Source organism: Microcaecilia unicolor, chromosome 1 (assembly GCF_901765095.1).
Source record: "Microcaecilia unicolor chromosome 1, aMicUni1.1, whole genome shotgun sequence".
NCBI lineage: Eukaryota > Metazoa > Chordata > Amphibia > Gymnophiona > Siphonopidae > Microcaecilia > Microcaecilia unicolor.
Window position 1 is genome coordinate 207104179 of NC_044031.1, and position 144179 is coordinate 207248357.

Sequence of the window (144179 nt, forward strand, 5' to 3'; positions counted from 1 at the left end):
AGAGGGAGATGTCTTCTCGGTGATCGCCAATACATAAGCTCACCGGAACCGTTTGGGTGCTTACATATCCCTGGACGCACCCATAAACTGAAAAAAGTGGAATAGTCTTAGGTAATTCTTGTGTAGGAATGTTAAGCTGTTGAACTAGAGACTCGGCAATAAAATTCCCACCAGCCCCAGAGTCCAGAAAAACTTCAGTCGGCTCCTTTCTGTGACCTTGATCAAGCACTGCTGGTACTAGAAATTGGGTCCGCCAAAAGTCAGATGGTTGACTGGTTATAGTGCCTGCCATCAGACCCTGATCCAAGGACCCAGGTTTAAGTGGACACTTGGCCGCGTAGTGACCAATCTCACCGCAATACAGGCAAAGGTTAAGGGTCCGACGCCTTTGTTTCTCTTGCATTGTAAGTGAAGTATGGCCAAGTTGCATGGGTTCAACGGGTGGTTGGGGAGAAGCCTCCTGAGGACTAGGCATCTGTGGCATATACCGGTGACTAGGTGTGTCTTGATAACTATCTTTTCTGAGGAGCGCCGTTCGCGGCTACGCTCCTGAAATCGAATATCAATCATAGTACACAGTCTTTCCTAAATTCCTTCAGTACCCTAGTCCCATCACTTTGTACACCTTTACTATGCTAATATGTATACACATGATAAATTCAGCATGTAACACACTTCATTGTTAAATGAGTCCAAGTTTTATTTATGTGAGAAGAACTGGTAGCTCTTAAGCTTTTATTTGATGGTACTCATTCTGCAAATGATTAGGTTCTTAACTTTATGTAACTGCCTTTCTCAACTATCCTGTGTCCTTAGCTCCTCTTCCTCTATCATTCCTGGACCTCAGAATAGGAAGAGAAGGTCCCTCTCCTTCGCTAGAATAAAATCTACCTGCTTTCTCTGTTGATAGGTCCACAGTCATACCATGGTATTCATATAAGCCATGAGGCCAAATACTGAAACCTAATATTATATCCTTTTTGAACTTAATGGCAAGAGACATTTACATATGTTGTCATTTTTGAAAGAACATGTTAAAGAAATGGTGAGCCATTAAGTTCGTCTTTCATATATGTTTATAGTAAAATCTGTAGGACATTAGACACATCAGTTCACAAAATGGGGTTAAAGGAGTGCTTGATTACCCCTGAATAGTTAATTTAGAAAAGTAATATTTTTTCTCGATGATTTACTATCTTGGTTCCTTGTCTATTAATTGGTTAGTGAATGGTGCAATAGATGGTACTTTACAACTTCAAGACATGGCTCTTGGGAGTCTATATGCAGCTTAAATTCTGAGAACTCAGATCCTCAATGAAGTCATCCTGATAAAAATGCTACTGCTTTCATTTGTGCTCTGGGCTCATAAAACCCCTCTAGCTCCCCAAAGATAGGAAGTTGCTGGGCTATTAACAATGTTGTTCTACCCCCAAGCATAAGTGTTGAACCTCCCTGAGAGATTATAAAGTAGGAAGAAGGAGTTATCCTTCCCCTGTTAGAGAAGGCAGAAACTGTGCAGTAAATCTTTGCATTGGTACTAACTGAACTGGTTGAAACTTACATTGTCTTATCACAGGGACCAAATGAAAAATGAATTCCTCTGAAAATATTGGGTCATTTAGGGGGTTATTTGCTGCAGGTCACCTAACGTTAGGTGTCGGGATGATGTGAACTAACATGAATTCTATATCTGCAATTATCCACACAATTGCTGTTATAAAATACTAGTATCAGTGCGTAATTAGGTGCCTCCTTTGGGGTCCTTTTATGAAGCTATGGCAAAAGGGGGCCTACGCAGGCAGGGCCGGTCTTAGGCAGAGGCGACCAAGGCGCCCGCATAGGGCCCCGCGCCTAAGGGGGCCCCGCTCTGCCTCCGCTCCGACCTCCGCTCACCTCGGATGACCGTCCGCATCATTCATGATGATCCCGCGGCTCGGCCACTCCACTTCTGGGGAGGGGAGGTTTCATGATAGCATTGTGCTTATTATTTCAATCAGTTTTTTTGTACAAGTTTAGCTTCATTTGTCTTTATTTGAAATTTCATAACTAAAAAAAATTCTAAAAATGGAATAATCTTATCAATGGGGTGGAGCTAGGGTGGGGGCGGAGCTAGGGGCCCCACCAAATTGGTCTGCACAGGGCCCCGCACTTGCTAAGACCGGCCCTGTACGCAGGCATTGGTGTTTGTTTTTGATGTGCGCTGAGGCCTCCTTTTACCGCAGCAGGTAAAAGGCTGGTCTTTCTTTTTTTTTAAAGAAATGGCCATGTGGCAAGTGAAGCACTTGCTGTTCGCCCATTTTGGGGGTGTGTGGGAGCACTTACTATCACCCATTGAGGTGGCGGTAAAGGCTCCTGCACTAACCCAGTGGTAAGTGGGCAGAGCATAGCACTGCCCGATTACCGCCAGTTAATGGTACATGAGCCGGAAATGGTACATGCTGGGGGTGTGAACTACCATTAGGCTGCTGGGAGTACAGTTTTAGCGAGTGGTAAGCCCGCGTTGGGCTTACCGACTCTTTGTGAATGACTCCCTTTATGCGTGAGCACTTTAGCTTAAGGAATGGTATCAACGCTCATGCCTAACTGTTGGTAGTTATGCACATACCCCCAGATTCTATATATGGCACCTTAATTTCTGCATGGAAGTCAAAGCATATTCTATAACAATGCATGTAACTTAATTGAGTGGAGGAGTGGCCTAGTGGTTAGGGTGGTGGACTTTGGCCCTGAGGAACTGAGTTCGATTCCCGGCACAGGTAGCTCCTTGTGACTCTGGGCAAGTCACTTAACCCTCCATTGCCCGCTGCATAGAGCCTGCCATGAATGGGAAAGCGCGGGGTACAAATGTAGCAAAAATAAATAATTAACTAGCTAATTAGTGCTAAGTGGATGTCAACAAGCACTAATTGGCATTCATTAGATTTACATGCAGAACTCTCTAAATGTATTCTTTAACGTGATGTGCATAAATTCTAAGTCGCATAGTTGAAAAGTGAGTGAGGTAATGGGAGTGGAACAGACAGGTCATGGGCGTTTCTAAAATCTAAGGATGTTGTTACAGAATATACCCATTCTGTGCCTAATTAAAGCATTGGGATTTTCTCCAGGTTTTAGTTGGTGCAATTGACTGCGACTACATTTAGTCACATGGCGCAGCATTTGGCGCATTCTATAACATACACCTAAATTAAAGCGTACTCTATAGAATCTGCTTTGATATCCACGTTGAAATCGAGGTACAATACATAGAATCTAGCCAATAAATGATAGCATTCTATAACCTATGCGCATATGTGCTAAGCATGGTGTTGACTCACCCCTGCTCTTCCCAGGTTCAGCCCCCCCCCCCTTGCATTTGTGTGCTTTGGATTTTGAGCACACAATTTGTAGAATACCGATTGGGGCACTTATGCATGTAACTGCAAATTAGTGCCAAATAGAACCAATTAACATCAATTCTAGCCAATTATTTGTTGTTAATGCCAATGAGTATCTAATTAAGCAATTAAATTATGCACATAACTAATTTGCATGCACAACGTTTCACGCTACACATAAAATTGTGTACGCAAAATTTTAGAATTAGGGGGCTAATGGTGAATTACCGTAGGGATCAACATCAACGTAGCGCCTGCTTCATATACTTGAGCTGGTCCTGGGGAGTGCCGGTTTTCAAAGCAAATGACATGAGTGATTTAATCGGGTATCTGAAATATCTCTTCCACTACGTAGATTAAAAGTCTGTGGCTGTTCCTCTGCACGTGCACTTTAAGATACTAATTGGGTTTCTGCCAGGTACTTATGACCTGGATTGGCCACTGTTGGAAGCAGGACCATTGGTCTGACCCAGAATGACTATTCTTATGTTCTTAAGAGGAGGAAGTCCTGGTAGTATGTTTAAAGTCAGCAGCGGAAAATAACATGTATACATTGCATTATTTTTTTTTTTTGCATTTTTAAAGTGATATGTGTTATTTTCAATTTCAGTGAAAAAAAAAAAGAAATCCACTGACAACAGGTGCAAATACTCACTGATATTTTGTAGCTGCAGTAAGTTTGAAAGTAATAGCCAATCTGTATTTTCACTTTGGGGACAGCTTGAAAACGATCCTAACAGGACTATTGGCAAATGTATTTATGGGGATTGTGATAATGTGGTCAAGGGTGGTGCTTGGATTGGGCACAAACTCAGTCAGACACAGATGGTTTGCAAGAAAAATGGAAAATATTTTATTGTTTCGCTCAACATGTGCACCCCTGTTACTCTACAGGTTTTAGTCCAGCACAAGTGCAGTCTCTGTTGACTCTCTGGTTCCTAAGATCTCACTATCAGCAATCTCTCTCTAGGGATGGCTCCCAGCCTAGCCAAATACAGTGTCCATTAACCCCTTCCAGGGTTCCCTCTGGACATGCATTAAAACAAGTACTTTCTGGTAGAATTCAAGGTTCTCTCCTACCTTGATAGTCTTCCCACATACACTCTGGAGGGTTAAGCTTCCCTGATCCTCTCCTCCTGGAAACCTCTGTATTGGGGCCTCTCTGATCTGTACTACCAGAGGACTTTTAGCTCCATCCTGGCCTGATCCTCAACTCTTTGACTCAGGCTCAGCCTCTGCAGCCAAGGGCCACCTGCTGCAAGGTGGCTGAACTGTATCAGCCTCAGCCTCCGCCTCGGCAGACTAGTGCTACCTGCCGAAAGGGGGCTGAACTGCACCAGTGAGGGAATCTTTCCTGCCCCTACATCACTTACTCCCTCACAGGGATAAAGAATGAATTGGCTGCCTGAAAACTTTCCTCGCTCCATACAGCTACAAATCTGTCTGTATTTTTTTAAGCCACATTTAGGGAAAATGTTCCTAGTGATATGTGTTTGGGCAGAATCATATCATAATGAATGTAGGTTGTATTTGGAGCTCCTCAAAAAGTAAGCACCAAAATCTTTGCATACAGTTTCTTTTGAAATCATTTGCAAATAATAAGGTTACCTGAGGACATTGACCCAAAACAGACAGTCTAAAAATTGCCATCCATTCAGCTGCATATCATAATATTAATGAAAAACTAAGGCTAGCCCAACCAGAGTGACCTTTGTTTTGTACATTAATTCCCATTACACACATAGAAATAATTGATCAAGCACAAAAGAGTGGATAGCCAAAGATGTTTCTCTGTTTAATTTTGGGTGCTAAATGGATAAATACCTGCCCTCTGATATTCAAAAGCGTTTAACTAGCTAAGATCGGCACCTGGCCGGTTAAATGCCCTATAACTGGCTAACCAGTGATATTCAGTGGGGGATAGCTGGCTATCTCCCACTGAACATCACTGGTTAGCAGCTAGCAGATAGCCGGTTATGTCAGCAGACAAATAAACTGGATGTTCAATGCTGGTCACCCAGCATTGAATATCCGGGTTTAGTGGTGACCAAGCGAATTAGCCGGGCTAACTCCCGCAATCTGAATATTGGCCCCCTTGTTTTCAAATCTGGGGCCCATTGAGAGGTTAAATTTGAGCAAGAAACTTGATGCTCAACAGAGGGAATAGATGTGCCAGAGGCAGGCGAACCTTTAACCAGTTAGCACTGATGATCTGCCCTATCCAAGTAAATTAATTAGTTAAATATATCCAGCTAACTTTAGCCAGCTGTATTTAATGGTTCTGATTTAAGTGGATATCTCCCTGAATATCCAGGTACAGAGAACTGGATTATTAATGCTGATAAATATTGGCCTCAAACTGTGTAAGTACAGTCTACATTTTTCATATTTAGTACAGGGGTAGTTCTATAGGCGGGTGCCTCCATTTATGCTCCCTGATGCCACACCTAAACTGTGATTCCCAATTATAGAACTGCCCCCTTAACCCTCCATTACCTCAGGTACAAATCTTAGATTGTGAGCCTGATAGAGACAGGAAAATACCTACAGTACCTGAATGTAAATCATCTTGACCTAAATCCAAAATTCCTTCACCAAACTCTTGCCCCCCTGCCGCACAGTGGTTCCTGCCCCCTCAGTGCCTGGATATAAAATGATGCCAAAATCTCTGTAGTGGTAGTCTCACTGTACTACTGGTAGGGGTCAAGCTGCCAAATGAGCATGCTCCCAGCAAGTGTACAAGTACTGGCCCCCTTAAGTGGCTTGATGCTCTCAGGGAAGGAAATATGATGCTAGCTCAAAGCTGTTATTATCTTTCCATGAATAATGCAACTTGTGAAGTCAAAAGCAAGCTACCTCATTCATTTTGCATAATGAGCTGATTAAAATGCATTTGCATGCTTTGTGTTGTATTATTTCTTATTCTATGTTGTGCTAAAAATTGTGCATTAAGGACAAATAACTCATGATTTTGTCGTTTAATGTATATTATTTAACAAAAAGCATGCATTATTGTTTTAATGCACATTAGTAACTGACCCTCTTATTGCATTCTAAAGATATTTCTTGGCTCAAAATGCATTGCACTGTTCTCCAATTTATTCTTATGCAGCTCAGTAACTTATTGCCCAGACTGAGAGGAAGTCTAGTCTAAAAAAAATAATGCTCTTATAATGATTATTATGTCAACAAATATGTTATGTCCCAGCTGAAAATATGTGCATTTACTGATTCTGACCTCCTCATGACCCATTTCTGGCAGAGCCATTTGCAATATGCAGGCTGTAACTATTTTTCAAATATATATTTCCCATTTATTCAGTATAGCAATGCTTTCTGTACAAAGTTATATAACACAACTTGACTCAATTCATGAGAATAATTTTTGCAAGCAGACAAGACCTTTATAACACTGCATATGTTTTTGCAAGGCAGCATTTCAGAAGTCACTGGGTAAGTTTCAAAGGTTCAATCAACTGATTGTTCTTTAAGTGCACATTCATTTGCCACATTCATACAACATAATATAACAGTTAAATTATCTCCTTATGTCAAGAATAAATACAGCTACTATAGGTTAAGTTGTTCTAGTAACTACCCTTATAGCAATTGCTTAGAGTTGAATTGCCCTTGAGAAAACAAATGTATAACATAGAGTTTTCAATTCACCCAGGATAATTCAAACCTTTTGATCTTGTCCTGGTGTTACCTAGGGCGTATGGAGAACAATTTTGTAACAAGGTATGTTATGTTATGTTAAGGGACTTATAACCCACTTTATTCCTCTTTAGAGGTTCATACCGGGATAACAGAAAGATACTGATACAATAATCAGGACTGTGCAATATAAAATACAACGTTAGAAAATTATCTTATGACAAATACGTTGAAAATAGATATGATTTCAGTAATCTACGAAAATGAAAATAACATGAACATCAATGAATCTCCTAGGGTAGCTCATTCCAAAATTTCACAAATTGATATATAAAAGAATTTGTAAAAAAAAGGCAACATATGCACCTATAGTATGTGACTTCATAAAAATTGCCTCTGAGAAATTTGCACAAAGTCCCATGACCTCCAACATTTGACCCCCGGTGGTCTGGCATGTTCCCCTGTCTCAGAACCCCCGCCTTAAAACGTGTGTTTTGCAGTGGCAGTGATTTGCATAGACCTTCTGCCTCTGACCCCTGAGCCTGCTCTCTGTTGTGTCCCACCCTTGTGAAAGCAGGATATTATAAAAGAAGTGGAGAGAGTTGCTCTGAGAATCTGTAAACCTGATTGCTGTCTCTGCCCACCCAGGTTTGTCAGTGTCTAAATTTTATTGCCTCTATTGCATACTAACCCCTCTGGAACCTGCATCTTACCCCCTGTAAAGCCTCTCTATGCACCTCTCTCAACCCACCTCTGCCCCTCACCATCCCTCCCTGATTAAAGCCTTTCTCAGTCTCTTTTTGTCTGTATCTGTCCTACTGCCTGAGAGTCCCCAGCTCCACTTCTTGATTGTGTGTTTGGATGGCTGTATGTGCAAATGGGTTTTTCTTTGTGAGTCTGGGTGCTATTGGTGAGTGTGTGAGTTTGGTTGCTGGTGTTTGTGTTGCAAATAACAGAGTGTTTGGTGGTGGGAATAATCGGGTGTTGTGACGGTAGTCTGGAGCCATGAGTCTCTCAAATATATGGGCTGTGGAGACCATCCTATATGAAGCCTCAGGAAGGTGAGGAGAACAATCAGGACACATCCCTATCACAAGATATATGGGCCCAGGACACAGTTCCTGGATCTCACTGATGCACAATACCTCTCCAGGTTTTGCTTTGATAAAGCTGTAATATACCATCTGCCAAGAGCTAGAGCCCCTGCTCTGCTCTACCACTCACATGGGGCAACACATACAGTAGCCACACACTTTCAAGATCATTACAGCACTTGCCTTTTTTTGCCACTGGCAGCTTCCAGTCTCTACTGGCTGCCATTGCAGTCTTCAGCCAGACTACCATCTCACAGTGCATCACACAGTTCCTCGCAGCCAATCTCACATACCTCTACCTTCATAGTCTTTCCTCACACTGTGTAGCAGATGCAACAATGACTCACTTATACAATAATACAATAAGTCTTATGCCCTGCAGTTACCGACTAGAGATCTGTAGAGTTTACAAAGTTAAAAGAGACTGGACAGTTTCCAGAGATGTACAAATAGAACAAAAAACATAGCTCAAGCATTATATGACTGAAAAAGTAGGTTTTCAGAGCTTTCCTTCTGTCCTGGGTATCACTGAATGCACCCATGTGGCCATCAGACCCCCCAAGAGGGAGAGATCCTACCTACCTACCTCAACAAAAGGTCTATCACTCCCTTAACATGCAAGTGGTATGTGTTGCCCAGGGTGAGCTCATTGGTGTCTTCTCCTTCTTCATTGGATTTTGCTGAGACTTTTATTTCTTGGCTCACTCTGGGATATATAACCAGTTTAAGAGTGGACAGATCACTGGTGGCTGGCTCCTCAGTAGGTCTTGTAGCTATCCATATACATACATCTGCCAGAACCAGCTTTGAGGTCTGTGTGTCATCACACAGCTCACTGCACCTATGCAGAGGCAGCTGTGCACATACCCTGCACCACTTCCTACAGCACACTCTTATCACGTCTATTCGTCATGTATCTCCATCCCACACAGGTGATAAGGGCTACCCATAGAGAAGATAGCTGATGACCCCACCATGACACCCTGCAATGATGCTGAGGAGTGGTACTAAAGAGAGCATTGTCAAACCAGGGCCATTATAGAAAAGAGTTTTGGAATGCTCAAGAGCCACTTCCATTGCATATATAGATCTGGAAGTAAACTCCTCCACAAACCTGAAAAGGCCTGCCAAATATTCATGGCCTACTGTATTCTATACAACCTTGCAGTCAAGTGTAGAGTCCATGAGCTAGAAAGGCTAGAGCTGCAGGATGTGGACACAGAGGAAAAAGCACTACCACCCACAGAAAAGTGCGCACACTAGCAGGGCATTGAAACAAAGAATGAAAATCATACACATGTCATTTCAGTGAAGGTATATGATTATTTGAACAAATCTGCACCAAATATTGTTTATACATAAAAATGATTACTCCACAGTGGAAATTATGATTCCTATTTCCCAACAACCACGTCTTCTCATCTGTTCCCCAACTCCCTTCTATCTCTCCCTTCCCCCTTTCCCTTCATTTCTCACTCTCAGATCTTCCAACCTCCCATCTGTACCCCATCTACCTCCTAGCCCTCCCCTTCCCTTGCTCTCTCTCTCTGAGACCTTATACCCTCTCATCTGTGCCCATCTACTTTCTAATCCTCCCCATCTCCCTTCCCTTTCCCTTCTCCTTCTGAGAACTCCCACACTGCCCCATTGACACACCCTGCCTGGCATAATGTTTGGGCTGCTGGATAATGTACCAATGCTGTCATGGAGCTCTTTGATGCCCCATCCAGCATTCTAGAATGACATTTGGCTCCATTAAAATTGGGGAAAACCATAGGGTTCAGTGCTAGATCTGGCTGTGATTGCAGCGGCTTACATAGAGGTGGTGTAACTAGGTAGTTGTGGATATGGTAGATGGGGGGAGTGATGCCTGCTGTTTCTCAAGCATTGTGCAGGAGGTGATAAGAGTGTGGATAATAGTTTTAGTAGTCTGTTCAGAAAGGAAGGGACAAATGTTTGTGATGTTCTAGAGAAAAAAATGGCAGTCTGTTGAATATGTGCAGAGAAAGAGAGAGAGAGAGAGAGAGAGAGAGAGAGAGAGAGAGAGAGAGAGAGAGAGAGAGAGAGAGAGAGGAGTTATAGATGACCCCAAGGTTACTAACTGAGTAGAAAAGAAGGATGACCATGTTATCCTCAGAAATAGTCAATGGAGGAGAAGAAGAAGAAGAAGTGGGATTTATGGGTTTAGAGGGAAAGATAAGAAGCCCAGTCTTGGCCACATTCTCTGCTTGAACATCTTCATTGATACTGCTATTAATCTGAGCTGTATGTTTATGTATCCCTCAGGGAAAAATAGCCAACAACACAAATTTCCACAGTCAGATTAAAATACAAAATCTCATCGTACTTCCTTGTAGAATTCACATGGACTCCAAAGTGTCTCCAAAGGGAAAAAACCTCATCGAGCACACACCTATGGCTTTATGCCTGTGGTCATGGGCCACAACCTCCTCCACTTTAGATAGCACTTTGCAGTACATCTCAATCAATCATGTCACAGCTGGGTTACACAGATGTATCTCTTCTGCTTCCCTTGGGCTCAGTGGAAAGTACTTAGTGGAATATAGACTCAGGTAGCTCTGTACTCAGCAGCCCTCTACTTTTCTTACAATGGGACTCTGGCAGCTGGTGGTTTTCTGCTGCAGGCCACACAGCACAGCACATCTCCCCTGCTTACCTTTAGCTCTGTGGAAACTTTTCAGTAGAAAATAGGCTCAGGCAGTTCTGACTCAGCAAATTTCTACTCCTTCTATTCCTGGGCTCTGCCAGTTGGCATTTCTGTGCTCTAGGATCTTCATGCTACTGTTAATAGTGATCAGTTTCACTCTCTCGGTACTTTGTGGGATTGATGCCACTCTTTTTGGTGCATTATTCTGTGATTAGTGTCTGGGGGAGGGTGTTAATGCCAGGCATTTTTGTCTGTCTTCTTTGAATCTTTCTTGGTAATTTAGATCCTCCTTTCACTCTAGTTGAAACAACTTTCATCCTCTTCTGATAACTCGGAGGGTTCATGTCACTCTTCTTGCAGCATTGCTCTGCAATCAGTGACTTTGGGAGATGGATGCTAATCTTCCTCCTGCCGTGTGCCTTTTTTGGTGTTTTAGGGTCTTCATACCATTGTTGTTGATGACCTCTTTGACCCTTTTGTGATGTCTCTTGGAATCTATCCATGGTTGCTGCTCTTTTCTCCTTTTTTTTGGTAACTTGAGGTCATTATGTCATTGATGGTGTCAACTCACTCCACTCTTAATGATTTGGGGACTTTATGTAACTGTGCTACTTGTCCCTCTATTAGTGATTTGAGGTGTTTGTGCCAATACCAGTGCAATTTTGCTGCTCTTATGGAGCTTTGGGGTGCTCATGCCTTTGGGCTGATTTTCCTGCCCCATGGAGCCTTTGGGTGTTCCAGCTAGTGCTGGTTCTCTTTGATGCTGTCCTGATACCTTGGTGTGTTCAGTCCACTGCTTTGTACAAGTGTTTTGGGGTGTTCATGTGTTTGTTTTGGCTATTGTTCCCCTTTCCAGGTGTCTTGGGGTATATCTGCTCTTTTGTCGGATGAATGTGTCTTTTCATAGAGATTCAACTTGCCTTTTGTTTGGCCTCTTGCTACTCTTGGTGCTGCTTTCCCCCTTTTTCAATGTCTTGGATTATTCGTACCACTGTTTTTGTGCCCTTTGCCCTTCTTTTTATGCTCTTTTCTTCTTCTTTTAGTGCTTTGGGATGTTCATGCCAGTATTTGTCCTGCTCTGTCTGTCTCATGATGGCTTGGATTTTACATGTCATTTCATATCCTTTATCCTTTTTTTGGTGCTGTGTTGTGTTCATGCCTCTATTTGTGCCATTTTGTTCCCCTCACTGTCTATTGTTGCGATCTTGCCAGGGACTTTTGATCCAGATTGACCACTGTTAGAAATAGGATATTGGGCTCAATGGACCTTGGGTCTCATTCAACATGCTGACTTATGCTCTTTTTGGGTTGTTCAAGCCACTGTTAGCACTCTTTGCTTCCCTTTTGGTGTTTTGGGGTGCTTATGCCACTCTTGGGGTATTGTTGCCTCTGCTGCTGCTGCTTGTCAAGAAGTTTCAAACAAGTTTCACAAATATTGTATGGGGAAACCCCACTTTTTCAGTCCAAAATTGCTTCCTCCTCGATTTTAATGCAGCTAAATGAAACAAATGATTTCAGGAGATCTAAAAATGAATGAACCAAATAAAATAAAAAAATGATCCAAAAGCAAACAAATGATTTTTTTTTTCTACACACATCTCTAATAAATACCATTTTACATACGTTTTAAGCAAATGTTATATACTCCACCACGGTTCAACAGGATGCATCTGCTTTGTGAAGTTAAATTACAGTAAACCATGAACATTTGTTGCCAGATAGCTACTACTTTTAGAGTCCTTGGCAGGAGTAACAGCCTGCTGTGTTAAGATGTGGCAATAATGACATTGCATACATTTCTAAATTAGTATTGGACTCATGTGGGTGATGCACATTAGATAGACAGCATTGTAAAAAAGCAGTGGTCATAAAAGGGAACAGCACACCTTTAAAAAAGATACACTGTCATCATCTTGCAAAGAAATTTGGACCACATCAGAAAAAAAGACCACCATAGACAGTAAAACCTTTAATTAAAAACCTATAAAACAGTACTAATTCATTCCAAATGCTGGATCTAGAATTTTTACAACAGCCCTGGATCCAGCTTTGGTTGAATATTTTATTTACTGTGGTCTCTTGGTCAGGCCACTATTTTATTCATGTTGAATTATTGTTATGGAAATCTCAGAGGAAGGAAGTGAAAATATTAAACCAGAAGATTCACAAAAAGAGATCACCAAATGTGTATTTGGGCTTGGAATATGCAGCAGTAGACCCTTATATTACAGGGTTTGCTGCTATAGATCTCCACACAGAAACCACATGTTAACATAGGAGTGGGCAACCTTAGTCCTTGAGGGCCACAACCCAGTTGGGTTTTCAGGATTTCTCCAATGAATATGCATAGTTTAATTTAATTTAACACGTTCATATTCTGCTCAGCCCTTCATTTCAGAGCGAATTACAAAGTAAAAAAATCATACAATAGTAGTACAATTGTGCAGATTATAACAAAGAAAAATAGAAATCAAACATTTTGATTGAATATATCCTAAAATAATCCCAATTTCCAAATTACAATAAGAACAGCAGCACTAGATAATGCATAATAAGCAAAAGTAATAACATCAGCAGCATTAGAGATTGCCAATCAAATATTTCCTGAACAACAAGTGTGCAAATTATGATAGCTTATAATTCTTAATATTTCTAATACAAATTGGAAGATGATTCCATAATTCAACCCCCTTAACTGCTAATGAGCGTTGTTCTGTTGTCCGCAACCTACAGCGGGCCTTAGTGCATTTCACCATTGTAATATCATTTTCTGAATGGAGGCGTCTAGAAAGAGTATATAGCATTACAAAATCTGGTAAATAACTTCGGGCAAAACCATACAAAATGTTAAAAACAAATTTTATTTATTTATTTATTTATTTATCTATTAGGATTTATTTACCACCTTTTTGAAGGAATTCACTCAAGGCGTTGTACAGTAAGAATAAATCAAACATGAGCAATTGATAATTATTATTCAAATAGCAATACAAAGTATGGCATATGGAGGGGCATAATTGAACGAAAACGTCTATCTCCATGGGCGTTTATCTCCGAGAACGGGTCCGTGAAGGGGCGGACCGAACCGTATTTTCTAAAAAAATAGACGTCCATGTTTTATTCGACAATTTGTGAGCTGGGCGTTTTTGTTTTTCAGTGATAATGGAAAATGAAAGCGCCCAGCTCAAAAACGAATAAATCCAAGGCATTTGTTCGTGGGAGGGGCCAGGATTCATAGTGCACTGGTCCCCCTCACATGCCAGGACACCAACCGGGCACCATAGGGGGCAATTTTACAAAAAAAAAAAAAAAAGGTAAAAGAGCTCCCAGGTGCATAGCACCCTTCCCTTGTGTGTTGAGCCCCCCAAATCCCCCTCAAAACCCACTGCCCACAAGTCTACACCATTTCTATAGCCCTAAGGGATGAAGGGGGGCACCTACATGTGGGTACAGTGGGTTTGGGGGGGTTGGACGACTAAGCATTAAGCAGCACAATTGTAACAGGTAGGGGGGGATGGGCCTGGGTCCACCTGCCTGAAGTCCACTGCACCCCCTAACAACTGCTCCAGTGACCTGCATACTGCTGCCAGGGAGGTGGGTATGACATTTGAGGGTGAAAATAAAAAGTTGTGAAACATCATTTTTTGTGGTGGGAGGGGGTTAGTGACCACTGGGGGAGTCAGGGGAGGTCATCCCCGATTCCCTCTGGGGGTAATCTGGTCATTTAGGGCACTTTTTGGGGCCTTATTCGTGAAAAAACAGGGTCCAGGAAAAGTGCCCTAAATTCTAGCTACAAACGCATACTTTTTTTCCATTATCGGCGAAAGGCGCCCATCTCTCCTCGGCCGATAACCACGCCCCCGTTCCACCTTTGCCACGCCTCCGACACGCCCCCGTCAACTTTGTACGCTTCCGCGATGGAGTGCAGTTGAAAACGTCCAACATCGGCTTTCCATTATACCGATTTATTCGTTTTTGTGAGATAAACTATCTCCCGATTTGGGTCGAAATCTAGGCGTTTTTCTCTTTCAATTATAAGGTGGATAGTATACTACTTACAATACCAACACAATACGCAATAAAACATTTTAATTGACAGTGTAGAGTATAAGCAAAGATGGAACATATAGATAGGTAAGAGAGTAAGAGGAGTTAGAACGTAAGGTGACTAATTTAAAGAAAGTTGCACATGAGATCAGACAGATGGTTAACATAGAGATAGGTAACAGGAGCTAGAAAATAAGGTGACTAATTTAAAGAAAGGTGCACATGAGGTCATTTAAAGAAAGGTGTACATGAGGTCAGAGAGATGGTTAAATATTATCTCAGCTAAGGTAGGAGTGGATGAACATGTCCTGCTACAGTAAGATCTTAAATTCAGTTCTAGCTTGTAGTGGTAACCAATGCAATTGGATCAAATATGGAGTCACATGTTCAAACCTCCTACAACCTAAAATCAATTTCAATGCAGTATTTTGGACTGCTTGCAACCCCACATAGCTGTTTTTCAGGGAGACCCATATAGACCGCATTACAATAATCTAATATTGAGAGGACTAGAGAATGAATAATACTTTGAAACTGATCTAACTCTAGATAACACTTGAGTCTCCTTAGTAGTTTTAATTTGAAGAAACATTTCTGAATCACCGAATTTATATGTAACTTCATAGAAAGACAGGAGTCTAGGGTAATGCCCAATAATTTAATTTTAGACTTCAAAAACACTCCAGGAAATTTTGGATTGATTTGAGGCAACAGCTCTAGCGATTTTCCCACCCATAAGATATTAGTCTTATCAGGATTGATTTTAAGATAATTCAAAGACATCCAATAGCATCAAAAATAGTACTCATCAAAGTATAAGCTGTAGCCAAATGCATGGGGAAAAATAATATCATCAGCATATGAATAATATTGAATACTGAAAGACAGAAGATCCTTTTCCAATCTACTGAGATAAGCATTGAATAATATGGGGGACAGAGAAGATCCTGGGGAACACCCTGGTTCAGGTTCTATTCTATTGATCATTCAACTTGCCAATTAACCTAAACCACTCTATTAAAAAAAAATCTCAGTGAATTAATTTAACACCACTCCAGAGATTGCAAGGTCTTCCAATTTATTCAACAGTCATGATGAACTAAATCAAATGCAACTGATAAATCCAACTGCTTTAGAGATATTTGAGTACTAGTATCCATAATCAGTCTTAATTCAGGCCCCTTTTTACTAAGGCACGTTCATGTTTTTAGCGTGTGCTAAAATTGTGGGTCCACTAAATGTTAGAGATGCCAATGGGTGTCTTTAATGTTTAGCGCACCCACAATATTCTCTTCCTGCCCTCTCAGTGTGGTTTAACTGATCAGGAACATCCCAGGTAGGAGCCAAAAGCAACCAGTATAAGAAGTAAAAATGAACCAATGACCCTGATGCAGTTTACGAAATGTTGGCCATTGTCGGTCATCAGTTTACTGTTGAGTAATTTCAACTGGCTTTTTGGTAGCATCAAAAGTTGTAATAGCAAAGATAAGTTATATGTACTTTTCATTCAGTGATTGAGAATACCTCTAAGAACTAAGTAAAAGTCTTCACTTTCATGTTTTGGGTTAATAGAGGAAGGATTTTTTATTTCAATGATGAACCACTTTAGCTCGTGAGTGCTAAGTTATTAGAGATCTTTGACACTTTTTCCTTCCTTTATTTTTTATTAGAGTTTCCTTGGTCAAGCTTTTATTGAGAACTGTATTTGCTTGGGATATTATTGCTATGTATTCTGTCCTCAACGATTGTAGTAGTTAAACCCTTTTGAATATCAGACCCTATATTTTTTTTCTTTTTTTTTTTACCATTGTTGTATGGACATTTGTTTTTATAATCAGCCTGGTCATGGTTTCTTTCTACTTTCCTTTTATTGATCTTCTCCTTTATCACCTTCCAAAGTCTCCTTTCAATTGTGAATTTCTTATGTCTTCTCCCTTTGTTCCCTAAATCTGTTTCTTACATCAATCTTTCCTTTTCATTTTTCTCCTTCTCTCTTCTTGCAACTCTACCCACCCATAGCTAGATTTCACCTCTCATTTACCCCTCTCCACCCTATAGTTTTCAATTTATCTATTTTTTTAACCTCTTACCTATCTAAGGGGCCTTTTTAATAAAGGATTGTGTTGTATGCTGCCTGGTTACCACCAGGTTAGCGCAGGAGCCCTTACCACCACCTCTATGGCTGGCAGTAAATGTCCCCCCCCCCCCCCCCCGAAATGGCTGTGCAGCAAGTGCAAACTTACCGCATAGCCATTTCTTTTTTTTGGGGGGGGGGGGGGCCTTTTAACCCACTGCGGTAAAAGGGGCCCTGGCATGTGGAAAAAAGAGCCACCACCACTAGTGCAGGGCCCCTTTTATCACAGCTTAGTAAAAGGGCCCCTTAGGGTCTTTTTACTAAAGGGCACTAAGCTCTTAATGCACGGTTAATGCTCCAGAACAGGCTACTGAAAATGTATTAAAGTGTTTTATGCAAAGGAAAGCCCCTTGATAAAATGTTTTTTAAGCCCAGATTTAACTTCAAGTTTCTTAAAAGGGCCCCCTAGTGGTCAATTCATATGATGTAGGCTGAGCATAGAGGAAAAACAAAGAATGGTGATAAAGAGGCCTGCTGCAGTTGAGGAGACTGCTTCCAGACATGAAAATATGGTCAACATGCTGATTCCTGAAGACCTGATTCATGCAGTAAAAGAAAAAAAATGAATAAACTTGGGGCCCACATTTACAGAACTGGGCCCCACTTGAATGGACTGTGTCAGCATTGCTGCACAGCAGCCGCTAGTGTGGCTTTGTAAACAGAGGGATACGTTTGAAATGATTGTGGACAAAGTTGGGCAATTGATTTTGACAGTGGGCTAGAAGAATCTGCAAAGTTAGATGACCTGGAGGAAAGAGCTGAGGAAATGAGCTCTCATTAACCAGACTCCAGCATGAAAATGGAACTTTTGGAGCATGTTAGTAAAGCAGTTGATGGAGAAGTAGGATGAGATTGAGAATCACTCATAGAGGGACCAGCAACACAGTTGCATGAAAAATTCAAAACATTAAAAGTGGATTAAAGTGGCACCAACAATGGCATAAAGACCCCAAGGTACCCCCCTCCCAAAAAACAGGGCAGAAGCAGCAGCAACTGTGGTATGGTCACCAAAGGGCCCTTTTACTAAGCCGCATAAGCGTCTATGTGTGCCCAACATGCACCAAAATGGAGTTACTGCCCAGCTACCACATGGCTCGAGGTAATTTCATTTTTGGCATGCGTCCAATACGCACATCCCAAAAATAATTTTTATTTTCGGACACGCATATTGGACGCGTGCTAAGTGGCATTTGGCGCGCTAGACCATTACCACCCAGTTACCATGTGAGACTTTACCGCTAGGTCAATGGCTGGTGGTAAGGTCTCAGACCCAAAATGGATGTGCGGCAATTTTCATTTTGCCACACGTCCACTTTTGGCAAAAATAAAAAAAGGTGTTTTTTGTAGGTGCGCTGAAAAATAATTCTGCGCGTGCTCAAAACACACGTCTACACTACTGCAGGCCATTTTTAAGCGCACCTTAGTAAAAGGACCCCCAAGAGACATCATGAAAGGGTCAAAGAGGTAATCTGACTAATGGGCTTACTGGAATAGACAGAGGGCACTGATTTTGTGACTTTCTTTTTGTGGTTCCACAAATGCTAGATTTGGGACTGTTACTATAAAATCAATTGGGCACATATGCATGCTAGCGTTGAAACCTAAGAATACTGCCAGATCCTGAGAGGTAATCATTAGACAGCATAACTTATTTGGACAAGACTTGAATCATTGAGTTCACACGAATGAAACCGGAACTTGGTTATCAAGGGACATACGTCTACTTGTATTTTAAAATTTCTCAGATGAATTGCAGTGTCAAAGACAGAGCTTTCTGACAGTGAAGTAGCAATTTTAGCAGTATGAAATACAGTATACATTTCCCCACACTTCAAAAGTTCAGGATCAGCACAGCTGAAAATTGTTGTGTGAATCAGTTATGGAGGCATCTGATCATGTGCATGAATGCAAAAGGCTGACATAATAGATTAGTTATCATTGTTCATTGGTGGGATGGGAAAACAGGGGAATCTCAGGCTGGCTTTTAATAAATTGTGGGGTTGGTCTTTTTTTTTCTTGAGGGACCTAGTATGTATATTTGTGGGGTCTGTAGTTGCAGGGTTTGTGGTTGGGAATAAGTCTAAGGAGGCAGAAATAGTTGTTGATAAACACACAAAAAGTAGTCTTTTGGAAAATTTGGTATAGAACTTTATGGATGCCGCACTGTAGCCTGGCCTCCTGTAAATATGGTGATTTTGCTTTTTGGTGCCAGGTAGAGTTAGGAGACCTATGGAAGATCTTGGCTTGAATTTGTATTTTATGCTATGTGAACATAATGATATGAGAGTGGATTCCAACAATATTTGGGGCTAAATAAAGGGATAGGGATTTGAGTCAGATGGAGGGGTTCTCCTCTTGCTTAGAAGCAAAAATATTGAGAGGATATGGTGGATACATGCTGAGGTTGGATATTAACAGATTTGATGTGTATTTCATATGGGAAGCTCTGTTACTGTTATTATGACAAAGTGGGGGAGAAGGGAACAATATAAACATTCTGAGAAGGATATTCAATTTGGTGTTCTGTTACAGGTTGACTTACCATGAGGAGGTGGGGGGGGGGGGCAATATACCTAGGATTTTATTACATAAAGAAAAATGTTTCATTTTTTTATTGGAACACTATTGCTCCTGCCGGCCTGAACAAAGAAGTGGAATGGATCTTTTGAAGTCACCCTGACAGGATTATTTAATGCGTGTGAGACTGATATGGTGTCCATTTGACTTAGTTCATTTGGCACGACAAGATGGTTGATATAGTTGATGACATTTTTTGAAGGTTAGTCACTACAACCTGGACAGAATATCCTCTCAATAAGCGGTCAGAGTTAGATATTTCTATCAAATATTTCTACTATACATTTGATTATATATTTCATTGATTTAATTATAAGATACATTATTTTATCTTGGTTTTTGACTAATGAGGAAGCTCGCCCGGCACTCACATAGAAGAGATTCCATACAGTGAAAGCCGAGCATCTGAAGTCTTTTCCTCCAATTAAATTTAACTCTATAGAAGAAAACATTAAATATCAGAGAGGAAACTTTACTTGCTTTTCTTTAGAGTTGAATTATTCATTAGCAAGTACCAGCAACAAAAGAGGGAATTCATTATTGAACCTATTGTTGTTATTATCAATAATAACCTATTGTTTTTATTGAACCCAGGGATTATATGCAAAAAAATATGTGTATACATTTTCTGGAATGGAGTTTAGGTGGAGAACAGGTGGCACTGTGACTTATGTGAATATTTTATAAAATATGTGTATATGCACATACATTATAAACTAACATTTATACCTGTGATTTCAGCTGGTTTACCCCCCAGTATTTTCTAAAGACATAATCCCTGAGATTCTATATATTGCATTGAGATTTCCGCATGGAAATCAAAGCGTATTCCATAACAATGCACATAACTTAGTTAACAAGCTAATCAGTGCTGTTAATTGGATGTTAACAACCAATTATCAGCACTAATTGGCTTTACTTAGAATTTACACACACTACTTGCTAAAAGTAATTTGTAATGTGGTGTATGTAAATATAAGTCGCGTAGCTGAAAATTGGGCATGGTTATTGTTGTGGAATGGGTGAGTCGTGTGCAATTCTAAAATCTATGTGCATTGTTATAGAATACACCTGCTCTGCGCCTAATTTAGGCTTTGGGATTTACATCAGTTTTTACATGGTGTAATTGACCGTGATTAAATTTAGTCAAGTGGACTGGCGCTCGGTGTATTCTACAAAAAACACACTGAAATTTAGGCTTATTCTATAAAATACACCTAAATTAAAGCATACTTTATAGAATACGCCTAAGTGAATTTCATTTCATTGCTGAATTTTTAGGCGTGATATATAGAATCTAGTCCAATAGGACCTACGTGTCTTAATAAAATAGGCTAACAATAGGTACCTACATGCCCTTCACACATAGCTGACCTTTAATAAAATTAGTTTCTCTATGCCCCAGTTAGGGCATCTGGCATGAACAATATGTATCAGCAAGAAACTTTACATGTTTTTCATGGGTTTATAAAACTTACAGCTGCATAGAATTTTTCTCTATGCTCTTCAAGATTTTCAGGATTAGCAGAAGCAATAGATATTCTATATAACTATATTTGATCATTGTCCTATTGTCCTTCAAATAAATTCAATGCAATCTCATCCTATGGGGAGGCAGTGGTGTCATAGTGTATCCATGCTGGTTTGAGTGGACTTGTACATAATAATTCAAGTAAAAGAATATTCTACTACAGAATTTGAGGAGGTCTACAAAAGAAGAAAGTATAGCCCCATGTTTTGGAAAATTCTGCAAGCAGTATTGAGTGATAATGGTATTTATTTATTTGTTACATTTGTATCCCACATTTTCCCACCTATTTGCAGGCTCAATGTGGCTTACATAGTACCATAAGGTATTCACCAATTTTGGTATGAACAAATACAAATGATTTTGTGGTAGAATAAGGTTCACGTGTGACAGGTGCGTTAGGGAATCGTTGAGAGGAAGAGTTATTTTATGACCATTACGAGCATTGGTTTCATTGTGTTGTAGGGTTCAGGCATTTAAGTTGGGTCGGTAGGGTATGTCTTTTTGAACAGGTTAGTTTTTAGTGATTTCCGGAAGTTTAGGTGGTCATACATTGTTTTTACGGCTGTTGGTAATGCGTTCCATAGTTGTGTGCTTATGTAGGAAAAGCTGGATGCATAAGTTGATTTGTATTTTAGTCCTTTGCAGCTTGGGTAGTGGAGATTTAGGTGTGATCGTGTTGATCCTGTTGTGTTTCTGGTTGGTAGGTCTATGAGGTTTGTCATGTATCCCAGGGCTTCACCGTAAATAATTTTATAAGCTAGGGTGCATATTTTGAAAGCAAAACATTCTTTGATTTGAAACCTATTAATACTCAAAGAGAAAAATGCCTTAAAAGACAAATAGCTGAACTAGAGACCAAGCATAAATATAACAGTAGAATGAGAATTTATTGGAATTTGCTCATATGTAGAGTTGAGTTATTGAATCTTCAGATGGAGAAGATAGAGATTCTTTCATTATGCAAGTCAAACGTTTTACAAACATGATAATAAAACTGGGCTACTGGAGACAGGGAGACTAAGGAAAATAAATTTGAATAATACTACTACAACTATTTGAAGATTAGTGCAGCATTTGTAAATAATATTTTGGCATTATATTTAGCTGGGGGACCGTGTTCAGTGCTAACTACTGAGGTTGCTAAGAGAGTGTTAGCTAAACCAGTATTACTGACAAGTAGTCTTCTGAATGGTAAGATCCCTGGACCTGATGGATTCTGATAGAATTCCTTAAAGTGCTCTTTGCGAACTTGGCAGTCCTTATGTAGAAGGCTTTCAAACAACAACAAGCTTAGGCTACAGAAGATTATGATGGAATTGATAGATCCTGACCAGACTGATTTCATTAAGGGCAGAGTTTCTATTGCTAATACATGCAAGCATAGATAGGGGATTTGAATTCCTGGATGTAGAAAAACCCTTGATAGGCTGTGATGACCCTTCCTTTTTGCTGTATTAGATACCTTTGCTATACCTAAGTATTTTTGTGGCTAATATCAGGACCTCATATATATATTCCTATGCTGAAATGTTAATGAATAGATCCCACTTCCCAATTAAGGAGGGTAGTTACTATTCTGTGGTAAAATAATACATTTTACCACTGCTCAGTTTACTACAGGAGTCATTAACCTGTGGTACCTCAGTTCACAGGTGATGCAGCCAGGAACATCACAGGTTTACTATCTTTTAAAGGAGACATTGGTATAATAAACCTCCTCACCCCCATTACCCCCAACAGTCTAATTCCAGGCTCATAACATCTTGACAGTCCAATCCCCCCCGACACCCCCCTCCCTCAACATCCAGGGGAATTCCCTAGTGGCCAGCAGAGGAAGGGCAGGAGCAATCCCCATTTATTATTATTATTATTATTATCTGCATTTGTATAGCACTACCAGACACACGCAGCGCTGAACACCTGACACAAAGAGACAGCTCCTGCTCAAAAGAGCTTACAATCTAAATCACTTTTTCCTTATGGCAGCCTCAAAATGACACCTCAACCAATAAAGGTAATCTCACATGACAACCCCTAGGGGTTAAGCTGCCAAATCAGAGAAAGTCAAGTGGACTGAATCATTCTCTAAGAGTCCAGCTTACGTGGAAAATCAGCTGTCAGAAACATGCGTGCTGCACCACACAACTTTCCAGACTGCCGAAGTGTTATCTACTTTTACTTTTTAGTTTTCCTCCTTTAAGAGATCTTCACCACATTTTTCTGCAGGATTGCTTTTAACATCTCTGCTATAGTTGTTCTTTCTAGCCACGTCATCCTACATTAATCCAATCCTTGCTCACTCAGGTTACCACTATAAAGAATTTGTTCACAGGAGGAGGAGGAGAAGGAAAAACTGTTAAGCAGACATCTTAAGTAAGGCTCATTGGCAACCCTTCAAAGATGTTTTAATAAAATAGCAATACTGCTAAATAACTGACAAAAGAATCCAAATATAGTCCACCGGTCTTCAATCTAGCAAAGAAATAATCCCACTGTTCTGCAAAGAGTTGGAGTTTATAAAGTTACATAATATTAATCAAATAATTGGAAACAGAAGATAAAAGGGAAAACTAATAGATATACCCAGCAAGCTGTCCACCAAATTCAAATTGTACACAGAATCCAAGGTGCAGTTGCACCATGGAGCAATACAAAGACATTATAATATTCTCAGTTTTCTTTTCCATTCTCTTCCTAATAATTCCTAACATTCTATTTGCTTTCTCAGATGCCTCTGCGCACTGAACAGAGGGTTACAAAGTATCATCAATGATTACATCTAGATCCTTTTCATGGGCAGTGACTGCTAATGTGGAATCCTGCATCATGTAGCTATAGATTGGGTTCCTCTTTTCTACATGTAACCCTTTGCATTTGCTCACATTAAACGTCATCTGGCATTTGGATGCCCAGTCTCCCAGTCTCGTAACGTCCTTCTGCAATTTTTCACAATCTTCTTGTAATTTAACAACTTGGAATAACTTTGCGTCATCAGCAAATTTAATTACCTCACTAGTTATTCCCATCTCTAGATCATTTATAAATATGTTAAAAAGCAGCAGCCTGGGGAAATCCACCATCTACCCTTCTCCATTGAAAATACTGACCATTTAACCCTACTCTCTGTTTTCTATCTTTTAACCAGTTTTTAATCCACTATAGAACATTACCTCCTATCCCATGCCTCAGGAGTCATTTATGAGGTACTTTGTCAAACACCTTTTAAAAATCCAGATACACAATATCGACTGGCTTGCCTTTATCCACATGTTTATTCACCCCTTCAAAGAAATGTAGTAGATTTTCCTTCATTAAATCCATGTTGGCTTTGTCTCATTAATCCATGCCTATGTATATGCTCAATAATTGTTTTCTTTATAATAGTGACTACCATTTTGTCCAGCACTGACGTCAGACTCACCAGTCTATAATTTCCTGGATCACCTCTGGAGCTGTTTTTAAAAATTGATGTTACAATGGTCACCCTCCAACCTTCCGGTACCATGCTTAATTTTAAAGATAAATTACATATTACTAACAATAGCTCTGCAATGCCATTTTCAGTTCTATTGGTATTCTGGGATGTATGTACTGTATATATCTGGCTGGATCTCCACCAGCTCCACCGCTAGACCACCCTGGTACTACCCAGATAATGTTGAGGCAATTAAACATGATATTTATTTATTTATTGCATTTGTACCCCACATTTTCCCACCTATTTGCAGGCTCAATGTGGCTTTCATAGTACCGTCAAAGGCTTTTGCCCAGTCGGTGTAAAACAAATACAAAGTTGTATGGGCCCCGCGAGCGCTAGTTATCAGGGTAGCAGCTACTGTTAGTAGATAATTAGCTTTAACCATTAACCCCTTAAAGGATAAAGGAAAAATAAATCCTCTTCCAGAGGGAAATCAGTTGTAATAACTGAAAAACCCACTATGAAAGTATAGCAGCTAACACATGACTACACCCTTTCCTCACTCTCTAGATGTCATTTTACATACAGAATGTAGATATGAAACAAACCATTTCAGTCTAATTCATGAGCTCAGACTACAGCTTATCTACAGTTAGATAAACTTTGCAATAAAATGTATCTCTATGACTAGGAAAATGAAATTTGAGAGTGCACGCTCATAAAATTGCAGAAAAAAAGACTGACATGTGCCTGCCTCATTTCAGGGTTACTGCGTGCTGACAGGGCTCAGTAGAATGATTTATTACTGTACTTTAGGTTTCAGACCTAACAACATTTAAAGCATTTTTTCCTAATGCACCCTTTTAAACTGAAAATTCAAGTTGCATTTATAAACTGTGGTCACTAGGATTAGGTTTAAATAACCCTGTTTAATTTGCAGTTCACTTCAGAGGATTTGTCCAATGTAAATTAACTAGATATGTCCCATCACAAGCTTTGCATATGGAACTTGAATAAATTGGATGCCAGGTCTCAGAGCTTCTATGATGCTGTGTTCAGTTAGCGGTGCTTCTCTGGATATATGGAATAAATTTCCAATAGAGCTTAAATCTGAATGTAATATACTATTTCAGAACCATTTGAAAACTTGGACTCTTTGGCTTGATCCTGGAGGAATCATGTGCCAACTTGTATAGTCTTGAGAAGATCTTCATGCTTTTCTGTTCTTTTTTCTGCTTTTTTGTCTTTTCTTTTGTTTCATTGTTTTATTGTATTCATTTATAAAAACTGGTCGTTGCTTTATTTATATGAATTTGTAATCCTCTCTATATGCTCCCTATAGTAAAAGGGTGCAATAGAAATGTTTTCATATATAGGGGTAAATATTCAGCCACTGGCAGTGAGTGTTTTGCTGACTGACTCTGGAATTATTACCAGATATTCAATGCCAGGCTATGTCTGGGCTTCAGCATTGAATATCTGGTTTATGCTGAGCTGGCTATCACATAACTGCTTAAGTAGATATTCAGAACTTAACTGATCATGGGTTGCCACATAAAGATAGGGCTGCATTTTATACAGTCCCATTTATGTGATTACCCTGGCCACTTAAGGGCTAGATTCTATATAGGTGCCTGAAAAATCCACGTGGAACAAATTTCCGCCCGAGCGTATTATGTAAGTGGCATCTACGTTTAGATGCGGTATATAGAATATGCTTAATTGATATCCCGGCACCTAGAACAATGTGCATCCATTTAAACCAAGGGAAACATGGTGCAAATTCTGGCATGCAGATTTAGGCGCAGAGGGGCATATTGCATAACAGTGTACGTATGTTTTGGAACACCCACGAAACAACCATTTCCCAATCCATAATCATGCCCTTTTTTGGCTCCGCACGTTAGACTTTTGATGCTCTGTGCTACAGAATATGCTTAGTGAGCTATGCATGTAAATTGTTAGTGTTCATTATTGCTTGTTAAGCCAATTAAGTTATGTGCGTTGTTATAGAATACGCTTCGATTTTAGCACGGAACGCTAGGCACAATATTTATTTATTTATTGCATTTGTATCCCACATTTCCCCACCTCTTTGCAGGCTCAATGTGGCTTACATTACATCATGAGTAGTGGAAATACATAAGAAAATAGACATTTAGTATTGCTTAAGGATCTTGGTTACATGATAGTGATAAAGCATGATATTCATATAAAGCAAATTTCGTAAGGCAATTCTGGTTATATGTATAGGAGTTCACATTTGTTGGTCTTTGTGATATATCTTGTTAAAGAGATGGGTCTTCAATAGTTTGCGGAAGTTGGTTAGTTCATAGATCATTTTTAAGTTGCGCTGTAGCACGTTCCAGAATTGTGTGCTCAAGTAGGAAAAGGTTGACGCATGCATTAGTTTGTATTTTAGACCTTTGCAGTTGGGGAAGTGAAGATTAAGGAATGTGCGGGATGATTTTTTAGCGTTCCTGGGTGGTAGGTCTATCAGGTCTGACATGTAGGCTGGCGCATCTCCGTGAATGATTTTGTGAACTAGGGTCCATATTTTGAACGTGATGCGTTCTTTAAGTGGTAGCCAGTGTAGCTTTTCTCGTAGGGGTTTAGCACTTTCAAATGCTAGAAATGTAAGAAGGAGTGACAAAAATTTCTTCAGTTATATTAGTGAAAGGAAAATGACTAAAAAGGGAATTGTGAGATTAAAAGATACTGTGAACCACTATGTGGATAATGATGAAGAAAAAGCAAATTTGCTAAATAGATACTTTTGTTCTGTTTTCACAGAACAAAATCCTGGAGAAGGACCGCGATGGACTGCAAAAAGTACAAATGAGATTGAAGTGGATAGAGCACCATTCATGGAAGAGAGTATGTATGAACAACTTGAAAAGCTAAAGGTGGACAAAGCCATGGGACCGGATGGGATCCACCCCAGGATATTGAGGGAGCTCAGAGAGGTTCTGGCGGGTCCTCTTAAAGATTTGTTTAATATATCCTTGCAGACGGGAGAGGTTCCGAGGGATTGGAGAACGGCGGAGGTGGTCCCTCTTCACAAAAGTGGTGATAGGGAAGAAGCTGGAAACTACAGGCCGGTAAGCCTCACTTCGGTTATTGGAAAAGTAGTGGAAGCGATGCTGAAGGAACGGATAGTGAATTTCCTGGAAGCCAATAAGTTGCAAGATCCGAGACAACATGGTTTTACCAAATGGAAATCGTGCCAAACGAATCTCATTGAATTCTTTGATTGGGTGACAGGAGAATTGAATCAGGGACGAGCTATGGACGTAATCTACTTAGATTTCAGTAAAGCTTTTGACACGGTTCCCCTCAGGAGGCTCTTAAATAAACTGGATGGGCTGAAGATAGGACCCAAAGTGGTGAACTGGATTAGGAACTGGTTGACGGACAGATGTCAGAGGGTGGTGGTGAAATGAATTCGATCGGAGTAGGGAAAGGTGAGTAGTGGTGTGCCTCAAGGATCGGTGCTGGAACCGATTCTGTTCAATATATTTGTGAGTGACATTGCCGAAGGGTTAGAAGGTAAAGTTTGCCTATTTACGGATGATACTAAGATCTGTAACAGAGTGGATACCCGGGAGGGAGAGGAAAACATGAAAAAGGATCTGAGGAAGCTAGAAGAATGGTCTAAGGTTTGGCAATTAAAATTCAATGCGAAGAAATGCAAAGTAATGCACTTAGAGAATAGAAATCCTCGGGAGACGTATGTGTTAGGTGGTGAGAGTCTGATAGGAATGGACGGGGAGAGGGTTCTTGGGGTGATAGTATCTGAGGATCTGAAGGCGACGAAACAGTGTGATAAAGCGGTGGCCGTAGCTAGAAGGTTGTTAGGCTGCATAGAGAGAGGTGTGACCAGCAGAAGAAAGAGGGTGTTGATGCCCCTGTATAAATTGTTGGTGAGGCCCCACCTAGAGTATTGTGTTCAGTTTTGGAGGCCGTACCTTGCAAAGGATGTAAAAAGAATAGAAGCGGTGCAAAGAAAAGCTACGAGTATGGTAAGGGATTTGAGTTACAAGACGTATGAGGAGAGACTTGATGACCTGAACATGTATACACTGGAAGAAAGAAGAAACAGGGATGATATGATACAGATGTTCAAATATTTGAAAAGTATTAATCCGCAAACAAACCTTTTCTGGAGATGCGAAGGAGGTAGAACGAGAGGACATGAAATGAGATTGAAGGGGGGCAAACTCAAGAAAAATGTCAGGAAGTATTTTTCCACGGAGAGAGTAGTGGATGCTTGGAATGCCCTCCCGCGGGAGGTGGTGGAAATGAAAACGGTAACAGAATTCAAGCACGCGTGGGATAAACATAAAGGAATCCTGTTCAGAAGGAATGGATCCTAAGGAGCTTAGCCGAGATTGGGTGGCAGAGCTGGTGGCAGGAGGCGGGGATAGTGCTGGGCAGACTTACATGGTCTGTGCCCTGAAAAGGACAGGTACAAATCAAGGTAAGGTATACACAAAAAGTAGCACATATGAGTTTATCTTGTAGGGCAGACTGGATGGACCATGCAGGTCTTTTTCTGCCGTCATCTACTATGTTACTATCCAGCTTATAATCGAAAGTAATCGCCGGCTATTTCCCGACACAAATCGGGATATGGCTGGCGATTTCGCAAAAGCGGCGAAAAGCGTATAATCGAAAGCTACATTTGTGATAGCTTCGCCGCTTTCCCTTCGCCTCGCCGGCGAAAGTTCAAAGGGGCGTGTTGGCAGTGAAGCGAAGGCGGGACATGGGCAGGCTTGGGCGTGGCTACCAGATGGCCGGCTTTCGCGGATAATGGAAAAATAAAACCCGGCGATAAGCAGTATTTTGCCGGGTTTACTTGGTCCTTTTATTTTCACGACCAAGCCTCAAAAAGTTGCCCCAACTGACCAGATGACCATTGGAGGGAATGGGGGATGACCTCCCCTAACTTCCCCAGTGGTCGCCAACCCCCTCCCACACTAAAATTATTAAAATACAAACCTTTTTTGCCAGCCTGTATGCTAGCCTCAAATGTCATACCCAGCACCCTGACAGCAGTATGCAGGTCCCTGGAACAGTTGTTGTTGGTTGCAGTGGACTGCAGAAAGGCAGAGCCAGGCCCATCCCCCCCCTACCTGTTCCACTTGTGGTGGGTAATGTTGAGCCCCCCAAACCCCCCAAAACCCACTGTACCGACATGTAGGTGCCCCCCTTCAGCCCTTAGGGCTAGGGTAATGGTGCACACTTGTGGGCAGTGGGTTTTGGGGGGGATTTGGGGGACTCAGCACACAAGGGAAGGGTGCTATGCACCTGGAAGCTAATTTGGTTGTTTATAAAAGATGTTTGAAGTGCCCCCTAGGGTGCCCGGTTGGTGTCCTGGCATGTGAGGGGGACCATTGCACTACAAATGCTGGCTCCTCCCACGGCCAAATGCCTTGGATTTCGCTGGGTTTGAGATCGCCGGCAGTTTTTTCCATTATCGCGGAAAAACAAAACTGGCGATCTCAAACCAGGCGAAATCCAAGGCATTTCGCTGGCCCACACCGTATTATCAAAAAAAAGATGGCCGGCCATCTTTTTTGAAAATACGGTTCCGGACAGCTGTTGCGCCACCGCCAAAATAGATCGCCAATGACCTATTTCACCGGCGACGTTCGATTATTCCCCTCTATGTTACTATGAATATGAGTCTAGCTGCTGTGTTCTGGGCTGTTTGAAGTTTCTTGATTATTTGCTCTTTGCAGCCAGCATAGAGTGTGTTGCAATAGTCTAAATGGCTGAGTACCATTGATTGTACCAGGTTACGGAAGACGGCCCTTGGGAAGAAAGGTCTTGCTCTTTTTAGGTTCCACATTGAGTGGAACATCTTCTTGGTTATGTTTTTCGCGTGATTCTCAAGTGTTAGGTGGTGATCAATGGTAACTCCAAGAATTTTTAGAGTGTCCGTAATTGGGAGATTTAGTTTTGGTGTGTTGATGGTTGTGAATTTGTTCGTGTTGTGTGGAGAGGTGGGTATTAGGCATTGGGATTTTTCTGCATTGAGTTTCAGCTGGAATGCATCCGCCCATGAATGCATGATATGTAGGCTCTGGTTGATGTCATCAGAAATTTCCTTTAAATCTTGTTTAAATGAGATGTAGATCATTACGTTGTCTGCGTATATGTATGGGTTGAGGTTTTGGTTTGATAATAGCTTGGCCAAGGGTATCATCATTAAGTTGAATAAGGTCGGTGAGAGGGGGGATCCTTTTGGAACTCCGCATTTAGGTATCCATGTGGCTGATGTGGTCGAATTAGATGTCACTTGGTATGATCGTGTGGTTAGGAACCCCTTGAACCAGTTGAAAACGTTTCCTCCAATTCCGAAGTACTCTAGGATATGTAGTAGTATTCCATGATCGACCATGTCGAAGGCGCTGGACATGTCAAATTGTAGGAGTAGTATATTCTTACCAGTTGCGATCAATTGTTTGAATTTAGTCATAAGAGTAATTAGTACTGTTTCAGTGCTATGGTTAGACCGAAATCGTGACTGGGAGTTGTGTAGTATTGAGAATTTGTTTAAATAGTTTGTGAGTTGTTTGGTCACCATTCCTTCCGTTAGTTTGGTTATTAAGGGAATGGATGCTACTGGTCTGTAGTTGGTTAGTTTGCTAGCACTTTTCTTTGTGTCTTTGGGTATGGGGGTGAGTAGAATCTTTCCTTTCTCCTTCGGGAAGAGTCTATTTTGTAACATGCAGTTCAAATGATTCGTTAGGTCTGTTATAAATTGTTGTGGGGCATATGTCATAAGGTTGTTTGGGCATATGTCTAGTTTGCAATGAGATTTGGCGAATCTTTTGAGCGTTTGGGAAATGAGATCCTCCGATAGTATCTCGAAGTTGGTCCAGGTTCTGTCTGCTGGGTATATACCAGGGTCTGGATCTAGACAGTCAAGGAGATCGGCATAATCAATGGTGCTAACAGGTATTTTGAGTCATAGTTTTACGATTTTCTCATTGAAGTATCTCGTGAGATTGTCTGCTCCTGGTGTATCTTTGCTGTTGGTTGTGACTGGTGTGATATCTAGCAGTTGATTCACGAGTTGGAAGAGTTTATGCGTGTCCGTGTAGTTTGGTCCGATTTTGGTTTTGTAATATAATATTTTAGTTTGTCTTATGGTATATTTATATTTTCTTTGAGGTTGTTTCCAGGCGTTAAGTGTGGGATCGTCTTTCTTTTTGATCCACGCATGTTCTAACTTTCTAACTTGTGTTTCAAGTTTTTTTCAGGTCTTCATTGAACCATGGTATTGAGTTCTTTCTGTGTGAGGTTCTGGTTTGAGTTGGGGCAATATTGTCTAATGTTAATCTGGATCTATCGTCCCATTCTAGGAGAAATTGGTTTGTGTTTGCCTTAATTGTCCATCCATTGTGGTAGATCTGTTGCCAGAATGTTACCGGGTCTATTTTTCCTCTTGTGGTGTATGTTTTTCATTCTTGTTTGTTAAGTAAGTCTTTCGTTCGCCATTGGAGGGAGATGTTTGCTTTATAATGGTCTGACCACGGTGCGGGTGTCCATTTTGTATCTGTTAGTATGAGGTTTGAGTCAGGATCAAATTTGTGTGTGATAATGTCTAGTGTATGTCCTTTAGTGTAAGTTAGTTGTGTGTTTTGTCCGTGCAGATCCCATAGTTGTAGGAATTCTTTGCATTCTTGGGTGTTTGTTGAAGTGAGATCTTCAAAGTGCAGGTTGATGTCTCCTATTATGATAAAGTTTGAGGTAGAGACGCAAGTGTTCGAGTCTGGGGTAAGTGCTGAGCATTGACACTTAACCGACTAAGTACCGACTCTGCCCCCAGAACACCCACATAGTAGTCAACTTTCACTTAAGCGCTAACTGCTAATTTTCAGCAGTGATAACCACTTAAGTGGCGCAGAAAATTAGCAGATAGCCTCGAACAAACGATTTAAACAGTCTGCGGACATTTCTGGCTAAATCATTTTGAATATTGACTAGATAATCTTTTTTAAATACATGGATAAGCACATTACATGTTCATTGGTTAATGGATAATGTTTTAAATTTTTGATTTTTGAATTTTTAAATGAAATACGTATGTTTGCCAATCATATTCAAGCTCAACTGCTGCAAACACTTGAAACTCTCGATGGGAGCACTCTGCACTCCCTGTTTCGCTGCCAATTGTTTGCATGATGAGGAGAGGTCTAACATGGTCCCCTGATGCAGAGTTCCAAGCCCTTGCAGAAAGTTTGTGAATTCAAGCAAGATAAGTTGCCTTTTTGAAAGTTTTTGAAATTCTATGACAACATGGCGTCTGTTTTGAATATTGCTATGAGTTGGGCATAACTATCAATTGTTTTTGGAGCACTACTGAGTTCTATTATTGGAACTGTGGAGTTTTTTTAAATGACCTATGATTGAATGGGCTCCAACATTGAGCAATAATTCTGATAGCTCAGAGTGTTTTGTACTGAAGTCTTTTTTCTCCACTTTTTGTTATTAAATTTCTCTTTTATTTGTTACTGTGAATTGATGAAAGAACCTCTAGTGCGCCAAAATTGTTTAATGGTTGTTTTGGATTGTGATTGCTGATTCTTACCACTTAATCCTTGGTATTTTACATGTTACTTGACAAAGTGTTGGTTTTTAGCATGTGGAAATGGCAATTTTGTAATTTCCATGTGTACATACCATCATGTGCAGCTGAAGTTGCCCCAGTTATAAAAGGTAAACATGTGTCACCAATTAAGTAGTGAGACTACAATTTTAAAAGGGATTCCTTTTGGAGGTGGACAAAAACTACATGGAATTAAAGAGAATGACTCCCTTCATCTTGATTTGTCCTTGCCATTTTCAGAACATAGAGTGTAGAATTCTGCCCGGCACTGTCTTCTGAAGTTGTCATTGAAGCCCCTGAAAAGCTTCACTCCAATGCATCCAAATCTATTGAGCCGCGACCAGGGCTCAGACTGTGGAAGTCTGCCCAGCACTGGCTTTGCTTCCCAATTACCGGTGTTGTCACCTAATCTCTGCTAAGCTTCTTTGGATCCATTCCTAGTAAATGGGATTCATTTGTGCTTATCCCACACATTTTTGAATTCTATTAACATTTTCACTTCACCATGGGAGATCATTTCCGATATCTACCACCCTCTCAGTGAAAAAATACTTCCTGACATTATTCTTGAGTCAACCCCCCTTCAACCTCTATTACATGTCCTCTAGTTCTACCACCTTCCCATCTCTGGAAAAGGTTTGTTTGGAGATTAATACTGTTCAAATATTTGAACATCTGTATCATATCACCCCTGTTTCTCCTTTCCTCTAGGCAGGGCTGGTGTTAGACATTCAGGGGCCCAGGGCAGAAACTGGGGAGGGGGCCTGAAAACTAGCTTTCAGCCTATGCCTCCTTCAGCTTGAGGCACACTTGGGTCCCCCTATGGTAAAGGGGCCCAGGGCAATTGCCCTATTTGCCACCCCCTAAAACCAGCCCTACCTCCAGGAGATAGATGTTCAGGTCATCAATTCTCTTCTTGTATATCTTGCTATGAATCCTTTACATTTTTGGTACTTTTCTTTGAACCGCTTCCAGTCTTTTACATCCTTAGCAAAATACGGTGTCCAAAACTGAACACAATACTCCAAATGGGTCTCACCAATGATTTGTACAGGGGCATCAAAACTTCCTTTCTTTTGCTGGTTATATTCCTCCCTATGCAGCTTAGCATCGTTCTGGCCGTGGTCACCGCCTTGTCGATTGTTTCCTCACCTTCAGATCCTCAGACACCATCACCCCTAGGTCCCTCTTCTGAGCTGAGCTTACCACTCCCCCCCCCCCTCCTATCTGGTACATTTCTTTTGGATTTCTGCACCCCAAGTGCATCAGTCTGCAGTTCTTGGCATTAAATTTTAACTTCCCAAAATATCATAGGAACATATCAAAATAATTAAATAATATAAAAAACTAAATAACCCACATACATCATAAAAACAATAAACGTTATATATAAATGCAAATCAGGAAAATAAAAGTATTACAAGCGATAACCAAAGATGTCTTGCACACATTTATTATAAAGAACACAATACATACACTAATTTCCATCATACACTTCAACCACAAATCAGAAGCTGTGATATTGTCCACAGAACTTTCCAGTAGTAATGCGCAGTCTATGCGATTAATTCTAATTGTCTCTTTACCCTTAGGCTCTCAGTAATACACAGTCAAGAAAAACCCCAGAACTTATCTGAAGCCAAGCTCCTTTCCCATTCAGGATATCACTGATGAATTCTGTTCTTGCAGTGATTCACTTTTGCTGGTGTGCACCACCCACTAGGAAGTTTATTTTGATAATAAAATCCTTCAGTGTCATAGAATCATATATATAATCACAATCGCAATATGCACAGTCAAATCCAACTTCCAGTACTTCTAAAATCTTTCAGGACTCCAATGTGAATCAATGGCATAGAGGGGCATAATCAAACGGGGCCGGCCATCTATATGGCCACCCCCGTAAAGCGGCATCCCGACTGTATTATCAAAATAAGATAGCCGGCTATCTTTCGTTTCGATAATATGGTCGGAGCCGGCCAAATTTCAGCATTTGGGCTGGCTTTAGAGATGGTCGGCATTGGTTTCCGGCGATAATGGAAACTAATGCCGTCGATCTCAAACCCGGCCAAATCCAATGTATTTGGTCATGGGAGGAGCCAGTATTTGTACTGCACTGGTCCCCCTCACATGCCAGGACACCAACCGGGCACCCTAGGGGGCACTGCAGTGGACTTCAAAAATTGGTCCCAGGAGCATAGCTCCCTTACCTTGGGTGCTTAGCCCCCCAAATCCCCCCAAAACCTCACTCTCCACAACTCTACACCACTACCATAGCCCTAAGGGGTGAAGGGGGGCACCTACATGTGGGTACAGTGGGTTTTGGGGGGGTTTTGGAGGGTTCCCATTTACAACCAAAAGTGGAACAGGTAGGGGGGGAATGGGCCTGGGTCCACCTGCCTGAAGTGCACTGCACCCACAAAAAACTGCTCCAGGGACCTGCATACTGCTGTCATGGAGCTGGGTATGACATTTCAGGCTGGCATAGAGGCTACCTAGGGAGGGGGCGAGGGAGGATATAATAAACGGGGAGGCACAGTGCCTGTGAATGATAAAAAGATTTTTTTGTGAAAGTCCGCACTTGGGTGGCTGTTTTTTTTTTTTCCTCCCTCAGATACCGTGGAGCCAGTGGACAAGATGGATCCCAAAGAACTGTTTGCGTTTATGACACACCAATTTCAGAAGCAGCAGGAAATCTCTCATCAACTTTTGGAGGAGTCGTTAGCTGCTTCCCGAGCCCAGCAGCAGCCACTTTTGGATTTATTTCAAGAATTGCTGCGTAGTGGAGGCGGACTGCAGGGAGCAGGATTGAACTTGAGGTCCGTCCGTGTGGAGGAAGGAGCGGGGACTACTGTTCTTCCTGGGGTAAACTGGCTGCCTTGGGGTAAGCTAACTGACTCAGACAATATTGAGGATTACTTGGGAGCGTTTGAAAGGGTGGCTACGGCAGCCGGCTGGCCCCAAGAGCAATGGACCATTCGGTTGGCACCAGCCCTATCTGGGAGGGCTCTGGCTGCTTTTCGGGCTCTCCCTACCCTGGAAATAGCTGATTATGCGAAACTGAAAGAAGCTATTCTGGATAGGTATGGGCTAAATCGTCAGACTTATAGGAGGCGATTTCAAGAGTGGAGGTGGACAGAGGGGGAGACACCTAGAGCACTGCTGCAAAAACGTTTAGATTTAGCGGGCAAGTGGCTGGAACCAGAGAAGAGATCAGTTAATCAAGTGTTCCAGGATGTAGTATTGGAGCAATTTTTAGAAGCTTTGCCTAATGCTCTTAGGGTGGACCTAGTGAGGAAGGGATGTGGGACCCTGGATGAAGCAGTCAGGAGTATGGAGAATTTCTTAGAGTCCCAGCATTGTGGTGAAAAGGGAGGTCAGTTGAGTGATTGGAGACAATCAAGCTTGGGGTCTAAGCCTTCATCTACTGAGGAGAGGGTGTGTTATAGGTGTGGGTGCAAAGGGCACATGAGAAGGGACTGTGCTTCGAGGTTAGGGCTCACCTCTTATTCTCAGGGTTCAGTGTCTGAGCAGCTTAAACAGACGGTAGAGATCTTGGGGGTCAAGGTCACTGGTTTGTTAGATTCAGGAGCTGATCAAACGATGCTGTCCCAGGATTTGTGGGAGAGAATAAAAGGAAAGGGGAAAGGATGTTTAAACAAGAAGAGGCAAGAGGTAGGCATTCAGTGTGTGCATGGAGCGGTAACTAAGTACCCTTTGCAGCGAGTTAGTATAACAGGGCCTTTGGGTAGACACTGGGTCTGGGTGGTTATCTTACCCGTCTTCCTCAGGAGCTTATTTTAGGAAGAGATTGGCCTTCTTTTTCTCACTGTTTAAGGGAGAAGGAGGGGTTGGTGGTTACGAGGGCTCAGGAGAGGGAGCAGAAGGATAGAGGAAGGCATTAGCACAGATATCTCCCTTTCATGATGATGTGTTAGAGGGGCCAGGGAAGACTCGTGGGGAAGGAAGGGTAAAAAAAACTAGCGCGTCGGGGGAGAGCGTGGATGTTGAAAGGAATAAGGCACATGGAGGACTTTCCAAAAAGGCCAGGGGAGTTGTTGGAGCAGTTTCCTTCTTTTCTTAAGGAACAGGAATCAGACCCTACGCTGCAGTATGCATGGGAGAGGGCCAGGGAAGAAGGGAGAAGGACACAGGGACCAGCTTTTATTATTGAGAAGGGTTTATTGTTTAGGGTAACAAAAGCCAGAGAAGGGGAGCCGCTGGTGAAATAATTATTAGTCCCTCGTGGGTTTCGGGAGGTGATACTACGAGTAGCCCATGATCACCCATTGGGAGGACATAAAGGAACTCAGAACACCTTAAAACAACTGCTAGGTCGGTTTTATTGGCCTGGGGTTGTATAAGGAGGTGGAGGCTTACTGTGATTCCTGTGGGTTATGTCAGAAGGTGGCGGAGAGAGGGCCAGGGCCAGTACCCTTACATCCGCTTCCTCGGATTGGGGTTCCGTTAGGGCGAATTGCTATGGATATTATAGGCCCACTTATTAGTTCCCCCAGGGGTTTATGTATATTCTGGTGATCATGGATATGGCTACGCGGTTCCCATGGGCAGTTCCTCTGCGTACCTTATCAGCCAAGGTTATTGCAGCAGAGCTTATTAGGCTGTTTTGTGAGGTGGGGTTTCCTAAGGAAGTATTGACTGACCGAGGAACGAATTTTCGGTCAAGGACACTTACCCAAGTATGGGAAGCTTTTGGTATTGTTCATATTAACACCTCGGCATATCATCCCCAAACTAATGGGCTAGTGGAAAGGTTTAATAAAACCTTGAAGACCTGGTTGAGGAAAGGATTAGGCTCTCACTATGAAAATTGGGACCAACTACTGCCGTTTGCTCTATATGTGAGCCGAGAATGTGTTCAGTCCTCTCTTGGGGTTTCGCCCTTTGAGTTGATGTATGGGTGAGCTCTGAGGGGGGTGCTTGACATGGTAAGAGAACAGTGGGTGCCACTGGGGCAGGAAGATAAGACAGTGGTCTCATATCTGTATGACTTAAAGGGGCGGTTACGGAGATTAGGGGTGTTATCTAGGGGAAATCTCAGGAGAGCCCAGGAGTATCAGAAAGAGAGGTTTGATAAAGGGACTCAGGAAAGGTCATTTGAGGAAGGGGATAAAGTTCTGGTCAGGATCCCGGATGGTACTCATAAATTTACTAATAGGTGGAGGGGACCTTGTACAGTGAAGAGGCAGTTGGGGCCCGTGACTTATGAAGTGAGGAATGAACTGGGGAAAAAATCAAACCTATCATGTTAATTTGTTGAAACCTTGGATGGAGAGGAAGGTCTTTGTGGGGATGGTATGGGAGGAAGAGGAGGAAGACTTGGGCTTCAAATCTCGGAAATCTTTAACCCCAAAGAGCCAGTGATGGAACTGTGTGGCAGTGAGAGCGAACTGCACTGATGAGTGTGGAGTCGGAAGCAGACAGCACGGATAAGAGAGAGAGACAATTAAGCGGCCGAGAGGAGCGGCTGACAATCTAAAAATGGTCTTGTCACCTCTCTTTATATCTTTAGTCACTTTTTTCTTCAGTCTGCGCTTTTGATAGCTGTATTTCCCTCTTCGCTTCTATGAAATTAATCCGGTAATTTTTCCATGATCCTCTTGTTGCGTCCTTCTGTATTTCTGGAACAAAGCTTCTTTTGCCATTATTTTTTCAGCCACTTGTTTAGAGAACCATATAGGCTTCCTGTTTCTCCTGTTTTTGTTTACTTACCTTGTGTAAAGATCAGTTGACATAGATAAAGCAGCTTTCAGCTTGGACCACTGTGCTTCCAATTCACCTATGCCTACCCATGCCATCAGTTTCTTCTTCAAGTATTCCCCCATTTTACCAAAATCAGTACATCTGAAATCCAGTACTTTGAGTTTTGTGGGTCTGCACTCTGCTTTTGCTCTTATATCAGACTATATCATGTAATGATCACTATTGCCTAGGTGGGCACCCACCCGGACATTGGAAACACTTCCTCTATTTGTGAGCACTAGATACTGCGTCGACTCTTCCCTCGTGGGTTCTGTTACCATTTGTCTGAGCAAGGTGGTAAAGGCGGTTAGCTTAGAGGAGTTTAAAAAAGGTTTGGATGGCTTCCTAAAGGAAAAGTTCACAGACCATTATTAAATTGAACTTGGGGAAAATCCACTATTTCTGGGTTAAGCAGCATAAAAGTTTGGGGATCTTGCCAGGTATTTGTGACCTGGATTGGCCACTGTTGCAAACAGGATGCTGGGCTTGATGGACCTTTGGTCTGTCCCAGTATGGCAATACTTATGTACTTACAGTGGGGGAAATAAGTATTTGATCCCTTGCTGATTTTGTAAGTTTGCCCACTGACAAAGACATGAGCAGCCCATAATTGAAGGGTAGGTTATTGGTAACAGTGAGAGATAGCACATCACAAATTAAATCCGGAAAATCACATTGTGGAAAGTATATGAATTTATTTGCATTCTGCAGAGGGAAATAAGTATTTAATCCCTCTGGCAAACAAGACCTAATACTTGGTGGCAAAACCCTTGTTGGCAAGCACAGCGGTCAGACGTCTTCTGTAGTTGATGATGAGGTTTGCACACATGTCAGGAGGAATTTTGGTCCACTCCTCTTTGCAGATCATCTCTAAATCATTAAGAGTTCTGGGCTGTCACTTGGCAACTCGCAGCTTCAGCTCCCTCCATAAGTTTTCAATGGGATTAAGGTCTGGTGACTGGCTAGGCCACTCCATGACCCTAATGTGCTTCTTCCTGAGCCACTCCTTTGTTGCCTTGGCTGTATGTTTTGGGTCATTGTCGTGCTGGAAGACCCAGCCACGACCCATTTTTAAGGCCCTGGCGGAGGGAAGGAGGTTGTCACTCAGAATTGTACGGTACATGGCCCCATCCATTCTCCCATTGATGCGGTGAAGTAGTCCTGTGCCCTTAGCAGAGAAACACCCCCAAAACATAACATTTCCACCTCCATGCTTGACAGTGGGGACGGTGTTCTTTGGGTCATAGGCAGCATTTCTCTTCCTCCAAACACGGCGAGTTGAGTTCATGCCAAAGAGCTCAATTTTTGTCTCATCTGACCACAGCACCTTCTCCCAATCACTCTCGGCATCATCCAGGTGTTCACTGGCAAACTTCAGACGGGCCGTCACATGTGCCTTCCGGAGCAGGGGGACCTTGCGGGCACTGCAGGATTGCAATCCGTTATGTCGTAATGTGTTACCAATGGTTTTCGTGGTGACAGTGGTCCCAGCTGCCTTGAGATCATTGACAAGTTCCCCCCTTGTAGTTAGTTGTAGGCTGATTTCTAACCTTCCTCATGATCAAGGATACCCCACGAGGTGAGATTTTGCGTGGAGCCCCAGATCTTTGTCGATTGACAGTCATTTTGTACTTCTTCCATTTTCTTACTATGGCACCAACAGTTGTCTCCTTCTCACCCAGCGTCTTACTGATGGTTTTGTAGCCCATTCCAGCCTTGTGCAGGTGTATGATCTTGTCCCTGACATCCTTAGACAGCTCCTTGCTCTTGGCCATTTTGTAGAGGTTAGAGTCTGACTGATTCACTGAGTCTGTGGACAGGTGTCTTTCATACAGGTGACCATTGCCGACAGCTGTCTGTCATGCAGGTAACGAGTTGATTTGGAGCATCTACCTGGTCTGTAGGGGCCAGATCTCTTACTGGTTGGTGGGGGATCAAATACTTATTTCCCTCTGCAGAATGCAAATAAATTCATATACTTTCCACAATGTGATTTTCCGGATTTAATTTGTGATGTGCTATCTCTCACTGTTACCAATAACCTACCCTTCAATTATGGGCTGCTCATGTCTTTGTCAGTGGGCAAACTTACAAAATCAGCAAGGGATCAAATACTTATTTCCCCCACTGTATGGCACTTTAACAGGCATCCACAATCTCTCTTCTTCTCTCCAATTCTGCCAATGGGACATTCCAGTCCTCATCACGCAAGTTGAAATCTCCCAGCAATTGCACTTCCTTTTCATACCAAGCTTATGGATATCTTCTATCAGATCCTTTTCCAGCTTCTTGATTTGTCTGGAGGTCTGTAGATAACACCCATGTGGATACAGGTTCCATCTTCTCTTTCTAGTACGATCCATATAACTTCTTCCTTTCTCCAAGTTCCCTGCATTTCAGCCACTTTGATATTGTTTTTCACATACAGCAACACTCATCTGACTCTTTGGCTCTCCCTATCCTTCCTAAAAAGATTATAGCACAGTATGGTTGCATCCCATTCATGGGAATCACTGAACCATGTCTCTGTAGTAGCAACAATGTCCAAGTTTTCCTCAAACATCAGGGTTTGCAAATCTTTGCACACCATTCATTTTTGATTTGGTATTGCTCTGTTGTTAATTGTTTTATCTGAATGTTGCAATAAAATATATTTAAAAACAAAACAAAAGAAAGGTGAATGTAGTCTGACTATTTTTGGTGGTAGCAAGTAGAGGGAGAATATTAAGTAATCTTTCACGTGTTCATCTTCCAATGTGGTATATATATCATTCAGTGTAAAAAATGCAACAAAGGCTGCTACATTGGAGAAACAAGTCAGATGCTAAAGAACAGATTTAATTTACATAGACACCATATGAAAAATGCTAGTACCAATAAAGATGTCACGCCTCTGGGGCAGCACTTTACAAAACCAGAACACTGTACCAGTGATTTCATGGTAAGAATCCTAAATGGGAACTTTAAAACAATACAGGAACGTAAGATCTTTGAAGTCAGAATGATTAAATATTTTGACACCCACCAGACAGGACTTAAAGATTTGGGTTTTCTAGCCCATTATAAACCATAGAATTGTACTGCTTTGACACCCTCCTGTCTCCATGCATATCTCCCTGTCTCTCACCTACCCACCCCCATCCTGTTAGACTGTCACTGAAATGCTTTGATGTCTCACTTATATATACTGTCATCTATCAACATTTGTTTATTTCCAATCTGACGAAGATGGGCAACCTGCGAAAGCTAATCAAGAAATGTATTAAGTTATGTCCAATAAAAAAGGTATCATCTTATTTTCTTTTCCATGCTTTATTTTGTTTTATTTCTATTGATTACCTTTAAAAGTGGACTAACATGGCTACCACACCTGTTGGAAGGAAAAGAAGGGGAACAGCCTACTTTTGTTGTGGGAGGAGGAGCTTTCAGGGAGTAGTCTTTCTCTGTTCTTTGTGGATAGGAGAGAGCACTCCTGATAGAGTTTAGTGCTTTCCTTGGCTAGGAGAGAGCACACTGGGTGCTCTGTTTACTAAGGTGCACTAGCATGTTTAGCATGTGCTAAAAATTAGCACACACAAATGTTACAAGCATGTCTCTATAATTAGCATTTGCTAAAAATGTTAGTGAGTAATTACTGAAGGAGACAGCAAAGTTGTATGGTGACTTAGTTGAGAACCTAAGCCTGATGCAACATGGTGAAACATGGCCCATGTTGACGTGGGTCTCATACATGTTGAAATTTAATGAAGATTATATGAGTGAAGATGTTTTAAGATTTTCTAATGAATAGTTGATGTTTCAAACTACTCACCTACTGAAGACTTTTTTTTATAAACAAATACAGTGCAAGAGTGATTTATACATATTAGAGATGCTGAGTATTACATATCCACTGTCAAACATGGGCAGAGTCCATTATGTAGGATCTAGATTGATTTACTGAAGGCTTAAAAAAAACCTTGAATCAAGAAGTGAATTCCTCGGGGACACCTATAGGACATCTTGTGGATTTTGAGAACTGGGTTTTTAGGATGTTGAAGACAACATTTTATACTCTTAGAGAGAAAACCTTCTTCAAAAGGAGAGTGATAACAGGGGGGGGGGGGGGTTGCCACCAGGAGGGGAGCTTTTATTGTCAGGAGGATGGAGGTGGTGGTGGTGGTGGGGAGTTTTCTATATGTTCTTGGTTTTTGCTGGTGGCCAATTTTGGTCACAGATTCGGTTTCAGCAGGAACCGAAGATCTTGAGTTTAGTCGGGCTCTAATTGTTTACACATTCATTAAGATTTTACGTAGTAGAAGAAATGTTCCTAGTATTGGATGGAACCAAATTACTCGTATTTTTCCTCTGAAGAGAAAAAGTGGAAGGTGAGGTTGGACTTTGCAGAGTGTTAGCTTTAAAGTATAATAGATATTGGCCTGCTTAAAATGTGTTTTACAAGCATGTAATAAAGATATTGAGGCTGATTTTCAGACTGTGGGAGTTAGACTGGCTAACTCCTGTGGTTGGTGCTGAAAAAGAATATTCAATTCCGGGCCGTTTCCGATGACTGGCATTGAATATATGGTTTAATTTTGGTCAATCTGACTTTAACCAGTCAAGTCCGATATTCAGCACTGGCTGGTTAAAGTCAGAGCAGCCAAAAATATTCCAGGGTTTCCTGCAGCCAAATATGGCCACCAAACTGGCCGGTCAGATTTAAAAAAATGGCAGATAGCTGGTTATATCATCTGATATAAGCGGCTATCCACTAGCCACTAGCCAGCAATATTGAGTGGTACATGGCTGGCCATGGGCCACTGAATATCGGTGGATAGCCAATTATCCCACATTTAATCGGCCTGGTCAAATGTGTCTGAATATCGGGGGGATCCAGATTACCTAGCAGAAGAGGCCTTTATGGATAGTCCTATTATCTTCAATTCCATTCTAGATCAATATCTTAAAGATGATGCACCCAAAATTGGTCACACTTTTTTACAGCCTTCTCAAAAGCCTCATAGTTGTTGCTACTGTATGGACTAATTTATTTTCAATTAGAGTTTTATTCCATTAACTTTCATCAGTCCCCTGTTCTCCTATAAACAGTGAAGCACAAAATTTGGTAGCAGATAAGGAGAATAAGACCAACCTAGTCTGCCCAGTTTCATTTTTGGTGCAATGCCATAGACTCTTGGTTGATCTCGACTTCCACCTTGCTATTTTGCCACTATTGATCCATAATCCTTTTATGAATTATGTTATGTTGTTTTTGTATCCATCACTTCCCCGAGCAGGTCATTCTTTGCATTCACCTTCCATGAAGAGACATTTTTTGGTGTTCCTCCTTCCTCCTCATGCTGAGACTTCATGGTTTAGAGTATTTTGTTGGCGTTAATTTTGATGCTCATGGCAGTTCTCAGCCTGGCATTAGCATTGTTGAGGGTTGTGGAATCCTATCATACATTGTGTATTTCAAGGAGGAAAATAGCATTCTAGCATTCTCTATTTCCTACTATTTAGGGTTGATGTCATAGAAACATTATAGAGCAAAAGATGTTTCAGGTAGTGTGGCATTTGTACCTGCATTCCTGTCTTCAGTTTTGGTTATAACTGAAATTTGTCCTATGGGATATGTTTTGCTTTTATATAGGAGCAGATACAATTTTAATAAAGTCACACCCCAAATAACAAAAATAAAATCCTTCTTTGCTGAATCCTCCTTTTAGTTATCTATGCAAAATTATTGCTTGCTATGTCTTAGGGGATGCCTGAATGTGGATCTGGTAAGGATCATCCGAATGGTGCCCAGATTTAATTAGACTCAAAGGTGGGAGTAACTAAGCAGGAGAAGCTTTCATTAATATGAAATACTAATATCTCCTCAGAAATAAAGCAGAAATCAAAACAAGAATGAGATCTGGATTTTGTTTTGGTAGTCAACCAAATTAGTTTTGCTGCTGCTTTCTTCTGAGCCATAATCAACCTTATCCACATATGTTTCTAGTTCTCTTTTCTATTCTGCACTTACATTTTTGCATTTTCACTTGAAAAGGCTCATCTAAAGTGTCTTACAGAAGGTTAAAACAATTCATTAAATCCAAGATTTAATGTGCATAGGCGGTCTGTGGCTCAGCTGTTTGAGGACGCTAAAGTGGGCGGGGTTAGGCCTGAGTCCTTAATTGCCTGAAAGCATACAGAAAGGTCAACAAAACAGTGGCACATAATACCTTTTGTTAAATTTAGATATTAAGATACATATCAAATGCTAGAGAATGAAGTGGCAAAGAAAATTAAACAGTGCAAGCTTCAGTAGATATATATAGGTCTCTTAGGCAACTGAATTAAAGTGGATTAAAAACAAAAAGTGTCAGCAGCTGATATCTACATCTCTATAGAGGCCTGCAGTCCCTCTGCCTCCTCTTTCTCTATCTCACATCCTACTTTCCCTCAACCAGTCTGCCTCTCTCTCATGCACATATCTTCCCCTTCCACTTCTATCTTCAGAGAGCTTGTTGATTTTGCTGCCTCATGAGACTGAGAGCTGCAAGGTCAACAGGTTCTTCATGAATCTCAAGTTGCTCAATTTATTTATTTATTTATTGCATTTGTATCCCACTTTTTCCCACCTATTTGTAGGCTCAAAGTGGCTTACAGAGTGTGGTTAAAACATAATCATTTCGTAATAACAGGTACAATTCTTAAAGTTTGAATGTTGGTAAGAGAAGATAAGCTCTATGGTTGCACAGTGCAGTTGGAAGGCACCTGGTGAGGGTGGGAGGGAGGAAACAGCTGAACATGGGGTAGTGGAGGGAAGAAATATACTGGACTAGAGTGTAGAGATGCCAATACTCTGATGTTATGACAAACTAAAATTAAAGTTTTAATGCAACCTCAGTAAAGCCAACACAATTCCTCCAGGAGTGGAGGAGTAGCCTAGTGGTTAGTGCAGTGGACTTTGATCTTGGGGAACTGAGTTCAATTCCCACTGCAGCTCCTTGTGACTCTGGGCAAGTCACTTCACCCTCCATTGCCCCTGGTACAAAATAAGTACCTGAATATATGTAAACCGCTTAGAATGTAGTTGCAAAAACCTCAGAAAGGCGGTATATCAAGTCCCATTTCCCTTTCCCTATTTGAGATTCTACATGGAATGCTGCTACTATTGGAGATTCCGTTGCTACTATTTGAGATTCTACATGGAATGCTGCTACTATTGGAGATTCCGTTGCTACTATTTGAGATTCTACATGGAATGTTGCTATTCCACTAGCAACATTCCATGTAGAAGCCTGCCCTTGCAGATCAGCAGTGCGGAAGCGCAGGCTTCTGTTTCTGTGAGTCAGCACTGTAAATATTACACTATGCCCTAAAACACTGATACACCATCTAGTGAAAAAAAAATTAAACAACTGCAACTAGATCTCTACAGAGACTCTACATGCTAGCAGAATACCATACCTTGGTCACACACACAAAACACACACAGACCCTTAACAAATGTGAAACAAGGGACCATACATCAGTAATAGAGATATGAAGGCATAAAACTGAACTGGAAAGCTCAGGAAGTCAGACTCTGCACAAAGCACTAATAGTGAAATAGAAACTTAAATGCAAAATACCAGAGATATGCATTTCTAAAAGCTGACATATTCCAATTATTAAATTCAGAATAAATACTTTTTTTCTACTTTTATTGTCCAAGTATTTTATTTTTCTATTTGCTTTGGTCCTGATGTCTCTTTTTTCTGCTTTTCTATTTCCCCCCTGTCTTTTCAGGGCTCCTGTCCATTAGACATTTCTTCTCTCTCCATGTCCTCCATCCATCTTCCCTCTGTGTTCCTGTCCCTCCCTCCCTCCATGTTCAGCATCTGACCTCTTAGTGTCCCTATTCTCCTCTATATTCATCATTTCTCTTCTGTGTCCCTAGGTTGACCTGTCCTGCATTTCCACCCTGTGTCCATATCCCTTCCCATGATCAGCATTGCCCCTCTGTGTCCCGATCATCCCTGTGTCCAACCATGCCCCTGTTTGTCCCAATTGTATCTCTGTTCATCATTGCCCATCCATGTCCCTATGCTCCCTCCATGCCCAGTATCTCTTCTCTGTCTCTCTGTCCCCTTCCTCCCACCTGTGGGGCCAGTATTTCTCCTCTCCTCTTCATCCCTTTCCTCCCACCGTGGGGTCAGTATCTCTACGCCTCATCTTCTTCCTCTCACTATGGAGCCAGTATCTCTACTCCTAATCCCCTTACCCCCATCCATGGGACCAGTATCTCTCCTCCTCTCTTCCTTCCTGCTTACCCCCCACAGTCCAGTGTCTTTACCCCTCTCTTCCAGTCCATATTAGTCTCTCTCTCTCTCTCTCTCTCTCTCTCTCTCTCTCTCTCTCTCTCCTTCCCGCAGATCCAGCATCTCTCCTCTTTCCTTGCTGCTTCCCCATTCCAGTGTCTCCCCTCCCAGGTCTAGTGTCTTCCCCTCTTCTAGTCCAGCAGCCTCTCTTGTCTCTTCCTGGTCCAGTCTCTCCCTCTCCCTCCTAGGTCCAGCATCACTTCCTGTCTGCTCCCACCCCCATCCGTCTGCATCTCACTCTCCCTGGATCCAGCACCTCTTTCCTCCTTTATTACTTCTAGTCCAGCATCTCTTTCATTCCCCCCTCCATATTGCAGCATTTATCCCTCTCCCTCATTTCTCCCCCCCTGTTGCCGAGTCTATACCTCTCCCTCATTACCCCCTACCTGATGCAGCATCTATCCCGCTCCCTCCCTGCGGTCCCTCTAATTTGATTAGATTGTCGCCAGTAGCGCAGCAGCGGCACCATGTTAACTAAAACAGCTTGCTTCGGGGTTTCAGCTTGATGGCCTTCCTTGACGTGCCCCACCCTCATGGAAGCAGGAAGTTGCATCGGAAATAGCAGGACGTGTCCCAATGCTATCAGGCCAATGCCCTGGAGCAAGCTGTTTTAGTTAGTACTGTGCCGCTGCCATGCTACCGGTGGCAATCTAATAAAATTAGAGGGACCATGGGGAGAAGGTGAGAGGGATAGATGCTGCATTGGGGGGGGGGGGGGGGGGCGCAGGGGGAGGATGAGAGAGAGACACTGGATCAGAAGTAATGGCGGAGGAAAGAAGTGCTGGACCCAGGGAGCAGCCCAGATATGGAAAGCCTGGTACTTCGGGGGCTTATATCTGAGGAGGCTTAGCCTCCTCAAGCCTCTTATACTGGGCACCTATGCTAAAATATATAATATAGAACTGAGGATTGTAAAATCAATAGGGTTGATATTCAAAGCAATTTAACTGGGTAGGAGAACCCTTTCAATTAAGGAATGTAATAATGAGTCTATTCAATTAGAGATAGCCACACACCTCACACCTCTGTCGATTACTATCCTTTAGATTTCAATTCCTTCTCTGTAAGTTTAAAATCACAATGGTTTTAAATGGTTTTAAATTCACATTTATAAAACCATTAATAAATGAATAAGTTAATTAGCTTAGGTAGTAAATTAGCTAAAAACATTCTTATTAGTATTCCTGTATTGAACAGATGACTGCTAGCTGTGAGATAATGATTATTTGTGTTACGACCTTTGGACTGTCACAAATGTTTGTGGGCTTGGAAATTGACACACTATTTACAAATTCCAAGAGTCTACCTCAACTCCTATATTAGCTTGTACAACATTCAAACCATTTCTCTTATCTTTTCCCACCATCTTCATTTCTGTCAAGCATAGTCATACTGCACATACTTTTCCATTCTACACTCTGTCTACATGGATGAAAACTTTTATCTAGACACCAAACTGTAAATGAATGCATCTCTAGGGATGTATAGTGATCTGAAGATACAGGCACCGTGGTCAAACTGCAAAGCTACTTTTAGCAAGCATGAATCACTCTTGGTGACAAATTTAAGCCAACATAGCTCTACTACGGAAAGCCGCATCTCAGGCACATAAGCTAACAGACACAGAGATCAATCACATTCCTCCACCACACCAACCACACAACTCAGCTTTCACTTAACCGGTAATACACGACACTACACAACATGTCATGTATGAAATAACTACAGTATATAGTGGGAAAAGAAAAAACAGTAAACTAAGGGGTTATTGTACTAAGCTGAGACAAAAAGTGGCCTTAGCATGCCCTTACATGGGTCTTTCCTAAGTGCTAAGGCCATTTTTACTGCAGTTTTAAAATGGACAGTTAAAAATTTTTTTTATATATTAATGGATATGCATTAATGTTGCTATTACAAGCAGAACACAGATGGATTTTCACTCTTAACTCTTTAGAACCAGTAGATTAAATGTCAATATTGACTGGCATGCACTAATCTTGCCATTATTGGGTGGCCATTTTAAAAAAAACTACTGTGTGAGCACTTAATGCCACCCGTTTTGTAGGTGGTAAGGGCTCATGCAGTATTCCTGTGATAACCAGTTAGTGCAAGCTAATGTAGATGCATTAAATGTTTAGCACAGGAACATCTATTCTTCAACCCCCTGACATGCCCCCTCAAAAATGTTTTTTTTTTGGCATGCAGTAGTGTGTGCACATTTTGCAGTTACCACAGGACACCTGAGCACCTCCAAGGTAAGCCATTTTAAGCTTAGGCACAAAGGTGCTATTTACTAAGTTGCATTAAGGCAAAAATGTGTGCTAATTTGCAATAATGTGTATAACTTGCCAATAATGCAGCTTAACATAGGATTTTTAAAAAACCACAATACCTGTTAAATAACAGTGAGGTGCAGAGTATGCAAATGCATGCAAAGCAGCTCATTATTGTACAAAATGAATAATGCATCTTGTGGTAAACTTCATGAGCTGTTGCTAACTTTCCCCTCGGAGCACTGACCCGCTAACTCATTAGTTGATGTTCCTGGAGATCCAGTTTAAGAGGCTACATTAATGAAAGAACTTAAGTCAGGGCACCCCCTCCTGTCATCCCCTGATTTGTTAAAAATATTTTTTTAAAGATAAATTTGGTATTGGATATAATATGCATTTTTATAAATTGACTCTCTGATATTCAGTTGGCAGCAGTTGATCTATCTATCTATCTATCTATCTATCTATCTATCTATCTATCTATCTATCTATCTATCTATCTATCTATCTAAGTGCTGATCACTGCTGCCTAAATTAGACTGTAATGTTCAATGCTGGGCCATGTTCGGGCAGAAGCATTGAATATCAGGGCATGATTGGCTAGGATTCCACCACTAGTATTTATGCGGTTCTTGACTGAATATCGGCTGGGACTTGCATAAGGGGATCTGTCAGTCCTATCCCCTCCCCCATTGCATTCCTATAATCTCTCTGAACTCACCTTTCTGATTCCACCTATCATAAGAACATAAGCATTACCATACTGGAACAGACCGAAGGTCCATCACCTTGCCGATGTCTCCCACCCCCATGTTCTGATTCTAATTCTCCCCCAGATCTGATCCTTCTGATCCTCTTATCATAACCCCCAATCACACCAACCCCCACCCTGGATCCAAATCCTCCTGATAAGTCCCTCCCCCAAATCAAGCCCTGTCAACATATGCAAAATCCAACCTTCACTGCATACACTGTGGACCCCCCTCTGAAACCTCTTCACCCCCGGGATTTACCTGAAAGTGATCTCAGACATCTAGTGAGCTGGGGTGAGGTAGGCTTGGGGAAATCTATTTCTTTCCATGGAGGTAAGCAGAATGGAATCTAGATACTTTTTGGTATCCTGCCAGGTACATGTGACACAAAATGGCCACTGTTAGTAACAGGAGTATGAGAACAGCAAGGCAAATGGTCCACTAGATCTAATATGGAAAACAGTCTTTATTGATTGATAAAAGCTCCCAGGACTTAGTTGCAGTCACCCCACATGGCTATGTTTCGCCAAAATACAGTTGCATCAGGGACAGAAAAACTAAAATACCAAACAAGTACATTAAAACTCCAAAACAGAACATCATGATATAATAACTAAAAACATATCTTATAAATGAATAAGCAAATATAGCTAATATTATAAGAACAAATTATACCAAATAAATATAGAAAAGGGGGGAGGATGGCTTACCCAGTTGGTATAAAACCTCAAACTTCACCAAAACTGATCAAAAGAGCCAAACAGCACTGAATTACACAAAAGTCCACATAAAACATGAAAGATAAAACGAAAAGGTACTAGGATCGACCTCTGAAACCAAAAACAAGCCATAGGAAAATTCCACATACAAGTTCCCCCTCCTAGGGCTGTTTAGAAAAGAAATCAAACAAGCTTGCATAATTAATTCCCAAAAGCTGAAAAATAAATTCAAGACTTTCTTTTAGATGATATCATTCAAAATCATGGCAAAAAGTTAAAAGCTGAGAACATTTGTATTTTAACAGTTTGCCATGAAATTTTAAGGTGTTGACTCTTCTTTTGGTTTATTACTTTGTAAACCACTTAGGTAATTTTTGAATTTGTGGTATATCAAATAAAGTTGATGATGATAATGAAGCTACCCAGAAAATATATTTTATTTTTGGAACATCACAACTACATCTGCAGTATCTTTACTGAGAGGAATAACTATGCTTTGGACCGTGGAGTTGATTAATCATCCCATATCAGAGAATCCACATGAGGTTTTCCTTTTTGATTCAGTAAATGGGAACCTGGAAAGCCTTGAGCCCTCTATCTGTAGGGAGTGGCCACTAGACGGGTTACATGAGATAGTATTAGTACATGAGACACAAGCGGGCCCCAGCTGAATATTAGCCCATGGTGACATAAGGTGCTCTTTGCTCCCCTGAAACCCCCTTCCTCCCCCATGAACCTGATACCCTCTTCCTCCCACCCTGCATGTATCTTAAGGTAGCCTGAGTCCTTCCTGCCCACCTCCTACCCCTGTAGGCCCCCCAGGCATACTTGTGCATACCTGGTGGTCCAGTGGGGTCATATGGGCAGCAGTGATGCCCATTCGTCCCTTCCTGTTGCGACAACCATTGTAAAATGGTTTCCATGACCTCTAACAGCAGCCTTGTGGTACCTGCTAGTACTATGAGGCTTCTGCTAGAGGTCGCAGCAACCAGTTTACACTGGCTACCATGATGGGCAAGAGTGAGTGATCATTGCTCCTGCCCATAAGAACAAAAGAATAGCCATACTGGGTCAGACCAATGGTCCATCTAGCTCAGTATCCTGCTTCCAACAGTGGCCAATCCTGGTCACAAGTACCTGACAGAATCCCAAGTAATATCAACATTAGTATCTGGCAGAAACCCAAATAGTAGCAACCCAAATGGACTACCAGAAATGTACAGGTAGGCCTGGGGGGGGGGGGGGGGGGGGTCTTGGGCTGCCTTATGATACATATGGGGTGGGAAGAAGGAGGATCAGAGTTATGGGAGAGGGAATGGACAGCAGTACAGTTAGCTGCCGGAACCTGGAAGCTATCCGGGCACCGGCCAATAAGCCTTTTTGCTGTCCTAACTGTAGTCACTTTACTCACTGGTGGTCCCAGCGCCAATACTCAGCTGAAGTTCTGATCCCAGACCACCCCAGCACTAACCAGACAATGCAGAGGCAGTCTGTGGTGATATTCAGCGGCACTGTCCAGCTAAGTGCTACAGAATATCAGCACTGGCGGTGTAGACAGACCTCGATGGGAAAGGGACCAGAGCCCAAGATGGGGGGGCACATTTTAGCCCACTCCCTGCCGCTGCCCTCCCACCACCACTTCCGCCCCCCTAGAGCCGCTACTGCCTCCCCACCGCCGCCCTCCTGCTGCTGCTTCCACCCCCCCACTGCCACTGTGAAGGTACCTTGGCTGGCGGGGGTCCCCAACCCCTGCCAGCTAAAGCATTTGTCCTACGCTGGTCTCACATTGCCTGATGCCCTGTTCTGTTTTCAGTCGCTCTGCATGCTCGTTTTAATGCGTGAGCCAGGCAATGTGAGACCAGCGTGAGACAAACACTTTAGCTGGCGGGGTTGGGGACCCCCACCAGCCAAACTGGGGGCCCCAGTGCCAATTTTGGGGCCCCAGACCCCCATGACCCCCCGTAGCTATGCCACTGATCAGCATTTAGGTGGCCAGGAATGATTTAACTGAGCAGGAGCCTCTCCTGCCTGGTTAAATCGTTTTGATTATCAGACCCAGTGAGTTTATCTCCGCTTTTGCCGGTTAGGCTCAATCTACTTTCAACAGGGAGCCTATAAAAGGAAATCTAGAAGACAGAGAAATGAGGGCAACATAGTAGTACATGGAACATACATATACATGACTTCTTGTTGTCATTTGTAAGTGTTCCAGTTACCTTCCCACTGAAGATGAGAAAAATTCAAAGTATCATCTGCCTACATAGTCCCTTAAAATATACTTGGGTAGGTGGATCACCTAACCTGCCAAAAACCTTCTGAATCAATTGTATGATATTCAAACTATATAAAAATCACTCTCTGGAACTGAACTAAGCATTGTTTCATTAGTAATCAGCACCAGTATTGTGGAATGAAGAAAACAACATATGGGTGAGATTGAAAGATGATAAAATTAGAAGGAAGAGAAATATATTTGTGTCTTTTCAAGGGTAAATTTATTTCAGGTCACATAGGGGTCCTTTTTACTAAGGTGCACTGAAAAATGGCCTGCGGTAGTGTAGGCGCATATTTTGGGCACCTGCAGATCCATTTTTCAGTGTTCCTGCAAAAAATGCCTTTTTTTATTTTTGCCAAAAATGGATGTGCGGCAAAATCAAAATTGGCGCACGTCTATTTTGGGTCTGAGATCTTACCACCAGCCATTGACCTAGCAGTAAAGTATCATGCGGTAATGACCTACATGCGTCAAATGCAACTTGGCGTGCGTCCGATACGCATGTCTGAAAATAAATTTTTGGGATGCAAGTCAAAAAAATAAATAACCACAAGAGCCACGTGGTAGCGGGGCTGTGACTCCATTTTGGCACACGTTGAGCACATGTAGACGCTTACACAGCTTAGCAAAAGGGCCCCCTAGGTAGGGAGGCCTAGTAGTTGCCTATATTGAGGTTATTTTACATAGACCTATAAGTGCCTATGGCGTTCATTTGCAAAGTAGATGGACAGCCCAAAATGACCAGATAGACGTTTTTCTGGTGAATCCGTCCAAATCTCCATAATCAAACACATGCTCAGAAAATGACTACATAGGTGAGCTGCATAAAAAAAGTCATTTGGAGAAGGGAGGTGTGTGTGGGGGGGGGGGGGGGGGTGTCATGAGCGGTGTTATAGGATAGATGTTTTCTACCAATAACAGCAGAGCAATATTCTGGGGTGGAAATGAAAATGTTCCAATTTAGACCTACTATAAATGTAACTAAGTGAAGCTACAACTTGTCTTTGGAGGAGAGAAGAGAGGTGTATTTGGATGTGGTTTGAGGAAGAGTGAAGAGCTGGAGAGTGGTTTGTTTGCTATTGTAACCATAGGGGAAAAAATAATAAATTTTTACCTCGGGAGGGTCCAAGGAAGGTACAGAGGACTACTGATGGTAGCTGTGGTAGGTGCCATGGGTGCTGGAATTGTGGGAAGAGAAATCCCATTTTTGAGCCGCTTGAGGTTCATTCCAGGCAGGAGAGCTGTGGCAGGCAAAGCCCTGGGTCTATGAGAGCTTTGGAGGCTGGGCCAAGCTGGGAGTCTGCCTCACATGTACAATGACACCGGGATGGAGCCAGGAGGGTTTATGGACGAAAGGGGAAGAGAGGTCCAGAAAAAAGGCAGCAAAGGTGGAGCTGCGATGGCCATGAACTGTGCAATTGAGCATTTGTACATGTGCCAAACACACATTTTTAGTGTCGAAGCACAGAGAGTCATGGGAAGATGGGGAGGGGGGGGGGTGTCAAAAAATGCCCAGAATCAGTGTTTTGGTGTGATTTTCTCATGCATGCACAGTAGGGTCAACGGAGAGTGGCATGGAGACCAGGTCCTTATTAAAATATAAATTACAATTTTTGTAATTTTCAAATATTTGAAGTGGCCAGTAAGGATGCTGGGGGTCTCTTGGGATGTGTCATGAAGTTGCAGCTTTACAAAAACGTTGCAGAACCCTGTAAATTAAGGTCAAAAAATTAAAGTAACATAATTTGTAGATAAATGTGAGTTTAAACCAAATGTTGGCTTGTGAGTGTTTGTAAGCTGTTCTCTGATTGGCTGCAGTAGTAAGAAAAGGAACCTCCACAGAAACAGTTTGAGGACATGACAAACAATAAACTTTGGAGTGCTTGATGACTGAATGTGAAATTTTAAAAAAGGAATTTCCAAAGTTTAGATTCATTCTGAGGAAGATAATTTTCTGAGAGTAGTATCTAATATTTAGTATAACTAGGGGGGGGGGGGGTTCTTTTATTAAGCTGCAGTAAAAAGTGGTCTGCAGTAGTGTGGGCATATGTTTTTGGCATGTGTTAGCCATTTTTTACCGTGGGTGGGGAAAAAGGGCTTTTTTTTAAAATGGGGGCAGTAAATGGCCATGTTGTAGAATTAAAAGTAGTGTGTGGCTATTTACTGCCTGAGCCCTTACCACCACCCATTGACCTAGTGGTAAGGGCTCACGCTCTACAGGTGCGGTATTCATGCAGCACACACCAATGTGGCCGTGCTACTGATTACCGTTGGGAAAGCCCCTGTGGTAGAAAATACAAAAATATTTTCTACCGCAAGAAACAGCGCTAACCGGGTGGTAGTATTAATTTGGCTTACGCTACACACACAATAGCCCTACCGCTGCTTTGTAAAAGGGCCTTCTATTGAGAAGGAGTTCAAAAATGTTCTGAGAAATTTGAACTGTTTCAGGTCTGTCAGTTCAAATCTAAAAGAGGAAATTGTCTGACAGAAAGTCACTAGAGATAGATTCTAAAATTGTGAAGTAAAGTTTTATCTATAAGAGAGTTTATAAAACTCGGTTAAGTCTGACCTTTGAAGAAAAGTACTAACCCTGATTGAAACTTAGGGCTCCTTTTACCAAGCTGTGGTAAAAAGGGGCCCCGCGGTAGCATGGATTTGCCATGTGCCGAGGCCCCCTTTTATCGCAGTGGTAAAAAAAAAAAAAAAAAAGGGAAATGACTGTACAGTCAGTAAACACTTGCCACATGACCATTTCCAGGGGGATCCTTTACCGCCACCTATTTAGGAGGCAGTAGGGTCTCCCGCACTAGCCTGGCAGTAACCGGGCAGCGCACGGCACTGTCCGATTATCGCCAAGTAATCCCCTGGCAGTACAAAAAAAACATTTTTGCAGTCACGCTGGAAATGGCGCGTGCTGGGGGTGGCACTACCACTAGATGTCGTGATGAGCCAGCAGTAGTGCCAGATTGAAGTGCGACAAAGCAGCGGTAGCTCTACTGCCGCTTTATGAAATGGCCCCTTATATTTTAAGGCATGCCCATGCTCTTTCCATGCCCACGCCCTCTTTGCAGATCTGCGCAGAAACCCACACTATTCTGTAAATGGGTGCATAAGTGTGTTTCTGCGTGGCTCTGCCATTTTTGCCTCATTTCAGCACCTTGCATCCGTTATAATGGCTTTTCTTTGTGCTGAAAATTTGGCGCAAAAATGGCACCTAATGTTCGGCGCCATATATAGAATTCTTCCCTTAATGTTTGATTCTAGAAATGTCTTACATGAGGAATCATCAGATTCTGTATCTGCCAAAACATACTCCATAGACTTTTCTTGAGAGAACGAGGTCTGTCTGCTGTTCTGATGTGTTGGCAATTGCTTTGCCTGCTGCTAATCTTCTGTACCCCCACACCCCTGAATTACCTCTGCTTCACTCTGCTTCTGTAGAAAGAGGGACAGACAATTTACATCTACACTGGAAGTTTCAGCTGTTGGCACTCTCCTCTTGGCCAGTGAACTTCAGGATATTGGAAATCATCCTCTATTCTTCTGCACTAATGTTGCAGGCGCCACATCTCTTTGGACTAATAACAAATTTCCATCCGCTGCTTTTACAACTATTTCCATACCTACCCACCTACCCACCTACCCCTCCATAGCATTTTGGTTGATTCATATTAGATTGTAAGATCTATGAAATAGGATTCAATCTCTTATATTTGTCTGTACAATTTGACATATCGTAGCACTATAGAAATAAGTAGAATTAGTAGATGACTATCCACCTGTCTCTGCCTGAGGGGTCCTTTTACTAAGGGGCACTGAAAATGGCCTGTGGTAGTGTAGGCACGGGTTTTGGACATGCGCAGATCCATTTTTCAGTGCTCCTGTAAAAAAATGCCTTTTGAAAAATTTTTGACGAAAATGGACATGCGGCAAAATAAAAATTTGCGCACATCCATTTTGGGTCTGAGACCTTACTGCCAGCCATTGACTTAGCGGTAAGATCTCTCACATTAACCATGTGGTAATCACCTATGTGCATCAAGTCGGAGTTACTGCCTGATTTTCACTGTGCGCCAGAAAATAAAATATATTTTCTTGCGCGCGTAGTGGCCGCATATAAAAAATGAAATTACCGCATGGGCCACACGGTAGCTGGGCAGTAACTCCAAACTGATGTGCATTGGACATGCGTAGACACCTATGTGGCTTAGTAAAAGGGACCCTTTGTCTCTGTCTCTCAGAACTGCTCTACTCTATGTCACAGTGAGTAGTGACCATGCAGTCTATCTTGGCACTGGAGCCAGAGATCTTGAGAGATTTTAAAAATTCAAATGTCTCTGCTTCTGGAACAAGTCTAGTGCTGTCTTTCTGACTGTCAGAGCCTTCTCTTGATCTTTGGAGTTTCTGTATTTTTTTTTTTTTTTTTACACCTTTTGCATTTCAAAAAGTAAAGCTATGAGGCAACAATCCATGTTTATCTTTTCTTTTCTATAAATGGAGAAAAAATGTAGCTCTGCTGTTTTTTCTTTACTTTCCCATTAATCTGATGATGACATAATCAGTAATGGAATCTAGTCAGGGATAGGCTTTTTTAGCTGCTTGTTCAACATGATTTGTGAAGTGTCTTGTGCTTCTGTCTTCTCCCTCTCTCAAAGTGGCTCCATTTTATCTGAACACCCTCCCCCTTCCCCAGTTATATTTACTGCCAAAAACAAACAGAGTAGGCTCCGACCAGGTGCCCAGTTGAGCATTATACCCTACATGTCTTTAAGCCCTTGTGGTCAAACCTGGAGACCCCTTGCATATAAGTATACAGCTTTGTTTGCCAAGTTTAGATATGATTCCTTTTAGGGTTTTTGAAATGCATGATTTACAGTCATTGTCACCTCAAAAGTTATTATTTTTTTTTTTTTATAAATTGTGACTTACTGCATTAAACAAAACTACAGACTAATTCAAGCTGTGATTATAGAGGTGGCTAATAAATATGAGTTATAAAACAATAAATAAGGAAAACAAATCGTGTGAATGAATCTATTGGCATCTGCACATTACCACCACATCTAAATCTTAGTGGGAGGATAGGAAACAGCACAGAACCTGGAAGAACAGCCCAAACTATATATAAAAAATGACTTTCTTGGAAGGCTATATGGCACTTTCTTTTAACACCAAGGGTGGAAGAATTCATTTCAACTTGAATGACTTTTACATTAATCAAGCTGAAAAGCAATTTTCATTAGATGAATTTCCCTGGGAAATAGAAAAAGAACAAAACAAATCCTTGAAATAGTATGTTTCCATGTAGACATACTCATACCTGCATACTCATACAATGCATACACTGTATATTGCTGTATACTCTATATGATTGTGAAAAGAGTTGCCTGCTGGTTATTCTGTACTCTGATATTTTTTATTGACACAGTTGATTCAGTTGTGGATTATATTGCACAAAGCTAATTGAACGACAAAAGGAGTATCAATTACTACTGTTTATAGAAACTCACTTCTGCCTGAAGTCATACTAAAAATGTTAATGTAAAGAAAAGCACATTGTGTCCATGGGAAAAAAACTTTTATAAATCAAACGCATTGTTATGTGCAGTACCGCAGTGCAGAGTTCCTATTGCTAGTAGTTCATAAAACTGGCACCTGGGACTAATATATAAATTATCCAAAAATGCTCTAGTAGAACTTTTAAGATCCTCTTCTTTGAATTAGGGTTGCTAGCTGGCTCCATTTTGTCAGGACAGGATTATCCAGTCCAGGCTTTGCATGCATGACTGTATAGTTCTGGAATGATGTAAAACCAGGACTGGATCAGCCTATCCTAGGCAACCTAATGGCATATAACTTTTATTGTGAGCAAGTGCAATGTGATGCATGTAGGGAAGTGGAGCCCAAACTAAAGCTACACGATGCAAGGTTCCATATTAGCAGTCACTACACAGGAAAAGGATTTAGGTTTCTTCATTGATGAGACTTTGAAACCCTCTGCTCAGTGTGCAGTGGTGACTAAGGGCCCTGTTTACTAAGGTGCGTTAGTGTTTTTAGCGTGCCTACACTTAGCATGCGTGCTAGCCATGTAGGCGCCTATAGGGATATTTTAGGCACGTACATGGTTAACACGCGTACATGGTTAATGTGCGTTAAAACATTAACGCACCTATAACGCTGCTTAGTAAACAGGGCCTTAAGAAAGCAAATAGAATGTTAGTAATTGTTAGGAAAGGAATGGAGAACAAAACTGAGACTATTGTAATGCCTTGTAGTGCTCCGTGGTATAACTGTACCTGGCATATTATGTGTAGTTCTGGTCACCACGTCTTAAAAAAAGATATAGCAGAATTAGAAAAGATACAGGGAAGGACAACAAAAATGATAAAGGGGATGGGATGACTTCCCTATTAGGAAAGGTAAAAATAGACTGGGGCTCTTCAGGATGAAGAAGAGGATTGTGAGAAGGTATGGTAAAGGTCTATGAAATACTGAGTGGAATGGAACAGGTAGCCTTGTAGCGCTATAGAAATGCTAAATAGTAGTAGTAGTAGTAGTAGAGGTATCATTTTGCATCTTCCCAAAACTCTGCAATGAAGGGGGCATGTAATGAAGCTACTAAGTAATAAATTTAAAACCACTTAAAGAAAATATTTCTTCACTCAACATGTAGTTAAACTCTGGAATTTTGTTGCCAGAGAAGCAAAAGCACTTAGCTTAGCAAGATTTGGACAAGTTCATAAATGAAAAGTCCATAAACCATTATCAACATGTACTTAAGAAAATCCACTGCTTATTCCTGGTATAAGCAGCATTACTAATTTGGGATCTTGCCAGGTAATTATGACCTAGATTGGCCACTGTTGGATACTAAGCTTGATGGACCTTCAGTCTTTCCTAGTATGGTGATTGTATGTACTTTTGTAAAAATGCATGAGGTACATTTATTTATGGGAAGGGAAAATTTTTTAACTGCTCACATCAGTAGAGCCCATCATGGGTACTTTCACCTATGGACTTGTACCAATTTTCAAAGGAAATGAATGTACATATCTTCACTTTGAAATTTGCCATAGCTACACACGTTCCTGTAGACATTTGTACGAATGTTCCTGCTAGTCAATAGCAAATTACTACTCCCTTTAACAGGTGTGATCTCTGGAACTGTGCACAATATTCTAAATGAGGTCTCACCAGAGACTTATACAGGGGCATCACCTCCTTTTCCCTACTAGCTATTCCTTTCCCTAAGCACCCAAGCATCCTACTAGTTTTCACCACCGCCTTTTCTACCTGTTTGACCACCTTAAGATCATCACATATAATCACACCCTGCTCCTCTTCATGTACAAAAGTTCTTTACCCCCTAAACTATACTGTTCCCTCAGGTTTTTGCAGTCCAAATGCATGACCCTGCATTTTTTTGTAGCATTAATTCTTAACTGCCAAATTCTGGAGCATTCTTCAAGCGTTGCTAGGTCCAGTGGCATACCAAGGGGGGGGGGGGGCGATGGGGGCAGTCTGCCCCGGGTGCACACCGCTGGGGGGGTGCTGCGCGCCGGTCAGCGTCGTTCATTTCCATGCTCCCTCTGCCTCGGAACAGGAACCTGTTCCGGGGCAGAGGGAGCATGGAAACGAACGACGCTGACCGGCGCGCGGCACCCCACCCAGCGGTGTGCACCCGGGGGGTTCTTTCACTGGGGTGGGGGGTGTCCTTTCGACAGGGGGAGTCGCGCTGCACCGGGGGGGGGGTCGCTGCATCCGGGGGCCGGGCGCGTCAGCGATCCGCCCCGGGTGTCAGCCCCTCTAGGAACACCACTGGCTAGGTCCTTCCTTGTGTTATCCACACTATCAGAAGTGTCTACCCTATTGCAGATTTTGGTGTCATTTGCAAAAAGGCAAACCTTACTAGATAGTCCTTCAGCAATATCGCTAACAGAAAGGCTAAAATGAACCAGTCCATGAACCAAATCTTGCAACACATCAGTGGTAACATCCCTTTCTTCAGAGTGAGCTCCATTTACCACTACCCTGTATCACCTTCCACTTAACTAGTTCCTAACCCAGTCAGTCATTTTAGGGCCCATACCAAGGGCACTCAGTTTATTTATTAGTTGTCTATCTGGAACTGTATCAAAGGCCTTGCTAAAATCTAAATACACCATATCTAGCGTTTTTGAGGGCTCACACTTTCCACCACAAGTGTAACAGAGTGTGTTATGGACCTGGGTCTCCTTTACAGTGCACTGCACTGACCACTAGGCTACTCCAGGGACCTGCTTGCTGCTTTAATAGCTTCAGATGTTATGGTTAATGCTGTCATAGAGCCTGGTATGTACTGTTTCTTGTACATCTTGGGGGGGTGGGAGGAAGTCAGTGGCCACTGGAGGAGTAAAGAAGGTCATTCCTTAAGCTCTCAAGTGGTCATTTTTTGGCACCTTTTTGTAATTTTTGTCATTATTAAAACAGGTCTAGCCCAAAACATTTAGGTTTTAGCCCTTGACATTTTTGCTTTGTTCCATTATGACAGAAAAACATAGACGTGTTAGGAATGCTGAAATCCTGCCTCCAACATGCCCCCTTGTGATTTGGACACACTTCAGATGAACTGCATTGAAAAATGTATTAAAATGCTAGGGGGTCAGGTTGCCAAATAAGTACGTCAGTACTGCAAGCTACTGACTCACATGGTAAATTTTGCTGCAGTAAAATAGCACATTTTGCTGTAACTTTAGTAATGTATGTTAGAAGTAAAGAACTTCAATATAGTCAGTGTAGGCAAGGGAAGCCTTAGTAAATTGGTCAGGGCCCTTTCTGCTTGTGCCTGCCAGACCTGCATAAACTGATTAAAGGTAAATAGTAATCTAATCCTCATATGGATATTTAAAAGGTACATTTAAAATGGATAAATGAGGATTCCTGATGAAGATGGAATGGGTTAGCATTCCACATGGATGGTCCTATGCTGAAAATATTGTCTGACGGTATACAAACAGATAAACCTGAAGGAGGGGGTTTCAAGAAGATTCTGGTTGAGGTGACTGAAGGCATCTCATAGGTATATAGGGAACAAAGAAGTGTGATAAGAAAATTGGGAGCCTTGTGTTATGTACCAACATTAGAATCTTGAATCTAATTTTATTTATTTTAGTTACATTTGTACCCTGCACTTTCCCACACATGGCAGGCTCAATGTGGCAGGCAATAGAGGGTTAAGTGACTTGCCCAGAGTCACAAGGAGCTGCCTGTGCCAGGAATCAAACTCAGTTTCTTAGGACCAAAGTCTAGCACCCTAACCACTAGGCCACTCCTCCACTGATACAGGAAACCAATGCTCACTATGGAGTAATGGAGTTATATAATCTTTCTTGGTGAGGTTAATCAGTTTGACTGTTGTATTTTGTATGAATTGTAAATGCCTGATCTGCTTAATGCCACGGCCATAGAATAGAGCATTATAGTAATAAAAGTGTGTTAAACCCTACACATTGACTAGTGCTCTCAGAGCTGATTGCTAGAACAGGTTGCAAATCAAGCAAAATTGAGTTTAAAGAAGTGTTTTTATATCACTGAATCAATGTGGGAATCCAAAGTGAACTAAAAGTCCAATGTGACATCTAAGATCGTGAATCTGTTGACTAGAGAGAGCTGGTTTCCATTATAGTAAAAGCACAGGAAAGTTGCATAGGTTCCTTATTGGGAGAGAAAATCACCTTAGGTTTTTCTGGATTGTGCTTTTGTTTATGGAACAAAAACCATATCAGCTATTTTATTGAGTTTCCCGTTAATGGACCATTCTACATGGATAACATGAGTCAAAGACTGTTAATAACTGAATATCTTCTGTGTAGAGGAAAGGTGTAAATTCTAACAACCGTATCAAAGTGGCAAGTGGTGATATAAAAATATTGAAAAGAAATGGTGCACAGCAAGTAAGATCACACTGCTTAGATTGTTTGTTCCTCCAATAGACCACATTTTTTTCTGTAGGAAAGTTACAAAGAAAACTATAGACTAATACCAGAAATACCTATATCCTGAAGCCTATGGAGTAGTAGGGAATGATCAACCAGATTAAATGCTGCAGAGATATCAAAAGAAAAGAGAGCTTATTTTGATCTGGAAGTGTGTGCATATGTGTATGTTGTGAGTCCCAGGAGAGTAGTTTCTGTGTTATGATCATGATGGAAACCTGACTAATTTGAGTGTAAAGTGTTCGTTCAACAAACTGAGTCAGCTAGCCAGTAGTGTTGCCAGACATCAATTTCTGGGTGGCCCTCTGGGTGGACTGGGTGAGCATGGCCCATGCATATCTTCTCTGCCTACTGCCTCCTCTTTCCCTGGAAGTGGTAAAAATTCATACCTTGGCTGGTGGGGAACCCCAAGCTCCCACCAACTGAAGAGCTCTCTTTGGAGACCACTAAGCTTTTCAACCCTGGGCAGTTGGTGGTGTGTTTTCAGCTGCTGCTGCCAGTACCCCCCATGAACTGCATGTGTGCCAGATCAACAGCTGGAAATGCTTCACTGACTACCCTGGGGTTGACATAGCTCAGGGGGGCTCTTCAGCTGGTGGGTCTTGGGGATCCTTGCCAGCTACATTGATGTGACTGAAGCAAAACTAGGTGCACATGTAGTTATGCCATTGCAGATAACAAGTCAATAATTAGCCTTCTAAACACTTAAACATTTGTTAAAAATTTATATTAACTGAAATTTTTGAAATAAATTGGAAAAAATGTCCAAAAATTGAGAATCAAAGACCTGAAAACAATCCAACTTTCTTAGCATCCCTTCAGATTGGCCCAGAAAATGACTGATGGGTTATGCATGCCTGCCTACCAGCAGGTGGAGACTGAGAATTCTTACTCTCGTGAGGGCCAATAAGAGCCCTGGCCAGCTAAAGGTAAAATCGATATTCTTTTACAGTAAGAACTGAAATCCACAGGGGTTCTCTGTTAGCCTCGGGTGTCACACTTGGGCGGCTGAATCCATCCCTCCATTCTCCTCCCATTACTGTTAGTACAGGCGGGTCCTTTCAGATCTGTCCACATGGAGCTGTGTAGCCTCAACTCCTTCAAGGAAAAGGTGTCAAGAGTGCTTGGGAGAGACAGCCATGCTAAACTTGCTATTAAAAAACAAAACGAACGAGCAAGTAATAATTAGAAGCAGTTCTAATTATTACTTTCCTATAATTCCAGAGATTTTAATCTCCGTGCAGTTGACGGCTGTCTTCCTTTCATACATCAAAGTTGTTTTTTTTTTAAGGTGTGCAGACATGGCAGAAAAGCTTAATCGCTGCTCAGTGTGTCAGAGATGTGGTCTGACAACAGTGGGGGTGTATAAAATTTGTACTGCCGTGGAGAACCCAACTGCTTTGTTTACACAGAAGAGGCAAGGATATTGGATCCTCCTCTTAGACCCAAGGCTGTCCTTCCCAGTGAAGGTATCAGGGCCCAACCTCTAGTCCCTGTAGGAGCTTGCTTAACACAGTTTTAGTGGAAGTGGGTCCAGATTACCTCCGATCATTGGGTCCTCGAGGTTATTCATTTCAGGTACACCTTAGAATTTGTGTGAACTCTTCCAGATACTTCCCAGAGTCTCCTTGTTCTTGAATCAAAGGCAAGAGCAGTCAAGGATACCCTGGACAGGCTTCTTAAATTGCAAACCATCTATCCAGTACCTCCCTCGGAGATCAGATCAGGCCACTATCCAATTTACTTTGTGGTACTAAAGACAGAGGATTCCTTTCAACCAATTTTAGATCTCAAAGGTTTAAATCAAGCCCTCAAAGTTTCCAGTTTTTGTATGGAAACCCTTCACTCCATTATAATAGTAGTTTGCTCGGGAGAACTCTTAACAGCTCTGGATTTTACAGAGGCTTATTTTCACATCCCCATCTGTCCAATCCACCAGAGATGTCTTCGCTTTGCAGTTTTGGGTAAGCATTATCAGTTTCATGTGCTGGCATTTGGCCTAGCAACAGCTCCTTGAACTTTCACTAAGGTTATGGTGGTAGTGGTGGTGGCCCTTCAAAAAGAATGAATCTTGGTCCACATTTATCTGGACGATTGATTGATCAGGGCAAAGTCGTATCAGGAGAGTTCTCAAGTCATAGCCCGAGTGGTCCATTTTCTGGAATATTTAGGTTGAGTGATAAATCCTTTCAAGAGCTGCTTGCTGCCATCACAATCTCTCAACTATCTAGGGGTGTCTTTTGATAATTTTAAAGGATGAGTGTTTCTTCCATAATCCAGAATTCACAAACTGCAGGGCCAGATTTGTACCCTCCTACAAAAAATCAGTTCCATATGCAAAAGTCAGTTCCATATTCAGAGACTATCTTCAAGTTCTGGGATCCATGGTGGCCTTAATAGAAGTAGTCCTTTGGGCCAGAGAGCATATGAGGCCTCTCAGAGGTCTCTGTAGTCCTGATGGTCTCCTCAATCAAACTCTTTGATAGTCAGATTACCACAGGAGCACAGAAGTCTCTGCTGGTGGCTTTAGATATCCAACCTGTCCAAAGGCATTTCTTTGGACCTTCCTCAGTGGATGATAGTAACCACTGATGCCAGTTTCAGGGGCTGGGGAGCTCATTCTCTGGGGAAAATTGTGCAGAGCCTTTGGTCCCAGGAGGAGGTGTGCTGTTCAATAAATCTGTTGGAAACCAGAGCAATTAGCTTAGCTCTAGCAGCCTTTCTGAATCTGACTGAAGGCAAGCCACTAGGCATCCAGTCAGACAATGTGACAGTGGTAGCCTACATAAATCATCAAGGAGAGACAAAGAGTCATCAGTTAGAACAGGAGGCAGCTCTTCTTATCCACTGGGCCGATATTCATTTCTCGGAGCTTTCAGCATCTCATGTAGCGGGGGCATTGAATGCTCAGGCGGACTTCCTCAGTCAACAAATAATAGACCCGGGGGAATGGGCACTCTGTTTAACAGCTTTCAATAGCATTGTGAGTCGCTGGGGAGTACCGGTCACGGATCTTATGGTAATCAGTCTCAATTCCATGGCAACACAGTTCTTCAGTCGCAGGAAGTGTCATGATGTAGAGGGCATAGATGCTCTCATTCAGCCTTGGCTGTCAGGACTTCTGTGCATTTTTTTCCTCTAATGCCTCTCCTGGGTGATGTCGTACAAAGGATCAAAGTTCACAGGGGCATTGCAGTTTTGGCAGCTCTGAACTGGCTGTGAAGACCATGGTATGCCAATTTAATGTGTCTAATAGCAGACTCACCTCTGAAACTTCTGGAAACACCCAGACTCCTGGGTCAAGGTCCAATAGTACATTCATATCCTGCTTGATTTTTTTGTCTTATGGCTTGGCTTTTGAAAGGGTTCGGTTGAGAAAATGAGGTTACTCGGCAAACATGATTGTCGTTGAGAGTGAAGCATTGTGCAATTTACTTCTCTGAATTATGTTAGAACTTGGAGAATTTTCGAGGTCTAGTGCTCAGATCATAGCGTGACTCCCTAAAGGGCTTCAGTGGCGCAAGTTCTGAATTTTTTACAAGATGGTTTGACAAAGGTTTAGCTATCACTTCTCTGAAAGTGCAGATTGCAGCTTTGTCTTGTTTTGACAGATGGGTCAAAGGAAAATCCTTAGCTAGTCATTCAGCCGTAGTTTATTTTCTTTGCAGAGTTAGTCTTCTTCGTTCTCTGTGTAGACTCCCTTTTCCCACTTGGGATCTCAATTTGTTTCTCTCAGTCCTTACTAGACCACCCTTTTAACCTTTGTCAGCTTGTTCTATTAAAGATCTAACTCTCAAAACTGTGTTTTTGGTCAGCATAGCTTCAGCTAGGCATGTGTCGGAGCTACAGGAGCTTTTGTGAAGATCTCCCTTTCTGGAGTTTTGTAAGGAGCCTTTTGTTCAGTGCCTTCCTTCCTTCCTAAGATCTTGTCAGTGTTTCTTTTAAACCAAACCAGTAGTTTTACCAGTCTTGGGTTCATCTTCTGACTTGGAGGAACAACGCCATCTGCAAAAGCTGGACATTAAGAATTTTCAAACAATATTTGCAAAAAATCAGGAGAAATTAGACATTCAGATCATCTTTTTGTGCTTCTCTGTGGTTCCAGAAAAGGACTGGTGACTTCTAAGACCACCATTGCTTGGTGGATCAAGGAAATGGATGCTTTGGCTTATCTTTTGGGTAAACCCATTCCAGAAAGAGTGAAGGCACATTCCATAAGAGGACAAGCCTCATTTTGGACTGAACATTCATTGGTTCCTCCTTTAGAAATCTGTAAAACAGCCACGTGGTCTTCCTTGCATTGTTGGGATGCTGCTTTTGGTGAAAGAGTGCTTACAGTGGGATTACTAGGGTCCCTCCCTTAAACACACTATTCTGTGTTTAAGGGAGGGACCTTAGTAATTTTAAAATACATGTTAGCATGCTACTTCCCCATCAGTCATTTTCTGGGCTGGTCCGGAGGGACTAAAGGAAAGCAAATTAACAGGTAAGATCTAATTTCTTTTTTTCTATAAACCTCTCTACCCAATATCCAAGAACACAGAACCTCCTTGGTTTTAATACATATTAGTTGGTAGGATTTGCCCTGTTGTCACTATGTATGCAGTAAATCATCACTGCTTTCTTAGGGTTTAACTCAACCTGACTAACTACCAAAAACAATCAGTACCATAATTGATTGGGAACCCAGTTCTACAGGAATCACTAACAATATTAGGGTCTATGGATTTTCCCTGTTTGATACACTTAAGGGGCTATATGGCCTGGTCCTCCCACTGAGTGTGCTGAACATTATAGGAAGTACCCTAAAAGGGTTAGATATGAGTTCCCTTGCTGCTACTTGTGTCTCTCCTCCTGGCCTCTCTATTAGGGTATAACTGGCACAAGGATTTTCCTAGGCACTGTTCAGACAATGACTCCATCAGTTGGTAGACTCTCAAAGCTGAACTATTGTGGTCACTAAGAACATCTGCTTACCTCAGTTTGGGAACATTTTTTTATGGAATGTCAAACTCAGTGTCCATATACTGTGGCTAATTTGCCTAGTTCCCTACATACTGTTGTCATACCCACTGCTGAGCTGAGAAGGTAGAACTTCCTAACACTGCTGAATTACAAAGTCCTGAGCAATCTCATCACTTGACTGATCAGAAGGGTACAGCCACAACAGCATACATCCATCAAACTTAGAGAAGTGTCATGCTCCTCTGAAGTAAAACCTACTCTAACATGGTTTTATTTGCCCCTTCATAATCTCAGGCCCCAATGTTTAACAGGGCTGTTTGGGTCTCACCAGTAAGAAAGAAGGTCATTTGGAATGTAACTGTGCCCCTGGCCATTCTGCTGCTTTTCTAAAGAGAGACATGTCTTTTCTTCTGGAATCACTTCCATTTCCCAAACTGAATGAACAGCACTGCCATTGGAGCCACAAGAATCTCTAAGGGCGTACGCACGCTCACGTTTTTAGCGCACATTAAAATTGTGGGTGTGCTAAATGTTAGAGATGCCCATAGGAATGCATTTGCATCTCTAACATTTAGCGTGCCTACAATTTTAGTGCGCACCAAAAAACGTGAGCGTGCCTTAAGTTTTTTTATTGTCTAAGGATGCGCCTCACCTGGCATCATTGCCATCACCACTCTCAGTTTTGTGAAAAACTATCATTTTGTCAATGAATTGTCTTCTACTTCTATATATGAAAAGGCTTTGCCACCTTGATTTACATCTTTAGCTATTGTTTAATTATTTTCATGCCTTTGCAACCCTTTCTTTTCTTTTCTTTTTTTTTTTTGTATTCCTTCCTGTCTTCTGTTTTCTGAGATTCCTCACATCAGATGGGACAATTGGTCTTTTCTGCTATGTTACTTTTTTTGAATACTATTCTTATTTTTACCTCTTCAGCCACCTTTTTGAAAACCACATTAATGTCTTTTTTCTCTTTTACTTTCCTAATATATAATTTTGTTGCCATATGTAATCCTTTTCTTTAGTTCACTGTTTTACCTCACAAAAGTATTTCTACCTTGCCATATGGGTATGACCATGTGGGCCTCTGACTTCTAGTTTCCTATGTGTTGTGGTCAATGAAATGTTTTGCTGATAGACCATCTGTTTGGTGTGCTTGTAATCTCCATAACTAGATAGGACATTCCCGATGAAGTCCCTCCAGTGATTCGCCACACTTTTTTTTCCTACCAATTTTAAAAGACATGTTAGCATTTTATCTGGCTCTGGTCTCTGCTTGTCTTACTGTTGTGCAACTTTTGGATTATCAGAGTAGTCGTGAGATTGATGCATATCACAGAAATATGAGCTCTACTAGCTTTTCTACCAAGCACACAAGCCCCCATGTGTGTTACTCAGACACTGTAAACCCTGCTAAGTGGATTCTTAATAATTGAGTCCTCCACTACTATTTACCTGCCTTTGAAATGTACTAGTTCCTAAAATTAGGTTGCATGACTTCATTCATTCCAGTATTTTGGTTCATATGACCATGCTTACTACAATACTTGCATAATTACTAACATAATAGGCCTTTCTCTAGATCAGACATATTAAACTACCATCGCTGTAGGCAAGGTTTAATTTGCAATAGAATTTGAGAAGTCATTGGCAGCAGTTGTAGCTATAACCTTTCCATTCCATGCTCCTTTACCACTTCTCTCCCCATTAGAGTGAAAACATGCCTTTCCAGAGATGCTAATGTAGTTTAGTCAGCAACTAATTTCATAAATCTGTTTTCTCTCTCTCTCTTTTTTTTTGGCAACACGTTTTTCTGTAGTAACTGAAACATAAGTAAATAGTGTTGCAGTCAAATTTATTGTAGTGTTCCCCACTCTCGTGGATTGTTCGGTGAGTCCAAGAGCTACTGACTGAAGGTTTTTGGTTTTTGAGTCCTCCTTACCTCACATATATCGTCCAGTATCATTCTGAGAAGCACACTTAACAAAGGGACAAATCATTCCAGTAACTATAATTTAAAAAATTGTAGTGGTCAATATTTAAAAGCACTTTGGATAATACAACCTAGTATCTGGATAAATGCTGCTACCTGTGATATTCAGAAACAGTATCTATATAGTGTCTTTGAAGGAGGGAGGGGGAAGTTATCAATGTCGGTCACTTTTAAGTTTGGCTATTTTAGCACAGGGTCCCATTTTGGTAAAATAACACTTCAAACTTATCCAAGTAGTAGAAATATTCAGTCTGCTATCCGGATAACTTATCTGGATAACATAGGACGATAGACGGCTGTCCTAATCCAAATGAATGTCACTCCCCAGATAAGTTTTAGTGTCGACTGCTTTATTTAGATGTTCAGAAACCTTTTAACAATGTGCCTCCTGACCCATGACTTTTTAATTTTCTCAGGTCTCTCATGAGTGGATAGGGTTAAATGGTCATTTTTTCTTAATGGAGGAGGATGAATAGTGGAGTGCCACAGGGGTCTGTACTAGGACTGATGCTATTTAACATATTTTAAAAATGATCTGGAAATCAGAACAAGAGAGGTGGTTCAATTTGCAGATGACTGAATAAGTTGTCAAAACACATGTGGATTTTGGAAAAATTGCAGGAAGAGCTTAGGAAACTGGAAGACTGGGCATCCAAATGGCAGATGAAATTTAGTGTAGACAAATGCAAAGTGATGCACATTAGGAAGAATAATCCAAATTACAGTTACCTGATGCTAGGGTCCATCTTAGGAGTCAGCACCTGAGAAAAAGATCTAGGTGTCGTGGTAGACAATATACTGAAATATTCTGGTCGGTGTGCAGTGGCACCTAGAAAAGCAAATAGAATGCTAGGAATTATTAGGAAAGGGATGCAAAATAATATCAAGAATATTATAATTCCTCTGTATCACTCCATGATGTGACCTCACCTTGAGTAATGTGTTCATTTCTGGTCGCCATATCTCAAAGATATAGCGCAATTAGAAAAGGTTCAAAGAAGAGCAGCCAAAATGATAAAGACAATGGCACACTTCCCACAAGAGGAAAGGCTAAAGAGATTAGGACTCTTCAGCTTGGAAAATTGATGGCTGAGGGGAGATATGATTGAGGTTTACAAAATCCTGAGTGGTGTAGAATGGGTAAAAGTGAATCAATTTTTTTCACTCTTTCAAAAAGTACAACCAGGGGACACTCAATGAAATTAAAAGGAAATACTTTTAAAACAAATAGGAGGATAGGTTTTTTTTTTTTTCACTTAAAGAATAGTTAATCTCTGGAATTTGTTGCCAGAGTTTATGGTAACAGCACTTAGTGTATCTGAGTTTAAAAAAGGTTTGGACGAGTTCCTGGAGGAAAAGTCCATAGTCTGTTATTGAGATAAACATGGAAGAAGTCACTGCTTGCCCTGGGATTGGTAGCATGGAATGCTGCTACTATTTGGGTTTCTGCCAGATACTTGTGACTTGGATTGGCCACTGTTTGAAGCAGGATACCGGGCTAGATGGACCATCGGTCTGACCCATTATGGTTAGAATGTTCTTATACAGTGCCAACCACTATCCAAAAAGTGGCACAAAATATCCAGATATTTTTTGACTGCAGCAGCTGGTGTTTAGAAATAAAAGCTGACTGGAGCAACTGAAAATTGACTTGATAATTTACTGAGCAATCAAAAGAAACAAGTTCATGTTACTTCACAAACATAAATCTGAATGAAAAGAAGAAAAAATCAAAATGAAAAAATAGATGCTAAGTACTGCTCTTTGAGCAGGGACTGTCTTTCTTCTATGTTTGTGCAGCGCTGCGTACGCCTTGTAGCGCTATAGAAATGCTAAATAGTAGTAGTAGTAGTAGTACTTGCAGTACAATATTTTCCTCTCTCAGAAAGAGATCCAGAAGAGAGTAGGTTTAGTGCCTACCTGTAAGAAAAATATAGTCCCATTCCACCAGGTGTTCAATTCTAAACACTTTAGAATGTTTAGAAAATATTTCATTTGCCCATTGCATATCATTTATATCCACCCCACCCCATCCTTCTATCAAAAATCCCTCCTGCTTCCCCTTAGAGCATTTTCCAAGTATTATGTTTTCAATTGCTAGGACAGGCAGGTTCCATGGAGTCTTGCAGAGCTCGTTGTCATCTGAATCCCCCCAAAACCTCTCATGTACCCACCCTTCACTCCCTTTCCCAATCCCCTACCAAGTACTCAGGGGTCTGCGCTGGCATCTGTGCAGTTTTTGACATGTGCTGAGGCCCCCTTTTACTGCAGCGTGTAAAAGGCTATTTTTTTTAAAGAAATGACCATGCAGCAAGTGAAGCACTTGCCGCGTGGCCATTTGGGGGGGGGGGGGGGGGACACTTACTGTCACCCATTGAAGTGGCAGTAGGGGCTCCTGCACTAACCCAGCAGTAACCTAGCAGCACGTGGCACTGCCCAATTACCACCGGGTAAACACCAGTGCTACAAAAATAAAAATATTTTGGTAGCGCCAGAAATGGTGCACGCTGGGGGTGGGAACTACCGTTGGGCTGCTGCAGTAGCCTGGCAGTACTTACGGTTTAGCGAGCAGTAGGCCCGCATTGGGCTTACCGCCACTTAGTAAAAGACCCCTGAAATGCAATCAGTTTGCCCACAGGTATTGTGATGGAGCATAAAGCAGTAGAAGCATAACATTTCCATCTGGTCATGGGGGAGGGGGGCATGGCTCCATTGGAAAAATCTCATCCTCTCAGGCTTGCTCCTTGTTGTCTGGTCTCTAGAATGATTCACCGTCTTTTGCCACGTTTTGCCAGATGCCTACATCGGGGATATAACATCGTATTATACAGTACATACAAAAAACAATTTGTTTTGTAATGCACTGAATACAAATCTTTCTAAAAAGCTTTTAATATCATCAGGAACCACCCAAAGTATTAAATCTATAGGTGGCAGTATCCACTTAGGAGGCAATTCTGTAAGTGGATACCCCCTTTTAGGTATCTTGATGCAGCACTGTGAAAGCCTGTTCTATAGTGGCATTGGGGTTCCCACATTCCAGTATAGAATACTAGTGATCCCAACACTAGCACACCTAACATTTATGCACCTTCAGATCAGGGTTGCAAAGAGGGTGGGGGGCAAGATTCCCTGGGCCTGTCCTACAAGGAGGTCCCAGAGCCAGTGATCAAAAGAGATTGCTCTGCTGGCTACAGGTCCTTCTTCCTGCTGTGTTCTGCCTATGTGGAAACAGGAAGTTACTTCACTGGAGGTGGGACGCGGCAGGAAGAAGGATCTGTAGCTGACAGAGCACTCTCTTTCGTTCGCTGCTGTGGGAGGAGGATGGAAGTGGCAGCAAGAGGGGGAGGAGCAGGGTGGCAGCAGAGGGAGCAGCGGTGGCTGTGGTGGTGGGGTGGTGTCAGGCCCTGAAGATTGTTTGTTTGCCTCGGGCCTAGCTTTGTCTCCCAGTGCTCTGCTGCAGTTATACCAGCCATAGACCTAGAGCAACTGTGATCACATAAATATAACAAGGACACACGTAGTTTACAGCATTCTGCAAGTTGCACACATAAGTAGTAGCTTTGCCCATGTGAACCCCCCCCCCCTTGCATTAACAAGAGCAGTAGCCTAATGGTTAGTGCAGCAGGGTTTGATTCTCACTTCAGCTCCTCCTTGTAACCTTGGACAAGTCAATTAACCTTACATTGCCCCAGACACAAAACTTAAAATCAATTTGTATTTTGGAAATCTTATCCTGAAATGTTGCAAAATCATCCTGACTGATGTCTATACTTGAAGTCTGATTTTCTAGAGGTGTGGACATATTAAAGACACCTTTAAGTCTGACGGCTATTGAGGTGGTGCATATTCAGATACAGTAGGAATTTCCCTGTCTGAAAATGCCCAGCTAAGCTCAGACAGCTCTCAAGGTAAACTAAGGACCCCTTTTATTAAGCCGCGTATGCACCTACGTGCGCCCAACGTGCGCCAAAATGGACTTACTGCCCGAATACCATGTGGCTCTTGTGGTAATTTCATTTTTGGCCCGCATCCGATACGCTTGTCTGAAGACAATTGTTTATTTTCGAACACACGAAGCAGATGCATGTAGGTCATTACCGCCCAAATTCTTTACCGCTAGGTCTATGGCTGGCGGTAAGGTCAGAGACTCAAAATGGATGTGCTGAAATTTTGATTCTGCGTGCGCCCAAAACCCGCGCCTACACTACCACAAGCCACTTTTCAGCGTGCCTTTGTAAAAGAACCCCTAAGTGTTCTGGTTTTTTTTTAAATACCTGGAAAATCAGTCTAGAAAGAACAATTTGAGGTTTCTCAATTTTTCGAAAGTGTCCTTTGATTCCACCATTGCACATTGTTAAAAATTATTTTCAGGAGAAACTGGGAATCCTAGCAGAGGGTTTTCCACCTGTTGTGAGAGCTCAATATCTCTATCTAATATGGTTGCTGATAAACCTCATAAGTACATAAGTATTGCAATACTGGGACAGACCAAAGATCCATCAAGCCTAGCATCCTGTTTCCAACAGTGGCCAATCCAGGTCACAAATTCCCCCCAAAAGTACAAAACATTTTATACAGCTTAACCCAGAAATAGTGGATTTTCCCCCAAGTCCAATTTAATAATGGTCTATGGACTTTTCCTTTTTTAAACTCTGCTAAGCTAACCGCCTTTACCACATTCTCTAGCAATGAATTCCAGAGTTTAATTACACGTTGAATTTTCTCTGATTCATTTTAAATTTACTACTTTGTAGCTTCATTGCATGCCCCTTAGTCCTAGTATTTTTGGAAAGCTTAAACAGATGCTACACGTCTACCCGTTCAACTCCACTCATTATTTTATAGACCTCTATTATATCTCCTCTCAGCCGCCTTTTCTCCAAGCTGAAGAGCCCTAGCTGCTTTAGCCTTTCCTCATAGGGAAGTCGTCCCATTTTCGTCGCCTTTCTCAAGCAGAAATGAATGTGACTGAATTTCTAGAAAGTTCCTTGGATGTGATAACTGAACGTACAACATTGTTGGTGACTTTTGCTCTAGAGTTAGATAGAAATAATATTTTCCATTTGTATTTTTATCATATTAATGCAGTTTTCTTGGGTTCTAAACTACAAAAGTTTTCCTGATTTAGAGAGAGACACTCAAAAAAGGAGGAAGGAATTCTTGGCCCTTTGGCCAAGGGCTCTTTCTCTGAAAGAGATTTTTGCTTTGAGGTTTCCCTGTTGATGTTTAGTGTCTTTACATGCTATCGATGTTTAGTGTCTTTACATGCTATCAATTATGCTTTCTTTGACCCTAAGAAATTGCTAAAATGGACAAGTACTAAACAAGGTGAATTGAATGTACCCGTGACAAATTGTGCAAGTTAAGAAGCACTGCTAGGCTGGTTGAGAAAATTACTCTTCTCTATCTGTCTTTGGGATTTTTTTTCCCTTTCTTTCTTTGTAAAGGAACAATTTCTTGTATCTTGGTTGCAAAATTGTGAGCTAAGTTAGTTTATATTTTTCCTTGATTTATCTATTGCCATTGTAATCTTTTGTTTTCTGGTTTTTCCAAAATCATTCATAAGTTTATTCTTTGAATGTTAAGAGTGTAAAATAGTATAAATAATAATAAAAAAATAAAGCTTTCTACATTAACTGCTTTTACCACTTGCTCTTGTAGTACTACTGCTAGGGCCCAAGCCGCCAAATAAGGGCAAAGGGCTACCAATAGGGGTTATGGTTTTCATTTTGAACTCAGCACTGTCAGGGGCAGGAGCAACTGGATTAAGGTAATATATATACTTACTGTACCTGAGTGTACATTGCTTCAATTGTCCCTGCCCCTTCAGAAAAGTGATTGAACATGCTACAAACTCATCACCCAAAGAGGTACACCAACTAATGTACTGTATCTGTTATTAGTGCTCCCTTGTCCGGAAACATTCTCTACTGTTGAAAATTCAAGAAGGAAGCTGTAAAAAGGGAAGGACCAGAAAAATAGCTACATATTGTGTTGCCAAAGGTATTTCTTCCATACCATTTTCATGCATTGATTTGTTAGTATGTTAAAAACATTAGTGCATATTTAGTCAATTTAACGTGTGCTAACCTAGGAATTAATACATGTTAAACCAATTAGAATGTGCTACTTTCTAATGTGCATAATTCTTTTATTCAAATGAGTGTATGAAATGAACCAAAAACGTTCCAAAAATTTGATAAAAGCTGAACTACAAATGAACTGAATATTGTAGCGATGATTTTTAAAAACATTTCTAGAGGAGATCCGGGAAATTATAGACCAGTGAGTCTGACGTTGGTGCCAGGCAAAATGGTAGAGACTATTATAAAGAACAAAATTACAGAGCATATTCAAAAACAGGGATTAATGAGACAAAGTCAACATGGATTTAGTGAAGGGAAATCTTGCCTCAACAATCTACTACATTTCTTTGAAGGGGTGAATAAACATGTGGATAAAGGTGAGCCGGTTGATATTGTGTATCTGGATTTTCAGAAGGTGTTTGACAAAGTACCTCATGAAAGACTCCAGAAGAAACTGGAGAGTCATGGGATATGAGGTAGTGTTCTATTGTGGATTAAAAACTGGTTAAAAGATAGAAAACAGAGAGTAGGGTTAAATGGTCAGTATTCTCAATGGAGAAGGGTAGTTAGTGGGGTTCCCCAGGGGTCTCTGCTGGGACCGCTGCTTTTTAAGATATTTATAAATGACCTAGAGGTGGGAGTAATTAGTGAGGTAATTAAATTTGCTGATGACACAAAGTTATTCAAAGTTGTTAAATTGCGGGAGGATTGTGAAAAATTACAAGAGGACCTTACGAGACTGGGCATCTAAATGGCTGATGAAGTTTAATGTGAGCAAGTGCAAAGTGATGCATGTGGGAAAGAGGAACCCAAATTATAGCTACGTCATGCAAGGTTCCACGTTAGGAGTCACAGACCAAGAAAGGAATCTAGGTGTCGTCGTTGATGATACGTTGAAATCTTCTGCTCAGTGTGCTGTTGCGGCTAAGAAAGAAATAGAATGTTAGGTATTATTAGGAAAGGAATGAAAACAAAAATGAGGATGTTATAATGCCTTTGTATCGCTCCATGATGTGACCGCACCTCGAATATTGTGTTCAATTCTGGTCGCCGCATCTCAAAAAATATATAGTGGAATTAGAAAAGGTGCAGAGAAGGGCAACAAAAATGATAAAGGGGATGGGACGACTTCCTACGAGGAAAGACTAAAGCATCTAGGGCTCTTCAGCTTGGAGAAAAGGCGGCTGAGGGGAGATATGATAGAGGTCTATAAAATAATGAGTGGAGTTGAATGAGTAGATGTGAAGCGTCTGTTTACTCTTTCTAAAAATACTAGGACTAGGGGGCATGCAATGAAGCTACAATGTAGTAAATTTAAAATGAATCTGGAATTCGTTGCCAGAGAATTTGGTAAAGGTGGTTAGCTTAGCGGAGTTTAAAAAAGGTTTGGACGGCTTCCTAAAGGAAAAGTCCATAGACCATTATTAAATGGATTTGGGGAAAATCCACTATTTCTGGGATAAGCAGTATAAAATGTATTGTACCTTTTTGGGATCTTGCCAGGTATTTGTGACCTGGATTGGCCACTGTTGGAAACAGGATGCTGGGCTTGATGGACCTTTGGTCTTTCCCAGTATGGCAATACTTATGTACTTATGTTGCCCTGTGTTCTTCCCTCCAAAACATTCTCGAGAGGTAGGACAAAGGAAAGTATGAGGCAGGCAACCTTGATGGAACAGTATCTTTCCTTAAAATCACACAGATCAGCACTTAGGGACTTTTTTTTCACTAAGCTGCACTACATTTGGATCATGCTATTTTTAGCACACTGAGGCCACTTTTAGCACTGCTGTGAAATGGCTGTAATAGCTTTTTTGCCACGTGCTAATTTCCCAGTTAACATGTGGCCATTAATGCGGAGTCCTTACCACCACCTATTTCATAGACAGTAGAGCTCCTGCGCTAATCAGTCAGCGCACACTAATGCCCACGCTCTAACTGATTAGCGCAAGGCATGCCTAAACTCTGCCTCCAAACATGCCCCCGTGCTAAAAAATATCATCTATTTTTTAGCACTTGGGAAGCATGCACCAGTTCCAAAACTACCGCAGGACGGTAAGCTTACTGCAGCGTAGTAAAGGGACCCCTAAGAATTATGCGGTCCTTTTACAAAGGCGTGCTGAAAAATGGCTTGCGGTAGTGTAGACACGGGTTTTGGGTGCACACCAATCCATTTTTCAGCATGCAAGAAATGGATGTGCGGCAAAATCAAAATTGCCATGCGTCCATTTTGGGTCTGAGACCTTACCGCCAGCTATTGACCTAGTAGTAAAGAATCTGGGTGGTAATGACCTACGAACGTCAAATTCCACTTTGCGTGCATCCGTTATGTGCATTCAAAAATAAAAAATATTTTTCAGATGCGTGTATCGGACGCTCACAAAAAATGAAATTACCGCAAGAGCCACGCAGTAGTCGGGCGGTAACTCCATTTTGGCATATGTTGGGCATGCGTAGACACTTACGCAGCTTAGTAAAAGGGCCCCTATGATTTCAAAAGGTCTACAGTGTTCCAGTTCTGCATAAAAGTGCTTTCAGTTAGCACTGAAAAATATTGCTGTATAAAATCAAATATGGTAAAAATGAAAAGGAGAGAAAAAAACAGTGTTTGTTTTCCTTGACACATAATAGCAATACACGACAGCTTTAAAGCAAAGCACCTTTGATATTTATTTATTGGGATTTTTTAACTGTCTATATGAAGAGATTTGCAGAATTGTTGTATAAATGGCTTGGAAACTTGCTTGGAGAAGGATAAAGTTGCTGCCTGAGGAAAAAAAAAAAAAGAAACAAAACAAAACATCATTTGTTTCTCTAGCAAATGTGCAATAATAGGAACATCTCACAGATGGCTAAGGATTTCAAGCCATCCCGTGCCAAGAATGAGCAGCAAGTACTGCCTGCTTTCCTTCTTTGCTCTTTTTCCAGAAGAGCAAGTGCACAGCATTCCATATGCTGAAGCCAAAAATTGTTCAGGCTGCCTGACTACCTATTCTTCAACCCACGCCTGCCTTTAGACTGAACAGTGCTCTAATATAACATTTTGCGTGCTTCCTTTTAATAAAAAGATGATGGAATGAAATTATCTGGGCTATTTATAAACTAATTTACGATAGCTATTTATGATCCAACAGCTCGGTCAACCTGCTGCAGAGCTTGAGAACTTTTTTCTCTTTCTTTGCTTGCTTTTTTTGTTGTTGTTTTTGTTTAAAGTGTGTGTTCGTAGGGAAGGGGATTGTTTGGCCCTCAATGAGACATATCGATGATTCTCAAAATAACCCACAGATCTTGGGGGCTCTTTTACTAAAGCATGCTAAAATTTACAGATAACACATTTCAATGTAGGATTGTACTGTGCGAAACCTGCAAATTTTTAAGTGGCACTTTTGGAGAAGTTTCTGACTTTTTTTCCCCAGTTTGTATGCTAATGTTACCATTAGCTCACAGTGCCCACAGAGGGTTAACGCATTAGCACTTACCACCTCCTATTTAGGAGGTGCTAAATGCTCCAGTGTTAATGTTTCATTATCTAGTTAGTGCATGCTAAGTGTAACATGCTAGCTGGCTGACACTTCCACGCCTGCTCTCCACCCATGCCACGGTCCCAAATGAAAAATTCTAAAAAAAATTCAGCAATGCGCAGTTTAATGTGCAGAAATAGGGAATCTGACAGCAAATGCATAAATGTGTTTGTGCAGTACCATGCTACCATGCCCTAGATGCCCATTACAGGAGAAATTGCATAAATGGTGCTGAAAAATTGATGCTGGGAAGGATTGGTGCTAAGCATATGGTGTGTTCCCTTTATAGAACAGCACTTAACACCGATTCCTGAGCCTCACTCTAGGCACCGGATTTACACCTGCTGAGACCTGGTTTAAATCCTGGTGCCCAAGTTGTGTGTGTGTGTGTGGGGGGGGGGGGGGGGGGGGACTCATTCTATAACACTGCACCCAACTTTTCAGAATGCCCCTGACCTCCCCATGCCCTTCCCATGCCCACACCCCCTTTTGGGTCATGTATTATGGGATATAGGTGCCCCAGTGTTATAGACTAGGGCACAGCCAGATGTGTGCACAAATCTTAGTGCCAATTAATGTCAATAATTGGTAGTTAGCATCCAGTGATTGATGGTTAACAGCTCATTAGCCAATCAAGAATGGCTCCTGCGCTGGTTAAATGGCACTTAACTGGCTATCTGGCAATATTCATCGGGAGATAGCCGACTATCTCCTGCTGAATATTGACGGTTAGCGCTTAACTTAGCAGATAACCTGTTATATTATGTGATATTACTAAGCTGCAGCAAAAAGTGGCCTGCAGTACTGTGAGTGTGTGTTTTTGGCACACACCAGGCCAGTTTTTACCATGGCTGGGAAAGGGCCTTTTTTCAGTGGGTTGGGAAAAGGATAAGAGCTCACGCACAATATATACAGTGACTGGTCAGCGTGTGCCAACTGCCTATTAACACCACAAACACCGTACACAGTAGGAAATACAAAAATAATTTGTCCTGGTGGTATGGGCATGTGCCAAATCTGAAATTTCTGCCAGGGGGGCATGCTAGCCTGGCAGTAGTCTCATTTTGGCGCATGCTGCAAACGCATAGAGCCTACCGTGCCTTTGTATAAGGGCCCCTAAGTTTGGCAGCCAAATTAGGCCTCTGAAATAGCAGACCTATCTTTGGCTGGTTTCAACTTAACCGACCAGCACTGAATATCGCTTGGATAGTTAAGTTGAAACCGGCTAAAATAAAACCGGATATTCAAAGCTGGTCACCAGAAACAGCCCAACATTAAATATCTGGGCTCACCGCCGACCGCAGGAAGCAGCTCGACTACCTCCCACAGACTGAAAATCAGGCCCCATATATAGAATCCAGGGTTAGAGCTTAATGCACTTTAGTTAAAGGACCCCTTAATCGACTGTAGACATGAGGAAAAACATTTGGACCTATATTCAACTTCCAGATATCCAGCATTACTGTTCAGATGTGGCCAGCATTGAATATCCAGATAGAACAGTCAATGCTGGCATTATCTGGATAGTGACAATATTGAGCCCACCTTGTGGACAGATAACCAGATAAAGTAAGGACAGCAATTTTTCTGCCCTAATTATAGGCCCCTTTTACTAAAGTGCATTGAAATCTGGGTTTAGCACATTTGAACATGTTGGACTTTCCCTCATGCCAAGCTCAGATTTAATGTGGCACTTTTTCTACAAATGTATTAAAAAAAAACCCAGTTAACACATAGTTAGTATGTGAAAACATGCAAAATACTGCAAAATGCTTGAATATGTTTTATGGTAACCTGTTTTCCCGTGCTAATGCCATGTTAAGGGCTTAACACCCTTTCATAAAAGGGCACTTTTATCTGGTTAGCTATCGAGTTTGCAGTTTGAATATTGCAGTTAACAAGATTCTGCTACCCACGCACCATCCTGCCACCATCTGGATAGTGCTGAGCTGGTCCTTAAGAATATTCAACTGCATTATCAGAATAGTGACACCAAAAATCTGCAGCCAGAATTGGCCAAGTCATTTATCCAGATGACTGCTGCTATTATCTAGACATTATCCCCCAGATTCTATATAGCACGCCTAGAGATCCATGCCGAAATCCAGGCATATTCTATAACAACATGCATAACAAAATTGGCTTAACAAGCTAATCAGCATTGATAACAGCACTTAACAAGAAATACTACATAGTAACATAGAGGGGCATAATCGAAAGGGAAGTCCTCGTTTCGATTTGGATGTCCTCACAGAACGTCCCGATCCAGGGGCGGGGAAACCCATATTTTCGAAACAAGATATACGTCTATCTTTTGTTTCGATAATACAGTCAGGGACGTCCAAATCCTTAAATTTGGTCATCCCTAGACTTGGTCGTTTCTGATTTTCGGCGATAATTGAAACCAAGGATGTCCATCTCAGAAACGACCAAATGCAAGCCATTTGGTCATGGGAGGAGCCAGCATTTCTAGTGCACTGGTCCCCCTGACATGCCAGGACACCAACTGGGCACCCTAAGGGGCACTGCAGTGGACTTCATAAATTGCTCCCAGGAACATAGCTCCCTTACCTTGTGTGCTGAGCCCCCAACCCCTCCCCCAAAACCCACTACCCACAACTGTCCACCAATATAATAGCCCTTACGGGTGAAGGGGGGCACCTAGATGTGGGTACAGTGGGTTTCTGGTGGGTTTTGGAGGGCTCGCTGTTTCCGCCACAAACGTAAGAGGTAGGGGGAATGGGCCTGGATCCGCCTGCCTGAAGTGTACTGCACCCACTAAAACTGCTCCAGGGACCTGCATACTGCTGTGATGGACCAGAGTATGACATCTGTTTTTTGAGTGTGGGAGGGGGTTAGTGACCATTGGGAGAGTAAGGGGAGGTTATCCCTGATTCTCTCCGGTAGTCATCTGGTTAGTTTGGGCATCTTTTTGTGCTTTGGTTGTAAGAAAAACATGAGCAGGTAAAGTCATCCAAGTGTTCGTCAGAGACGTCCTTGTTTCTTTCGATTATGGGTCGAGGACCTCCTAGTGTTAGGCACACCAAAGTCCCGCCTTCGCTATGCCTCCGACACGCCTCCTTGAACTTTGGCCGTCCCTGCGACGGAAAGCAGTTGGGGCCGTCCAAAATTGGCTTTCGATTATACCAACTTGGATGACCCTGAAAGAAGGACGTCCATCTTCTGATTTATGTCGTTTGTTGGTAGGTGTGTACATGGGTGGGGTTTGGATGCAGCATGGGTGGAGCTTGCAAGTATCCGTGGAGATTTTTCAAATATGCATGTAGATTAATGTGCTTTATAACCTAGGCGAAACATTTACACCAGCTCAAGAGCAGTTGTAACTGCCTGAACCTGCAAGTTAGGCATAATTTCTGTAGCATATGCTAGTGTTTTAGCAGATTAAAATAAATGCTGAATATGTGGGATAAACTCAGCTTTTTGGTACTTCAACCTTTCACATACACTCCAGACTAGATCGAGGAAGAAAGAGGTGTTAGGTAGACATAAATTATAATCTGGTCAGCCTTTTGAGGATCCAGTTCACATACATAAAAATATTATGCGTGTTAAAGTGGTATGTCTTTAGAGTTGCCTATATTCTTTTATTAGGTGAAGTCATTTTAGGGTACCATGGATTGTAGAGTTTTATAAAGGTACATAGGCCCTCTGAGTCCCATTTTACATAGAACGTAGAGATCAAAATTGAGCCTTACTGGTTCGGACATGTTCAACCTTTTCTAAAATATTTGCAGGAATGCATATTTATTTGCCAGACCATGCAGTTTAAGCAGTCATTTTACAAAGATACACATTGAAAAAATAAATGGCATGGGCCCAGTGGCTTCTATGTGGAGTTATTGGCACTTACTCATGGAACTGGCAGTTTCACTGCTTCCACATGTAAATGACTCCACAAACCTACATGTGTAATGCCATCAATTAAATAATGAGGCCACAGTTTTAACTTGGTTTCATTTTGGAGGAGGAAATAAACTACATGGGATTAAGAAGAATGACTCCCTAATGGAACAACAACAAAGTTCTTTGGATGTTACTGCTTTATTGGATACCTCAGATTCAGATTTAGCCACTGCAGCGACTTTGCTTGCTTCAGTGGCATTATTACCTGATAAACAATGGTTATTTCGTATGTTTTTTTAAAAATAGAGAGAAATTATTTCTAGGCTTTAAAATTCAATTATTTCCTGATATATCAAGGGAAACTCAACATAGACGTAAACAATTCTTATTATAGTAGCTTGGAGTTCTGCAAATAGGTGGAACTTTTTTGTTAAGATATCCGTGCAAATGTATTATTAGATACTAGTTAAAAAAGGCCTGTTTCTGGAGCCAATGAAACGGGCGCTAGCAAGGCTTTCCTGTGGCTCCCCCCCCCCCCACCCATCGTCGATGTGGGTGAATTGCTCCGCCTCCGCCCTCAACGTCATAACGTTTGATGCGAGGGCGGTGAATTGCTCCGCCTCCGCCGTCAACGTCATAACGTTTGACGCGAGTGCGGGGCCCAGAGACTGTGATTTTCGAGGCTTCAGAGCTTCGAACATACGAACCTTGGCTTTAGTGACGTCAGCAGCCAATAGAACGTTGAGGGTGAGTTTTATATATAGAGATAATGCTGTTAAATATGTATTTACAGAGCCCTCTCACTTGTCGGCTTTTATAGCAACTAAAAGACCATTAGGAGATTAAATAAGTTCTTTATATAGCTAATTGCTAACCTATAATCCTCAGGTATAATATTGCCTTAAAATTTTTTATTTTCCTCTTTTTTATTAATCTTGGATCCTAACAATGTGGACTTGAGTGTTTATAATTTCCTTTGTTTCTTTATTTTTTATGAGAAGTAATATTTTTCTTATATAACACTTTTCTGTACAAGTTCAAATTCTTGGTTAAAAGATGTAAAACATAAATAAAAAAAAAAAAAAGAAGAAAGAAAGAAAGAAGAATGACTCCCTTAAAGTCTCATAAAAACCCCTGGTTGAAATAAACATCTGGGCATGTCCTTGAGCTGATGAAAATCTTGACAGGGGAATTTTACACCTTACACATGTATTCCCTTTGTAAAATGGGGGAATACACATGTAGATTTTAGTCTTGCCCAAGCCACACCCAAACCATTCCAAAACCACATCCCTTTGAAATCTCTGTGCCTGTGATATGCATTTATAAATGGCCTCTGTCTCTTGATTAGAGAGCATTTTGGTAAGTGCCTAGGGAACTGTTAAACGAGGCACCCTGTTATAAAATTACCCTCTAGCCCCCTCATTCTTTAATGTGAGCACCTAAATGCCCAAGCCATTTGTGGGTTCAGGTTATGCAGCAGTGGCGTAGTTACATGGGGCCACGGGAACCTGGGCCTCCCCAAATTTCCTGTGGGCCTCTGGTTTTGCTAGCGGGGGTCCTCAACCCCTGCCAGCTGAAGCATTGTCCAGCGCCGGTCTCTGGTGCCGCCACGTTGCCTGCCCTGCTCTGTCTTCCCCTCACGTCCAGCACGCTCCTTTTAATGAGACTGAGCATTCTCAATTTCACTAAAAGGAGCATGCAGGACATGAAGGGAAGACAAAGCAGGGCAGGCATCATGGTGGCACCAGAGATCGGTGCTGGACAATGCTTCAGCTGGCAGTGGTTGGGGACCCCTGCCAGCCAAGGTATTTGCTGTGGCAGTGAGTGGGAAGCAGCATGGCAGTGAGGAGGGAGCAGCAGGGTGGCGGGGCGGCAGATTAAAATGTGCCCCCACCTCAGACTCTGGCCCCCTCCCATCTCGAGGTCTGGCTACGCCCCTATTATGCATTATTAGCATTTGCATGTTTTAAGTGTTAGATAGGCGCTAAGCAGTACTCCAGAATCTTAACATGTAACTTGCATAGTGGGCAAATATAAGGGGATGTGCACATGTGCAGGGCAGTGTCTCCCACAATTACACACATGTTATAGAATAGGGTCATTAATGCATCAAAGTGCAGCATTTAGACATGTGCACGAATTTATTTATTTTATTTATTTACATATTAGTAAAAAAGGCCCGTTTCTGACACAAATGAAACGGGCGCTAGCAAGCTTTTCCTCGGAGTGTGTATGTTTGGGAGAGTGTATGTGAGAGTGACTGTTTGAGAGTCAGAGTGAAAGTGTGAGTGTGTGTGTGTGTGTGTGTGTGTGTGTGTGAGAGAGAGTGAGTCTGGGTGTGAGTGTGTTTGTGAGAGAGTGTGTGTGTGAGAATGAGAGTGTGTGCAAGTGTGTATGTGAGACACAGTGTGAGAGAGAGTGTGTGTGTGTGGGCGAGAGAGAGAGTGTGTGTGAGACACAATTTCTCTGTGAGAGTGAGTGTATGAGACCAAGCGAGTGTGTAAGTGACTGTGTGGCACATAGAGAGTGAATGTGATACAGTGTGAGACAGAGTGTGTGAGAGTGAGAGTCAGAAAGACATTGTATATGAGAGACAGAGTGTGAGCCCTGCCCTCCCAATCCATGCCCATCTGTCCCCTGCCCCCTCCATTCATCATTTTCCAGCAATTCCCCTCTCTCCCTGAGCCCTGTCCTCCCAATCCATGCCCATCCATGCTCCTCTGTCACCTGTCCCCTCCATTCATCCCTATCCAGCAATTCCCCTCTCTCCCTGAGCCCTGCCCTGCAATCCATATCCATCCATGCCCATCTGTCCCCTCCATTCATCCCTATCCAGCAATTCCCCTCTCTCCCTGAGCCCTGCCCCCCCAATCCATGCCCATCCATGCTCCTCTGTCACCTGCCCCCTCCATTCATCCCTATCCAGCAATTCCCCTCTCTCTCTGAGCCCTGCCCTGCAATCCATATCCATCCATGTCCATCTGTCCCCTCCATTCATCCCTATCCAGCAATTCCCCTCTCTCCCTAAGCCCTGCCCTCCCAATCCATGCCCATCCATGCTCCTCTGTCCCCTGCCCCCTCCATTCATCCCTTTCCAGCAATTCCCTCTCTCCCTGAGCCCTGCCCTTCCAATCCATGCCCATCCATGCGCCTCTGTCCCCTGCCGCCTCCATTCTTCCTTTTCCAGCAAGTCCCCTCTCTCCCTTCCATGACCCCCCTTGCATCCATGCTCCTCTCTCTCCCATGTCCCAGCCTGTCCCGCCCTCTTCTTCCCCCCCCTTCGCATCCATGCCCCCCCTTTCGCATCCATGCTGTCGTTTCTCCCCTGGCCTCCCGCTCCAATTGTTCTACTTTACTGGCCACTCTCTTCTCTCCCCCCAACCTTTTTTTTTCTTCTTTTTAAATTTACCTCCGTGGATGACGTCAGAAGAAGGCGGAACACAGCGAAGGGAAGGCTAGAGACGTCGGGAGCGCCGCCTCCTTCCCTGACGCTGCGCTGCCGGAATTGTTTGGTTTTTTTTCCGCCCTTGACGTCATGACGTTTGACGCGAGGGCGGGGCAGAGACGACTGGCTGGCTTGAAGGCTTCACACCATGAATCCACGAACCCTTCAGCCTGGGAGTGACGTCAGATGGCTTCAGAACGTTGTCCTCAGAACGTTGAGGGTGCGTTTTATTATATTAGATGCTTGATATACTGCATTTGCCAAGGTTGACTTCCATGCAGTTTACATAAAACTTACAATTAGCTGCTGGAGAGGGAGAGGAAAAAAGAGACAAAAATGGTTAGAGGGCTATCATGGTATGCCATAGACAGTATAAATGGGCTCACCTGGATGTTGGCAGGTAAATGCTAATATTCAATTTATGCTCATATTCAATTGTGGAATCCGGGAGTCCAGATCCCATTATAGAATTTGCACTAACCCCCTGATTCTTTAAAGGTAACCAAAATTTGTGCACACAAATTTAGGCGTGCTCCCGGTTTGCGTGTGCAACTTAATTGAGTAACAAGTCAATTAGGACTGGATTCTGTAACATGCCAGTGGTTCCCAAACCTGATCCTGGAGGCACCCCAGCTGGATGGTGGTTCCAAATTGATGTGCGTTGGACGTGCGTAGGCGCCTATGCGCCTTAGTAAAATGGCCCCCCCCTATACCTTTGCATTGTTGTGGACTCCCTAATATATTCAAGCATTTATTCAACAGAAAGTTGCTGGCTATGGTGTAATTTTCATTTTCCAGACACTGCATCTATGTTTTCTGCCAAGGGAAAGAGCATGGGAAAGAATAGTTCATGGTTATTGCTTGGCACTAATGATACTGTTACCAGCAAAGCAAGGTTATATACTTTAGAATGAAACAGCTGTTTTCAAGCCCTTTGCTTGCACACAAAAAAACAGCCAAATTTTAGGGAACAATCTACTGAAAACAAAGAAATATATTGTGTTTTCAATATATTCTGGCACATAGCACTACAGTAAATAACATCCTGAAAGTTTTTTTTGCAAGTACATTCTTGCAAGCAGTTACGCATTGCTATGAGATTAGAAACTAACCCTGTAAGAAGTGCATGCAATTTAGATTTTATACTTATCATAAAAATAACCCGGCCAATATTCAGCCTTAGTGGCTGTTTTTATTTTAAAATGGCTGGAACCCCGTGGCTATAAAAAAATCAAAGACATTTAACACCAATATTTGGATGGTGCCAAGAACTGAATGTCCAGATGTGCTATTTGCATAACAGCAATATTCATTCCATCTGGATAGGTAACTGGAGAAAATTAGGCAGAAGTCAGTATTCAAAGAGGGGCATTTTCGAACATGGACGCCCATCTCTGAAGACGTCCCTGCGAAGGGGCGGCGCATCCCGTATTATCGAAACAAGATGGGCGTCCATCTTTCATTTTGATAATACGGTCAGGGGATGCCGAAATCTCAGCATTTAGGTTGACCTAAGAGATGGTCGACCTAAGAGATGGATGACCTCAGTTTTCGCCGATAATGGAAACTGAGGATGGCCATCTCAAAAACGACCAAATGCAAGCCCTTTGGTCTTGGGAGGAGCCAGCATTCATAGTGCACAGGTCCCCCTCACATGCCAGGACACCAACCGGGCACTCTAGGGGGCACTGCAGTGGACTTCACAAATTGCTTCCAGGTGCATAGCTCCCTTACCTTGGGTGCTGAGCCCCCAACCCCTCCCCATCCCACTCCCCACAACTGTACGCCACTACCATAATCCTTAGGGATGAAGGGGGGCATCCACATGTGGGTACAGTGGGTTTCGGGTGGGTTTTGGAGGGCTCACATTTACCACCACAAGTGTAACAGGTAGGGAGGATGGGCCTGGGTCTGCCTGCCTGAAGTGCACTGCACCCACTAAAAACTGCTCCAGGGACCTGCATACTGCTGTGATGGAGCTGGGTATGACATTTGAGGCTGGCATAGAGGCTGGCAAAAAATGTTTTTTAATTTTTTGGGGGGGTGGGAGGGGGTTGGTGACCACTGGAGAAGTAAGGGGAGGTCATCCCCCATTCCCTCTGGTGCTCATCTGGTCAGTTCAGGCACCTTTTAGAGGCTTGGTCGTGAAAAAAATTGGACCAGGTAAAGTCGGCCAAATGCTCTTCAGGGACACCCTTCTTTTTTCCATTATTGGCCGAGGACGCCCATCTCTTAACCACGCCCCATCCCGCCTTCGGTACACTGCCGACACTGACCCACTTTGATTGTTGTATATATATATATATATATATATATATATATACAACAATCAAAATACATCCATGGTATGTTATGGCATAAAGTCAGTCTAGTCATTTTGTGGTTTCCCGTAGCTGGTTAAATGCTGAATATCATACTTAACTGGCTATTTCTTTTTCTGGCTCAAACCCAGAAATTCAGAGTCTGGACATGGCCCTGTGCTGAATTGATGGGGATAACGCCAGCAGCAGTCAGCAAAATGCTGATCGCTGCTGAAAGAATATCGAGCCCGTAGACTTTTTGATGGCTTAACTATATCTGGATAGCTCTGGTTAGCAGACTGAGGAAGGTAGCTACTAAAGGGCCTCTTTTATCAAAGCACACTAGCGATCCATGGTATGATAATGCTGACAAAGCCCATTCACTTTGAATGGGCTTCTTCAGCATTGCCACATGGGAATCACTAGCGTGGCTTGATAAAAGAGGTCCAAAGTGCTGTAAACGTTGGGGACAGTGCTGCTGAATATCTCTAGATTGTCTTGCACAGGTTATTAACCAAGCAGCAGCCTCTCCTGCCCAGTTAAATCATTGTGGGTGTCTTTTACTAAACTGCACTGGGGTCCCTTTTACTAAGCTGCGTAAGGGTCTACACGCGCTCAACACACATCAATTCGGAGTTACTGCCCAGCTACCATGTGGCCCGGGCTGTAATTTTGTTTTTTTACATGCATCCGCTACACGGCGGGAAAATAATTTTTATTTTCTGGCATGTGCCGGAAACTAGGCGGTAATCATCATTCTACATGTATAGATGATTACTGCACAGTTACCGCATGAGACCTTACTGCTAAGTCAATAGGTGGCAATAAGGTCTCAGACCCAAAATGGACGCATGCCAATTTTTATTTTGCCGCATGTCTATTTTTTGCAAAACTAAAAAAGGGCCATTTTTACAGGCGCGTTGAAAAATGGATCTGCGCGCACCCAAATCACACGCCTACAGCCAATTTTTCAGCATACCTGAGTAAAAGGACCCCTAGGTTTTTTAGCTCTCTGTAGAAATCAGCTGGCAGTAAATGCTTAGGTGCCCATTATATTCCTACTGCCAGCTGACTCCTAACAGAAGCTAAAAACCCTAGTATGGCTTAGCCCTTTTAATATTTGTTTTGTTACATTTGTACCCCATGCTTTCCCACTCATTGTGGCTTACATGGGGCAATGGAGGGTTAAGTGACTTGCCCAGAGTCACAAGGAGCTGCCTGTGCCTGAAGTGGGAATTGAACTCAGTTCCTCAGAACCAAAATCCATCACCCTAACCACTAGGCCACTCCTCCACTCGAGTTAAAGGGCTCTGGTTAAAGAAAATGTATTTATGAATTGGCAAGTGGAAAATTTTGTAGATGTTTCATACATGAAATTATTGATGGTGTTTTCATTTTCCTCTTCTTAAAAAAATCTGTTGTTTAATCACTTAAATGATAAATGCAGGATGTAATTTATTTATTCTATTTATTTAAAAAATTTCTAAGTCCATGAGTTTTTATTGAATTTTGCAGTTTTGAAACATTACAATCAAATTATCAGAAAACCTGACAGCATATGTGACATAAGTTACAATAAGATAATAACACTAAAATGAGACGCCTCTTTCATAAATCTATTTTGGAAAATAAATTGTGCAACATAAAATTATAATCTGATAGTAGCTACAAAGAACAATAAGACTCTAAATATTTATCAATAGGAGACCAAATTTTAGTAGCTGAACATGTCTTACCCAAATTTCCTGCTACAGATATTTCAAATTTATGAATTTGTAAAACTAGGTGCCACCAAAAGATACAGTTGAGATTAGAGTTATCTTTCCAATGTATAAGAACCATTTTAAGTGCAGCAGTAATTAGAATGTCCAGTAGTTTTTGTTGGGAGATATCTAATTGGCCCTGGACTAACACTGAACCAAAAAAATATAATAGGAGAAGTGATTGGACCCTGTATGGGAAGAATTTTAGTTATAAAAAATTTCTAACTTACTCTATGTACAATTCAGGGCAGGGTTTTTATTTCCCAGTTACTAGCTTGAGACTTTTGACCACAGTACAGGACAGTGGACTTCATCTCATGGCTTATCAGACAAAAGAGAAAATATTGAAGAAACAATTGTTGATAAAGCTACTTTAAATTGCTAGTTTTGTTATGGAGCTAGATAAACATTAAATCCAGATTGTGTAGGGCCCCTTTTACTAAGCCGCGGTAGGCTCTATTCGCACCCAAGAAGTGCCAAAATGGACTTACTGCCGACTACTACGTGCCTTTTGCGGTAATTTCTTTTTTGGCGCACGTCCGCTATGCTCATCTGAAAAATAATTTTTATTTTCGGACGTACATAGCGGACATACGCCAAGTGGTATCTGACCCGCATAGGTCATTACCACCCAAATGTTTTACCGCTAGGTCTATGGCTGGCGGTAAGGTCACAGACCCAAAATAGATGTGCGGCAATTTTGATTTTGCTGCACGTCCATTTTTGGCAAAAATAAAAAAAGGCATTTTTTTGTACGTGCGCTGAAAAATATTTCTACGTGCGCCCCAAACCCGCACCTACACTACTGCAAGCCACTTTTTACCACGGCTTAGTAAAAGGACCCCTTAGTAATTTATTATTTTTAGGGATGAAATTTCTGATACGTCCAAATGCTGGTCAATCCACTCAACAGTGAAGAATAAACTTTATGGAATTCTTAAGTTAGGTGTTTCACTTACCGCACATTAACATATTTTTGTAAATGTAACAAAGGATGCCATAGTTTTCAAATGAATCTCATTAGTTTGATCTTAGAAGGAAAGACTCCTAATGATGAGAGTAGGATGCAATCTTTTTTTGTAGCATGTTGTAAGAGGAGCTGCTTGCTATATGGTGAATTATTGTCCTTTCTTTTTTTTTTTTATTTATGCATTAAATTATCCCTTTTCATTTTTTGGGGCCATTTAGTAAGCTACGTTAAAGATGAAAGGGAAAGAGTCAGGAGTAACCTGAGGAAATGCTTCTTCACAGAAAGGGTTTATTCATGGAAAGGCTTCCTGGTGGAGACAAAGCATATATCTGAATTCAAGCAAACTTGGATCTCTAAGGAAGAGGAAGGGATAGTAGATGGCATGGATGAGCAGACTGGATAGGTCCTATGGTCTTTATCACCTTCATGTTTTAATATTTCTACATTTAATATACACAAGTCGTTCCAAACTCCTGCTACACACTCTTGGGTACCTAAATGTAATTCATAATAAACTCATTCCCTTACAAAATCTTTCACTACAGTATTCTTATATACCTGTTGGATCATGAGAATGTGAATCTGGCCACATGCTTAGGCACAGAATACACAAACAGCATGGCAGGGCATCAACTGTTAGCATGCATTACTTGCCATGTTAAATAACTAAAGCAAACCAAGAAAAGAACCAGTCCACTCCCACAGGTAAATCGGCACATAAGAAAAAAATAGGAATGGTCACAGAAACCATGAATGCAACAAGATAAAGCAGAAAACCAAGAACTGGGGTAGACCAAGAAATCTTCACAGCCAGAAGTCAATAAAAACAATTTTATTCAGCGCCCACCTGGGCAGCAGTGACCATCAAACAGTTTGGTTTGATATGACAGCTGACGTGGAGGGCGGCCACTCAAAACTCAAAAGTCCTGGATTTCAAGCATGCTGACTTTAGTAAAATGGGGGAATACCTGAGGAAGGAGCTGATGGGTTGGGAGGACATACGAGAAGTGGAAGGGCAGTGGTCCAGGCTGAAAGAAGCTATAAATTTGGCTACAAACCTGTAGGTAAGGAGAGTAAATAAAACCAAGAGAAAAAGGAAACTGATATGGTTCTCCAAGCAAGTGGCTGAGAAAATAAAGACTAAAGAGTTGGCGTTCATGAAATACAGAAAAACTCAAGAAGAAGAACATGGAGAGGAATACCATATGAAACTGAAAGAAGCCAAGAGAGAGATACGTCTGGCGAAAGTGCAAGCGGAAGAACAAATGGCTAGAAATGTAAGGAGGGGGCGACAAAAATTTCTTCAGGTATATTAGTGAAAGGAAGAAGACTAAAAATGGAATTGTGAGACTGAAAGATGATGCAAACTGCTTTGTGGATAATGATGAAGAAAAAGCAAATGTGCTAAACAAATACTTCTGTTCTGTTTTCACTGAAGAAAATCCTGGAGAAGGACCACGATTGACTGGCAAAAGTACATATGCGAATGGAGAGGATATAGCACTATTCATGGAAGAGAGTATTTATGAACAACTTGAAAATCTAAAGGTGGACAAAGCCATGGGACCGGACAGGATCCATCCCAGAATATTGAGGGAGCTCAGACAGGTTCTGGTGGGTTCTCTTAATGATTTGTTTAATAAATCCTTGGAGACAGGGGAGGTTCCGTGGGATTGGAGAACAGCGGATGTGGTCCCTCTTCACAAAGGTGGTGATAGGGAAGAAGCTGGAAACTACAGGCCGGTAAGCCTCACTTCGGTTATTGGAAAAGTAATGGAAGCAATGCTGAAGGAAAAGAATTTCCTGGAAGCCAATAAGTTGCAAGATCCGAGACAACATGGTTTTACCAAAGGTAAATCGTGCCAAACGAATCTCATTGAATTTTTTGACTGGGTGACCAGGGAATTGAATCAAGGACATGCAATAGATGTAATCTACTTAGATTTCAGCAAAGCCTTTGACACGGTTCCTCACAGGAGGCTCTTGAATAAACTTGACAGGCTGAAGATAGGACCCAACGTGGTAAACTGGATTAGGAACTGGTTGACGAACAGGGTGGTGCTTAATGGAATTCACTCGGATGAGGAAAAGGTGAGTAGCAGAGTGCCTCAGGGATCGGTGCTGGGGCCGATTCTGTTCAATATATTTGTGAGTGACATTGCCGAAGGGTTAGAAGGTAAAGTTTGCCTTTTTGTGGATGATACCAAGATTTGTAACAGAGTGGACACCCTGGAGGGAGTTGAAAACATGAAAAAGGATCTGCAGAAGCTAGAAGAATGGTCTAAGGTTTGGCAATTAAAATTCAATGCAAAGAAATGCAAAGTGATGCACTTAGAGAGTAGAAATCCACGGGACACATATGTGTTAGGTGGTGAGATTCTGATATGTACAGGCAGGGAGAGGGATCTTGGGGTGATAGTATCCGAGGATCTGAAGGTGACAAAACCCTCGCCACCCGAAGTCTTCTTCCTTCGTTTGGTTTCTGAGTCTGACGTCCTGCACGTACAACATGCAGGACGTCAGACTCACAGAAACAGAACGAAGCCTTGTGATCTGCAGGGCTTCGTTCTGTTTCTGTGAGTCTGATGTCCTGCACGTTGTACGTGCAGGACATAAGACTCAGAAACCAAACAAAAGAAGAAGACTTCGGCTGGCGGGGGGTTGGGGTCCCCCGCCAGCAAAGGTAGCAGACGGCGAAGGCGGGTTGGCGGCGGGAGGGGGGTTGAGAGGGTCATCGGCAGGGGGGTCCAGGGCCAAATCTACGGGGGCCTAGGCCCCTGTGGCCCCATAGTAGCTACGCCCCTGCTGTATAGAGAGAGGTGTGACCAGCAGAAGAAAGGAGGTGTTGATGCTCCTGTACAAGACGTTGGTGAGGCCCCACCTGGAGTATTGTGTTCAGTTTTGGAGGCCATATCTTGCTAAGGATGTAAAAAGAATTGAGGCGCTGCAAAGAAAAACTACAAAAATGGTATGGGATTTGCGTTCCAAGACATATAAGGAGAGACTTGCTGACCTGAACATGTATACACTGGAAGAAAGGAGAAACAGTGGTGATATGATACAGATGTTCAAATATTTGAAAGATATTAATCTGCAAACAAATCTTTTCTGGAGATGGGAAGGAGGTAGAACTAGAGGACATGAAATGAGGTTGAAGGGGGGCAGACTCAAGAAAAATGTCAGGAAGTATTTTTTCATGGAGAGAGTGGTGGATACTTGGAATGCCCTCCCGCGGGAAGTGGTGATGAAAACGGTAACGGAGTTCAAAAATGTGTGGGATAAACATAAAGGAATCTTGATCAGAAGGAATGGATCCTCAGAAGCTTAGCGGAGATTGGGTGGCAGCACCGGTGGTTGGGAGGCGGGGCAAGTTCTGGGCAGACTTCTATGGTCTGTGCCCCGAAAATGGCAAGGATAAATCAAGTAATATAAACTTTAGGAAACTGACATCACTGCAAGCTATTATAAATATATATATGTGTGTAAATAGGAGGAAAAACCTCAAGAAGCACCTTTCTTCGTTGAATGTGGCGAATGAAAGGGCTAGGGCTTCTTCATCATTGGAAAAAACCTCCTAAATTTCAAAAACACCTTATTTCTATAATTATGAATGTTTTGACAAATATCTCTGAAAAACTCGAGAAGGAACTTAACTTCTCTCGGGCTCCTCCGTAGTTAGAACCGTGGTTGACGTAAGCCTCTGTTTTGCCAGAGCTGCTTCAAAACCTCCGATCTACTATTCTGCCGAAAGAAACAAAATCGAGTTAAACAAAACATTTCTTTTTTCTTTATTCAGCTTATGCCTAATTTCTTAACAACTTACATTCCGTTCAGACTGCCGACGGACACATGAGGGCAGCAAATAAATCAAACATGGCGGTATTTGAACATTTTCCTGATGTCACACGCTCCAATAGGAGCTTAACAGTGGGCAGAGTTAACTTGACATCTCTATTTAAAGGACTCCATTCACATCAGAAAAAGTGGATCCATTCGATCTCCACAGCACATGGAAGGCAGCCGGTGGAAGCGCTTGGCACCTGGAGAAGATACCCTTGATGAATTGGGGTGACCAACACCGATATTAAACCCAGAAAGTCAATGCTGGGCCATGTTCAGGCTTCAACACTGAAATTCTGGGTTTACAGAGTCAGCTAACACATAGCTGATTATGTGCAATATTTAGCACTTAGGGCCAAATTATATAAATGGTGCCTTAAAAATTGGCACTGAAATATCACATGCTTAGCGTGATTCTATAAACTACGTCTAAAGTTAGGCGTAGTTTATAGAATATGCTTAGCAGCCGTTCTTGCGAGTAAAATTAGGCGCATCCATTTAGGCCACCTAAAGCCAGGCCTAAATACCTATGCCTAACTTAGATGTAGATCGAGTGTATTCAATAATAGTGCGCATAGTTTTTTGAAATGCATATGCCATGCCCTTTTCAGCTGTGCACATTAGAATTTACATACACCACATAAATTCTAATTAAAGCCAATTAGTACCACTAATTAGTTGTTAAGTACCAACTATCAGCACTGATTGGCTTGTTAATCAATTAAGTTGTGCATATTTTGAAACAGTGCACACTCTTAAAAACATTAGGTTGAGAGGTTCACATCAAACACTGCTTATAGAAATACAACCTAAAATCCAAGAGCCCTACTTAACAAAATACAAGCTAAAATCTGAAAACATTGTTTACTAATCTACAAATCACATTCTAACCACCACTAATTACTAAACCAGATTTCCAAAGAGATCAAACTGTCATTCTGGGTCTCCGGAGCCCTTGGGTCCTCTTAACAGGTCCCTTTCTTACGCAGGGTGAAAGTATTCCACTTCTAGAAAACAATCTTCCAGGTCACCCCAAATAGGTCCAGGGGTTTCAATTCTCCCGTCCAGGCCCTAATAGCCACTGGGTTCAGTGTCCCCTCTCTTAGGGCTTCCAAGTAGTCCAAATTCTTGGTGATCCTTGGTATGCAAATTAATATGCAGATCAGTCAAGTCAATATGATATGTCCACAGTTTCTCACAATACTAACCCACTCCAATACCATTCAGGAATGGGTGAACCTGTCCCTGCCACCTCCCACGTAGTCTCTACCCCAGACTCCAACAGGGTCCCAGGAGTCTACCCCAAATATGATGGAATGGACTAAACCCAAATGGTCTTCCTATAGCAGGCTGGTGATGACATCTCTTGTCTGCGGGTCCTATTTTTTAGGATAGGATATATATCCTGTCACATATTTTTCTCTTTTTTTTTTCCAGCTGATGTGTTTCTTTTCTCACCTTCCCTGTGTCTGGTCCCAAATTCTCCTCTTCCTCATCCACTGCATCCCCCATTAACTCCTTCTTTTCTACCTAGGGTTTTAGTAGGTTGATGTAGTAAATTTGGGTTTTCTCTCTGCCTTGGTTAATCTCATATGTTCAGTGGCCAACTTGCCGAGTTATAGGAAAGGGGCTTTTCCATTGGGTCAATAACTTCTAAGCCACATTGAGCCTACAAATAGGTGGGAAAATGTGGGATACAAATGTTACAAATAAACAAACAAACAAACAAACAAATAAATGAATACAATATGCAGATTACAGTCAAGTCAACATGATATGTCCACAGTTTCTCTCTCAATACTAAGCTACTCCAGTGCTATTCAGGACTTGGTCAGCCTGTCCATGCCATCTCCCATGTAGTCACTACTTCAGACTACAACCACTCCAGCAGGGTCCAAGGAGTCTACCCTGAGTATGATGGAATGGAATAAACACAAATGATCTTACTATATTTACCTAGAGCTAACTTTTCTTGCCCAGGGGACCTACAGTGGTGGAAATAAGTATTTGATCCCTTGCTGATTTTGTAAGTTTGCCCACTGACAAAGACATGAGCAGCCTATAATTGAAGGGTAGGTTATTGGTAACAGTGAGAGATAGCACATCACAAATTAAATCCGTAAAATCACATTGTGGAAAGTATATGAATTTATTTGCATTCTGCAGAGGGAAATAAGTATTTGATCCCCCACCAACCAGTAAGAGATCTGGCCCCTACAGACCAGGTAGATGCTCCAAATCAACTCGTTACCTGCATGACAGACAGCTGTCGGCAATGGTCACCTGTATGAAAGACACCTGTCCACAGACTCAGTGAATCAGTCAGACTCTAACCTCTACAAAATGGCCAAGAGCAAGGAGCTGTCTAAGGATGTCAGGGACAAGATCATACACCTGCACAAGGCTGGAATGGGCTACAAAACCATCAGTAAGACGCTGGGCGAGAAGGAGACAACTGTTGGTGCCATAGTAAGAAAATGGAAGAAGTACAAAATGACTGTCAATCGACAAAGATCTGGGGCTCCACGCAAAATCTCACCTCGTGGGGTATCCTTGATCATGAGGAAGGTTAGAAATCAGCCTACAACTACAAGGGGGGAACTTGTCAATGATCTCAAGGCAGCTGGGACCACTGTCACCACGAAAACCATTGGTAACACATTACGACATAACGGATTGCAATCCTGCAGTGCCCGCAAGGTCCCCCTGCTCCGGAAGGCACATGTGACGGCCCGTCTGAAGTTTGCCAGTGAACACCTGGATGATGCCGAGAATGATTGGGAGAAGGTGCTGTGGTCAGATGAGACAAAAATTGAGCTCTTTGGCATGAACTCAACTCGCCGTGTTTGGAGGAAGAGAAATGCTGCCTATGACCCAAAGAACACCGTCCCCACTGTCAAGCATGGAGGTGGAAATGTTATGTTTTGGGGGTGTTTCTCTGCTAAGGGCACAGGACTACTTCACCGCATCAATGGGAGAATGGATGGGGCCATGTACCGTACAATTCTGAGTGACAACCTCCTTCCCTCCGCCAGGGCCTTAAAAATGGGTCGTGGCTGGGTCTTCCAGCACGACAATGACCCAAAACATACAGCCAAGGCAACAAAGGAGTGGCTCAGGAAGAAGCACATTAGGGTCATGGAGTGGCCTAGCCAGTCACCAGACCTTAATCCCATTGAAAACTTATGGAGGGAGCTGAAGCTGCGAGTTGCCAAGCGACAGCCCAGAACTCTTAATGATTTAGAGATGATCTGCAAAGAGGAGTGGACCAAAATTCCTCCTGACATGTGTGCAAACCTCATCATCAACTACAGAAGACGTCTGACCGCTGTGCTTGCCAACAAGGGTTTTGCCACCAAGTATTAGGTCTTGTTTGCCAGAGGGATTAAATACTTATTTCCCTCTGCAGAATGCAAATAAATTCATATACTTTCCACAATGTGATTTTCCGGATTTAATTTGTGATGTGCTATCTCTCACTGTTACCAATAACCTACCCTTCAATTATGGGCTGCTCATGTCTTTGTCAGTGGGCAAACTTACAAAATCAGCAAGGGATCAAATACTTATTTCCACCACTGTATTTCCCAGTGGTAAGACATATAACTTGTCACAATTCAAAAAGTGAAAACTAACCAAAACAAAAATCTTTGGTGTTGTAGATGGTATGTGAAATAAAATAAGACATGTGTTCTTGGGTTTCTTATCTCTACTACTTAGTGTGCTTTAATATTCCCTTTTGAGTTGTAAAAAAAAGACAGAGCAACTAATAAGCCAAAATAAATAATAAAACATTTATTTGGTTTTTTGTAGTGCTTCTGAATCATTGACATAAGTGTCAGAAACACTTTGCTTAGAGTACCATATGCCACAGATAAATTGCTGCTTTGTTTGCCTTTTCACATACCTCATGGACTTCTCTGCCCTCATGATTTGGGCTAATGTCTACAGAAGATGGCCCTTTCCTCTGCACTTAATATCTAGTTTAATAATGTTTTTTCTTTGTGCGTGTGTGAATTAATGTTTCTTAGTGTCCTGTACCTTATCAGTTTTGGCAGCCATTCCTTTGTCTGAAATGCTGTTGCTTCTCTTTGACTTTTTCAGCATCCTCCATTTTACTGTTGTGTACATAAATTCTTTTTTTTAGATTGAGATTTTAAAAATTCTCACAAGCAAAACATAAATTGGAGAAGAAAACAATTGAGTAACCAGCAAAAGAAAACATCATCAGGAAATAGTATCTAAGCTCCATTAGACCTCAATTTTAAGCAAGGGGCAGAAAGAAAATTGCATACTTTCTGACTTCAGTAGGTTACACACAGCTGACAATATGTCGTTTTAATAATTCACTGTCTTTGTCTCATCACACCCAGTCACACAGCTCCACCTATAAGTCAAATTCCATTAATCCTTATAAACTGCTAGTGCCATTAATTCTCTCAGGCATGCCTATTTCTTAGAAGACAATGTTGTATTTGAAATCATGAAAAACCTTTGGGTGGGGTCTGGCAGCGATGCTCTATTTCATTTCTAGTTAAAATTTTCCCAGTCTTGATATAATCTCTGATTCTAGTCAGTCCACAGTTATCAATGTTACAAAAGTAAAAGCTTCAGCCTATAAATCTATAAAAAATAGTTTAGGTCAAAATATTACCATATAAGATGGAAATGGAGAAGGTGCAATAACACAATCACAATCAATAATAATGAGGGACCACCCCTTATATTGTTTACTTCTAAATAGTGGAGAAAAAAAAGAACCTCAGTGTCCACACAGGACATTATCAACGGTTCCTCCTAAATCGGGATATCCCAATGTACCATATCATTAAAAAAAACTCCACATTTTCCATCATAAATGTCACTGAATATTATAATTTATAACCTCTTCAATAATCACAATATAGTTACAAATATTCTCAAAAGTTCAAATTGTTCAAATATTGAAATGCAGTAAAACATCCAAAATCTTGCCAGTGCACTTATCTGTAGAAGAAAGTATTATCAACAGTGTGGTGCCTTCAATGGTGCTGAAAATCCAAGGGTAGAACGATGCTTATCACCATCAATCTGTCTCCAAATCACAGCGTCATCGCCATGTCTGCAAAAAAAAAGTGTTGACAAGGGTTCCTTGTTTCGCCACATGAGGCTGCTTCAGGGGACCATAGACAGGGATCGTGCAGCATCCAAGATGGTCAGTCATTTTGTTGGCGGCTGTAGACTTTATTGTAGTTGAGTATCCTAACATCTGTATCTCATGCCATTATTTATAATATTTCACTTCTCACACAGTGCAATTGCATGTTTTGGGCCACAACCACTGTAAGTTAAGATTGCGATGTCATTTAAAGTAAGTTGAGTTGTGACCAAATTATAAGATAGATACACATGACGTGGAGGGGCATAATCGAACGTCGCCGGCCAAATAGATCGCCGGCGATCTATTTTGGCGGCGGTGCTACAGCTGGCCGGAACCGTACTATTGAAAAAGATGGCCGGCCGTCTTTATTTTCAATAATACGTTTTAGCCCGGCCAAATGCCAGAGTTCACCAGGGTTGAGATCGCCGGTTTTGTTTTTCAGCGATAATGGAAAAAAATGCTGGCGATCTCCAACCCGGCGACATCCAAGGCATTTGGTCGTGGGAGGAGTCAGCATTTGTAGTGCACTGGTCCCTCTCACATGCCAGGACACCAACTGGGCACCCTAGGGGTCAGTGCGGTGGACTTCAGAAAAGGCTCCCATATGCATAGCTCTCTTGCTTTGGGTGCTGAGCCCCCCAACCCCCCACAAACCCCACTACCCACACATGTACAACACTACCGTAGCTCTTAGTGGTGAAAGGGGCAACTACATGTGGGTACAGTGGGTTTTGGAGGGCTCCCATTACCAGCACAAGTACATAAGTACATAAGTACATAAGTAGTGCCATACTGGGAAAGACCAAAGGTCCATCTAGCCCAGCATCCTGTCACCGACAGTGGCCAATCCAGGTCAAGGGCACCTGGCACGCTCCCCAAACGTAAAAACATTCCAGACAAGTTATACCTAAAAATGCAGAATTTTTCCAAGTCCATTTAATAGCGGTCTATGGACTTGTCCTTTAGGAATCTATCTAACCCCTTTTTAAACTCCGTCAAGCTAACCGCCCGTACCACGTTCTCCGGCAACGAATTCCAGAGTCTAATTACACGTTGGGTGAAGAAAAATTTTCTCCGATTCGTTTTAAATTTACCACACTGTAGCTTCAACTCATGCCCTCTAGTCCTAGTATTTTTGGATAGCGTGAACAGTCGCTTCACATCCACCCGATCCATTCCATTCATTATTTTATACACTTCTATCATATCTCCCCTCAGCCGTCTCTTCTCCAAGCTGAAAAGCCCTAGCCTTCTCAGCCTCTCTTCATAGGAAAGTCGTCCCATCCCCACTATCGTTTTCATCGCCCTTCGCTGTACCTTTTCCAATTGTACTATATCTTTTTTGAGATACGGAGACCAGTACTGAACACAATACTCCAGGTGCGGTCGCACCATGGAGCGATACAACGGCATTATAACATCCGCACACCTGGACTCCATACCCTTCCTAATAACACCCAACATTCTATTCGCTTTCCTAGCCGCAGCAGCACACTGAGCAGAAGGTTTCAGCGTATCATCGACGACGACACCCAGATCCCTTTCTTGATTCGTAACTCCTAACGCGGAACCTTGCAAGACGTAGCTATAATTCGGGTTCCTCTTACCCACATGCATCACTTTGCACTTGTCAACATTGAACTTCATCTGCCACTTGCACGCCCATTCTCCCAGTCTCGCAAGGTCCTCCTGTAATCGTTCACATTCCTCCTGCGACTTGACGACCCTGAATAATTTTGTGTCATCGGCGAATTTAATTACCTCACTAGTTATTCCCATCTCTAGGTCATTTATAAATACATTAAAAAGCAACGGACCCAGCACAGACCCCTGCGGGACCCCACTAACTACCCTCCTCCACTGAGAATACTGGCCACGCAATCCTACTCTCTGCTTCCTATCTTTCAACCAGTTCTTAATCCATAATAATACCCTACCTCCGATTCCATGACTCTGCAATTTCTTCAGGAGTCTTTCGTGCGGCACTTTGTCAAACGCCTTCTGAAAATCCAGATATACAATATCAACCGGCTCCCCATTGTCCACATGTTTGCTTACCCCCTCAAAAAAATGCATTAGATTGGTGAGGCAAGACTTCCCTTCATAAATCCGTGCTGACTTTGTCTCATCAGTCCATGTTTTTGTATATGCTCTGCAATTTTATTCTTAATAATAGCCTCCACCATCTTGCCCGGCACCGACGTAGGGGGGATGGGCCTGAGTCCGCCTGCCTTAAGTGCACTGCGGTACCCATTAAAAGTGCACCAGGGACCTGCATACATGCAGGCCTCTAGGACTTGTTGCTGCTGTATAAACTTGGCACACCAGTTGCCACCTGAAGACTAATCTCTTTGAAAAAGTCCTTTATTTATATAAGCACATTTACTCACAGTTAACTGCAGATCAGAGGTTGAGCCCCACTGGCAAAGAGTCTCCCTAGTACTGAGATTAGCAGTAGGTCAGAGCTGGCAGAATGGTGTACAATGCCCTCTTTCAGCAACATTCAAGGTAAGAACTAAGTTCTCTAACGTGGGTAACACATGAAAGGGATCTAAAAGTGGATGACAAAAATGGCCACTACCTCATGGACTACCGGAAACAAAACTGGACACACTCTGACCCAGTTAGCAGGGGGAAAAGCACCATGGGAGTAGAGCCCACTACCCTACACCCACCACAATGCATTGCTGATATGACTCTGCAGTGCACCTAACAGAAAAGGTGTCACATTCACCCGAGAGCCACATCGCAACCAGGGAAAGGCTGTCAGAGGATAGAACACATTCTGCTGTCATGGAGGTGGGTACGGCATTTGAGGCTGGCATAGAGGCTGGCAAAATATGTTTATAATTGTGTTTTTTAGTGTGGGAGGGGGTTGGTGACCACTGGGGGAGTACGTGGAAGTCATCCCCGATTCCTTCCGGTGGTCATCTGGTGAGTTGGGGCACCTTTTTGAGGCTTGGTCGTGAAAATAAAAGGACCAAGTAAACCCGGTGAAATACTGCTTAATGCTGCTTTTTTTTCCATTATTGGCGAAAGCCGGCCATCTGGTAGCCACACCCATGCCCGCCCATGTCCCGCCTTTGCTAAGCTACCGACATGCCCCATTGAACTTTCACCGGTGAAGCAACGGGAAAGCGGCGATGCTGTCATAAATGCCACTTTCGATTATACCGATTTCGCCGCTTTTAAGAAATCGCCAGCCATCTCCTGATTTATGTCAGGAAATGGCCGGCGATCACTTTTGAAAATAAGCTGGATAGTTGCTTAAACATGAGTAGTTTAATGCACATTGTGATCACCAAGGATAGGGAAAGGATACCTATTTTTTTCCTTCATAGGCAACAGAACATAACAAAATGCCAAAATGCCAATAGGCTAAGCTGGGTTAAATGCAGTATGAGACGTAGACAGTAGACCGAACCCTGATGCAGCCAGATTGCAAAACATGCCACATGTCAGCGAATCATCCAGTGTTTGATTTATATTTATGAGCTAAGTACATTTTAGCATGTTGGTGCATTTCTTTTTAAGTAAAAACAGTTGCTTGAAATGTTGATTATATTGAAAAAAGTTTGACCAATGAAGAAGCAAGCGAATGAAGAGCACATTGGCTCTTGTGAAACGAGTCACTGCTGAGGTCTTTCAAACAAGAGCTGCCTGCTGATCTATATGTAATGACATTGTTTGCTTATGTGTTTGAACTGTTTTATAATTGAATCCAGCACTGGGTATTTTGAGTAAGTTGTGATATTTACCCCCGCTGTAAAGATAAATTGTGTGGCCAGATAAATAGGTTATGTTATGGCACATTGGAGGTTATTTTAGAAGCATCACCCATGTGTAAATAGCCGTTTACACATTTAGATTGGCCACATATGGAGGTAACAATTTAAGAAAGCTGCTATAAGTGAAGATCCACAGCATATGATGGGGGTCAATATTCAAAGCGATGTAAACAGCCAGGAGAGGCTGCTGGCCGTTGAAATTACACGCCCAGGACTATCTGGGGATATTCAGTGGCACATAACTAGTTAGTGCTGCTGAATATCTCCATTAATGGGCCAACTCCTAACCAGCTAAGTTAGGGGCGAGCAAGCTGGAGGTGGAGAGTGGGCTGAGTGACTACATGGCCGATTAGAGGCGATATTGAGGGGCTGATGCACAAAGCTTACCGTGGTTGCAACATTTGCTTTAGACCAGTTGTAGCCAGTCTAAACCAAATATTATGTAGCATCTAATGCACAAAGAGGTTTTGTGTGACTTTAACTGGTTGCCATAGCAGCTATCTAGAATCCTATGCAAATGTATTACAAGGAGCTCATTAGTATTATCATGAGCATTCCGGGTGATGCACAGAAAGGAGCACCTACATTTAACATGCTAAATTTTACGGCAGGTCAGGAGCTGTTGGAGAGGACAGTATCTAGAAACTGATCCCTAGCCACGCCTCTTGCTCCACCAGACTTCCCCTTCTTCCTGGATCCTGTGTTGTAGAAAGGGGATGGGGCATTTACCCCATGGGGTTTAATGTCAGTGCTGAGCGGCTCTAGGATGGGGTATTTACAAACATCAGCCCCAATTTCATAACTGTTATTTCCCCATATTTTTAGCCTCAGACTGAGTGCAATGCACATTTTGCAGCCTAGGGATTTTTATATAATTTTCTAACACAGGATCATCATTCAGAGGCGCCCCGTCATCTTCCCTTCTCATCTTCCCAGGCAGCAATTGCTGAGATACAGGCATTGCAGCAACAATCGCCACCACAGACTCGACGTTACAACCAGGGTGGGCACAGAAGGTGAGTTTACACATTTATTAACTATTAAAAGGGGAGGGGTGATCGTCCCTACCGATGGTGCCCCTCAACCCGGGGTTGGACTTCCCAGTTACAGGCAGCTCACCCGGGCTGGGGAAAACTATCGTGAGCCAGCGACTGATATTTGTGGCTTTAAAGGGACACAAGCCCTGGGTGATCTGAAATTATATCTGGCAACTTTGGACTCTTTCAATCAGCCTTACGGGAGCTGTTTTCCAGCATGTGGCTTGATTTATGCTAGGCACTTCCAGGGGCTGATGCACAAAGGTCACCGTTAAATTTCCGTACATCTCATTTGCATGCCATCCCCTTTGTGCATCGGTCACTGTTTGCAAGTCGTGTTTTCGGCACATGCCAAATTCAGAATTACCACCCGGGGCATGCGGTAGCCAGGCGGTAATGCCAATTTGGCGCACACTGGACGCGCATAAGCCCATACTTGTCTTTGTAAAAGGGCTCCAAAGGCTTTTTGGCCTTGTTTGGCATCTTGACTGGGAATGCTAAGGCTTTTGGATGGATGTGGGGATGGGAAATCAATGCTCATTCTGTTAGGGATTCTGGGCAGGGGAACAATGCTCATTGCTGTCAGAGATTCGAAGATATCTGAATTTATTGAGGGGGTATGGGGATGGGGAGGCTTGATGCTGTAGGGTGCAACTATTTTAAAAGTCTGAATATGTGCAGATTTGAGGAGCACAGGATACTCTTTCTCTTCCAGTGTAGCTTTTTAAAATTGCTGCTCCTTCTAGACATGCTGACAGATACATGGGCATTCCTGCACATCATTATAGTATTTTATGAAAGACTGTATTTGGCAGAACCTTTTGTAAAAGTACCAGGAGCGAACTGTGAATGTCTCAATTCCTATCTCAACACTCTATGTAAAATTGAGCTTCATATCTGTTAAACACCACTCCCTCTTCAGAAGAGCAGAAACACAACAGGGAAGGCACATTTTATTGTATTACTGAACTTGTAAAACTGTTTTTCTGCTGCAGATATTTAATACAACAGATTTAAAATCATATTAGCAAATGAACTCCACCCATCCATCTCCATCCAAAACACACACACGCACTCTCAAAAAATGGGATGCACTGTAACATATAATGTGATTTTGCAATCTCATACTTTGCCCTTAATTTGCTTTGCTTTTTGTCCTTTGACTGACAGTAGACATATCTTATGCTTTAATCTGATGCAGGGAGTCATCTTCAAAAGGGCATAGTAACACATGGAAGTTGTTACAAATGCAGAGAATTCTAAAAAAAAAAACATTCTTAAGCTTTAAAGTCATTTTTTTCACCTCTCTACATTCTAAGGCAAGATGCCTAGATTTTCTTTCACTAACAGTGCATGCAAAAGTGGCTTGACCTTTGCAAAGTGTCTTAAATTTGTAGGCTTTGTTTTTATGCTGCCAAAGCCTTACCAGAGCACTAAGCATGGAGACAAACTGCAAATGCCAATCTCCGAAGGAGGCATTTTTTCCCCCATCACAATAGCCTTTTCTTTTTTCCTCAATTTTGGACTGTGTAACTAGTATGGTGTTCGGCTACAGTAGCATACGACACCTGATTTTCTCAAGGACAAAAGTTAGTAAAACCAAGTCGGCCTTTATAACGACAGATATAATAAGCAGAAATTCAATGGCGGCTTAAACTGTTGTCTGTAAGTCAGAGAAAGGCATGCACTCAACGTCCATGTATAATATTCTCTGTTTTAACAGTATCATAACCTGCCTCCTAAAACAGTGCTGCTAAAATGTGCAAAAAGGCTTAGGTCCAAGACTGGACTAATGAAAAGACACATTGTACTTGGAATACAAACACAAGCAATAAAACGTTAGTGCTTAGAATTCAAGGACATAGAACTAGGAAGATTGTCTTTAACAGTGTGCTAGAAATTACCTCCAATCCTATTAGAACAGCCATTTTTATACTAGTGGTTGTTAGGCCACGGCTGTTGTTCAACACAGCATGAATGCTTTCTCTGATCACATTCCTATGGAACTGTTGCTCATAAGGGAAGCCCAGGGAACAGGCTTAGCAGAAGTTTCCGGAATGCAATAGTTAAACTTACATTGAATATGCTAATATATTCCTTCATAATTCTCCATGCCTAAAATCTGCAAAATAGGAGTGAAATCACCATGAACCATTTTCTGGGGGAGTAGAAGCACCTCAAAGAAGCATATCTCTCACAAAGAGGGTCATTTATTTTCCAGATATACCTATTTGGCATAAAGATTTCCTTTAAAAAGAGGATATAGTTAAAAAAAAAATCCCTGAAGCAGGCCCTCTATTAAACCTAATAGACTAAACTAGTTAAATGTTTTATTCAGTACTGCACCTAGATTGATCAGAGAGTTAAGACCAAACCATACTGTGAATAAATAACTTTGCTGTATCTGTAATATCAATATGATGGTTGTTATAGCAAGGAAAGGAATATGTACACACTTCATGCTATCTGTTTGTGCCACTTTTGAAAAAGCAAGCAACTCACAGGGAAAAAGAGAACACCAAAGAACTAGTTGCCTGATAACATTGGAGCCTTCGAGTCTGCAGAGTGTTTCCCTAATAGCAAGGCTTATTCATTCTTGTAATTGAGGCTGACAATTTCCAAGATGAAAAGATGACTTAACTAGGTATTCTATAATCTTTGTAAGATCTACTCCCTCAACACTTTTCCCGTTTCCCTCATCTTTTCTTTTTGCATTATGTACAAGTACATGCATACATCCCATAGACTTTTGTTGCCAGCATTGTGATGGGAAATGTATTTGCATTATGCACAGAGCAGAGATTAAGCTATTAGCAGCCTTGAAATAGCTCTTTCTCAACGTCCATTCCCATGAGGTTATCCACATAAAGTTGCTGTTAGTACAGGGTCAGTGTGATGAAATTCATTTGTTGAGTCTCTTTGGTGCCAAAGCTACTGCCAACAATCTGATTTACCTGATAGCAGGACTATTTCAGAAATGTCCAATCAGTAGAACAAATACAGGGGTTATGGGATGTCGAACAGTGCAGCGAAAAATTACACAAAATAACATAGCATAGCACAAAAAAGATCACTTTTCAGACTTTTTCTTGCTAGGGCTAAAAGGATGGATGAAAGTGCTTTTTCTAGAAAATGTTGCTTGCTTGCACTAATTTTTTTTTTTTTTTTTGGGTGGGGGGGACTTTTTTGCCACTCCCAGAGGCTGCAAGAAATGAAAGCGCTGGCCTAAATATTCTCTATTTTAGTATTGTATAAGTAAAATGAATTGCAGGCTCTTTGCTGAATTTTGCCCTAATTTTTCTTGATCCTCAGATATAGTCTAAAGTGAATTAACATTATCATTTTTATCTGGGTGAGCAAATATAACTTCAGGTACTGGCAGTTCCACACTTCTGGAAGAGTTTCAAGTCCAGTTTTTCAGCTCCTTTCTAAACTAATCAGAAAACTTCTTAGGGATCCCTAAACCTAGTATTTGCCTCTCTGAACTCACAAAGACAATTCCTTTCAGTTCTGCATTTCAATGCTAGTCCAAGCTTGAAAATCATTAGTACAATTTTCAAAGCCATTTACAGAGTAAATCATGATTTATGTGCATGTATTGACTAGCTGAAAATTATCCTCCTTCAAAATGGCTGAAAACAGTGCCATATCTTGAATACGTTTAGATGTGTGAAGAACCAATGTGCCCACATTTGGGTTTTGGGCAGGATCATTAAAAATAATGCACTTACGGGGTCTTTTACTGAGCCGTGGTAGCGTTTTTAGCTCATGGTAGAAATCAGCTGGCAGTAAACGCCGAGACACCCATAGGAATATAACGGGCATCTTGGCTTTTACCGCCTGTTGATTTCTACCTCTAGCTAAAAATGTCACCGCAGATTAGTAAAAGACCCCCATAGACTGTTGGGTTGATACTTACACACAGCAGTTGGCATTTTTTTTAAACCCCAGCCGAGCATTTAACGATAATCTGAATTGCTAGTGGCACCGAACATCCAGCTAGAGTTGTGAATACTTTTTTTCTGTCCTTTATCCTGATCATTATACAGATAGTGGACTGAATATCGCTGCTTTCTATGGGGTTCTTTTACAAAGGTGTGGGAAAAGTGGTCTTAGCACGCCTTTATGTAGGTCTTTCTTATTTTTGCCATGGCCAGAAAATGGCTGATTTTCTATTTTCTGATTTAATGGCCACGTGCTAATGTTGCCATTGGCAAGTGGCCATTAAGAAAAATTAGCATGCGAGCCCTTACCACCCTAGGCAGTAAGGCCTCACACGTGTGGCAATCTGGTTGTACTACTTAAATAGCACAGACACACCTCTCTGTCCCCCAGACACATCCCCTTGGTGAAAAAATACATATTATTTTTTTAGTGCGCCAATAGTGCATGAACATGTCAAAAGTACAACAGGATACCTCAGCACGCCCCATGGTACACCATTTTAAATCACACACTAGTGTTTACCACAGCTTGGTAAAAAGGCCCCTAAGCAAGTTACTGCTGCACCCTGGCTCTGTGTATGCACTGATTTGTAAGGATATTCAGTGGCACTATCCATACAGTATAAACTGCAAAGTACTTAATATGAAACTAAATTCCTGTGGAGTGCAAAAAAATGTATAGATGAGAATGAGAAGGGGAAAAAGCCTCTGTGCCCACAGCTCCACCCAATGTGTAAGTTTTATAGGGTAAGGAAGAACAATCATGGGTCAGTTGTCTTCATTGGAATAAAAAAAAAAACCCTTAGCTCAATTCTTTTGTTGCTAAAAACTCCACAAAAATGGTATAAAGTTCTTGGATCCACAAAAATTTTGAATAGAAAAACACAACTTAAATTTCTAAATTGCTTGTAGAGACAAACATGCAGACAGACTTCCTCTGCACGAGGCAAGAAGGACTGGACAATTGGAAGTATTATCAACAGAAAGTGGATCTACAACAACCCGATTGTACGTCCTAAATCTAAATGGACCCCTCCAGGCCCTATCGACCCCTATATAACAACTTTTAAAGCTCTAGTCATGCGGAATTTAGAGCATCTGAAGAATCCCCGGGACACGCCTCACACTAAAAAATTTGTTAATTTTTCCAACAAACAACGGGAAGCAGTACGACAATTAGCCCAGAATAAGTCCATAATAGTTTGTCCTCCAGATAAAGGCGGATTTGTAGTCCAGGATTCCATTCAATATCACAAGGAAGCCATGAGACAACTCAATGATACTGCTTACTATATCCATCTTGACCAGGATCCAACTAATCTGTATCAACAAGAAATTACATCCATTATCAATGAAGCGGTCTCTGAGGGGTCAATTTTAAAAACGGAAGCGAAGTATTTGCTTATTCAGCACCCAAAAATTCCAGTATTTTATACTGTTCCTAAGGTGCATAAAAATCTTTCTAATCCCCCGGGATGCCCTATAGTGTCTCTAAGAGATACAATTTTAGAACCTTTATCTCATTTTTTTTGGATCTACATCTACAACCATTTGTAGTAAAGTCTAGTTCCTATATCAGAGACACGTCCCATTTTCTATGAGTCCTCTCTGGAGTTCGTAGTTTGACTCCAGAAATGTTACTCATGTCCCTAGATGTGGAATCCTTGTACTCTAATATCCCCCCAAAATCAGCTTTAGAAATAGTACAGCATACGTTATCCAAGAGATCTAGGATTGAACGGATACCTACTTCATTACTGATGAAATTAGTACAGATGGTGTTGCAACAAGAATTATTTTTTGTTTGATTCTACTTTTTACCTGCAAAAAAAAGGGGTAGCTATGGGTACAGCTGAAGCCCCCAGTATAGCCAACCTGTATGTTAGCCGCTTTGAGGAAGAATATTTGTACCCTTCTGAATGATTCCAGCATATAAAACTTGGCATCGTTTTATGGACGACAATTTTTTTCATCGGGAATGCTTCTATTCAGTGCTTACAAGCTTTCCTGGTCTGGCTGACTTCTTTAGATCCTCATCTAAAAATTCACAATGCAATATCATCGGGATGGATTATCATTCCTCAACATGTGGGTGTACAGACAAGGTGCAGAAATAGCTGTCACAGTGTTTCGGAAACAAACAGATCACAATTCATTATTACAGTATACTAGCCATCACCCATGGCAGATAAAAAATTCTCTGCCTGTGGGACAGTTTTTATGTTTACATCGTATCTGCTCCTCTGATGACACATTTAAACAGCAAGCCCAACATTTATGGTAACGCCTAAAGGAAAGAGGATATCCTGGTAAGAGTATTCATCGTGCATACAAGAGGGCCTGGTTTGCCCAACGTCCATTACTTTTGTTGGATAAACCTAGATGGACTTTGGACAAATTTGCCTGTGTTCTTACTTACACAGATTTGGCACCTCAGATTGCTCAGGTCATTAACCGTCATTGGGAAGTCCTTTCATTTCATCAGGCTTTTCAGCAACATCCTTGCATAGCATATCGCAGGGGGGCAGAACTTACGTGATAAATTGGTTCATTCAATCTATGGAGACAGTGCGGACAGTAGTCTTCCGGTTAGGGGACATACAGCATGTGGTCATTGCCAGTTCTGTTCTCAAACTAAAGAATGTAATCAGTGGCATCATCCGTCTGGAAATGGGAAGACCTACAACATGAGATTTAACACAACATGTGACACTTCTTACATTATAGATGCCATCATTTGCCCTTGTTCAAAGTGGTTTGTGGAATGCACCATTCGCAAAGTCAAAATACGTTTGACAGAACATAAAAGCAGATAAAACAATCAGAATCTCACGGCCCCTTTGGTGGCCCATTGCTTAAAGTTCCAGCATTAGTTCTCCCAATTACAGTGGGTGGTCATAGATCATGTGGCACCCACCCAAAGAGGAGGGAACAGGGAGAGCACTTTAAACAGGAAAGAACAATACTGGATTTTCAAGTTAGATACTATAACTCCTAATGGATTAAATGATTTCATAGAGTGGAATACAGTAATTTAGAGACCTGTCGTCTAAGAGTTTTCAGTATCTTTGGGGTAGGTGGGAGGGTTTTTAATATTTTTCCTCTGTACCAGTACAATATGACTTTCATGCCAATAATTAGTTTGGTCTTTGTATTGTAATTTCAAATTTAGCGTAATTAAGATGCTTGACATCTCTTTACGTGTGTTTGTCTACTTCCGGTCATGGGAGCACAAAAGAAGGAACTCTCTTGAGTTTAGGTTAAGAGATAGTTTTCAGAAAGTTGGCGCAGTGCGTATTTATTTTCAGGAAGAGGCAGTTAAAAAACGGGTCCCTGACGAAGATCTTCTCGAAACCCTGCAGAGTTGGACACAGATGGTATCCTGCCACCATCGGAGGAAATTAGCGTCGACAGCGGTGAAGGAATTTTTGTCAACGCCGGTTTAAACAGCAGCTTCTGCGTGTCGTGCACACTCCTAGCAGCGCAGAGATAAGTGCGCCTTGTCTTCAGAATGTATCATTTATGAACTTTTGTCAAGGACATTTCTTTCTACATTATTATTGGAGAATATTTATCCTTAGGCACTTATTTAGGCACGTAAGTTAAGTTCATGGATAGAGCATTATCTGTGTATGCTTATTAAGACAATTGAGCATTTAGGTCTTGACTGGATTATCCAGCAAGACAAAAAAAGATGAACAAATAAGGCTCACATTTTACATAGGAATGAGTGAGTTGTAGTGATGTTTTTTGTTTTTTGATTGGTGTATGTGGTGAACGTGTGTAGGGAATCTGTTAGTGTGGGATAAAGGCAGGGATATAGATAGAGAGCTTATTTTTGCTTAGCTAACACATTTAGGCACGGCATTACAGTGGTTGCCTTTATTGTGACTTGATTTAGAGCATATGGTTGCTCAAGGGTGCATTCATTAACCCTTGGAGAGATTCCATGTTAGAGAAATCCATCCACCCATTAGGAATAGCCTGAGTTATGCGGGCTGTCTGCCTGGGTGAGTCCAGCCTCTGAGAATTTCTCCTTCACACAAAAATTATTATTTAGTTTATTTTATGTTAAACAAGCATATTAAGCTCTCTATCCATATCCTTTAAATTAGTGGTTAGAGCTGAGTTCTTATTGAACCCTGGTTCATTCATATTTTTATTTGGTCTGGCAGCCCCTCCAACATAAATATATTTCCTCCTGCTCCAAAATGGTGTAATTCTTCGAAAGAGTTTTTGACTAAATTAAAATTATTTTGTGGGGTTCCTCAAGATTCCCCACTCCCCCATCCTGTTTAATGTTGACCATCATTCGTTAAGCAAAATTATTCAGATGTCAGGTATTCCTTAATACTCATATAGAGATAATATTGTCTTGGTCTTTCCTTTAGTGAATTCTGTAATAGAAACTTATAATTTTATGAACAAGATTATTTCTAGATATCAGTCAATAGATGCAAAGCCATGGCTTGAACATAAATCTGGAGACAACTAATATTATGGGTGGGAGATAAATCTGATGCAATGCCTTTGGACTACCCTGTTTCCTTGACATCCAGTTTTTCTTTCCAGTAATTGATACCGTATCGGTGAAATCACGGTTGGATTTTGTAGTTTATGCAGTGCAGACATGGTTGGATTGTAATAGGTTACGGCTTAATGTTGCTAAGACAGAATTATTGTTGGTAACTTTGGATGAAGATTTACAGTTTCCTGAGGATGTGATATTGCCTGGACTTGCAGTGAAAGTTCCTCATAGGATCCAGAACTTGGGGGTTCAATTGGATTCTGGATTGACTTTTAAACCACAGTTATACTGTAACTTACAGTGTGTGGTTAGGAATTCTTGTTTTAATTTGCGTATATTGAGTAAACTGTAGCCCACGTTACCTAGGTCTGATTTTCAAAAAGTATTGCACTCGATTTGGGGAGGGGGGTGTTAGATTACTGCAATATTGTGAACCTGGGTTTGCCAGCCTCAGGTATATATTAAACTGAGTTGTGCGCCTTTTGTATGGAGTGAATAGAAGTGAACATGTTGGTGTTTGCAGGAATTGTGCTGGGTATCAATGGCTTTTCATATTAAATACAAATTTCTGTTGTTCATATTTTTTTTTCTTTGCATCAGAATTCATCTTGCTACATGTGTGTTAATATTCATCCTTATGTTCCCTCCCACACTTTGCATTCTGTGAATACCTGTGAACTTGTTGTACCTTCCTACAAGCAAGTACACTTGGACTATATCAGGAAACAGGTTGTATCAGTTGCTGGCCCAGTTGAATGGAATAAACTCCCTTTGGATATCCAAAAGTTGGACAATGTGAGAATGTTTAAAACTCAAATACATATGCATTTTTTGCGTGTGGTATATAATCAGCCCCAAATCATTTGCTTTTCTACACCTGCTTGAACTGCTGGATTGTCTGTGTCTATATAGACATTAATATTGTTTGCTTGATTTTTAATTATGTGTACATTGTTATCTGCCTTGGATAAAGGCGGCCTATACCTTTTTAATACATCTAAATCTATTATGACGGGGCTTAAAATTCCATTGAACCAGGAAATGAAATTGCTTGGAATTTCTATCTATGTTCATCTAATGATGGATTCTTATTTAAACTGTTTGATTCAGAAAGCATATGGTCAACTGCATCAAATTAGTAAAATAAGACTTTTTTTGAACAGTAGTTTTTTATTGAGCAAATGTGAGCAGTATAAATGAAAATACAATATTAGTACAGAAACACAGTGGACATCCCAGGCCTAAGTTATACCATCACTCTGGTACAAAGCAGTAAAGAAACCTAGCACTGTTCATAATGGCGCTCAACAACCCCCTGCCTCATTCTCTGCAGAATACAATGCCATGCTAGGAATTATCATAGCAAATGAGAGGAAGCCCATAGGAATTGAATGGGCTTCCTCTCATTTGCCTAAAGGAATCGCTAGTGCGGCTTTGTAAAAGAAGCCCTATATCTTCACCTCTAAATTTAACCTATATTTCTGTGGATCATTTGCTTTTGACTTGAGACATTCATGCAGTGACATTCACAAATCCTAGCCTGTTACAAAAGGCCTGTAGAATGGAAGGCTGATCTCTAGTGGTAGTACCACTACTGCTAGAGCTCTCGGTAATCATTATACCTGATGAAGCCACTAGGGGGATTGTTCCTGTCTGGGCTACCCCACTGGACCACCAGGAATGTAAGATATAGGCTCGGAGGGGGTGGTGTCTGATCTCAGGTGGGGGGGTTGGGTTGTGAGGAGAGTCTGATCTCCGGGAGGGGGTTGGGATTTGATCTCGGATGAGGAGGGTCAGGAGGGGGACTGGGCCATGTTGGAATTGGTGGGAGGGAGGACAGCCTAATGGTTAGTGCAGCTCTTTGTGATCCTGGGCAAGTCACTTAACCCTCCATTGCCCCAGGTACAAAACTTAGATTGTGAGCCCTCTAGGGACAGAGAAAGTACTTGAATATAATGTGTACAGCGTTGTGTACATCTAGTAGTGCTACAGAAATGATTAGTAGTAGTAGTAGTATCTATATTTTCAAATGATACCTAGAGGTTATGCAGGAGTCGGCTGATATTCAGTGCCAGCACACACATAGCTAAGCGACCAAAGTTATGAATGCTAGTTATGAGGGCCTATTTGGAGGGGCATAATCGAAAGGGATGCCCAAGTTTTGCTGAGGACGTCCTCGCAAAATGTCCCGATGGAGGGGCGGGGAAACCCGTATGATCGAAACAGGATGGACGTCCATCTTTCGTTTTGATAATACGGTCGGGGATGCCCAAATCCTGAAATTGAGGTCGTCCTTAGAGATGGTCGTCCCTAGACTTGGTCATTTCTAATTTTCAGCGATAATGGAAACCAAGGACGTCCATCTCAGAAATGACCAAATACAAGCCATTTGGTCATGGGCGGAGCCAGCATTTCTAGTGCATTGGTCCCCCTGACATGCCAGGACACCAACTGGGCACCCTAGGGGGCACTGCAGTGGACTTCATAAATTGCTCCCAGGTGCATAGCTCCCTTACTTTGTGTGCTGAGCCCCCCCCAAATATTTATTTATTTGTTACATTTGTACCCCACATTTTCCCACCTATTTGCAGGCTCAATGTGGCTTACATAATACAGTAAAGGCGTTCGTCAGTCGGTTGATAACAAATACAAGGTTGTATTGTGGTCGAATGAGGTAGCTGTGTGTCAGGCCCTCAGAATGCCTCTCTCCTGCCTACTTTAGAAATGGACGGTTAGTGCCTTTGAATATCAGTTGGCAGCCTGCAGATCCACTTTTTAAAAAAAATAATTCATAAAACCCTTAATTAGCTGCAACATAAACACCTAAACTTACAATTTATATAGGAATAGAAGCCCTTATTATAAGAGGTGTTTTCCAGAAAATTATGAAAGGTCAATTATTAAGAAACCAAGTTTATAAAGACAATTTTTAAAATATATTTTAATATAAATTACCAGAGGGCGAGTCACAATTTCCCATCAAACATTTTGTGGTCATTTTTGCATGTATTTTCATGCACCATTAGAAATACAGATTTCATTTTTGAGACTGCCCAAAACCATGCTTAGTGTCTACATGTATATGCCACCTACATTTGTGAATACTATCATGATTTGCCAGAAAGATTGGCTGTAAGTGATCAAAACAGAGGGAAAAAGGGTAAAAGAGTACCAATACTGCCCGCACAAAAGGACAGGCTGTAAGGGCCCAATATTCAGCCACCGGCGGCAGCACTTTTGCTGTCCACCACTGATATTAAACCTGGATATTCAATGCCGGGCTGTTTCCTGAGACTGTCATTGAATATCTGGGTTTATTTTGGTCTCTAAAAGTTAACCAGCTATGTTGATATTCCATGCTAACCGGTTAACTTTTTAGCAGACAAAGATAGGCCTGCTCTCTAGGCGGTCTATTTTGACTGCTTAACATAGCCAGTTTGGTGCTAAATATCTGCGCCTAACTGGCTATGTCACGTGATATAGCCAGTTAGTAGCTAGATGTTAATTGGGATATTCAGCGGGATATAACTGGTTATCTCTTGCTGAATACCTATGGTTAGGCACTTAAGCGCTATTTAACCACCATGAGCTATTCCTGGCTGGTTAAATAGTTTTGAATATCAGGAGGCAAGTCTATTCTTACATTGTCTCTGATGCACCCTAGTGAATAAGAGCACCTGAATAGTCTATTTGCTCTCAGTTTTGGCTCCTGGCTCTGTTCCAGCTATCTTTTCATACCAAGGATGCTTTCTGCACCAGGGACTCTGTCCCCTTGCCATGTGACATTATCATCAAGGACTCATGCCACCTGCACAGGTCAGGCTCTAAGACAGTTCCTGCATTTCTGCTGATCCACCCCAGTGAATAGGAGCAGCAGAACAGCCTGCCAACTCTCATTCTTGTTTCCTGGCTCTGTTCCAAGGGCTGACTCTGCATAAAAAAGCAAGCTCTTAGTTGGACCTTTCCCATCAATGGGCCCTTGCCGAAGGGGCATGCTGTTCTGCCCCCATTGCATGGTATAGATTGTGCTGTCTGTGTGTGACAGATTATATGTTTGTAACGTTATGTATATGAATCAGACCCCTGTATTTCTGTGGTTCTCTGTAATTAGCTCTTATGAACACCTGTGTTTTGCTTTCAGTGCCTTTTGGAGGTTTATAGTTGCTGCTTGTCTCAGGGCATGCTGGGAGGAATAGAATGCCCCCTCCTTCCGATTGATCTCTGTGAGGAAATTGAAAGAGGTAGAAACTGTGCCCAGGTCATAGATCCAGCATGTACAAGGCATGAAGTCTCCATGCTGAGGCAGTAAATTGATGCTTGTTTTTTTTCCTCTCAGTGTAAAAAACCATAGTGATTTTTTACCTGTGAGGCTTCTGTTTGGGTACCAATGCTGCTGTAATTTCTGTTAGTCCTGTGTTTCAGTTTTCAAGTTACTAGGCACAGACAGTACCTTTCCTCAGGGAGAGGGCTAATCACAGACATGGACCTACTCTGTATGTACAGAGTCCACTACTACTATTTATCATTTCTATAGCGCTACTAGACATGCGTAGCGCTGCACACTTGAACATGAAGAGACAGTCCCTGCTCTACAGAGTTTACAATCTAATCACTAATCCATTGTAACACAACTGTAAGTGATTTGTTTTATCTTGTTATCACTGGATTGAATAAAGAATGGGATTAAGGATTAGAGTTTATTCCTGGTAACTAGCAATACACAATACTGAGTTTAGGAACATACTCGGTATATAACACTGAGACAAGTTCAAAAGAGTAAAAAAATTACTTTTTCATTACTGTGTTAGAATCAGAGTTGTGTCAGCAGATTGGCTTCAATGAGAGCTAATTACTGCAGAAATCAGTCAATGTGTGGAAGATTGCGTGCTGATTTGCCTCTGTATCGCTCCATAGTGCGACTGAACCTTGAGTAATGCATTTAGTTCTGGTTGCTGTATACCAAAAAAGATATAGCGGAATTAGAAAAGGTTCAAAGAATAGCGACCAAAATGATAAAGGGGATGGAATTAAAGAGTTGCACAGGGACAGAAATCTTACCCATCCCCGCCCGTCCCTGCTGGAACCTTACCTGTCCCCACCTATCCCCACTGGCATCTTACCCATCCTCACCCATCCCTGCAAGAATTTAACCTGTCCCATCTCATCCCCACCCATCCCCACAAGAATTTAACCCATCCCCGCAATAGTTTTTAAGGTACATAAAAGAAAATTCCGGTCAGGTCTCTCAGTCTCTCTGGATTTGAGCCACAGCACTGTAGGCAAGGAAGGAATGGAAGTTGAAACTTGGAACACTCTGGTGCGCACATGTAAGTTTTGTCTCTGATTCACTGGCAGTGTGTGCCCAGAGGTTGCCACATGCATTTGCCAGTAGGTCAGGTGCAGGGCTGCTGAGAGACTGGGCCGGGCCCGGGACAAGGTCGTCCCTGGGGCCCCGGGGCAAGGCCGTGCCTGGGGCCCTGCCGCCGCCACCCCCAGGTCGCCATGCCGCAGTCCCCACCCGCCCCCCTCCGTCCGCCACCAGGCTGGGCCCCCTGCATTGAAATCATCACAGTGCCTCAACTGTCACCTTGCTCCGTGACTGAAAGTGCAGCAGCAGCAGATTGGATTTGCCTCCCTCCCTGTGTCCCGCCATCGCGGAAGTTACATCAGACGAGGGTGGGACACAGGGAGGAAAGGCCCGAAGGGAGGTGAATCCAATCTGCCGCTGCTGTGCTTTCAGGTGAGACGCTGTGTGATGATTTCAATGTGGGGGGCCCGGCCTGGTGGCGGACGGTCGACAGAGCCAAGGGTGGGTGAGATTGCGGACTGTGGCGCTGGGCCCCCCTTGGAGGCCCGGGCCAAGGGAATTTTGTCCCCCCTGCTCCCCCCCTCGGCGGCCCTGTCAGGTGACATCTGATGCTTGTTCCTGTGTCAGAGCTGAGGTCTGCGCATCAGCCTAGGAGCAAAGAGGATTAATAGTAACATAGTAAGTGACAGCAAATAAAGACCTGAACGGTACATCCAGTCTGCCCAATAGTCACACTCATTTTCAATTCATTGTTAAATCAACAAGTGTGATATTATATACTTGATTATGGTCTTTCTTTGGTGTTTCTGGGATATAGACCATAGAAGTCTATCCAGTCCTATCCTTATGTTCCAACTGCTGGAGTTGTCGTCGAAGCCCACTCCAGCCTTTTAGTCTTCTCATTTGTGGGACACAGACCATAAAAGTCTGTCCAGCACTGTCCTCATGTTGCAGCCACTGAAGTTGCTGTCTAAGCCCTTTCCAGCCCATCCTAAACTAGATTGCCATATATGAGACACAAACCTTACAAGTCTGCCTGGTATTGGCCTTTGTTCATCACAACCAGAATCACCATCTAAGCGTCACTTGACACGTCCACATACATGCAGCCATTTAAGGTTAGGTTTTTTTATAACTTCCATTTTCTAATTAGAGATCTTCTGTGTTCATACCATGCCTTTTTGAATTCTGTCATCATTTGTGTCTCTACCACTTCCTTAATGAAAGATTTTCTGCATTTGTGCTGTTAAAGCAAGGAGGAGGAGGAGGAGACAGCACTCAAAGAACTTGGTACTCGGTAGTGAAAGGTTGGCGCAGGTGCAGCTTACACTTCCACGGGAACCCCGCAGGAATTATTTCCATCCCCACGGGAATCCCTCAGGAACTGCTTCCGTCCCCGTGGGAACCCTGCAGAACTACTTCCATCCCCGTGGGAACCGTGCAGAACTGCTTCCATCCCTGCAGGAACCCCGCGGGTTCCATGGGATTCCCACAAACCCATTTCCTGTGCAGATGGAACTCCTCTCATATGAGGAAAGGCTAAAGAGGTTAGGGCTCTTCAGCTTGGAAAAGAGAAGGATGAGAAGAGATATGATAGAGGTCTACAAAATCATGAGTGGTGTAGATCAATTTTTCACTTGTTCTAAAAGTACAAAGACTAGAAATACTTTTAAAACAAATTGGATGAAATATTTTTCCACTCAGCAAATAGTTAAGCTCTGGAACTCTTTGCTGGAGGATGTGGTAACAGCAGTTAGTGTATCTGGGTTTTAAAAAGGTTTGGACAAGTTCCTGGAGGAAACGTCCATAGTCTGCTATTGAGACAGACATGGGGAAACAACTGCTTGCACTGGGATTGGTAGCATGGAGTGTTGTCATGATTTGAGTTCCTGGTAGTTACTTGTGACCTGGCTTGACCACTGTTGGAAACAGAATACTCGGTTAGATGGACCATGGGTCTGACCCAGTATGGCTATTCTTATGTTCTTATATTGCCCAAACCCCTCTAACCAAGTACGTTTTGTTGCATGGGAAGAGCCTGAATGCTTTAGAAGTACCAGAAACAAACATGGGTTCTTGCACCAATTCACACACTCTTGTACCTAATATTCATATACACATGAAGAGTATCAGAATTTCCTGACCCCTACAATCAAAAAACAAAAAAATCCAGTGCACCCCTCCCAACACTTAAAAACATTCCCAGAGGTCCATTGGACCCCTTCCTGACCCTCCCACACACCTTAAAAATCCCTGGTGGTCTGGTGGACTCCCTACCCCCCAATCCCCAAGAAGAAATCACCTGGTGGTCCAGAAGACCCCTCCTCACCTAAAAGGTGGTCTTGTGGACCCCTTCCCAACCCCCATCTTAAAAAATTCCTTGTGGTCTGGAGGACCCCCTACCCTAAGACCCTCCCAAAAAAAATCACCTGGTGGTCTAATGAGCCTACGGCCATGCCTGGCTGGGCAGGGCTGCACTGCCTAGGAACCCCTAGTCACCACTAAAAGCCCTAGTGATATAGTGGAATTCTTCTCCACCCCAGACCCCTTCACATACCTTATCATTGGAGTCAGGAGGACCACCTACTCCCTCCTGCCTCTGGGCCTACCCATTTCAAAATGACAGTACCCAGCCCCTGCCCAGTGCATCCCAGACCACCAGGTATTTTTTAATGTGTATGGAGTGGCCAGGATGGGTCCAAAGGGCTACTGGGAATGTTTTTAGGTGTGGGGGGTTGTCAGGAGGGGATGGACCTCTAGGCGATTTCTTGGGGGTAGGGGGGTCCACCACCTTCAGTGAATTCCTTCAAAAAGGCGGTAAATAAATCCTAATAAATAAATAATAAATAAATAACAGAGATGTTTTTATAGGTGGGGGGGGGGGGGGGAGTCTGGAGGAGTCTCTTGGACCACCAGGTTGGGTGGGGGAGACTCAAGTTCAGAACAACAGCAAGCTGCCGACTTTCCTGTCAATGCCTGAGCCAATCTGCACTCAGGCACTGACAGGAAAATTAGCACAGGATCCAATGAGAGCTCCGGATCTGTCGGTAGTTTTTAGCTGCTAGGACAGGGGCTTTCCATATGCCACTTTTTTGAGTTTTGCACAGAATGGCTAATGAGCTAATTTTACTACTAGCGTGCTCATTAGCGTGGGACTTTCAGTCATTGCTTCTGTGCACGGTAAAGCAGTAGCCGAAAGCCTCTATGCATTTGCACAGTACCATTTCTTTTAGACTGGCTAAAACCAGTCTAAATGAAACATTGCAAGCCCAGTTTGCTTTGAGCATCAGGGCTTGAGTCAGGAGTTAGGTGATCCCAAAAAAAAATTGCTTCATTTAATTAGGCTAAGCCAAGAATGGATGAAAACTAGAATGAAAAAGTGTGTGAATTCTTGGTGTTAGAGAATAGGTGTCACAAGATTCTTAACTTCTCACTCAGTGCAAAGATGTTCACCACACGGAATAAAGTACAAACATTAATTTATTGCACAAATATTTTGTTAAGACCTTAAAATGGATTAAAAGTTTAAAATTTTGAATAAATATTTTAAAAACAATGTTAAAAACTGCCTACTGGATCCATTTCAATGCAATTCCAAGGGCCTTTTATCAAGTCGCACTAGCGGTTCCCTGTGTGGCAATGCTGACAAAGTCCATTCACTTTCAATGAGCTCTTTCAGCATTGCCACATGGGAACCACTAATACGATTAGATAAGAGGCCCTAAATATTTTTAAACAGTAAAAAGGTGAAATACCAGGTTACATTTAAGTAATTCTCTCAACTCAGGTAAGTATATTTCAATTTACGTAGATTGAATTAGCTACCGTTTAAAGCTTGTTACTTAAGATCAATTTCCCCTTTTTACAGGGTCTCCAGTAGCCCTCTGTATGAAGTAAGTACAACTCTTGTTATTTAAGTTATAACTGAAATTTGCTTTAGTGTTTTAACATTTTGTTCCTTATTCTTCCTCAGAACCTTTCCAGAATCACTCAGCAGATTTTTGACTGGAAAGTGTAGATAATTATAGTGTCGCGCATGCTCAGTTTCACTAAAACCGAACATGCACTTGATGAGAGGGAAGCGGGGCAGGCAATGTAAGGAGAGCAGCACTGGAGAAATACTTCAGCTGGTGGGGGTTGGGGACTCCACCAGCCAAACCAGGGGCCCTGTATCCATTTTGGGGGGCTAGGCCCCTATAGCCCCCCATAGCTACGCCATTGTCTGCAGGGTTCCATAGGGCTGTCCGTTGTCTCCAATATGGTTTAATATCTTTCTGCGGTCTTTAAGTGCATTATTAGATAGAAATAATCAATATTTCTGTATTAATCCCTTGTCAATCCATTTGTGACAAATATTGCCAAAGTTCAGAGATGTATGGAACTACAGCTCTGAACTTTGGCAATATTTGTCACAAATATTGCCAACTTTTAGAAAGATGGATGCATATTGATAAGATAGAGAAAATCACATTTGTATGCTTTCATTCTAGACCAGGACAAATCCCTCAGTCGCTCACTATCAATAATGTTCATTTTGAGATTTCTTCAAGATTTTGGGGCTTCAAATTGACAGTTCATTTCATTAAAACTACAGGTAAATTATGTAGTCAAAAAGTGTTTTTTTCTGATGAAGAAACTTCGTACAATCAGAAACTTTTTTGAACTTAACCAATATGAATGGTTAGTGCACTCTTTATTGTTGTCAGCTCTTGATTATTGTAATCTGATTTACTTGGGTTGTTTGAAGGGTATGTTAAGAATATTGCAAATGGTACAGAACATGGCTGTTAGATTGAGTTTTGGTTTTTCTAAGTTTGATCATGTGTTTCCTTTTTATTTAAAACTTCACTGGTTGCCAATTGCTCCCAGAATATTATTTAAACTGGCTTGTGTTCTCTATAAAGTGCTGAAGGGGCAGATCCCTAATTATATACTTGCACATTTTTGTTTTGCACCCCTAAATAGAGCCCAGAGGTGTACTAGTGATAATTGTTTTACATTCCCAAATGTAAAGGTAGGAAAAGACTGGATCTTTATGATGGGTTATTAGCAGTTCAGGGAATGCGTTTATGGAAAGATGTTGCAGGGCTGTTTTCTTTATCACAGTCCTATTTGTCATTTAGGAAACTTCTAAAAACTTATCTTTTTAGAAAATTTTGTATTTAAAATGATTTTTTACTTTAATTGCTTCCCAGAAGTTTGTTCTGGCTTCTTTGATTGGAACCTGCTTAGAACTGTTGAGGAGTTAGCGGCAGGGGCGTAGCCAGACACCCAATTTTGGATGGGCCTGGGCCCAAGATGGGTGGGCAGAAGAAATCCGCCTTGTCCCACAAGTGATTTGGTCTCTCCCTCTCTTGCCTGCATACTATGTGGTCTCTCAAACATCCCTCCTCCCCTGCATACCTTTTAAATAGAAGCTTTTCACAGGCAGTGAGCAGCAACTAATACACACTGCTCATGTTGGCCCCACAGCCTTTCCTCTGATGTAACTTCCTTTTTCCACATAGGCGGGAATACATCAGAGGGAAGGTTATGGGGCCAGTGCAAGCAGTATGTATCAGTCGCTGCTCACTGCAGGCAAAGATCTGCTGTTTAAAAGGTATGCAAGGAAGGACAATTGTTGAGAGTTTTCGGCTGGTGGGACTTGGGGATCCATGCCAGCCACATCATAGGTGTGCTGCTACTGGGTGGGCCTGAGCCCAAAGTAGGTGAGCCTGGGCCCACTCAAGCCCACCCTTGGCTACGCCACTGGTTAGCGGGCTATGGATGTAATGTAATGAAATCTAGATCAGGTAAAAATTGAATCCTCCATGACAGTGATACCCATTCTATGGTCCAATGATCATTTATTGACCATTTCTCTTCCCAGAATAACTCTTGTCACTAGTAGCTTTGGATATACAGGGAATCCAGCAGGTACAAAGATTCTTAAATTTAATAAGAATGAATTTTTACTCAAAATATCCTACAGCAGGTGCTTTCTTAGATATTGTTGTGGACTGTTGGAACAGAACTGTGGTTCAGGCTTCCTCCAAGTCATCTAGATTAAGAAATACAACATGAAAACAAAGTGCTCTGTGATATAATTCAGACCTGGAAAATAAAAGATTGTTGCACACCTAGAGAGGCTGCAGCGTATAAAGATTTTTTAAATCACTTACAGGATTATTGTGTGCTGGTCAAGGCTAAGAGAAAGGAGTATATTTCTGGCAAATTGTGATGAGCATCAAATCACCCAAGAGGTTTGTTTGATCAGCTTTCTGCTTTAGTCTTGTGATAGTGCTGTGAGTCCTCAGGTTCTCACTGAGTATGCACAGTTAGGAATCCTAAGATATATGTTATGGCACCACATCTTTCCAGTACACATCAAATACGGGGTGAATTTCATGTGCCTACAGCAGATGAAGTTTGTAATATTATTGGAGTCAATATTTAGCATGGTTTAAGCAGGTGGGAGAGGCTGCTGTCCATTTAAACCATGCTGATCAGGCTATCTGCTAATATTCACAAGCACTTAACCAGGTGGTGCCACTGAATATCGACTCTGACTGCCTCGGCAGAATCCAGGCAGTACAGAGCGATCCAGGGTTGTAGTCGGGAAGATATGCGGTCACTGACAATATTTCTTTGCTCCATTAGGTATGCATGTACTGGCATTGAAAATAGGCTGGCATCCACACAAATGCCATGTCTACTAATGACTCGGATATTCAATGCTGGTGCCTGGTCATGACTTGGCATTAAATATCTGGGTCTAATTTAGTCAGCCACAATCATAATTTATTTATGTGGTCCTATTTGTCTGGTTAACTTAACTGGTTAAGCTCTGAATCTTGTCACTTAACTGGGCAAGGGCCGACTCCACTCCCAGATTGTTCACTGAACAGCTGGTTTTGGCTTAGATGGTTAGAGGAGGATACTCAGAAGCACTATTCAGGTAAAAGCTGCTGAATATCTCTGGATAGGCAGCTAAACACCATTTTACCGGGTAGCTACACAGAATATCAGTTTGTGATATCTTTTGTTAGCTTTGCAGAATTTGTAGATCATACTAGTCCATTCTTCAGGTCTATACAGCTGGACAAGAAACCCATATGGTCCGGAGTTCCTGTGCTTCCCCATATGGTTTCATTTTTTAATGGTTCAATAAAGTCATTGCAACCTGCAACCAGTCCATCTACTGGAATTCTACATTACTCTGATTAGTAAAGCTAATATCCTAATGCCTTTTCTTTTGCAACCTCCAGAAGGAATAAATCTCCCCCCAGGCTTCCATTTCATCCAGTTAACAAATATTGTAGTTACCATGTTTCAGTGCCCCACCCTTGTTTAATTCATGGTTGAAAGGCAGAGTGTGTTACTAGGTAATTTATGATAACTGCTGCATTTCAGGTATCTTAAATTGTACCTCTGGCGACGCTGTGCAAAAATGAGATCTTTCAGCAGCCAGACAGACTGCTCTGTGACTTACAGCTCCAGTAAGCGCTGTGTACTAATAGAAAGCTTAAATCCACTTTCATACACTCAGTTAACACAGAAGAATAGAGAGGAAACAAAGACCAAACTGTGTTCTTTGTGTAGCAGATGCCATCAGACACTCAGTAATTGTTTATTGACAATTGAGGGATAATTTTATAACTTGATGCCTATGTTAAATGGCTGAAAAGGTATCCATTATGTCTTTTTTTTTAAATAAAAGCAACACATGTGCCTGCAACGTTTTAAGTCTATGTGCTTTGAAAATATGTCTCCCATGTGTCTTTATAACATATTTGTACAAAATCGCTTTTACACTGTATTACAGAACTGAACTTGTTGATGCAGTTCACACAATCACATAACTCATCTCAAATAACATCTCAACAGTTTATCCCTTGTCCCACCATTGTGCAAAAAACTCTAATTCATTCTCTCTAACTTTCAAAATCTCTTAACCACTTGGGAAGAGCCATATGTTAACCAATTTATAAAAGACTTTTGAACTCGAGCAAGAAGGATCATCCTTGCTCCATTTTTACCGAACAACAAAATATATTTCTTTGGCATCTAACGGGATAACTCATCTTAATTGTTACCCTAAAAGGAGTAAGTTCTGCTGCTCCATAGAAGTCACAACTTTTTTGACCGTCATGCAGGCACTTAGCACCGAAACACAGCCCATGTCGGGTCATTAAGGGAAAAATTGACATTCAAGTTATATGAATAAAGAAACTGTGTCCCGATTTTGAAGCCTCCTGGTGCTTCGTTTTGCTATTTGGACTTTGCTCTGTACTTTGGACCCTCTCTGTGCTGCTATTAAAATACTCATCTTATTAAACTTTAGTCAGCTAAATATATCCTTTGAACTGGTTAATGACCTTCTTGGACTCCAAACAGGTCTTCTCCTCCGTTGTCGACTCCTGTAACTTCTACTCCATAATGTGTAATTTGCTTGGTGTTCCTCTTCCACCTTTTCCCTTGTTAATGATGTTTATTTGAATTGTACTTTGCTTCCCTCTCCTATTTATGGACTGGAGATACAATTATCACTGTTTTGAATTTGCCATTAATTATTTGTTTTTCTTTGGTTTATATAAAGAGGGTTAAGATGGTTTAAGTACAGTATTTTCTTCTTATGATTAATGTCTTTATTAATCATGATATCGTTTCTTTTCTGTTCAAGAGTGTTCTTGTAATATATATTGAAAATTGCTTAAAATAAAAATAAAAAAAAAATACTCATCTCATGCAAGTTTTGAACTCGATGCTGGATCGGGGACCAATTATCTGACATGATTCATGTGCAAATGCTGTCTCAAGGATGCATCCCCTACAATCAGAGAGAAAATGAATTAGTAAATGTAACCTTATAAAATCTAACATATTTATAAATGATATGGAAATCGGAATGATGAGTGAGGTGATTAAATTTGCACATGATATACACTATTTAAGGTTGTTAAAACATGTGCGGACAGTGAAATATTGCAGGAAGACTGGGCATCCAAATGGCAGATGAAATTTAATGTGGACAAATGTAAGGTGATGATCATTGGAAAGAATAATCCGAATCATATTTACCAGATGCTAGGGTCCACTTTGGGGGTCAGCACTCAAGAAAAAGATCTGGGTGTCATTGTAGATAATACACTGAAATCTTCTGCTCAGTGTGCAGCAGTGGTCAAAAAAGCAAACAGGATGATAGGAATTATTAGGAAAGGGATGGTGAATAAGACCGAAAATACTAGAATGCCTTTGTATTGCTCCATAGTGCGTCCCACCCTACTGTTACGCTATCTATAATATGCTATTAAAATCTATCACTAAATGGTCTTTTTGCTCCCAGTGTTGTACTAAAGGAGCTTCTTGATTCTGAGTAGTAATTCTTGATTTATGTTCAATGAGCCTAATCTTTACTGGGCAACTACTGTGTCCTACATAAGATAAATAACAATTCTGCTCCAGCTCTGCCTAAATAATGACCTAGGAGAGCCTACAAGCAGTGCACCAAGAAGTGCATGCCACCTTGCTGGCATGTGCAGTTATATTTGAGTATTTGGCCATACAACTTTATAAGAACTATTTTTGATATGCAAAACATGGTTTACATGTGGAAAATACTTGTAAAACACCCAAACTATATCCCTAGGAATGCCCATTGATAGCATAGGGATATTTTTATAATAGGGTACCTAGGTTAATAGGGCAGTAAGGTACCTATTTTATAAAATATATAGGCATTTATGTGTCTTTATAAAATTCTAGCACAAATCATGCCTGGAATGACATTATACCTGATCAGGAGCAGGTGAAAATGTACACATATATATTATGCGTGATCATGTGTACTTTATAAAATGCATATGAACATTGCAACTCCATCCATGTTTTGAACAACAGGGTTTTTTTTCTCATCTTTGTTCAATGTATTTCTTTACTTTCCTGTCAATTGATGTAATTCCTTCTATGTTCACATTTTTGGGTGAATTCTATATATGGCCCTCAAAGTTGCATGTGCTAATTTAGATATATACCCAATTTGTGCATGTAATTTAATTGACTAATAAGTCGATTAGCACCAAGAATTCAGTGCTAACAATCAATTATTGGTGCTAATTTGCAACAATTTGGATTTACATGCACATCTTGCTAGGCACTGTTCTATAAAGATGTGTGAGTAAATCTTATAGGGCCTCTTTTATCAAGCAGCACTAGTAGTTCATTTGCGGCAATGCCGACAGAGCCCATTCATAGCTGAACATTTTGACAGTATACTCAGGGGTGTGCTGGTAAATTTTTAACAACAGGCTCTTTCTCCGGACGTACCCAGCTCTGTAGTTGGAAGGGACAGGGGTGGCCGGGGGGGTGGGGGGAGCAACACTTGCCTCTCTCTCCTCCCTCCCTTCATGCGGGCACGCTAGGCATACCTTTGCTGGCAGCCAATAAATGGACTGCCACCACTCCTAATGTCTTGGTCTGAGCAGCATGCTGGAACTTCTCTCACATGCTCGAGAAGTCCCAGCCTGCTGCCCAGAGCTAGAAACAAGGAGCGGGGAGCAGCAGTAGTCTATTTACTTGGCTGGAAGGGCTCAGCATCCCCACCAGCAAAGAAAAAGATAATTCAGCAGGGGGCCCAACCCCACATTTTGGGAGCCAGTTGTTAAAGTAGCCATGGAGGGCCCTACTTTAACAACCGGCTCCCAAAATTCTTAAAAACTTAACAACCGGCTCTTGCGAGCCTGTGAGAGCCTGCTCCAGCACACCACTGAGTATACTGCAAGAAAGGCAGATTAAAAACTGGTGAGAACTGGGAAGATCTACATCCTGCCAAAAGACCCATCAAAATGAACAGTCCCAAACAACTATAGGCCAATAACCTGTCTGTCAATATTGTCCAAACTGCTGACTGGAATAATAGAGGACACAGTTCAGGATTATTTGGAAAGAAACAATTTGCTTCCTGTGGAACAAAAAGGAAACCATAAAAACACCAGAGGCATGAAAGATCAGCTTCTGATTGATAAAATGATCCTGTAAAACTGCAAACATTGAAGAATAAACTTGAATGTACAGTATCTTGGCCTGATTACAAGAAGGCCTTTAACTCATTGCTACACAGCTGGATTTTGAAATACCTGGAAATAATTGAAGTGATTACAAATAGAAAATCTGTGCAGAAAGCAATGAGGTGGTAGAAAATGGAACTGACAGTATCAAATGAAGAAGTGGGTCTAGTGAACATCAGGAGAAGAATTTTTTTAGGGACATTCACTTACTACTACTACTTGACATTTCTAAAGCGCTACTAGGGTTACGCAGCGCTGTACAATTTAACATAGAAGGACAGTCCCTGCTCAAAGGAGCTTACAATCTAAAGGACAAATGTACAGTCAGTCAAATTCTAATGTCAGTTGTACTGTGAAGGACAGCCTTAGCTTACCAGACTGGAAAGACGAGTCCAAAAACTTTACATCTGCTTTACATGGATGATTTGAAGATCTATGGCGAATTACAACTGGAAATTAAACAACTACTAAATACCATTCAAATAGTAAGTGAAGATATTATCATAGAATTTGATTACACAAATGTGCCACCCTTGTTGACACTGAAGGCCTCATAATAAGATTATCAATGGATTGGATAGTCAAGAAGCCTATAAATATCTGGACATCCTATTTCTGGGTAACAGCAAACATACTATGGTAAAGAACACAATAACCAAAGTATATATTATAAGGGTTAGGAAACTCCTGACTGCTAAACTCAGTGGTGGAGATATCATCAAGGCTATCAATATCTTGGCCATACCTGCCAATAGTGTGGGAATTGTAAATTGGACTCAGGCAGAGCTAGAAATGTTGGACTGAAAAAATGCCAAAAATCATAACCATCAACAATGCTCTTCACCGCTGCAGTGAAGTTTGACAGGCTTTATGTTCCCCACAGCATAGGTGGAAGAAGACTACTGAAGGTACTACAAACAATGGAAGATGAGAAAACAGTTAATCAATAAGATGTACTTAAGAACAATGAAACCAATGAGATCTACAGAAAAGAAAAAAGAGAAAAACAGCACAATAAACCACTCCATGGATATTATACAAAAGACACTGAAGGAAAAGTTGACAATTCCAAAACGTGGCAGTGGCTGAAGAAAGGAACCCTGAAGAAAGACACCAAAAGACTTATCATTGTGGCACAGGAACAAGCGTGTTGCAAATGTAATAAAGGCCAAAATTGTTAAAACATCTAATGACAGCAAATATCACCTGTGCAAAAGAGCCAAAGAAAGTGTGCACCATCTAGTCATCTGGCAGGCTGTGTGAAACCAAAATATAATATTAATAATAGTTGGCATCCTCCTTAAGCAGAGCCACTATGCAGGGTAAACTGGCTCTGTTGGAACTCCAATTAAAGTGCAATTTCTCTTGTCATACGGCATCTTTGAGCCATAAGAACCTGCATGAACTAATATATATAAGAACCGTGGTGCTTCAAAATATATGGGTGGAAGATGCTCAACTATCCCTGATGGGACCATTTCTGGAACCCCTTGAACAGACCAATGTTGTCTGCCAGCCTAATGCAAACCTTTTTCCCCCTTATACATAGATACATAAGGCAGACCAGCTGGCTACAACAAACTGCTGCCATTGTGATCCGGCAAACAGGACTCTCATTCATATGCTTTTTGAGTGCACAGAAATTAGCAAATTTTGGATAGAAGTCTGGGTGATTATTAGAAAGATTTTTTTCTGGACATGCTGGGTCCTACAGTGCCTGTTATCATTTTTCGTTATTCCCTGAAAAATGCCCCCAGCTAGCAGGTTATTGGATATATTAATATCTTCAGTGCTTGAGTATGTCATTGGCAAATGGAAGAATTCTAAGTCCAATGATGCTACATTTTGGTGGAACTCTGTTTTATTGTGTTATAGGTATGAAAGTACTGTGGCATGTAAGTTTAATCAACTATATAACATCTGAAATATTTTGTGTTAGATAATGGTTGATTTCTTACTGCTTGAATTGTTCACTTGGCTATTCTTTATTTTTCTGTTATATTCAATATGAGATATCTCCTTGATCATTCTGTCAGGGGCAATTTCATTTTGTTTTGCTTTTACTGGCCCTCTGTACCAGATACTGTGTCAGTTACACATAGAGCCAGATGTAATGGTAGGCAACAATACAAACCACCAGGAAACCACAATTGTTTACGAACGCAGTTGGATCAATTTCCCGCGTTGGAGCTGCAGTGCTTTTAGAGTTTATTTCATTCTGCCTAGCAGTGCTGTTTGAAGGATTTTGTCTCCTTTCTTTGCTTTTGCTTAGAGTACTCTTTCATGTTTGACCTCAAGGCAGGCGTAGTTGAGCCTAATCACGGCCTGTGTCAGCTCTATCTAATTAAAGGACTCTTTATTGTTACGGTCTTTAAGGCCCATTTTACTGTTTGTGTAATTTTGAACCCTCTCTTTTGCTACATAGATATCATGGTCAGACCTATTAAATTTACAGAAGCGCTTGAATAGAACGGAGTTTCATGGCCCCATTTTAAGGAATCCTGGTATATAATGATATCACATCAAACATCACAAACCATAAGGAGCCCAAAGGTGCAGTCAATTCAGACAGAATCCATAACGTGGGGATCTATCCTGGAGATAAGAAAGCCACTTCAGCTTTCAAAAAATAATCAATAAACTGTGACAGTGGTTCCAGGTCAGAATTCTTACTGGATACTATTGGTTGCCCCTCCCCCACCCCCCTCGGCAGGAGTGGATGGATGCTGTTCTTTGAGGAATGCTGCTTCTTTTAATATTAACATGCCCCTCTTTAGTGCAGGATCTGCTATACGAGCAATAAGCTTTTATTAATGGCCACATGCTAATAGCAACATTAGTACATGGCCATTAATACAAAATGGACTAGGTTCTATATATGATGCCTAAAAAATTGGCACTGAAATAAAGTACGCCTACATTTAGGGCCCTGTTTACTAAGGCGCGTTAGATTTTTTAATGTGCCTACAATTAGCGCGTGCGCTAACCATGTTGGCACCTATAGGGATATTGTAGACATGTACACAGTTAACGCATGTACATGGTTAATGTACGTTAAAGATGCTAACGCACCTATAACGCGGCTTAGTAAACAGGGCCCTTAGACATACATTATAGAATAAACCTAAATGTACGTACGGTTTATAGAATACGCCAAGCGCCCATCCACGTGACTAAATTTAGTTGTAGGCAGTCACACCAAGTAAAACTTGGTGTAAATTTTGATGCCTAAATTAGGTGCAGACTGGGTGCATTCTATAACAACGCACATAGATTTTAGAACGTTTCTACTGTTTATATTAGCAAACTATTTGGTGTGACTGGTTTTGCGTAATGGTATAGAAGTGATTTAAAATAAATAAAGCACTATGATGAAGTCATGCTATGCAGAGAGAAGGGGTTTTCTCCTAGACTGAGGGACAAAAATTTCAGCAAAATACGAGATGTTGTGCACATATACATTATTTGAAAGTTATTTACATGCACTACATAATAAATATATGCAGATAACAGATAATTTAGAAAAATGCTTTGCTCATTATTCATTTAAAAAGATTAAAAATATGGTCCAAATCTATAGGCGTAGTTTGCCTATTTCATTTGAGAAGGCAAGGGATAAGAGATCAGCTGAGTGATGTAGGGAGAATTTTCTCCATTCCCCTAAAATGGGCATTGATTAACTTGCTCTCTCCCTCTCCATTTCTTTTGCTTTCACCTTATCCTTCTGTTTCCTTTTATCCCCCTATATTATTTGCCTCTCCTCCTCCTGTTCATGATCCTCATGCCTCACCTTTCTACACATACCTCTCTATAATTCTCTTATCCTTCACCTCTTTCTCCACTGTTCCCTTCTTGCTTCTCTTCACACTAACCTCTCCTTCCTTCCTTCCTTCCTTCCTTCCTTCCTTCCTTCCTTCTTTGTACTTTTGGCTCTTCCCACATCTTTCCTCCCCACCCTTATCTTAGCAACTTTTCTTCCCCACCCATCTCTCTCCTTCCCCCCTTCCTCCACCTCCCTCTCTTTCCACCATCTCTTCCCTCCACTCATTCCTCACAAGCTCCCCTCATGTCTCTTACTTCCACCTCCCCAGTGTAGGGGTATTTCCTATACAATTATTTATATCACATACACCAGCACGTACTCCCTCTCACACTTCAATCCTTTCTGGCATACCCTCTCCTCCACTTCTTTCTCCATCTCTCATTCCTCCCCCCTCCCCACACCCCTGGCACTTTTGCTTAGAGACAGCAGAGCATCATTTTATTTGGGAGGGCCAAACAAACCAAGTTCTGAGATGTCTGTGTGGCTAGTTTACTGAGAATGCTGGCTCCTCATACTGTACATCCTAATTTTTTTTTTTTTTTATTTTGTGTGTTTTGCACTTGGATTTTTTTAAAAGAATAGATTAAAAAAGATAAATGCACAAAGCATAAAACCATCGAGTATGTGGCCATTAAAAAAAAAGAGACAGGCGGTTTTCTGTTTCAAAAATGGCTATGGGGTTCATTTTCAAAAGAGAAAAACACCCAAAAAGTGACATGTCTGCAATTGGATGTTTATCTCACAAAAATGTCCAAATCAGTATTTTTGAAACCACTTTTTAGACGTTTTTCTCTGAAGTCCATCAGAAGGGCATTTAAATCTCAAGGGGGCATACCAGAGGCGTGTTCAAGGTGGGACATGGGTGTTCCTAAGACTTAGACGTCTTTCAGCCATAATAGAACAAAACAAAAAAGTCCAGGACTAAAACTTAGACATTTTGAGCTAGACCTGTTTTTATAATGAATAGCTGCAGTGGGAATTGAACCCACTACCCCAGGATGAAAATCCACTGCACTAGCCACAAGGCTACTCCTCCACTCCACACAAAAAGATGCCTTTACTCCCCCAATGGTCACTAACCCTCTCCCACCCCCCCAAAAATGTGATTAAAAATATTGCTTGCCAGACTCTGATGTTATACTCAGGTCCATTAGAATAGCATGCAGGTCCCTGGAGTAGTCTAGTAGTGGTGCAGTGCACTACAGACAGGTGGACCCAGGCTTATACCCCCCTCCCCCACCTGTTACACTTGTGGAGGAAACTGTGAGTCCTCCAAAACCCACCAGAAACCCACTGTACCCACATATTGGTGCTCCCTTCACCTCTAAGGGCTATGGTAGTGGTGTACAGTTGGTGGTAGTGGGTTTTGGGGGCTCAGCAGACAAGGTAAGGGAGCAATGGTGAGATGTGTACCTGGAGGCATTTTATAAAGTCCACTACAGTGTCCCCATGGATGCCCTATTGCTCTCCTGGGATGTCACTCTTCCACTATTCTACCTGATGCCAAGCTTTCTATTTTTTTTTACAACATCTGAGCCTTGTTTTTCAGTAGATTTGGGCTTTGAATTCAGATCTATAGATGAAAAGGAGGTCTCATTATATATATCTAAATACCAGAGTGCCATTTTCCATACTTCATAGCAAGAATGTACATTCCCTAATTATCTGTCCCAATACAACTGAAGCTTTTACCTCCTCAGTGCATGTAAATGGTTTCATCCCTGTGTGTATTCTCTGATGCTGTGTGAGGCTTTCTTTCCAACCAAAGCGTTTACCACACTCAGAACATGTAAATGGTTTCACTCTCTGGTGCATTGTGAGGTTTACCTTCTGACCAAAGCTTTTACCAGACTCTGTACATGCAAATGGTTTCTTTCCCGTGTGGACTTTCTGATGCGCTTTGAGATTTACATTACAACCAAAGCTTTTAACACACTTAGAACATGTGAATAGTTTCACTCTATTGTAGAATTTCTTATGTATTTTGTACGTTTTGCATTTGGACATTTTTTGTTTGAAAATTGACCAAACCATAAAACGTCCAAATCACAAAATGTTTTTCCAAACAGTATTTTCTAAAGGAGAAGATAGACTTTTTTTGTAGAAAATTACCTTTCCTGTTCTGATTTTTGGACATTTTACAAAAACGTCCACATTAAGACTTAAATGTCATATCCAAAAATTCCCCTTGTGCATTTGACTTGCCCAAAGTCAGGAGCAGCAGTGGGAATTGAACCCATGTTGTAAGGATCAAAGCCAGCTGCACTAACCATTAAGCCACTCCTCCTCTGTTTTGGACATTTTGCATTTGGATGTTTTTTGTTCGAAAATGGACCAAAAAAAACCCCATCCAAATCACAAGACGTCCATAGTATTTTCAAACACAAAAGATAGAAGTCTATCTTTTTTGAAACTGACCTTCTTTCCTGCTCAGAATTTGGATGTTTTTGTAAAACGTCCAAATTCTGAAATGCCCCTCCACATTTCCTATTTGGATTTAGGATGTTTAGCACAAAACGTCCAAAGTCCTACTTAGACGTCATATTGAAAATTCTCCTCCACATATCTTTATAAATTACAATCACAAATCCTGCATTAATTGTGGCTTGGGATCAGGTGTAAATGTTTGTGTATAAAGTATGCATATTTTACACATAAATTACAACTCCATCCTTAAATCTACTCAAGCCCCCGAACATGCCTACATCTTGTTTTAATTTTAATAATTGCATGTACAGTACTATTATACATGGGATAATTTTATAAGCTACAAAGAACACGAGTAGCAAACTTGAAAAATGTGTCTCAAAAATATAAAGGTTTGCTAAATATATGAGCAAAGACACAGGGGGCAATAACATTCAATAAAATTTTAAAGAAATTAAAACCTCAAAGCTTCCAGCAACACCCGATCACCAATAAGTGCTTAATAGTGCTGCATCATTTGGAAGTCCCAGGTATTATCATTGGTTTCTTATTCAAACAGGGGGGAGAAAAACAGAACAATGAAAAACTCCACCTAGGGAGAAAAGACTGTTCTTGAAAAACCTCCTCCCTCTACTAAGTGCAAGAATCTGTCCCTATAACTTTGCTCTTCCTCCATGATCCACTGAACTTGAAAAATGACAAAATTGAAGACTTTTTGCTGCTTCAGGAGGTGAGCCTAGTGCAGGAACATCTGAAATTCGATTTTCAAGGTTGATAGTGTGAGCATAACATGATTTAAGTTTATAATGCATTTCTGTTATCTCAAGTTTGAGAACAGCAAGGCTTGATGCATTGTGCTGAAAGATACTTTTAATGGCATTCAGCTCCGTCATCACAGGTTCTAGGAGCTCATGTTGGTCTCAGGTCAGTGCTATTTTGAGTGGGGTTGGGCAGTCCTACTTAATCCTTTTGCTGCTAGATCCCGAAGCATAGGTGCTGTCCGACTTATTGTTTTTACCAGTGGTCATTTTCAGGTAAGCAGTAGTTGTAATGGTAATATAGTTAAAACGGCTCATTGACGTTAAAAGGTAGAGTTAACGAAGGCAGTTTAGAGGAGCTAAACTAAACTCAGCCCTACCTCTCAACTCCTCCTTGACTCTACCCTCAGAATATAACTTCAATACTTACATTTAGTTTATGTGATTAATGCCAATATTCAATGGCTGCCCATTTAAATGTCACTGAATATTGGTAGCCAGCCCTCTCAGTGTGATTTAACCAGGCAGGATCCTCTCCTGTCTGGTTAAATTGCTTTGAATATCGACCTCAAAGTGTGAACCTGCCTTTATAAAATTGCCTTCTTGGGGGTGGGGGGAGTTAGCAATGTGGACTACTGTTATGTCAGACTATTTTACTACAAGTTGGGTTATTTTAGCACAGGGTCTCATTTATGCAATGAGACCCTGTTTTAACATAACTCGATTTAACAGCAGCCCACATTGATAACTTCCTCCCTTAGAGTATTTGATGAATGCTTTCTGCACGACTGAATTTGAATCAAAAATATTTCTAACTAGATTCTTTGAGTGAAGGCCCACCTTTCTTATTCTATTTTCCTTCTGGTACTTGTGACATGTTGTCTGGATTAGCTAAGGTACTTATTTTAATGAATATGCAGTTTCGGTGTTTCATGCTGTTTCAGTTGCAAATTTCTTGTTCTTTTTTTTTAATGTTTATAAAACCTTCAGGCTGTTGGCAATAAGACTGTAAAGAATATTCGTATTCGACTTGGCAAATTCCGGCATATGAGTTTACCTTGGATTTATGAGTCAAAGCCAACATGGATTTAGTGAAGGGAAATCTTGCCTCACCAATCTGTTACGTTACTTTGCAGGGGTGAACAAACATGTGGATAAAGGGGAGCCGGTTGATATTGTGTATCTGGATTTTTAGAAGGTGTTTGACAAAGTACCTCATTAAAGATTCCAGAGGAAATTGGAGAGGCATGGGATAGGAGGTAGTCTCCTATTGTGGATTAAAAACTGGTTAAAAGATAGAAAACAGAGAGTAGGGTTAAATGGTCAGTATTTTCAATGGAGAAGGGTAGTTAGTGGGGTTCCCCAGGGGTCTGTGCTGGGGCCCCTGCTTTTTAACATATTTATAAATGACCTAAGATGGGAATAACTAGTGAAGTAATTAAATTTGCTGACAACACAAAGTTATTCAAAGTTGTTAAATCGCAAGAGGATTGTGAAAAATTAGAAGAGGACCTTACAAGACTGGGAGACTGGGCATATAAGGCAAATGACATTTAATGTGAGCAAGTGCAAAGTGATGCAAGTGGGAAAAAGGAACACAAATTATAGCTAAGTAATGCAAGGTTCCACGTTAGGAGTCACTGACCAAGAAAGGGATCTAGGTGTCGTCATTGATATGTTGAAACCTGCTCAGTATGCTGCAGCGGCTAAGAAAGCGAATAGTTACAAAGTGCAAAAGGAAGCCTCCTTCTGGAGTTTTACCAAGTGTGCAAATGAGGGTGGCAAATCCACTATGAGCCCCTTTTACTAAGCCACGTAGGCGGCTACATGTGCCCAACACATGCAAAATTGGAGTTACTCCTCGGTTACCACGTGGCCCTTGTGGTAATTTCAATTTTGGCCCGCACCTGAAAAACATTTTTTATTTTCTGGCACACGTAGCAGACGCGCGCCAAGTGGCATCTGATGCGCGTAGGTCATTACCGCCCAAATTGTTTACCACTAGGTCTATGACTGGCGGTAAGGTCTCAGACCCAAAATGGACGCGCAGCAATTTTGATTTTGCCGCATGTCCATTTTCGGCAAAAAAAGGCCTTTTTTACAGGTGCACTGAAAAATGATTCTGCATACACTACCACAAGCCATTTTTCAGTGTGTCTTTGTAAAAGGACCCATATGTCTTTTGGAAATTGTGTCTTCTAACACTGCATCTACTGCTTCCTCTATTCCAGGTGTTGCTTTTTGCTACTCTGAATATATATAAAAATGCAAAACTCAAATCTTTAGCGTAGTTGCTAGGAAAGACATAGTTTTGCTTAAAACAATGTTTTTGCTTATGACAGTTCTCGCTGAAGAGAGAATTTGGTTGATGTAAAATAGTTAAAACTAGCAATGATTGACCTTCACCTTCACTGTATGGAAAATCGAGTGAAAGATATTGACAATGTCATAGAATTTCTTTTTCCTTAACTAGGTTGATGAAACATTTCTTCCACTGAGCCCTGAGAAATAAAATGCTGATATTACTTCTTCAGTGTGGAATAAGTGCAGGAGATAAAGGAATTGGCTGGGTGGTCCAAGAATCACTTCCAGGTAAGTCCTGGGGATAAAGTGGGTCTGTATGTGGGGGAGGGGCAGGGAGGAGGGATCGGGGAGCAGATTGGAACAGGAGGAGGGCATGGGTGAGAGATCTGGATGGGTGAGAGGGATTGGGGAGCAGATTGAGAGCAGGGAACCTCGAAGGGGGATTGGCCAGGGGGCAACAATACAACCATTTTAAACCTTATAACTTTTATACAAAGATAAGTGAATTAATTGATATACAACAGATTAAATAGCAATACTTCTATCTGCATACTAACAGCAAACACACCCAGTCTGCATGTTTAATTAGTGCACCTCATAATGCCCTATGTACTTATCACGGTCATGTGGGTGTAAAGATTGAAATGAATAGTTTAAAGACTTTTGAAGCAAAAGCTTATGAAGTGATTGTTCTAGTATCCTCTTTAAAACTGTCAGGCGGTTCCTATAGGTTCTTTTGTCACATGGTCAGGAGTGCGAATATCCTCCCTGGCTTCTTAAAGTAGAGACAGTCAGTATAGATCAAAGTGAGTATAGGGCTAGGGGATATCTCTTGAGTCTCTGGGAAACAGACAATGGGGCTAGAGAAACCACTTCCTAGGGTGTAAGAGGTGAAAAACAGAAAATGTGAGGGCAGGAGAATCCCTCTCTAGTTCTCTTAAACACAGACAGGCAGATGATCAGAAGCCCCATGCTGTTCTAAACAGCGCTCTAAAAATAGCATCGGAACAGTGCGGGCCTATACCGCCCATATGTTCAGAGCTATATATGCATGCTATTAGTTCTGACAATAGTTTGACAGGTCCGGGACCCCCAGACCTCTGCCATTTGCCAAGCCTCCCCAGACAGCGACAGGGAGGGCTGGAGGTCCGGTGGACCACCAGCCCCCCATGTCGCTGTTCCTTAGGGGGATGTAGGGGCTTGTGGTGCTTGTGGGGGGAGGGATTGTGGGCCCTGCAAGCATACAAATGCAAGCTGGACAGGGCTCCTCATTCCTCCCCAATGCTCCACAAACCCTAACGCCAGATCTGAGCTGGCATAAGGTTTGCTGCAGGAGTAGTGTCAATGTTTGGTGCACTGTCTGCTGAGCATTGGGGAGGAATAGATAATGCCCCGTTTAGTATGCATTTGCATGCTCATTGCATTCAAAGCCAGCAAGCGTGTTGTTACACGCGCTCGCCAGCTCTGATCATCGTGCGGAAGCAAACGTGGGAGCTAGTATGGAACTATTGGCCTCTAGCGCTCGCATTTGCTTCTGATCATCGGGGCCATGGGAGCATGAAGCAGAGAGGAAGTAAACAAAGGCAAAGTTTTGAAAGAAAAACTCACTCCCATAATGTCTTCACAGTTTCTATAGGCCTTACTAAATGGCAGTGGGAAACTACATTGCCTCATTTCCTATAACTATGAAAGTTACAAAATGAAATGTTAGTTTAATCTTTTCATGGCCAGGCCTTATCATTTAGAAGGGATTTTATAAATTCTTGCCTTGATGAAATACATATGTGCATTTTTTACTCCTCAGACTACAGAATTTTCAAAGTTAAAGTGTGTGTGTATTTCCACTTGGAAAATTGCCCTGGAAAAGTACTCACACCCTTTTATATCTGATAATGTGTGTGGATAACATGTCTGAATAAAAAAATATGCATACATATGAAAATGAAAAAGCAAGAAGATCACTTTATAAGAAACTTGCAACTGTAGAACAATTGTTTATGTGCTTGAGTAGGCTCTTACAAAATTGTCCTGGTGTGTACACATATAAAAGAAGGAAAGTGCAGTACCTTTTTTTATGCAACATGGAGGTAATTCTATAAATTAGGTGCTAATATTTATAATATTTATGTAAAGAATACATGTGCAAATGTCTAGAATACCAGTACTTAGGGGCTTAGGCAGTCAGTTTAGAAGTCCTATTCATGTTTTGAACGTGCAGAAACTGCTATATATATATATATATATATACTAGTAAAAAAGCCCCGTTTCTGATGCAAATGAAATGGGGGCTAGCAATGTTTTCTTCTGTGTGCATGTGGGAGTGTGTGTGTCCCTGCCCTCTGGCCTCTCTCCCCTCCCCCCTCTGAGTCCTTCACTGTTACAGAGCCAGCGATTTGATTTCGTGCTCTGCTGTTTTCCTTCACTAACTGTGTTACAGAGAGGGCGGGGCAGACGCTCATAGGAAAACCGGATATCTCGCCCCCTTCACACTTCCGGCTGGAGGCTTCATAGAACGTTGGTGTTGCTTTTTATATAGAGAGATGCGTGTGTGTGTGTGTGTGTGTGTGTGTTTAGATAGATAAATAGGTAGATATTGCATACATATCTAAATCCCAATTTTAGAAATCCAGGATATGCTTATCAAAAGCAGGAATATGGACATATGGCAAGGGGGTGTGGCCGGGTGGTGTTTGAGCAGGACTAGGATGTGGTTTCCTCATTTTAGAATGGGAATGCACATTTATCTTCATGTTGAGATGTAAACAGACTCCTAGGGATGGCTAAGTTTTTGAAGCTGTTCCCTTTTTCACCTCTCCACTTTAGAGATTAGAGGTGGTCTCCCCCTCAATTGCCCAGTTTTTGTTGTCCCCCTTCCCCCAAAAGTGATACTGGCAAAGGATATGGGGCACTTTGACAGCTTTGGAGAACATACAATAGAAGAATAAAATACAATATAATACAAGTCTTGATTATCACTGCTATCCAATAATCTGGTTCTGTACAGCTAGGAAAACATTCATAGTCGGTAGGTGGCCCAACTGTTTGGGGAGGCTAAAGGGGTGGGGTTAGGGGTGGGGCCAGGGGTGGAGCTTAAATCCATAATTGTCTGATAACACACAAAAAAAATAAATAAATAAAAATAAAAGTCACAATTAATACCTTTTATTAAATTTAGATATTAGATATGTATCATATGTCAAAGAATAAAGTGGTTGCTCAAAGCATATACTAACCACAATCGCTCAACTGCAAAACACTATGCACAACTTTGTGCAAAAACACACTCAGAACCTTACTGTACCATAAATATTACACTGGGCAGAACCTAATACACCAATATACCACCCATACGGAAAATGCAGACCGTCAACAATATGAAACAAGGGATCATATCATCACAATTCTCATGTAGAGCCACAAAACACCCTAATTCATGTTTAATGTGGCATAAAATGCCATAAATAAGTAAATAAATAAATATAAACTTTTAATGTTGAGCACCTGATTCTCAAAGTGGACATATTCCAAACACTATAATGAAAATAAAATGATCTTTTCTACCTTTGTTGTCTGGTTGTCCGATTCTGCTGCTATCTGTTCTCAGTGCAGGTCAGGAAGTCATCCTCGTTAAATATCTCCCTGGCAACCCAGCCAACCCCCCACCCCTGCTCTCCCAGCAGTAAGGTAAACAAACCATAAACCAATTTCTACAATTGGTTATACAAGGCTAGAGGGCTTTCACTGCAGCTCCTGCTGTGAGAATGGAGGTAAATCAACAATTTAAACCTCTCAGAGCACAGCAGGGGAGGCTTAGCCTGTCCAAGCCTCTTATACCGGGCGCCTATGAAAACATTGCATAATAAGTAGGCATCATCATAACATTAAAACAATTCAGTAATCTCTTGAAAATAAAACATTTTCAATTTGCTCCTAAATTTTAGATTATTAGGGGCCGATGCACAAAGCTTACCATGCTAGGAACATCCAATTTTGACTGGTTCTATCCAGTTTAGTGTACATATTATATAGCGAGTAATGCACAAAGGGGCTCTGTGTTCATCTTACCGATCGCAGTAGCAGGCAATGATAACCCTATGCAAATGTATTAC